We start from the raw sequence: 122,016 nt of genomic DNA on the forward strand, positions 1-122,016 counted from the left end.
GTTAGTGATAGCCACAATATGTTTGTGGCACTGATCTGAAAACACAAAGTCCCAGGGACAATTATCCACAGCACGGATACTGGGATGTTTATGATACAGCCAAGAGATCAGCAGCAGAAGAGGGCTGTGTTTAACCAAAGAGAACAAAAAGACATTTTTATAGTTGTTTATGTTTATTTGTTCTATAAATATTGCAGCAGGATTCCTTTTGGGTCAGCCAGCAGATCTGATTAATTTATTTTTCAGTTTCATTTTTGTGCCTATAAATTGAGAGGTGGCTTTGGGTTGCAATGCACAGCAACCACAGCTGCTAAAAATAGACCACAACCACCCAGTGCACACAACAGGGTTCAACCACCACACTCCCCTATACCTCAGCTCCTTAAAGTCCCTACAATCAGGCAGATTTGTGTATTTGGAGGCATGTAAACCTGCTGTGGCTGTGACTTACTTTGTCAGAGCAACATGGGGAAGGAGGCAAGGCAAAGGGAGCGATGACCAGGAGGCAATGCGAGCCGCTCAGCAGACACAGCTGCTGTATCCCCCACAGGGATGGGAGGGGAAGCACTTTCCCGAGGGAAAGCAAGGATTCCAGCCTTTTCAGTGTTGCACAGCATTATTTTCAACTGCAAACAGTTATTAAAATAGTAGCCTATAAAATCAAGACGGAGAAGAAAGCAGAGGGTGTGACGGGAATCAGAACGATGCTGTTTTGATGGAGTTTTTTTCTTGTGAAGTCGCAAGCCCAGAAACAAACCTTACAAAGCAAAGTAACAACTCTCCCCTTTCCAACAGTGGGCTGCAGCTTCTCTTATCCTTACAGTTTGCAGACCACCAGACACAAACCAGCTCCAAAGAAGAGCTGTTAGCTCGCTGATGTCTGAGGTCACCTCGCCTGAGTTCCTGAACCCGGGTCTCTCTCACACAGGGCCAGGGGAGCTCCAAGCAGGGTCTGTTACAGGTGCCCGAGCCCACGGCAGTGCAGCGATGCTGCAGGAGCTCAGCGAGCAGCCTGGCTTGGCAGGGGCAGAGCCAACACTCTGCCTGCTTCCTGCTGTTCTCTGAGTAACCGAGCTAACGGGGTGGCCTGGCTGGGGCAGGAAAACGGCTGCAAAGCCAGGTGTTGGGCCAAGAGGGACGGGACAGCTACAGGAGGTGGGGTTAGGCTGGGGGAAGTCAGGGAAGGGTTCAAAAAAGGGAGGGAGGGAGTTTAATCTTGCACGTGCCAAAGCAGAAATGGGGTGATGTGTGTGTGCAAGTAGGGTTATGACCTTTTTCTACTTTTGTATTTAACTTCAAGCATAACTCTCACCTTAAACGTTGGTGGTTCCAGGCCCTGTTACATACATTGGCCTGGCCCCACTAATGGACCCGCTGCTTCAGAAGGCAGCTTTTGATATTGCAACTGGGAGCAATTTCTGGACTGGCAAGCAAAGGTCTGGGCAGCATTTGCCTACCTGGTGACGCAGTTTATAGCGTTCTGCTTGGCATATTCCTTCTCCTGGAAATGAAGAGAATTTCAAAGGAAAAACACAAAGGGCTTGGATTTGTGCAAGCAAAGTCAACATTGACAAGCTGACAGGATGCAAGCCAGTAGGGTGGAAACTCAGTGGAGATCTCTGCCATTAATGGTCTTCCCTCCATTTTTTGAAGTGGCAGCTACCCAGAGTTACTCATCCAAGTAACTTCAGTGGTAACCAACAGCAGTGCAGCAGACAGCCAGTGTTTCCTTCCTCTCTGACAGTCCCTGTCCTCCTCACCACTGGGGGAAAGGCAGAAGCTTCTTGGCTGGTGCAGGGGCAGCCAACAGGGTGACATTGCCTGGCAGCCCGGCAGTGTGGCAGGACAAAAGTCCTGAGGAGGGATGGGCTCTGCAGCTCAAGAGGTGAGCAACACAGTGTATCTCATAATCCACCGTGGCAGGGTTTGAATTTTTTAGCTGCCTCTGTATTCACAGTCTTAATTTTGTATTTAGGGCCTGTAATTTTGTGCTTATGGTACAAACTCAGTAATCATGCAATACTCAAGGTGACCAGCTCAAGTCCCCTCTTTGCCCTCTCTTTCCTTGCATTTTTCTCATCTGTCTTTATCCCAGCTGTGGCCCTGACTCTGCCAGTGCTCCGGAGATCCCACATTATCTCAGAGCAGCTGCTGTCAGGTGGATGGGGTTCCCTCCTGTGTGGGGACAATGTATCCCGACCTAGATGTGACAAAGCTGACACTATATTCCATTCCTCCTAGGCACTGCCTTGTTCCTGTCTGTGTCCCCAGCTGCTGTCGCGTAAGCCATTCCTGCCATATCACTTCCTGCATGTGGGGGTATTTGCATGAGGTATGTTCCTAAGACCACACTGTGGGATATGTTTGTGTTCTGGATTAGTTTAATGGAACTGCAATATAACCTGCAAGACAGCTTCCCAGCTGGTAAATCGTGTTTAAACAGTGGAAAACAAATACACTTTCTTAATGCTCCAGTCCTTTTACATCCGGTTGCTTAGCATTGCCCCTATCTCCTGTCCTCTTTGCAGTGCTTCAGCAAAATTGCCAAACAAGCTGGCCAAAAATCAATTGAACAGAGATCAGAAGAAAAAAAACAAATGAGATATAGCAGTCACTGATGGTATACACAGGCATATCAATTTGGCAGCTAGTCAAACTCCTTGGAGCAATCAGCTGTGCTCATTAAATGTCAGAGCTGTGAATTTGCCCTGGACATTATCAGCAAAAGCTTGGAAGTGGCCCAGCTCAGTTGAAAGAGATTTTCTTCCCCCAAATTTCAGGTAAATAGGTGAATGAGATGTCAATAGCAATTCCATACCCCAATTTTAGCTCCAGAACCTGATGTCTGTGCCACAAAGCCAGGGTGGAAACTTGGAGGGGGGTGTTAGCATGGAAGATTCAAGAAGCAGCACGTTTTCTGTATACACTCAAACTTGGAAGTAAACATGCTGCCATTACCGGGTTTGGTTTTCTTTAGTATCACAGCAGCTGTGTTTCATGACAACTGCCAGGAGGTGACATAAAATAGAAGACAACCAGGGTGAGGTAGAGAAAACTTAATTCTTCTAGAGGTAGGCAAAGAAAGAGCAATATCTCCCTTCCCTGCTAGCACTGCTGAGTGGTGCAGGAAGAGGGAGAGCTCCCCAGCCCTGCTATGTTTCTCTCCTCTGCACCTCAGGAAGTTCCTGCTGCTTTAGGTTCAAAAAGCATAAAGCAGAAGAGCCAATGGCTTGCTCATGTCTGTAAGCTTTGGGAAAAATCTGTGGAAAGAGTTTATACTGTCTAAACATTGCAAAAGTCTTTTTTTTTTTTTTCTTTTTCTTTTTTTTTTTTTACCTAACAGGCCACATTTATGACAGATTTTAAGCCAACTATTATGGTATTAGTCAGATATCTTTATGGAAATCAGTGAGGCCTCCCACCAACAGACCAGTTACCCAGTATGGCCTACGTTGTGAAACACACACTTGGCTAAGAGCTTTGCCTCACTGAGGACCTTGGGATTTGACCTTTAATTTTGAATGTGTGACTGTATAAACAAGCCATCACAATTTGTCTGCACTGTGCTCGTCACAAAAAACATTCACACAGAAAGGACCTGGAGGTAAGTAGCATGCAGAGGCCATTCTCGTAACACCCAAGCTTGGTGATTTCTCTGAGGACACGAGATTCCTTACCCTGCTTCAAAGGTGGAGAAGTGGGCTCTGTCTGGGAGGGGAAAAGGGTTAAAAAGAACCTCTGGGCAGAGATTCTGTCCCACTGGGAGCTGGGGCTGACCAGTTGTGTGGGCAGAGCCCTGAGCACTCTGCAGATCTCTCCATAGGAGAGTCTTTGCCTGGGATCTTCATACATTTGGTTATTTGGAATAATGTCCAAGAGACAGATGGTCCCCTGCTTAAAAAAGGCATATTATTGCTTCTGGAGTGCAGCATTACTGTCGCATTAGATAGGAGTCTCTAACACTGTTCTGAGAAATGCTGCCTGCTCATATCACATTTCAAAACATGCAAATAAATCAGTGACCTTTGCTACCAGCAGAAGTGCTGGGTGGATTTGTATTGAGACTGGGAGAGTGGCTGGCTGGAGGGGACCAGCACACCAGCTAAACCATGTGCTGCTGAACAAGTACATCGGGAAATTTCTTCGGAGTGAAAAGTTGATGTAAGGCACTGCATTTCTCTAGCACTGTACCCAAAGGGGATCAGTATTCATTCAAACACAGCAGCATCTCAAGAAGAAGAGGCATTTAATAAGTGAATGCTGAGTAGCATTTACAACGTATTCAAGATTGTTATCTCTGATTTTATTTACCATAAAGGAGGGTATTAATTCTCCACCTCTAGCATGCTAGCTCTAGGAAAATAGGTAAAACCGTAAATGCAGTCCCAAAATCAGCAGCAATTTGCACCCTGTTGGATCAGCAGTTTGTGTGATAAAGGAGCCCTGACCTCCTCACTTGCAGTGGAAAGTCCAAAGGTATCATCAGAAGGTTTCAGGCTTGTTTACCACAAAGCAGAAGTGCACATAGGGAGGTAGACTAGGAATACAGGCCAAAAAAGATGTGACATGGTGGAGGCCTCTGACTACAAATAACACCCCTCACCCAGCTGAAACCCCATCCAAAGGATGTCTCCTTTGAGTGATGTGAACTGCATCTTGCTGAATCTAAGACTCAGTGCCACAGCTGCAGTGCTCCTGCGATCCCTCCGACGCTGGAGAAAATGTCTTGCCTATTATTTTTACAGTTAAAGCCTGGATTTCCTGTACAGGGGAAGTCCTCATGTAAAAAAGCATAGAAAATGCTTTAAAGAAGGAGCAGAATGTGCTCAGATTGTGAAGCAGCTGATCTAAAGGCACTGAGACCCTTAGGGAACCCTGGGCCACAATAGTTGACATTTGAGGCAGGAAATGATGGTTTATTTAACTAACTGAACTGAAAACTGCCAGGGAATTTAAACAAGGGAAACAGAATTACTGAGGGCAGCATTTAGCTAAGGAAGGCATGCAGGCCAGAGCTCCTATGATCGTGGGAAATACTGAGAGATTTGACATCTGTAAGTGGTAGTGGCCTCTCCTTTGCCCTAAAGACATCTAGAAGACAGATCAGGTGGGCAAAGGATCCCCGGAGGGTGTTCCTGCTGTTCCTGCTTGCTCACCACGGCTTCTTGCCCTGTCTAGTGCTTCTCCACACAGTTTCCCTTCCAGCTAAAGGCCTGCCTTGAAGCTTCTAAGATATAATGGCACAGTTCTGGCACTGGGCTACTCTGCTCCTATTTTTGTTTGTTTTCAAATGTTTCAGTAAAAATACTTTTGAAGACATTTGTTACATAAAAACAGGTATCTGTTCAAACAATGCCTTTTTTTTCAGAGATTTTCTTCACTCTTCTCAGTCATGTGCAACAAACTCTAGGATTTTTCACTTTCTGTAGCAATGAATGATATCCAGGAGTTTGACTTTGGTAGAGGATCTGGCTACAGAAACCAAGCCAAGAGGAGACAACCTAAGTCAGATAACTTCAGGAACAGCAAAGGAAATTGAGAGAAAGGCATAGCATAAAAGCACTCATGATTCATCACTTGGTACCTGGAAGGAGAAAACAACAACTGTGAGCAGTTTGGGGGTTTCACAAACCACACCTGACTTTGCCAATGCCCAGCTGGTCTCAAGGCAGCGCTCCTGCAGGTGAAGTGCTCAATCTATGATCTCTCCCAGCTCTGCCCATCAGGGACATTCCCCATGGCCCAGATCTCTGCTGCGCATCCATCCCCCTGCCTCCTTCCAGCCCTGCTGAGGGCCAAGGAGTCAGTGTTTCTGGACTGGAATTCATTGTCCCAGCTTCACTTGATCCCATTTAACAGGGAAAATGGCAGGTAGTCGTCCTTCTGCAGAGCTATGACCTTAATCTCCTTCTCCAGCCCACTGGGAGGGCAGAGTTGAATGAACAACAGCCTGGTGAAAGCCATGGCCTTAGGGGAACTAACTTGTTGTTGTTGTTGTTTGGTTTGCTTTCAGCTGAAGTGTTCCTGGCTGGCCAGTTTCATTGTGCAATTGTACAAATACCGGTGCCAGCACAAATAAGGGATGACGGAAAAGCCAGAGCTACAGGCAGACCAGGTTTCTTCTCTCAGCAACTCTTCTAGCTTAGGCTGTTCTCAAATGCATGTGGGACACCTGCTCCAAGAAAAGCTTGATGTAACCACAGCAAATGTAAAACCCCATGAGATTATTATTCAGACTCTCCTGCCATTCTGCACAGATCCTAGCATCGGCTTGCTCCTCCTTGTACTGCACTTGGCTTAATTTCTGTGTGCTGCATGCTTTTTAAATATTCACAGGGCACTATCTGGAGTACAAATGAGTCTATAACACCGAGTCATGTCCTGCTGAGCCCCACCGAATCATCACAGCCTTGGACAACTGATCAACTGATTTGGTGTTATTTATGTAGCCTAAAGGCTACATTTCATAATTTGAAATGTATGGATTGGAAAAGCTGACAACTCATTGTGCTCGACCTGTTTAGTAACACTGCACTTGTTTGAAAGGCGTACTTTCAAGGGAGAGAATATATCCAACTTGCAGAGAACAACTTCCTTTGAAGCTACAGTGAATAAAAAGACTTCAAAATATTTAGAAACTGATTTAAGCTAACAAAGTCAAGGAAATAAGTGTTAAAACTCAAACTCCTGCTTAATGGTCTATTTGTAGTTCATCCAGTGGTAATGAGCCAGATTCTTGCCTAGAATAAATGGGCATAAATCCACTTAAGCCATGCAAGAATGTTGATTTATGCTTGCTACAAATCTGACCTTTATTTCAGTATTTCATGGTAAGCTCCAATCCTCTTTACACTGCTCATTTATTGGAATGGAATTAGATTTACCAAGGTATGCTCAGACAAAATGGATTGCTTTTCCCCTAAATTTTTGTGCCAGGGATAGAATTGTGGTCTATTTCAATGGAAAACTGTTAATAAGGTAGCTTTGTTGAAGAAAAGTCAGAAGTGATAGCCTCATTCATTTCAACACTACACGTTATTTATTTCTCAAAGCTACACCGAAAGAGTACAATACGCTCCACAAATTACAAAGTCCTTCCAGGAAATCTGAGATGCATCTGAAGAATGGAGGTTGAAAGAAGTTTAGCTAGCAAACAGTTGCATAAAAACTTAAATATATGTAGCCAAATTATTTGCTGAAGGTGTACCGGAATGAAAATACCCTTTTGTTTGCTTAACTGAAACTACATTGCTCCAAATTGACCTTACATTCTTTATTTCTAAGTCCACGACCCCTGCACTGAGGTTCAACACACTGCAAGATGCCAGACTTACCAGAATATGCTAATCAATAATTTATTTTATTAGTTTTAAATAAAACACTCTTGATTTTTGACTGTAGTAGCTGCCTGGTAAACACAACTTATCACTGAGGAGAGCCATGCTGAGAAAACTGCGTGTGAGATTATACTACTGTAAAGTGCTCAATACAGGGGCTAACTCAGAAGACAGGGCTCATGCAGGAGGCAGCAGCCTGTTTTCTAAATTCTTTTTCACACAGGTAACATCTTATGCTGCTGTTTTCAGTCTGCACTAGTTTCCTGTTGATGTTTGAAGAGTTCATTTGCAGTGAATTGTTTTCAGCCTGGCCACCAGATGAAGAACTTCTCTAACACGACAATGCATAGGGATTTGACAGAGAAACATTAAGGTTGGTATGGATGAGGCATGAATGGCAATGTGCAGATGCGAAATCATCAAGAAACATCAAGAAAGGAAAAAAGATAAGCATGAGCAGATGTGCCAAAATCAGCAAGACACTGAGATCACAGCACACACTGCCCAGATTCTCGAGCCACCTGGATCTGACATACCTCAGGAGGCAGCTTGACTCCAGCCCTGTCTTCTAGGTGGACCTTGGACTTGTGCTCTAGCTTTGTCTTCAGCCCCATGGTGGGGGCAGCAGGTAGACCTTGGACCTATGTAGCAGCTCTGTTTCAAACTTTGACTCTGGTCCCATCTCCTGCTGCTCCTAGATGGACCCTGGACTTGATCCACTAACTTGCCTTTTTTGGACTCTGGACCTGGTTCATTAATTTGCCTTGTTTGGGCCCATTGATGGACCCTGTTATCAGTACCCAGCTCTGAGGGACTGTGCCCGGCTGGTGAAGGCACTGCCCGTGCTGGGTCACCACCGGCTCCTGGCTTGTACCAGAGGGGTCCTGGCCAGGTGACGTGGCTACATGCATCTCCGTCATTGTTCATGAGAAAGAAAGAGTGAGATCTGTCTGTGAGACAACCTATGAGTAAAATCAGTTTAAAATGAAACAAACTTCCCTCTCTAGCTGGTTTTTCATTGCACTTTGCTACATTAGCCAAACATAAGCAATGGAAACACTCAACAAAATACTTCGATCTGATCAAGAGGTACAGGTGTGTTGTGCCCTCGATTTTGGAGTTTGTTCCCTGATAGCGTGCAAAAGATACTGGATTTGATAATAAGGAGGGCGGGGGGACTTCATAACTTGGACATGAGTTTCTCTGAGGCAGGGAGAGGCTGAGATGAAGAGGTGCAATAGCTAGACAGGGGTAGAGTTTCAAGAAGCAGTTCATTTTAGGTTGCTTTCATTTGGCAGCTTATTATATTTTTGTTTTCATGTATAATGTAATAGTGATCTGTAAAAACAGCCAGGAGCCTAACTTTCAGAAACGCCGTGGTCCCAAAAACTGAAGTAGATCTTCCAGCCAGGCTCTCAGCACTGTTTAGGAAATAAATCCAAATATTTCAGTTGTAAAGAAGATGCTTTGGCTCCAGAACAATGTTAGAAAAATGTACAATCCATTTGATCTGCTTCAGATGCCACAACCATCTGCAACTGCATGTGGCAAACACACATTTCTCAGATTCACAGGCATGTATGATTGCAAAGAGCATTGAATACTTTCAGTAAAATAGATAAACCTTTAGTATGCTCTTTTTGTTTTTTACTTCTCTCCCAGCAGCTCTCTGTGCAAAGAATTCCTCCTTGAAGACCCCATGGGACTCAAAACCCACAGCCAGGCGACACAGAGCCTTTCAAGGCAGGAGATATTGTGTGCGAAAGTGCCTGACAAGCAGCCAATATGAACAACAACGGTTGGCACCAGAAGAGGGTCACAGATGCGTATTTGAACATGCTATTGTGCAATATCGCCACACAGTGTAGGCTCCAGCTGCTGCTATTGGAAAGACACCAGCGCCATCTGCCTTCGTAAAGCCAAAGGAACCCGGGAGGACAAATGAGTAAAAGTCCTGTGGAGGAGCTCATCTCCCCCTGCTCTTCGGGGATTCCCAAGGGTAGCGCCTTAATTTCTAAACTTTGACTTTGTAATATCCACCGTTGTTCTCAGTTCTTATAGCTTACATGTATTTTTTGCTGTCAGGTAGAAAGCACAAACTCGTGTCATCAGTCATATGAGCTGGCACGCAGATGCCACCGCACTTCATCCTCATGGGGCTGGGGCCTCTGTGTGCCACAGGGACCGAGAAGGACTCCTGTCCCAGTAACTCCTGCCAGCACCTGCGCATCTAGCACTGCACACACATGCACGTGCTCTCCGCTGCTCAATGCTGCTAACTCGTGCTTTCTGTGCAGCTGAAACACCATTTTCTCATACTCAGCATTTGTATTCCATGCAAATACTTTGTCTCTTAGTCAGGAGCTCAGATGAAATGCAGACAGCAGCTTTTGGTTCAGGGCAGCTCCTAGGGAAGAGAGCTTCCCAGCACTGAATGAGGAATCAGCTGGAAACTGCTTGTCGTGTTGGGACAGTTGTCTCTCAGTCTGGGTTTCCTTATCTGGGATGCTGTCCCCAAAGCCTCATGATTCTCCAGCAACCCATATCAGCCTAATCCTCATCATGGAGGAAAGCTCTTGATGCTCTGCAGCCTGTCCTACATGTGCTGTTTGATTTCCTGTTAATGCTATAGCATCTGGGCACGAGGTTTGCATTTCAACCTTTAAATACCGCTTTTTCATGTTTACTATGATGGTATGGTTTTGCTTGTTTGTTTTTTAGCAACTTTTAGCCACTTTGGAGAGGAGGATGTTCTTATAAAACAATCTTTGCTTTGCATCTAATTTCCATAATTCTTATGAATAGCTACCTACTATCTATATATGCGTACACCCCATACTATAGGTTTTTGTCTATTTCCCATATATTTATTTTTGTGGGTTTTTGACATGCTTAAGCAACAGGCACTTTCAAGATATTTAAGCTAACTAAGCTATTAACTAAACTAAATTAAATATAATTACCTTTTTTCTATTCTTATTTCTCCTCTAGTTAAGGGAACACTGCAAATACTTTGCAATGCCTCTAGCTGTTGCTATTCAGTACAATTATCCTAATTTTCTGGTAAACTTACTTTTCTTTTTTCTCACGAAGATATTAGTATTTCCATCAGTAATGTCCTGATTTGATAGGTGGTCCACAGGACCCCATTCTTTCCTGTTATGATGCTTGTTTATCCATTGACTTTAGGGTACATTAATGCTGACATGCATTGTCAGAGTGCTGCAGGGCTAACCTGGTCATGGAGGCACAAATGTGTTTGCTTGCACTTAGCTCCATACCAGAAAGTCTTGTAGGTTTCATTTAGAGCATGAAGCTGAAAACTGCCCTGGAAATATATATATATATATATATAATTATTTTGAAATTGCTCTTAAAGACTAGTGAAGTTTGTTTCTTGCTCTCTTGTATGTTTCTGTCCGCAGTGTAAAGCAATAGAAAAGGGATGCTTTGTGATTGCTCCGGATTTGAAATACACACATTTCAGAGCACTGATAATTTCAGAACACCTACAAGAGGAGTTCCTGTTGTCTAAATTTAGTCTGTCTGTCTTGCACTCCTGTGCTAGGAAGTTGTGCCACTTCCGTGACCAGCTGACCCATTAAACAATGAGCTGCTCAAGTTAAACCTCTCTCTCTGACCCATTTAAGTACCTAGAAAATTGAAATGAGTACCAGTGAGATTACATTGTCTAGAATAAATCACGTTAAGTTCATTTCCAGTAGTGACTAGGTAACTGCTCCTCTGTATAGCAGAAAAGCCTCCAATGCAGATATCCTGGTTTTAGAAAGCCTTCTAATGCTGTCTCCCATGACCAGCTGTCTCATAAGCAAGTCACAAACTGTGAATGGACAACTGGGTGCAAAACTGGATCTATAGAATATCTAGCAAGAGTAGGTCGTTAGCTTGGCCAGATGCATCAAGCAGAATTCTGCAGGAGCATTTCCACAGCACCAACTTGATATTTTAAAAAAAATAATTTGGAATGCAGAGAAGATAAACTGCTTACCAAGCCCACTGGCTGAGAGGGCAGCAAGTGTTGGAGGACAGGGCTAGGACCTCAAGGAACTTGGCAAAGTACAGTCAGGGGGAAAATGTGATTCAAAGGACATGTTTTCACTCGCTGCTCTTGGCAGAACTGCCACTGTCACAGACACAGGTTGTGGAATTACTGGTCTGATAGCATCACAGTGCATACTTGGTGGTTAGCATGGATTGCAAACTGAACAGGAGTCAGCCATGCCATGCCACCACAAAAAACGTCAAATAGCACCAGGGGGTATATATAAAGGAATATTGTTTGACAGGCAAACGAAGCTATTCTTCTGTTATGCCTGGGGCTAGTAAACCTCTGGTTGGTGTATTCTGCTTTGGCTAGAATAGTGATTTAGAGGTTTTATGAGGAAATATTGGTGGAACTGGAGTGGTTAGTCCTGAAGAAGGGGGAGACCTGGTAGGGGGTCCCTGAATACGCGCACTGTGTTTCTGAGGGCGAGGGCAGCACACTCATCTGCTGAGGCTTGTGGGCAACAGGTCTGGGTTATATGCTAGAAGCAGCCTTCCCATGGTGCAGCTTAAGGAAACGGAAGGAGAGATTGCTGTGAGGTATGACAGCCTTGTTTTGTTAGTTTTCAAGTGCAGAATGGACATATATATGTGAGAAATGACCTACACATAATTGATCCTGTTTTGGGGGCAGTAGGAAGGAAGGAGACACTTCCCAACCCTGTTCTTGTTTGGAGCTGAAGGTCATAATTTAGACACTTAAGTTAGATGTCTAAATTATACATTGTGAATATCAGCTAATGATCAAGGCTCTTGCTTTCCATTTCTGTTTAATATGTCATTAGGAAAAAATCTTAGTAGTCAATAACTTAAATCTAAAGCAGCTATAATACAGACTGGCACCATGCTATGCAAACTCTTATTTGTTCAAACCTGTGTTTTCCAAGTCCTAGGCTTCTTCTGAGCACATACTGCCAGCTCTGCTAACATCTAAAAGGCTTATGATCTAGAGACCTGTCTGCTGGACATTAGGATGGTCAGGTTTATTAAATAAAGGCTTTATTGGAACACCCATTTAACTTACTGCAGAAAGGATGATGGATGAAAAGGGGAAAGAATAACTCACACAAATATTACTCATTCTGAAGATGCTACAACTCAGGCTCAGAACAGTCTTTGATATTTGACCTCTGCAGATGGCCTGTAATTAAGACTCTAATCCTCTAAACACTTAAACACACTTGAAGTTAATAGGATTAGTCACATGCCTGAAGTGTGCATGGCCAGCAAAACTGTTGTTGAATACAGCTGATTAAAAAACTTGCAACAAAGGCATGTTTCTGGTGGAATACTGTCTGATACTTTCTAAGTGTTTTCAAACCAGTTCTAAGTGATTTCCTAATGTGATGGTGTTTAATAAAAATAAAACTTAACCAAGTTGTAGCTTGGAAAAGTGTTGTACAAAAAAAAAAAAAAAGTCTACATTCACTGAATTTTACAATTCTTGCAAAGGAAAATTGAGACTAAGCACGCACAGAATCAGACAGATCAGACAGTTACAAATACAGGAAGAAACATTTTCTCATTTTTTTTCTTTAGCAGAAATATCAGTTTGGCTTAAAAGCACACAAGTTGTTCCTTCTCTGTCCCTGACAGACTAGCTGTTCTTGGGAATCCTGGCCAACTTATTCAGGATAAGATTGTCACATTGTAAGCGTATGAAAAGATGATAGAAGAGCAAGTACAAGTGGGTTAGTGATTTAAGATATTGCAAGGACAAAGCTGTAGTCATACACAGCACTCAGGTTCCCATTCATTGTTACACATCTGCCAGAAAAAGAGACTGGAGCACAAGGCATTGTGCTGATGCATAATGTGCTAGATTTTATTTTTGTTGCCATTTACACCATGGGTGCAATCTGGGCATCCCAACACAGCTGAATCATTTGCTACCGCCCTATAAAGTGTCTGCTGCATACACATACACAGTGACGTTACGTCTCCCATTGGTAATAATGTAGATGCAAATCCCCTCTGCTAAAGGATGTGTGGTACCACAGTATTGTCATATACAGGAAAAGGTAACGACTGTGGTTAAAGGTGTCCAAAAAGTGGCACACAGTAAACAGCTGCAGTGCCATCCCCTGGCTTGCACGAAAGTCCTCTTTCAGAGGCAGGGAGAGATTTCCTCCACTCGCCCTCAGGATTACAGTCAGCAGAAGGAAGACTGCATTTAGCCAAGTATTCCTGCCAACTCCAACACAGACCAAAGTAAAAAAGCCCAAGAGTAACAATCATCACTCTGTCAATACTGTTGTTGTTATACAGGAATCTGAGTCACACTAAGAGGCCTCTCAAGGAAGGGAGCAGTGGAGATACAAGAAATTCAAGACGGAGCAGGGAAATTCTGATTAAAGAAGCACCACAGCAGCGATGAGGTGGCAGATAAGACCACAAGAATACAGCATCATAACCTTATTGACAGCGTCATGGGGGAAAACAGAGTGCTGAAAAAGTGAGAAACATTGGTAAACCACTGCCTGTAAGGAAGGACAGATTAGAAGGTCTTAAACCAAAGCAATACTTAAGATGAAAATTTAAAGAGAGTAATAAAGTAAGGAGGGCGGAAACCAGAAGATGTAATCTAGGTCTGAGTCAATTAAAAAGACAGCGCAGTCTGTTTCTTACTGAGGTCAAAAAAAAGGGGGGGGGTGTTATAAATTAGACCACACAATTTTCTGGTCTATTGAAATTATTTTATTAATCAAGTAAGCAGACACAAGCAAAACAGCGCTGGGCGGCTGGGGAGTCTCCGCTCCGCAACAGCACGCAACTTCCCTTTCCAGGGTTGCTGTTTTATAGCAGTCGAATTCCGGCTTGTCAGGACTTGTTGAACTGGCTGAGGCTGCGCAGTCTATTGTTGAGAGGGGGGTCGTTGTTCCTCTGCCGGTGATCACGCGTTGTGCTCGTGTTCAGGTGGGGGAAGTGAAGTGGCAAAAAGGATGTCTTGTGGTAAGGAACTTCACAGAGTCTGTTTTCACTCAAGGATGTTTACCCAACACCCCCTCCTGCTATCTGTTTGCTTAATCCTCCCCCTTATCAAGGCCATTAAATTGTGCACCCTTATCTCCTCAGCAGATCCTCCAAATTCCTCAAAGACAATGAACAAACCCCCACTAATTTATTACAGGGGGGGACAAAGATGTGCTTCCAGGGTGATGGGTTAAACCAGGACTGCGGCAAAGTGAAGGCAGTGGGAAGTGAGGAGGGGTGCAGACCCCACACAGAGCCACCAGAGCAGGCCCTGCAGGAGCAGCTCCAGACGTCCTCAGGCTCAGGAAGTACAAAAGCACCGAGCTGAGCACTGCAGTGCCTCGCAGGGGCAAACCATCCTGTTCCTCCCCCCGCTTAGGACCACGCTGGGTGTCTTTACATAGAGCTCCTATGGGGCTCAAAGCGACACCCAGAAAGGAATTTCAGATACGGAAAAGTGAAGTGACAGCAGGGAAGAGCCACAAGGGAGACTGGTAAAGGCCGAAAGCTGGAGGAACTGAAAGTGGGGCATTACAAAATAGTATCAAGGCAAGTGGAAGCACCACCGAAACCAACAGGAGGAGGAGAAAATGTGAAGTTGGAGGCACAGAGAATTTCCAACGCCCTCCCTGTCAGCAGCGCAGAGGGAAAAGAAAGGGAAGAGCCTGAGAGCAGGAGCCTCGGGCAGCTGCGGGCTTGGAGGCACACGTCACGTTAGAGAGGAATTTGTGTCGAGAGTGCAAAACGAAAAGAAAGCAGCCTGTGTGAGAAGCAGGCTAGAGCAGAGAAACTTTCATCGTTTTATTTAGATGTAGATGATTAGATGTAGAGCTTAGGGATACGGCTTAGCGGAGGACTTGTTAGTGTTAGGTCAGAGGTTGGACTCGGTGATCTTGGAGGTCTCTTCCAACCTAGACTATTCTGTGATTCTATTTATTTATTTTCAGAGGAACCGAGGCGGCAGGAGATTTATTCGGAGGGGGCACTCACGGCCGCTCCTCAGGGCGGCCCCACCGGGCCCCCGCCACCACCCGAGGGACAGCCCCGGCCCCCCGCCTCCAGCCGCGCTTCCTGAGGCGAAGCGCACGTCAGGGCGGAAGTGACGCGCAGGCCGTGACGCCGGCGCGAGGCGAGCCGACATAAGGGGGGAGGTGGCGGCGGCCGGAAGCGAGCGGCGCGGGGCGGGGCGGGCGCTGAGGGGAGCGGAGCGGCGGCGGCCTCGGCTCCGGCCCCGGCCATGGATTTCCACAACATCCTCGTCATGGCCTCGGAGCAGCAGGGCCTCAACGCCGTGCCGGTGAGCACACGGATGGGGTGCCGGGACCGGGGCGCCCTTCCTTCCCCGTCCCCTTCCCTCCGGGGCCGGAGCGCGGCTGCCGCCGCCGGCAGGTCCGGGCCGCCCGAGGCACCGGGCTCGGGGCCCGTGACAGGCGGCGAAGGCCCCGCGGGGGCCGGGCCGTAGCGGTGCAGGTCCTGGGGCCGTGCTGGGGTGGGCGTCGGTGCTGAGGGGCGGCCTGCAGCCTGCCGGCTTCCTCGTGCGGTTGTGGGGCAGGCGTTCCGGCAGGTCGCTGTTTAACGTATGGTACCGAGGCCGTGGGGGCTGGGCTGCGAATAACCCGCGTAGGAAGGGCCGGGGGCCTTCTGGTGCGCTGGCATCCTGGGTTTCGTTCCTTCGGCAGGACCAAGCTGTAAGCCGTGTGTGCTTATGTGCATGACAAATATTGTCTTAGGGCAGACACCAGTCAGGGAAACACTTGGCCTGTGTGTTCTCTAACCAGGCGTCAGAGTTCTGTGCTTCCGTGGTGAAAGCAGTGTAAATGAGGTCAGGTAGAGGCTTTTAGCATAAAAGGGGGGAAAAAGGAGTAAAAGTGTAGCCTTTACTTCTGATACTGCTGAAACAGATGCTCCAGGATCAAGGTTTGTCTTGGACTCTCTGTATCGCTACTTAAGCTTTGTTAACGTTCACCAGTGTTGTGACCAGTCACTGGTGTGGACCAACCACATGGTAGGTACACAGAATTCATCAGATTCTGCTGTGTTTTTAAAAAAATCTTATAAAACATACTCTGTATACACAAAATTTATACATCAATATACATTTTGTGTACATTTGCAAATGAATACATTTGTAACACATCTTTTGTATTTAGTCTGATCAAGTTTGCCTCAATCTACATACAGATGTTTTTTTGTAACATAAATAGGAAAACAGGGACTACATAAAACATGGTAAGGTATTTAAATGCCTGGTTTATTACTTTTAAAACAAGGTATTTGTTTCACAAAGCTGTTTTGGGGTGGTTGTAGTAAAATTTCTTTCAACATCTTTAGTTTTCTCTTGCATTTCTTAGGTGCTGCACCACTCTTTCCTGTCACACAGTTATGAATTGCGATGATGAATTGATGAGACATCTGCCATGCTCCCTATCCCAGATACTGTGCTCGGGAAGGCAGTCCTACCCGTTGTGCAATGGGTGAGGGTTTTGTTACTGCTTTTAGAAAAGGCAGGATTAGGATTTACCTGATTAACTCATGCAGAGGGAGTGCAATTATATCTATAGCTGAAGCAGGGTTGGTTTCTTGCCTCTCTTGCATGTCAGTGGTGTAGCTTTTAACTATCAGATGACCTTGGTCTCCGAACAAAAGTGGAACTGTGCTTGGTACTATTTGAAGTTATCTGCAGCTGTTGGGCTTCAGAAGAAGACCCGTGAAGGTTTTTTGATCAGTCGACATTTAAGTCACTCCACTAGAGTAAAACTAATGCGTAAAATTCATCCCTATAAAAAGCATATAAGTAGCCATACATATTTTTTGATTAAAATACTGTACAGACAAATTACAGAATTCACTGGTATGTAATATTAATGGCTTTCCAGAAATGTTGATTCCTGCATTAATCAGCAGATCCCCTGAATTTCCCTTTGAGGAGTTTAAAATAATCTTTACAGTGCACTGAATTAAAGATTCCATGCTTACTGTAATCAAGAAGAGTAACACACAAGTTACATGTAAGTTGTTTTTTTCTATCATTTCTACTTTCTAAGAAATAATATGGTCCTGTATCATAAAAGGGGGGATAGTATTGCATCATGTCCTCGTAAAAACAGCTCTGCTTGTTCATCTCCCAGTGGAAATAGGTTAGAAAGGAACACTGCTGAAATTAACCTTCCAGGGCCCTATTAATTGCATCAGGTTGGGTTTCTAAATAGAGAAATATCTAAACTAGTGTATTAATGATGTCATTAATAATCTTTAAATCAGTTGTTTAAAAATGTCTCTTTCTCATGTAGCATTCGGGAGGGGCTTCGATATTGTGTGTATTTTGTTGTGTTTATATTCAGCTGTTCATTAGACCTGCAGTGTGGACTGGCTTTGATTAGACATGATCCCAGTCGCAACTGTTGAACTTGGTTTGATGTAAATCCTGTTTAGCCACCCCCTCTCTTCGCAGTGAGATCGGTACATGCTGTTATGGGGCATAATTGATGTGGTGAAGTACTTTGAGGTCTTCATGGAAGATACTTCTGAAAGTATGAAATGAAATAACAGTTACTTAAAAGCAGAAAAAGCATATTTAAGAACCAAGTCATCCTTTTATTTTGTCTTGATTCTGCAGTCAATAATTAGAAACAACCTCACCTAGGTCACTGTTCATTTTCACAGCGGGTGTATCATTGGACAGAACTTGAAATCTGAAACAGATTTAACCACAGAGAGGTGCCCTGAAACTGAAACAGCTCATCATCCACGTCAGCACTGGCTGAAGTCTGGCTTTAAGTTGGACTGATGCACAGGAGCATGCATCCTTACAAAATAACCTCTGCTAAAACTGACAGATACATGCAATTATGGAAACTTGGTTTGTGTTTCACTCCTTATAATAAACTTCCTTTAAAGTGCAGTCATTGTAAGTATTTGGGAAGAAAAACCACAGCAGAATCCGGGAGTTTGTTCAGGGGACCAGAACTTGTTACAGAGCTTTCCCATGACACTGTAATTTACAAACTACTGAACGCTTGCCTCCAGGCAGGAGGAGCCCTTCGAGAGTTAGAGGAAAGGTGACTGTGAAGTATGGGTTGCAGTTGTGGAACTGGGCTCCTGTTCGATCTGCTATGCTTATCGTGTGGCTAAAACCTGTCTCAAAACAGGGCCCGGCAGTGCTTCGTGCGCTATATCAGCGCCCACGAGGACAGCAAGATCTGCCATAAAAAAGCTGGCAAGGGGTTGAAGAGAGCTTTTATTTAGCAACTGGACTTGATGGTTACGTTCCAGGCTTTTGCAAGCACTGACTGAGTTTTCCCTATTCCTCATCTCTTGTTTTATAAATGAATGAAAATGGGGACCACAATACACCGCATGAAGGAAAGAACAAAGTATGCCTTCTTCCTGTGTGAAGCAATATTCAAGAGAAGAAATTTGTGTTTTTTTTCAGTTAATGGTTCGACTTAGGTCTTGTGACAGCAGTTGCAAAATCTTCAAGTGACTTTTTTTTTTTTTTTTACACTTTTTCATACAATTGGTGGCCTTGTTAAGTGGGTTTTGAGAGATGAGAACAGCTGACTGTTGGAATGCTCTTATCGTTACAGTATTTATAAGGGTGGTTACAACCTGCAGGGAATGATACAAATTGAAGCGTGCTTGGTAACTGCCATTGACTGTCCTAAATGGGTGTTCATAGTGGTGGCTGGGGAAGCATTTTACACACGTGTGTGTGCTGGGAAACAACAGCTGCAGCACGAGCTAAGGTCCGCAGACCAGAGGTGGTGGCCCTCCAAGCGCAGGCCAGGAGCTGACTGCTCAGTGGGGAGCAGCAAGCACAGCTTCACCTGAGCTGTGTGCTCACAAGAGCTGTGTTGAACTTGCCAGTGTAAAGAACGTGTGAGACAACCTGTGAAAGCTGTCTGTCCTTGGTAGCACAAGTGGGGATTGCCTTCAGCTCAGCTGTGCAGGCGCAGAGCAGAGCCGCTGGCGGGTACTGGTGCTGTACAACAAAGTGGGATGGTGCAGGATCTGTCACTTGTCTCTCGCAGGGTTCAGGTTCAGAGGCAGGCATTGCTGTCTGGGTGCTAGTTCAGACTGGGTAGGTGGTGTCATGGCAGGGTTCACACAGGTAAAGGGAAATGAGAAACCTCAGAGGAGAGCTCCTCCAGGAGTACCATTCGCTGATGGGAAGAGGCTGTGTTTCTTGAGGGGACACAGTTGAAGAAAGGCACTTCCGCAGCCTTCCCTTTATTCTTTGGCTAAAGCAGTGCCTGTTTAGTCTCAGCGATCGGCAGTGAGCTGTCGCAGATGCTACCTGGAGAGTTAATCGCTGTTTGCAATTTGAGAATGGCACTGTTCTGGGTAGCTTGACCTGCTCTCTTCTAGGGCTAAATGTTTGTTTCCCTGTTACTTAACCACCTCTGTGATAACAGCTGCCGCTGCCTGGCCACTGATGTAGTGACATGCCCTGACTTAGTCAGGCACTTCTACCTGGAGTCTGATGCATGTTCTTTTGTACTGAAAGTTGTGTATTTTATTGGTGGTTGTGGAGCACGTGCATGTTTCAGTGCTTTTAGAAAGATTAACTTAAGCAGGTTATCGTATGCGTTTTTAATTGAAAGTTCACAACTGTGTGTCAACAGCAGTGGTGATTCATGGTACAGAGCTTTCTGTACTCATGAAATAATGCTTAGCTGTGGTTTCAGCTGTTAGTCAATATTAAGAAATGCTGCTGCCAGGAAGACTTCAAATCTTGAGTTTTGCACAATTTTTCACATCAGTGGCAGTGAGCAAACAGTGTCTGTCAGGCTGCTTCACAAACCTGTGCCTGGGTAGGACTGTTGGTTGTAGTGCAGCAAAACAAAGCCTGAAAACTGCTTCCCCATCACTTTAATTCTTTATAAGGCTTCCTAATGGGATAGATCAATCTGCGTTAGTCCCTGCTGTCTAGCAGTTTTCAAAAGTGCTCCTTCTGCCTAAAGCTGTTTTAGAAAATCCTTTCTTTTGTCTTTGTATTTAAAAAACTGTACAAGTTGTATAATTATACCAAGTTTTGCCAAAAGAGATTACCAATTGTGAAACTTGCCGCGTTTAACTTAGTACAACACTGACTTATGCCAAAGATATACTACAGAGTACCTTCAGTTGTTCCAAAGGCACTAATTTGCTTCAATATCCTTCAGAAAGGATTTTCCCTCATGATGTGGGGATTGCTTTGCCTCTCTATCTGTTCTGATTTAGGCTGTGCATGCTGGATTACTTCAGGCCACAGAGTCAAGGGTAAAGTGAGCAGAAACTGAGAGGAATTACTGCAGTACAGTGGGGGTCTCCTGAAATGTGAGGTCTTCAGGATACTTGTGGTAAACAGCATGGAAGAAATGGGACTGGAAGGGGGAGTGACTCGGCTGCCCTTAAAAAAGAGGGGCCCAGCTCTGTTCATCTTCTTATCCTTTAAATGGTCCTAGCTGTCATCATTGAGTCTAATGATTTTGATCAAAAGTAACCAAAATTGTTCAGAGCTGAAGCTTCTGGAGTATTAGGGGTTTCCCAAATCAGTTCCCAGGTTGTGGCAAATGCTCTTGCGCATAGAGAAGTTCCAGTAACCGAGCTAGGTTGTAGTAGCTCATTGATGTGCTGAGGAAACATGTCAGGGTACAGTACTGCAGTGTAGAAGGATGCCGTAGCTTCAGAGTTTTAGTCCCTTGGAAATTAGTAAAGGTGCCTCCAAACAGCTGACATTGCAGCTGGCCTTCTTGGTGCCTGTTTTGGCTGCATTTAAAAGTCTCTGAACCTTGCCTCATAGTATCTGTATGCACAAGGTAATAAATACATGGCGTTACATACTGTAACATCAGGTAATCCCAGTGTCTCTTCAGGTGGTGCTGTTTCAATGAATCAGATTAGACCTAAGGCTTCTATTGTATGTTACTGAAACCTACAGAAAGTTGTGCTACTTGCTTGCCAGCTTATTGTCATTTAAATACTTGGATGATGTGTCTATCTTCGCTAGATATTTTCATGTCTTTGTTAACTTTCATAATTCTGTACGAGGCTTCATAAGGCTTAATTTACCATGTAGGTCTTGTCTGGGCTTACAATCAGCTTGCTACCAAAATCAAAACAAAAATAAACAGGAAAAAAAATCAAATTTCTTTTCTGAATTTATTCTGCTTTATACCTGCTTCTAGATTTAACTGGTGTCTATTGTATTTATCTTGGTGAGTGTATGTGTCTCGTTGCTTTTTCTTCTCCAGTTTGTGGGGAGATGTAACAAGTCTTTTCCTTCCCATTTATCATTCTAAAGCTCAGCCTGGTGATCGGTACGCCTGTGGAACGGCATGTCTGAGTGGTGCAGCTGCACTAGTGCAAGTGTTGGTTACAGCTCCCAGTATGGGCGGCACTTGGACTCTAATGTATGGATTAAAAATACGATTTATGGGAGGTAACAGAAGGAGAAAAGGGACAGCGTGGATCCTGCGTCCATTCAGATGCTGAGAGCCCCGACTGAGGTGCACAGCACTGCCAGGTGCCTAGGCACAGCGTGCTGTGCAGCCCTGTCTGTGGGGCTGCCACAGCAGTCGTGTGGCTATAGGGCTTTCATAGGGTGTTCTTGGAAGCAAAAGGCTCTATTTATCATTGCCACTGCCAGGCAAAAGGACATTGTATCAAAACCTGCTGCTTCTCTTTGCATGTGATTGTTACTAAACTCCTCAGTTTCAAAAACATTGTACAGCTCAACATTTCTGACATGCTTATTTGTTCTTTGCAGAAAAGATACAGTTTGGCTGTTGGTCCTCCCAAAAAGGTTCCAAAAGTCAAGGGTGTCGAGTCTGCAGCAGTGCAAGCATTTCTCAGACGGAAGGAAGAAGAAAAAAGAAAAAAAGGTAACTGCTGAAGCAGCCCAAAATATATCCCGTGGAAGACCTTTCATTGACTCTTTGAGACTTTGAACCTATTCAGGGCTCTCGCAAACACGGTTTTACATTTGCTTCTGGAATTCATGCATATAATTGCTGATGCTGAGGTATAGCCAGTGGAAAAGTTAGGGCCAGGGATGTTTGCATGCTTTCCAAAAGGTTTAAACATTAATCAGCTACACAGATGTTTACTGCTGGAGACCAAGAAGCAATTAAGGTGGAGAGAGATTTCAGGAAAGCATCCTGAATTTTTGCTAACGTTACTTTGAAATGTTGTTTTTGTGTCAAAACCTGGTAAGAGTACTTGATGTTGTTGCCTTAATCTGCTCTCTCGATAAAGCCTGAATTTTTAAATGGGTGTGGCAAAAGCTTTACCTAAGCCGTGTTTTTTTCCCACTTTTATTATAACCAAGTCTGATGGACAGGGTGGCCCAGGATTGTCTTTCTCTCCTGGGCCAGTTGTAAGCCAGCTCCTTATCCCTGGTCCAGGCAGAAGCAAGACTGAACATGAAACACAGTTGTACTCACAGTGTACAGTCATGGCCATTGACAAATAACATAAGGCAGGGCATGGTGCCTTTACAGGAACCAATATAAAATGCAGCATGAGTAGCCGAATCCAGTTTCTAGGAAGTGATGCCCTTTTCCCAGGTCTTTCTGGTATTTTGCCCCCATCCACGCCATTGGTCTCTCAAGTATGTAGCCCTCGGGCCTCATTTTATTCACCAGCTAGTTCAGCATGAATTTCGTCAGTAGATCACACACAAGACACTTGAGATAAAGAGCATACTCATGCAGAAAATAGCTAAAACAGTTCAGTAGGAAGATAGGGCAGGCTGTGGAGATGGTGCACGAGGCACTGCTGAACAGATGCAGTGACCTGCAGCATGCTCATCTGTCTGGCTGCATCCCTTCCTCTCCTACACCTGTGCCTCAGCCTGTCTTCCAGTTCTTGTTCCCACACCCCAATACTCACTCATCCTTACCTTTCCCCACCTTCACTTAAACATATGATACTAAATTTTGTACACTCAAAATCCTTTTACTCAATCTCAGAACTCCTTCCCTTTCACCAGAGATCCCGTATGTCCTGTACCTTTTTACACAGCAATTCTCCTTAGTTTGTATAGCATTTGACAGTGGCTTCTGTTGAATCACATCAGCCAGTTTTGTAATAGAAGTAGTTGGGCATAAAAATTCACCTTTGTTTGTGCAAGTACCTGATTCATGTGGATCAGGCTGCCCTGTTGGCAGACTTGGATCACTTTCTGGTCTGTTGTGACTAGCTGTTAGCCAGATATCCTTAAGCTATGTCTTAAATGGTTTGTCAGTTGGAAGAAATCGAAATAAAAAGTAGTGCTTTTGCTTAACTTTCTCCTGATTTTCTTTTACAGAATTGGAAGAAAAAAGAAAGAAAGAACAACTCTTGGCTAGACGTATTGAACTGAAACATGACAGGAAGGCAAGAGCTATGGCCTCACGAACAAAGGATAACTTTTATGGCTATAACGGCATTCCTGTTGAAGAGAAGTCTAAAAAGAGGAGGACTTGTGAGAACGTTGCTCAGGCTCCAGAGACTGAGTATGCAACAGAAGATGAAGCTGAGCAACTTGAATACGCTCAAACAGAATCTGAGCACGAGCAAGAAGAATATGATGAGAAACCATCCAAAGCTGCTCTAAAACCAAAGGCACCTCCCAAAAGTGCACCTGCTCCTCTAAACTTTACAGATCTTCTGAGGCTTGCTGAAAAAAAACAATATGAACCGGTAGAAATAAAAGTAGTGAAAAAGATAGAAGAAAGACCCAGAACAGCAGAAGAATTGAGAGAAAGGGAGTATTTGGAACGCAAAAATAAAAGAGTAGATATGCAGAAAAAGAAAAATGAGAAGGAGATTAAGAATACAGGAATATCCAGTTCTTCAAAAAAAGTGACTTCTCTGAAAGAATGTGGAAATGCAAAACTTAGCAAAAGCTCAGTAGATAAACATTCCTCTCCAAAAGGCAGCCTTTCTTCTATGAGTGGTACTGATAAGAAATCCAAAGGACCAGCGTTGACTGAAAAGCACTCCCGGTCATCATCTTCCAGGCCAAGTCAAATGGAAAAAGTAAAAACCTCTCAAAACGGTTCCTTAAAAAGCTCTTCTGGTAGCAGTCATAGTAAATTACCCGTCAATGGCGTAGGGAAATCTGGCTCAAGCTTTACTGGGCAATCCTCAAAGCCATTGGCCAATGGGGCTCAGAGGCCACCCTCTGCTAAAGAATCCAGCCTGAAAAGGCCTGCGCACATGAAAATGGGAAATGCCACAGCCCTCCAACATGAAGTCAACTCCAACGCAAAGCGAGCCAGCAGCAGCTTAGGAAAAGGAGGACCTGGGCATCCAGGTGGCAGTTCAAGCGCAGGCCCGGGGCGAACAGGCAGCAATTCTGGTGTGGGACCAGGAAGGCCAGGGAGTGGTTCAAGTCCAGGGCCTCGGCGGCTGGGCAGCAGCTCAGCTGCAGGACCGGGAAGGCCGGGTGGCAGCTCAGGCGTGGGACCTGGAAGGCCAGGTGGCAGCTCAGGCATGGCCCTTGGGCGACCAGGGAGCAGCTCAGGTGCTGGACTGGGGCGGCCAGGCAGCAGCTCGGGCAGCGGGCCAGGAAGGCCGGGCAGCAGCACAAACGCAGGACCTGGGCGGCCAGGCAGCGGCATGGGAACAGGACCAGGAAGGCCGGGAGTCGGCCCCAGCACGGGACCTGGGCGGCCGGGCAGCAGCTTGGGCACCGGACCAGGAAGGCCGGGGGTCAGCCCAAGCATGGGACCTGGACGCCCAGGCAGCAGCTCGGGAACAGGACCAGGGAGGCCAGGAGTCAGCCCAAACCCAGCACCTGGGCGACCGGGCTTGGGTACAGCTGTAAAGCCTAAGTGTACTGTTGTGTCGGAAACGATTTCTTCTAAAAACCTAGTCACAAGGCCTAGCAATGGACAGATAAATGGAATGAGACCTCTACAAGGGCATAGACCCATGTTTCGTTCACAAGGTATGAAGTTCTGTAGCAAATAAGTTTTTTAACTTTGTTATTTGTTCCATGTTTTTGATAAGTCTGAGTTGAAGTCAGTGAGGGTCTTTGGCAGTTCTAGATGCAGTAAGGAAGATTTGCACAAAATAAGGTATTTGTCTTTTAGAGTGTATTTAACAGTGAAATACTTTTTTCTGCTTTGCAACTTCTTGTTTTCACCCCTTGTCATATTCCTTGAGAGGAGGGCCTGGGCTGTAAGGTCTTGATGAAAGAGAGCTAAGCATCCTGTGATGGATGGTGGCATATGGATGGTTTTAAAGGAAAAGAATTAAAGGATTCACTTCCTGCATTGCTCAACTATTCTTAGCCTTTAAAAACGTAGAAAATAGGATAATTTAAATAATAAATGCTTAAAGCAGCACATGAAGACTGAAACAACACAGCAAACCTGTGACTGTTAGTTGAGTACTTGGGGAAATTCACCTTATCAGTGAGTAGTTATAAAAATTTATTTCTGAGCAGGAGCAAGCAGTATGGATTCTAGCAATTAGTACCAGAAAACCCTGACCAAGAACATAGACTTGTGTCTGTTAGTTTGCTCAGGATGCAGTTGATGATACTGATAAGTAATCTATAAGTAATCTTCTACAGCACAGCATAGGGGAAGTACTTCCTTTCAGTGAATTTGAGAATTGCTAATTAGCTTGAGGCAGAGGTTTTCTACGTTGAAGCCCACAGCTAATAATATGGCTGTGCCCAAAGTATAGCAAGGAGAAGTACTGTTAAGGTAATGTTATGTTAATATTAATTCATCTTTTTTTATTCCCTTGTCATTAAGGTACTGGGAGACCACCTATTGGTTACAAAAGACAAATAGACGACGACGATGATGACGATGAATACGACTCTGAAATGGATGATTTCATTGAAGATGAAGGCGAACCCCAAGAAGAAATATCAAAGCATATTCGGGAGATATTTGGATATGACCGGAAAAGGTATGAGAAATGTAAATTTTAAGCTATTGCAAAGCAAGCAACAGAACAACAAAGATGAATATAGTTCAATGAATAAGAACTTTGAAAATAAGTGAAGTGCTCATATCAAAAAATGTTTTTTTTTTTGCATTGCAGAAATGTAATGACCATTAGAACCCTTTCCTTGCAGAATGGATTTTGACTTCTTACACTGCTTGCCATGCTGGGGCAATAACATTGGGGAGCAGTAATATTTGATGCAAGCAGGACATTTATGAACAACATGGCTTCTTCAGCTTCTCACCTACCTAATCCATAGTAACTCCTTCCTATCATAAGGTGTTAAAATGCTTCCTATAGCAGTCGGTATTTGAGAATTCATGAATGTAGCTGCCTGAATATGAACTGGTAAATGCAACAGTGTTAACAGTTCTCTAAGAGGATTGAAGGTGGCATATTAGTATGTCTAGGAACTGTTGAAAAAATAAGACTGTGGCTTATTAAAATACTTTCCTCGTGCCTGACTAAGGTATAAGAAAACAAGCATTTTAAAGACTTGTAAGCTAGATTCTTTCAAACTGTTAATGTAACCATATGTGGCAAGGTATTTTTTCTTTCTAAAAGAATGTGAATTCATAACTGAACTGTACATGATGGTATTTTTCTGTGTGCTAAACACTAATATTTAATTTCCAGATATAAAGATGAAAGTGATTATGCCTTACGTTATATGGAGAGCAGCTGGAGAGAGCAACAGAAAGAAGAAGCTAGGAGGTATGCTTAGATTTAAACTAAAATAGAAATTGGGAGATTTGTTTATTTTCTGAGTCATGGGGATATTTGCTGCTTTTTTATAATGGAGGGAAAATAAGCCTTTACATTTTCGATAGGAAATCTTAGGTAAAAGATGAAGCTCAGCCAACCAGAGTGCCAGTGGAATAGTGGGTACAGTAAAAAGTTTTGTATGTGCATTCAATGCATCACAAACTTTGCTAGTAGAAATTTTACCTACTTAGTCCAAAAAGTCTTTCTGCAAATACTTTGAATTCTGACTGAAATGACAAACCCTTCAATTTGTCGCAAACATGTTTTTTTGCTAGTTCTTGAGGACTGGAAAAAGATTTGTCTTCATCTTTATACATGTGTGGTTTGTGTGCATATGCATATATAGAGAATGCTCTGACACATGTCTAATCAGTGATTTCAAAAATGAGGACTAGGCTTTCTTATTGGTTTTGGCCTCTAGACCTGTGCCATTCTGAAATAGCTATTACAAAACCTGGCATTCAAGAACTGATCCTTTTTGTTTGTTTTTTTTCCATGCCTGGTGGAAGATGTCTGCAGTGCCCTTACCAAAGTTTTGTAAATGTTATGGATTTTTTTATAGATAATGGAAAAGACTGGAAATATACAGTCACAATTTTTTTTGTCCTAAGTTTTTTATATTTTTCATGGAGTGCCTCAAAAAACTTGCATCTTTTTAAAGTTATAGTTAGTGTCCTTATTCCTTCCTACTCTTACAAATAGCTGCAGCTCATGCAAAGCTGTAGTCTCTTAAATGGAGAAATAACTGAAATTTTACAGTGATACTGCTATTTACTGAATTCTGCGTTGAAGACCTAGAGTGAGGTTTTGCAAAGCTTAGTACCTCACTAACTTTTAACTACACATGCTAACAAAAGAAGAGATGAGGAATTTGAGTAAACAGTGTAACTATTTCCTATCCTTTGCTATTTTTAACTGAGTTTGGTTAAAAGTTTAAACTTTGTGAGGAGCTTTTTTCTAATCAAGCAGGCCCACTAAAATTACTAAATTCTAAGCTGAAATGGAAAATGATGCTTCAAGCCAGAGACTGATCGCACAGATTCTTGTTGTTTGCTCTCTCAATCTGGATTCTGCAGTTTCCTGAATTCATTGACTTCCCTCTGCTTGTTTAGGCATAAAATGCTTTTTAGAGCCTGTTCTGGAGCAGTTACCCCAGAGCAGCTGAGTGATGACAGATGGTCATGTGGTTGACCCTGATATATTTTGGTGCAAACTGCCTTATGCTGCTTCACGTTGAGCTGTGCATGCACAAATGCTCTGAGTAGGCCTGCAAACCAGGCAGGGACAGATCACAAAACAGTAGCTCTGTGACACCCATTGCTAGTATCACACCAGCAAGGCTATCCAGCCATCATCCATTGAAGAGGAGGTCAGTGACCACAGATACTGTTTTCAGTATCTCTTCCAGCATACTGACTTTGAGGAAGTTGAAGGAACTGCACAAGGACATAGCCAGAACATGCTCTATTCAGCAGCATCTCTTCCCTCTGCCAGTTCCCCAGAGTCCAGGCAGCTAGCTGGACTGAGGGTAAGGCAGTGTCATTCAGGTAGATGCCTCAAGTCAGGAAGTTGCCATGAAATCTCTTGCTTTTTTGACGGATCCACTCTCAGTCTTGCCAATGAAAAAGGTGTAGGCGGTCCTCAGAAAAGCTGATCTGAGTCAGTCCTGATACGAATTGCATGTAAGAGTTACTTTGGCAGGAATTGATGGATGTTTCAGCAACTTCTTCTCAAAAAAGAATGACTTTTCTTAGCAAAACTGTTTTATTTTTTTTGTAATGGTCATTTCTTTAAAGAAAACTTAAAATTATTTTCCTTCAAAAGATTTGATTCTGCTCTAATGATGAGACTTCTTGGGGTGTATTCTTTCTTTTCTTAAACTGTAATCTTGCTATGTTTGAAGAAAACTTAAAATTGTTGAACTGATCTAAATCTTTGTTGCTCAAATCAGCTGTAATTTCGGATTTCTTTTCTTGGGGGAGAAGACAAATTGCATGTTTCTTGAGTAGCAGTTTGTAAAGGCTTTCAACTTATTTGGCAGCTTGAGACTCGGTGTTCAGGAAGACCTAGAAGAATTGAGACGGGAAGAGGAAGAACTAAAACGCAAGAGACAGTCTAAGAAGCTGAGGACACGTTAACTGACTTATGGTGTTGACTTCTTTCATTTTTCTGCTACCCTCTGCCTCCATACATCTCTTATTCTACTTCAGTTTCCATTTGCTTGTTAGATGGCAAAAGAATATGTTAAAGGGATGAAAGAACTGAAAAATAAAGGCTTTAGTTTGACTTAAATAAGATATTTATTTTTAATACTGCCAGGGTTGATTTTTTTTCTATGAAGAAATTAATGCACTAATGCATATTATTAAGTAGAAGAAAATTAATTTCCATTGATTAAATCAGTTCAAGATGCCAGCAGAAATATTGACTAGCTATGCACTGACTTGGAACTGTGTGGGCCCATATACAAGTAAACCAATTTTGCATTCACTTGAAAGGAAGGAATACCATTCTTGTTCCCTGATATTATTATTATTATTATTTTTTTTTTTTTGAGATTTAGAGAAACTGCTTTATATCCTGCTTTGTCTCCTCAAAGTATTGAAATGTTACCTTCTGTACAGAAGCAGCTTGGGTGTAAATTCAGCCATTGCCACAAATGTTCAAAGCAATAAAGTGCTTTATACTTTCTGATGACCCATAAACAATAACTAAACTAGCACCCTCTTATTTCTGAACAGGAAAGTGCACGTCACTTGCAAAAATTGCACAGTTACGGTTGCAACCCAAAGGTTAGGCTGGCTTTTGCTGTGTCTGGAATTTCAATGCCAAGCAAATTCAGTATGATAAATACACATCCCAAAAATAAAAATTTCTAGTGTTTGTATGTAACCTGTGCTTTTGTGCTCAAGCACATGCTTGGGAGTTCCCTTCCTTCCCTGTCAATCTTCACATTTGTCTAAGAGCTTCTGCTGCTTCTACAAGTTGTGTGCAGTGCTTGTGGTTTTTTCTTGCATTAAGCATCAGGTGTGTTTAGTGATTTGAATCGTGGAGCAGTTATTTATCTAATCAGGTTTGCTATTTGGAAAGCATACTTCCAAAGTATTTTCAGCTCTCTGAAATTAATAACTTCATACTAACTATTGAGTACTTCTGATTAATTTAATCAAGCCAAAAATCTAAAATGCATGTCAGGAGAGTTGGTTCTGTTACCTAATGCCCGTATTTGCACATTATTTCTAGCTATGCACTTAAAGACTGTAACTGAATTTTACTATCAATGCCAGGTTCATTTAAGTCATTAGGGCTTGTATTTGAGAGTCTGAAAATCAAACCTGGTGTTGCAGCTACTTTGATTCCCATGGATGCCCTTCCAAAGCTCACCAGTATCACCACTCAGCTTTGCCTCAAGCTCTAAGACTTCATTGATAAAGACCTCCGCTTTAGCTGCTGAGGCTATGTTGTAATACTAGAAGCATTTAGAAAAGTATGAAAAGGGTTTTGGGGTGTATGCTGGGGAAAAAAATAAATAAAATAAAAAGGAAAAATCACAGAGTAGAAAATTAGTGAAGGAACCTTTCCTACCAGAGCGCTGTTTAAGTGTTCTTCCTGGAAAGAGTTCAGACAGCAACCCGTAAGGAACAATCTTGGAAGCTGCTGAAGTTTACACATCTGACTCTTAATGAGAGAAAAAACAATTTGCCTTTTTAAGACATTTTCTGTTGATGGTGTAGCATTTCACTGCCTTAGCAAAACACTGACATAAGCTATTGGGATGGATTCTATAAACTAATTCAGTATTAGCTGTCAGGGAGCCCAGATGATCACCATCATTGCTCCTCTGTATTTTTAACTCTCTAACAAATATTATTTCTCAGTGTATACACTTGAGACCATTCAAGATAGTGTAATCTCAGTGCTTGTCTAAAAGTGTGTTGTATTCGCTCTGCTTAATGGGACCATCTGAAATTTCCTGTTGTAGCTCCTAGAATTACCCAAACGTGGCAATGACCTCTGGGACCATCATCAAGTTTTTTTTTTTTTTTTTTTTTTTTTTTTTTTTTTTTTTTTTTTGTGGTGTCTCTTTTTGTTGTTTTGTTTGGTGATTTTTATTATTATTATTATTATTATTATTATTATGTTACTCTTTTTAGCTGGAGAAAGGCTCTAGGTCTGTCAACCCAGACAACTCTATCAGTTGCAAGCAATTTCCTGCCTGGTTGGAAAAAAGCCTTGTATGAAGCAAAAGAACCAGATTGATTCAAAATTGGTTCAGTTGGGAATTAAATCTGCATTTCAGATAAATATAGGTTAAATAAATCCTGATTATTTCATCATTTTGTACACAGTTAAATTTCCTAATCTGTAAAGCACTTTGTCATTGGTCTTTTAGATGGTGACTGGAATGTACTCTGCTCTGCCAGCCTCCCTCAGACACTGTATAACTTTTCTTCGCACAATAATAATTGCTTAATTTTGTTTGTTACATATGAAAAATTATTTAAGGACACGTTTGTAATTTTACAATCAAGAAGTACTTTCTCATAATTGGCGTGGGATACTAATGCTTTTCAAATTTTGTACAATGTTTGGGTTTTAACGTTTGCATTTGCTGCATATTTGTAAATTGTCTAGGAAGGACCTTGTATCCAAAAACATGTTTGCTGATTTCCAGATTAGTATTATTAATCTAATGAGTACTTCGGTACTCATCCAAAGTGCATCAGAATTTGACGTTAAGAAAAACTGAAAGAATGCTTATATGGGTTTATGAGGATCTGATGTTAAGCTAATGATTTAATTGTATGTAATGAAATTCTGGTTTGGTTTTTAGATTTTAATTCACTTTTTGACAATGTGCCTTTTATACTAAATTGTGTCAAAAAATAATGAATGTAGGAGTATAAAAAGGTTGGTCAGTTTCTGCTATCTCAGATTCTATATCCTTAAACTTGATAGTGTGAAATGGTGACATACTTTGCGTAAAACCCTTCCAGGTCTGGCTTGGATTGCACAATTACAGTAGCTACTTCTTTACTGATAACGCTAAATCAAATGAAGGGCACTTTCTATTGATGACTACTTTTTGAAAATGTCTTGTATTTACACTTGAGCTGTGTTTCACTTTACAGCGGTCTTTTTGGAGGCCAGGGTTTTGCATATCACAGGAAGCCTTACTGTGCAACTCTGTGCTGTGCATAAAAAATAAAAATCTTTCAAGAAGTATATGAGATCTCTATGGAAATCTGGATTTATTTTTGTGTAAAGCCCAAAATATTGTCCAGGAAAACTAATTTTCTATTTTTTTTGCATTTTGTAACATAATCTAGTAGCTGATGAGTATTTCTAGATATAGCGTGCGTATTTCTGGAGACCAAAACATGTCAGAAAGAAAATAAATATATGCAGAGACTGGTGTTTAAGTTGTGATGAATGTACTTCTATTTATTTTGGTGAGTGGGTGTGATGCAATATTAAAGTGTTAGTGTGTAAATAAGGGTGCTTCTAGTTTTAGCCAATGGTTTTCTTTGGGGATATCAGTTGTGCACAATGTCTTTTTACACAATGTGACAAATCAGGTTTAAAAACGTACATAGCTTAACTGTTTTCTGGTGCTGTCAAGAAAGTGTATACTTTTGCACACACCAAATGCATATAAAAGTTTTGCAGAGTATGTATACAATAAATTACAGGCATTAAACATTTCACTGCTATTTCTCAGTGGTTTCCTTTAAGGAAGACTTTTCAGATTGTTTTCTGCTGGTTTCCTCAGAGATGTCACATAAAACAGCATTAGGCTGAATGTTCTCCAAGAAAAATTCTTCTCTTGGTCTCATGCAGCCAGCAAGAATGTATGAAAAATTGATGGAGTCGCTTAAGGACTCAGAAAAGAGCTGAAACTCATTGGTGTCTCCTACAGTTTAGTCTTCTAACCTAATTTATATTTGAAGGAAGGAACGTGCATTTTAGAATGGTAACATAAACAGGTGTACAAGCTGCCTTTCATCTCTTCCAACGGGAGTACGGTGTTTCATCCTGCAGTTTCATAAGCATCCTTCTCGGATTCTTCTATTCCCATGTGAAGAACCTGAACCTCCTCTACTGCTGTCTGCTGTGCAACTGTTTACTGCTTTGACAGTTGGAGGTAAATACCAATAAGAGTTCTGATTAGCTAGCACTGTGAACTACTTCCAAATAGATAAATGAATACCCATCATCAAATTGAGCCCATCTGCCCGCCTTCCCTTGAAAAAGGAACAATTGCATGCTCTTGTGCTTAAAAAAAAAAAAAACAAAAAAAACAGTATATATGCACATATAAAGTCACTTAGCATTTGATTGGTGCCCAACCAGTACACTGCTTTACAGGCATGAAATCCTAGCCTGTTTGTTCTGGCCTTGTATGGAATCCCCCCGAGATTTTTAATGCATCTTCATAGTTCTAATCAGTCATTATTTTAAAGCAAATATATTCTGTTCAGGCAGGAGGAAACTTTACATTGAGTTATCTTAATCTGGCCAATAAAGCTATACTTCTCTGGAAGTAACAGAACTATTTTACTCAGATCTTAAAAAATAATAATAATAATAAATCCTTAGTTTGAGGGCGGGTTTTAGTTTTAGTTTTGATTTGAAATAATGTTTTAATTTCATAAAGCAGAACTGTGATTTAGTCATCCAATAAATGTTCTTTTACCTACCAGTTTAAATGCACATGTAAACATTTTTCCATGAACCTGGGAATCCAAAAAAAATCTGACATACCCTGGTTAATGTACTTTGTGAGATAAAACTCAGAAGAGGTTCCTGAGGTAATAATACATATCCCTAATTTAGTTCTAATCTCTCTGCCTGCAGTTAATGAATGCTTTTCCCAAACCAGCTGGTGCTTAATTTCCTTTGGGGATTTTCTCTATTCATTTTTTTGTGTGTGTGTGAGTCTTTGTTTTTTACCTATGTCCTTTTACCCACGTTGGCAAATTTATTGGTTGTTTTTTATCTTGGATGTAACATCTGCCCACCGTCTCTGTGTTACTGAGTTGAGAAAAGGCTCCTCTGATGTCATGCCCTATCATACCATGTGTGAATACAGCAACTGACAACTTAAAGAGAATTAAGAGCTTTGTTTTTGTTCCTTTTTCCTTACTAAAGGCATGGACTGGCATCTGACTTGAAAAATACTTAATGAGGACAGTGCTGCAGGTTTTATAATGCACTCAGAGTAAGAGTGTATATGTAATCATGCTGAGCATAAAAGGATGTGTTTCAGTGCCTTGGCTATACTCTACAACGTTTTAACCTCTTATGTGGACTTATTTATGGAAATGAAACTAGCTTCCTTGAATGATGCAACAAAGGATTTATAATGTTTGCTCTGAGTTTGTCTTGAACTCCCTGTCACAATAATTCTCCCTGCCTGCTGCTTCTTTTTTCGTCTCAGCCTATTCAGTACTTGTTCTGACAACAAAGTGGTGTATATGCTAGAGCAGTACACCTATTGGTTGACCTGCTGCCCTGAAGCTGACAAAGGACTCTGCTTATAATTGCTTTTTGCACAGCAGAGGCACTAACAGGAGGCAAGCTGCTCCATCTAGGGCTTTATTTTTATAGAGTGTGCAGGAATTTTGTTCCTGAGACCGCTGTGGGGGTGTAAAATATGACTGTCAATGATGTGCACACAGCCTGGTCGTGCAAGGTGAATCTTCAGTTCAGGCAGAGCAACGCACTTATTAACAGCCCTCTTCCCCCAGCCACAGTGTGCAAACCAGCAAACCCCTTATTAATATCACTTCTGTTTCTGTGCTGCGTGTGGAAAGGGAAGGCAGTGATGGTAGCATGCAGGATAATTGAACCATTTTGTGGAAGACTGATTGATGCCTCGTGCAGTTGGCAAAGAAGTCTAAAGTTGTGTGAAACTGCTGGTTGAAATGCAGTCTTCGCTGGATTGTGCTTTTAAACTGATAGATAACGGAACAGTGATAAAATGAGCTAGTCATAGTGTGGATCATGTTCAGATCACATATGGTTGCCCAGAACAAAGGTGAACAGTGAGATAAATGATGCTTTTACCTGTGATATGTCCAGAGCTAAAGCCAAGTTTGATGGGTTTTGTGCAGAAACTGTTCCCCTGCCACTTGTAGTGCACTTAATCTTCATTTATTCCCAGACCTTCAGTATGTGGGATGATCACAGAAGCACTCTTCAGAAGTGAAAATTTTGCACAAGTCATGTAGCTTCTATAACTTTTAATTTCTGTTCCATTATTCTTAATTTGGACAGCTCGTTACTGCATGATTTTCTCCACTGGTGAAAGGTTCCTGGGAACTTTTTCCTTTGGCTTTGCTCAAAGGTACCACTGAGATACAGAATGCCCAAGGTTATCCAGAAGATTACGGCCAGTGTCTGAAGTATGACGTTTTAGGACACAGAATATGATGCCATTTTCCTCTTGTGTAAAACTGAATAAAATTCACAGGTCACGTGCAGTAGAACTAGCTCCATGTTCCAGGAGCCTCTCATTTTATTTTGCTCTATCCCTCAGCACCTGAAAAACCACAGCCTATTTTCTGTGTAACTGGCCATTTCTTCCATCAAGTCTCAAAATACCTCAATAAGAAGACCCTTAGTGCTGGCAAAATGCTGTTTTTTGAATACACAGGGCAAGCTTTTATGGAAAAAGGAGCTCTTAATTTATAAAAATTTATAAAGAGTTTGATATATTGGGTGTCTGCTCAATAAATGCCAGTTTAAAGAGATTTCTGAAGCTTGATTGGTAGTAATATATGTAAAATGCTATGGGCACACTCAGAAGAGCACAGTACTACCAGTCCCGCTGGCTTTACCAGCTGATTTGCGTTTAAAGTAAATGTGCATGTGAAAGATTTTCGAGAGCAGAGACAGTGTTGGATAACGTAAAAGCACTGTGGTGGAGACTTGCATATGAGCTGCTGGGCAGGCAGATACCATTTACTGTCTTGAAACCACCCACAGTTGGCTTCAAGATGGGGCTAAGGCAAGGTGTGTTTATCTTCAGAACTGCATTTAACAGAACACCCCTGCTGCTCTTGGAGCTATCGGTAACTCTCCAGCTGGCCACGTTCAACCTCACTATCCCCAGCACTTCTGGCCTGTGTCATCCTTAGGCTGACTGCAGTGAGTGAGTACGCATACAGCAATGAAGCCAATAAACCTGCAGAAAGCATCTATAGAAATGGCAATTATACTGCTAGCTTTCTTTTTGCTTAATGCAGTAGGAGGTGCTGGGTTAGGGAAGTCAGGAGCTAGCTTCCAAAGCTGAAATACAGAAGGGAACTTCAGTAATGAAAAGGTAAAAATCAAGTCTTTAACCCGTGCAACCTGGTACAACTACTGATTTAAATGAAACTATAATTTTCATTAGATCAGGTTGGGTTTATAGTAAGAATATGCAATCTTTTGGAAAAATGTTTTTCTTAAGTCTCCTCTCTTGGCAACTTCCTGCTCTGTATGTCAAGAAGCACTTTTGGAAATGGCAACCTGTGAGATGTGGGGGAGGAACTGCTGGAAGGTGGTGTGTGGGGTGGCAAGGCCATTATCTGTGTGGGCAGAACACCAGCTTGCTAGCAAGATATTTAATCACCTCAAGATTAGCTGGCAGTAGGATATGTAATTCAATATGGAGTTAATCCTTGCATATTATGTTTAGAGCAGATAATGAGTCAGAAGGCACAGGCACTGTTTTGAATTTAAAGAAGAGTTCAAACAGTGAATATCAAGAACTCTGGACCTGTAGTTTGGGTGCATGCTTAGTCAGGGATGACCTGTAAGCCTCACGGCAATGGTATACTACTCAGCCTTGAGATGACAGTGGTGTGTCACTACCAGTAGTATATTGTTACTATTCCAGTTTCTACAATTATTTTGGCTATATTGCACATACAAATTTTAAAAAGCATTACCAAGTGTCTAATCTATTAATAACTACATATCTTTCAGATTTGCCTAATTGTCTTTACTGTGAAATACACAGAAATTAAAAAAAAAAAAAAAAAAAAAAAAGATTTTTTTGAGATTACAAATTTTGAAGTACCTTATTCTTAACCATTAGCCTCTGCTAGGACCTTTGTGAGTGAAACAATGATTTTCAAGCTGTCTTTTAAAAGGGTTTAGGAGAAAGTTCATGCAAATCATTCTGTAACAGTTCATCTTGGGATTCACCATATTCCACCCTTCAAAAAAGGATGCAGCCACCAAGTCTATAGGAGGCTGTAGTAAAGGTAGCTGTTGTATACGTCACGATTCCTCCTGCCACAAAACCCAAGTGGCCAAGGATACCTCTCGCTTTTTAGAGAGGCTCTTTACCATAGCATTTCTGTAGGGCTTGGGGATTTGCTTGCTGTTGCCATTTTGTGCATTTTGCCCTTCAATTGCTCTCCTGCAGGTTGGCAGCTTCTGCACAAATACAGGCTTCAAGAAAGGGCAGGACTGACCAAAGTGAGACCGGCAGGAAGGAGGAAAGGCAGTCCTCACCTTAACTCCTCTTCAAAGAGTTGGACACCCTACCCTACAGGTATGACTTGTCACGTGTCTAGTGTTTCACTGACAGAAGCAGCCAAAAAGGCAACCCAGTTGTAATGGGAAAAATATTGACAGTGAAAGAAACATGCTAAAAAAAAAAAAAAAAAAGTCTGCTGCCCTGGGAATTTGGAGCATCCCTGAGGAGCACAGCTGGCAACCTTGAGGTGCAGCTGGGTAACTCGGACATGCTGAGATACCCTTCCTTCATAAGCACAAAACTTACCTTACCACCAAGAAAAACAGCGATTTGTCTGTGAAAAGCAAAAATCAGTCTGGGAAGGCAAAAAGTGATGTAACACCAACACTCGGCTGCTCCGAGAGGTGGTGTCCTAGGCCCCCTTACGTCTGTATCAATGCAGAAATAACTCATTGCCTACCCGAAGGGGAACTTCTCTGCGAGTGGGGTCTGGGCACCTCGGAACTAAGTCCCTGTCCCTCGCTGACTGGTCTGCAACTGGGAGCAACTGGGTGGGTGCTGCGGCAGTAGCGCTTCAAAAGTATTATTTAGAGCAGGAGATACGCATGCATACAGGCAGTCCAGAAGTCAGTACGCACTTGGGCAGTGGCGATTCACGGCGAGTTGCCACAAGTCAGCTTCAAGAAGTCAGCGGCGCCCCGCAGCGGCCCTCAGGCGAGGCCGCCGCCTTCCCTCACGCGGGGCCGGGCCGGGCCGGGCGGCGCTGGGGCGGCTGGGAGGCGGCAGCCGGCGCCATGGCGTTCGCGGCTGAGGAGGCGCTGAGGAAGCAGCTGGGCAGGGTGCGCGGGGCCGCCGCTCCGAGGGAGACGCGGGGCGGGAGGGCAGCGTGACGGGGCTGGCTGGGGTGGCGGGGCTCGGCCGGCCCCGCGGCCCTGGGGTCGCTGCCGGGGGAGCGGGGTTTGTTTACCTGGCCGCTGTGAGGCTGTGCCGCAGGTAGCTGGGTTGTTCGTCGGGCTGGGGACGTGTGGGGGGCGCGCGATGGGACTTCGGAAGGGGCTGTCAGTGTCCTGGGGGCTTGTCTGATAGTCCCTGCCTGCCATCTCGGGGCTCTTCAGGCAGGGATTTGTTTTCGTAGCATCTCCCTGAGGTAAAAACTTTTTAATTTCCATATGAGAAACTGAGCTATGCATACCTAACGCCAGGCTCACAACGTGAGAATTTCCGTATCTGATAGACCTCAGAAGGACTTTACAACCTATTTAATAGGAATAATTAATACTTATTTAATAGGAATACGCATTTAATAGGAAAACAACGTATTTAATAGGAATATAACTTTTGTATTATGAATATGGGGTCAGCTGGGGAGGGATGGCTTTGGTTCACAGCAAGGTGTGCTAACACAAGGTGTTACGTTCCAGCTGTGTGCCTGTCCTTGCTTGGGCACCTTTGAGTTTTCAGCGCTTGACTTTGCAGCATCCAGTCAGACCAAACACCGAGAAGCTGACTAAAGGGCGTTTCTCATCCGCAGCTTTGTGTTTTCGCATGCAAGGGGGAAAATAATGGTGCTGTGTAAGCAGCTCTAGCTATGGTCCTGGTGGGGCGTCTTACTGAAGAGCAGGTAGGTTTTAGGTGCTGCTTTGTGGCAAGTATCGCAGCGCAGTGAGCCTTGTAGGGCACTCAGGGCTGGTTCAGCCCCCTGCAGAGGCTGTCTGCTCACACAGACAGGAAGGGGGAAGAATGGTATATGCAGAATGAGGTCAGAAATTGAATTCTAGTGTTGCAACAGCAGACCCGTGATACTTTCAAAGCTTTTTTTGGTAGCAGCTCTTAAGTATTTATCTCATGCCAAAGCTATTTATAATGCTACAATGGTATCTGCCCCTTCTTGTGTTTCCACCTTGTCTTGGTTCCATCTCCCTGTTTCTGGTAATGGCCTTTGAAAGGAAACTTTTTTCTGTTTTTTCTTTTAATCTCTCCCTGCTTTCAGTATAAGTTCAGGGACCTGACCATAGAAGAACTGAAGACTGTTAACAAGACCTACCCTAACTTCACCTTCTCCATGAACACATACAGTAAGAAGTGATACAGTTACTTTGAATGATTCTTCCTTGCTGTAAATTCAGATTATGTATAATGTGAGTGTCTTCCAGGTGCATTCCTACCTTTATTCTGACTTGCAGCAAAATTCCTCTTGCTATGTGACTATTTTTGAAGAAAGCAGACATATGAAAACCTAATTTTAATGTGTCAATAACTGTAGAAGGTTGATTTTTTTAATTTCTTTATGTGTAACAGCATTATCCCATATCCCATGATTCTATTTAAGGAAATCTCATGTCTTTAGCTTATCACGTGTGGTTTCCAGATTCTTTCAGAATGACTGAATGTTCCTATGAAACCAGAATTTCAGAGGAGAAGTGATTTTCAGACTAGTGATATCCTTAGTTGTACCAGCACAATCATCATTAAGATTCCATTAAGGAATTATCTCAGAGGAGGATGGGGGGGATACACGATGGATGACACTTTTGTAACATTGGTGACTAGAGCAACGTATTTAATTTCTAAAGAAAAAATAGCAGTGTATATTTGTAGTTGTGGATGGAATTGCCATAATCATTTTGATTTTTAACTTCAGCCTTCAAGGATGGATCCCAGAAAGACCTCCTGAATTTCAGTGGTACTGTTCCAGTGAAATATGGTAAGAGTAATTGAATGTAATTTCCCTACTAGTTATGAATCTAATTGTTAAATGTGCTGGGTGCCGCCTCCCAACAGCATACCATGCTGATTCGTCATGGAGAATCTTAGAAAAACATGTGGCTAAAGTAGTAGAGATGGCTTTTCTGCTCTGGCAGCCAGATGGGAGAAGTGGGGAATAAGCGAGAGTGCTGCTACTTATTTCCAGCAGTCAAAAGGAGTTAAGTTTACTCCTAAATGTGTTGTAAATGAAGTGGAATGTTAAAATCAAACATGAAAATCATGCCGGTAAATTATTAGATTAAGCTGTGGTAGCCTGCATATATGAGATGAGGTACCCTTTCTCATTTTCAGTATGCTCAGGGCTAATGTACACACACTATAGGATCAAATACCCAAGAATGTAAATGAATACAAGTCTGTGAAGTCTGTGTCGTGCCTTTGGGATCCTGGTATTGCTGGTGTTGGTTTCTGAGCTGTAGCTTCGTTGAAGTTGGCTGTAAAGGATTTTGCCTAAATTGGCAGAACCTGCTTCTGCTCCATAAACAAGTATCTTCATGCACACATAGATGCTGAAATAAGGCGTTACAAGATAAGTCAACTAAATAAATAAAAAAAACATTTAGTGTGACAGATTTATTTGCCTAGAAAACTGGATGCATTGGCCGACAGAGAGTACCCAAGGGAAAAAAACAAGAAGAAGAAAAAAGCTTACATTAATCAAGACTCAATCAAGTCAAGCAGACAAGTCTGCTTTTGTAAAGTGGCCTAAGTAACATAAGTGCTTTTGAGTGCAAAACTAGAAAGTGATTTGTCTGGCTTTTTTTCTTTGTTATTAAGAAATATGAATCACGTGCATTCACACCTGTTTTTTGTTTCTTCTCAGTGGTAATGGTTTTGTTTGTGTTGAACAGGTAATTCCTATAACATACCTATTCGTCTGTGGATTTTGGATTCTCATCCCTTTGCTCCCCCCATTTGCTTCTTGAAGCCGACTGCGAACATGGGCATTTCAGTGGGAAAGCATGTTGATGCTCATGGCAGGATTTATTTGCCCTACCTGCAAAACTGGAGCCATGTAAGAGGGGCAGCAGGGGAAGGAGGTGTCTGGGAATAATGTCTGATGTTATATGGGGAATAGTGGAGAGGGGTGGATAGGGTTTGGGGCTTTTTGTTTTCTGCATTGTTTGTTAAATATGTAATGATTATGCAAAGAGAAGCAGAATGTTAGCACCTCTTGAAATTACAGCTTTCAGCCAGTATGAGGTGATCATAAGGAAAATCGCCATCGATTCTAAAGACAATTATTTTAGGCTGAATAATAATGGGATTGAGTTTGTTACAAAGTATTATAAGACCTCTGTAGCATCTTTGGTGCTTTCCCCTTTGATGCAGTGAAAAATGAATAATAATGGTAGACAAATTGAGTATCCCTGGAAAGTTCAGTGGAAGTTCTGATGTTTTGGGGATGTCTTTTTTCAGTAGAACTATGTGAATCATTAGGACAGAGATTCAAAAGCCAGTGCTGTTGCTAAATAATTTTATGCACCATTAAATAGCTTACTTAAATATGACTGTCTGGCCAGTGAAAGTGATTTAATGAAAGCTAGTTTTCAAAAAAGGATAGGATATATTTTCCTTGATCAGTAGAGAAATTTCCATGGACATTGTTTCTGTTGCTCAAACTTCTACTGTCTTCTTGCCTAAAGAAGAACTGAATCACCAAAGCTGTGCTCAGTTAAGCTCATCTAAGAGGGAAGCTGTCTTTCCTCTAGCTAAGGTTTGCCCTGTTTATGTTATTTGACGTAGCTAGATCAAAGGCTTTCATATGTCCATGGATGCTTTCAAAAACTAGTTGCACTGGTCATTTAAATTCTGTAACTCCTTTTTGTTACATTCCTTTTAAGCCGTTCTCCTGTTTGAAAAGTATCTTCTTAAAAAGTTGTGCTTTTCTTTACCTTAAATCTTTCCATGTTAAGGGTGTCAGTATTTATAATTTTGTCAGGGTTTATATAGCTATGGCTCTTTATGAAACTGCTCCAGTTTACAGTTGATACTGGTACGTGACAAAGCTAGTCAGCTGTTTTGTCATCTTACTGTGTTTCAGCCTAAATCAACTATTGTTGGATTAATCAAGGAAATGATTGCAAAATTTGAGGAAGAGCTCCCTCTGTATTCATTGACATCTTCTGATGCAGCCAGGCAATCAGAACTTCTCTCCTACATTGCAAAGATTACTGAAGGTGTGGATATTTTCATATATTGGTGATGTTCTAACACATTGTGTTTATTAATTATTGTACTTATTAATTTATTGTTATTACTTTATATCACAAAAATGGCTGCATAACGTTAACATCTGAATTTTTGGTGCTTGCTTCACAAAATTCATTGTGAAATCTTGTGAAAGGGAAACATGATTTTAGAATAAACAAGTTGATTTTACCCCATCACAGTCATTCATTCCCTCAGGTCTCAGTTGCTTGTGCTCTCACATCGGCAGTCGCAAGCCCTGTCTGCCCACAGCAACTGGGGTGCAGCACTGAGGACAAGGAGTGCTGGTTTTGAGGCCATATTGTGTCTCTTGGGTTCTTCTCATTCAGTGGTGGCAAGCTGATTTTGGTCTTGTCTCTTGCACCCTTTAGTAGTGGATGCTCTTTGGCATCTTTTGCCTCACTGTTTTATCTCACCTATTTTCAGTCTTGGGCAAAATTCCTAAATTTCACAGTTCTCATGATTTACTTATCTGGGTATTCTATGGCTCCAGTACTGTTCTTCATCTTGACACATATTCTTCAGGTCAGTCCTTTCTTCTTTTAGTGAAATGAGATCATCTGGGGCAACTAGTGCATATCCTTCCCTTTGAACTATTTTCTACTGTTTCATCTGGTAATTGTGTACACAGACATGTTTGTGAGCATACGTGTGTATGCAATACATGTTTCCAATCGATCAATCTTAATGTTTCTTTTACAAACCTCTTTGTGTTATACTCAGAATGGGAATTGTTGCATTACCAGTACCATTGGCTAAATGACCTCAAGTATTTTAATCAAACTTGATTTTGAATGTCTTTTCAAAATTTTAACCCTTTTACAGATTGTCTGACTCTGGTATATATTCATGCCTGTAGCAGTAGCAAAGGGAGTATTATTTCTATGATCTTGGTGTCTAGCTGCTGCTTATTATTATGCTCATGCATTCCATTTAGTGAAAAAACATTCCTATTGAGCGAGGAATATGTGTGTGTTACGCTTTTTGAGTTAGCATGAATTTTCCATGGTCAGACTCAACCACTATTTTGAAGCTTATGTAAGTTGGTTTAACTCTAGCTGTGTTCCTTTACGAAGCATCGATACTTGTATTGATGCGGTATGGACCAGCACATCAGTTTGTGTTTTCCTTTTAATTGTAGGAGAAACTGACACGAAATCTAAGAGTAAAACCGGTGGAGACAAAAATGAAGGGTGTTTCAACAAAATTACTGTGGTTGGAGCTGGAGACCTTGGCATTGCCTGTGTGCTAGCAGTTGCAGCAAAGGTATGTAATTAATGTAAATAGCTACAGACCTGATTAATATAGAGGCTTCCAACCTAGTTCTTAGTGCCTGACACACAGAACTAGCTCAGCATTTTCAATAGTCACGTCACTGCTTATGTCATTTGCCTCTTCCCTTCAGTTAATTTATAGATGCACAGAAGCATTAGTTTCTGCTGTGTTTTCTCAGCAAGCTTTTGTAAATACAAAGGGTTGAATTAGGAATTCACGTACTTTGAAAATCTTTTGTTAATAGACTGTTGCCTAAGCTGTGGCCTGTTAGAATTGGATCTCCTAGTCACCTGGAAAGGGGTTTTATAGATGGTCTGCACTGTATTGCAGCTATATGCTCAGAGACAATGTTTATTACTTTCTAGAGATGTTTTTATTATTTTTTTTCATAATGCCTTATATTCCAATTCAACTCATTAAACTAATTCTCTTTTTCTTGTGATTTGTCAGTAATTTTGGTGAGGTCTGCCCATGTGGCTTATTTTATACACAGTACAAGAACTGCTGTTTTGAATTGGAGAAAAAGCTGTTCTTATTCCCATTGCTGACAAGAACAAGTTGTGTTTTATTGTTGTGTGTTATTTATTTAGGGTGTTGCAGACAAGGTGGTTCTTCTGGATCTTTCTGAAGGTGCAGCAAAAGGAGGAACTATGGACTTGGAGATCTTTGCTCTGCCAAATGTGGAGATCAGCAAAGGTACTAGATCTCATTGCTGGAGTGGCTTTAGTCGCAGAGGTTGAGGTGATGTAGCTCGATAGCTCTTCCACGGTAGAAGATGGAACTGAATTGAGCAACAGCTTCATTTTTCCTTGCTTGCCTGTGGTGTTTTATGCTCCTTGGACCCTCCGCAACACAAAATTGTGGGGGCTGCTTTCACATCAGGCTTCTAATGTGATTTACTTTAGTCTGGGGATGGGGATGCGTTCTGGTTACACCAAGCATCTTACCTGATTATTCTGTTTCCACCTGACATTGCCTGTTCTACATCCTTTGATCTTACCTTGCAGATTTTGCTGCTAGCACATTTTTTTTCCTGAACCCTGCTTGTTGAACTGTACCACAAATCTGTTTGTGCTTTTGTGCACCTGTTACATATTTATGTTTCTCTGTGATAGAGGGAGCTTGTATGTTGTTGCTGGTGCTGCTATTAGTAGTGTCACAGTGTTACATAATGCTTCTGTACTGTAACCTGGTAGTTAGTGTGCTTATGTCTAGGCTTGGGGCAGGCTGGTATTACGTTTTTTAAGTAAGCTTACACTTTGCAGGTACACTAGGCCTTTGCTTTGGCTACAGCTGTTTTCAGAAGTGGTATTAGAAGACTAACATAAGTAGGCTTTTGGAACTCTTATAGCTGTCTACACGGCCTTCATTGAGCTGAAAGAACAACTAAAAGATAAAGGAATAAAGTCTCTGCCCTTCTTTTACAAGTCAGAAGAAAAATGAAGCAGCCTTTTCATGGATGTGTTTTTTTCCCTTGCCAAGAAAATTAAGTTTGGAAAGCTTATATGTCAAAACTGTATATGTGTTGTCTGGTTTATGCTTTGTAGCCTTGGTCAAACTTCAGTCTCTCTTCTGTGTTGCCCACTATGAAATGGGAAGAGTGGTTCTGTGGGAGAGCTGTGTTTTACAGGTGCTGTGGAAGTGCCCCACGTTCCAGATGGGGGGGTGGGGATGAGACACAAGGGGAAGAATCCCTAACTTAAGCTGCATGCTGCAGTTAAGCATTTAGGATAGCATTTCGGTTTGCATCTGAAACTTGATAAAGTAACATATTTTTTAAAAACACATTTTGTTCATAATTCCAGATATTTCTGCTTCAGCTGATTCCAAAGTCGTCGTGCTCACAGTTAACTCACTGGGCAGCGCTCAGACTTACCTTGATGTCATACAAAGCAATGTGGACTTGTTCAGGGGATTTATCCCAGCAGTATCACACTACAGTCAGAACTCTGTTCTTCTTGTTGCTTCCCATCCAGGTGCGTTGGTACTTCACCTAATGTTCTGTCCCTGCAATGGCTTTCTGTTTGGGCTGTTTTAAAAGTACATTACTGCAGAATGCACCCACTTAGTCAGAAATTCTTGCTACTCTGAAAGATATTTTCCTTTTCAGCATTGAGCAGGACACTGTCTTTGAGGGGGTTTTTCTTAACTGTTACCAAGATAAAAGAAAATAGTGTACTTTGTTTTGTTTAAAAGGTATGTATTTCTGCATATTTCTCTATGTAGCTTAAATGTCGCTGTACATTCAAGATTAGCATCCATTAGCTGCTGTCTTGTCAGCTGTTTTATGTGTGCGTTTCTCCTGTGCAGTAAGCGTAGATGTGTGTGTGTCGTGTGCCATGTGATCAGACTCGCAGACTACTAATATATGTGATGTGGTGTCACTAGTAAACATTGCAGCTGTGTTGTGGGGGAAAATCTCAATCTGTTGGGTCAGGAATATTGTGAAACAAGAAAAGCAGAAACACAGGGCAAGAAGTATTTGTGACCTTGTCTGTCCTGTAAACAGGCTGAAGACATTGCTAGCCCTTTTCTATTTTTCAATAGAAATTTCAATTGCTTCTTGGCCTTCCTGTCATTTAGAGCTGTGGAAATGGTGAAAAGATTTCCTGCCTTATGGGGGGGAAGAAACTCCGGCTGCGTTAAACTTAGAAGCACATGAGGGCTTTGGTATAGGGAAGTATAGTGACTCATTTTGAAGTTTCGCTTGACTTCTCTTAAAACTTCACTTGGTCTGTGAATCTTCCTTGCCTCCTCCCCATCTGATCTGGTGTTTTGGTTGAACAGAACTACTGAAGTGCTCATGCATGCTTTTGCCTTTTCTAAAGAAAACAAATCCATCCTGAGTTCTGTAACTGACTAATAGTTTGCAGTTGGGCTGAGTTTTGATTGATCCTTCACTGTCAGCACATTTTTCTTTCACATATAGTTGAAGTAATGACGTATGTGTCATGGAAGCTGAGCGCGTTTCCCCAAAGCAGAGTTATTGGAGTAGGTGGCAATCTGGATACCGAGAGATTTCAGCATACACTTGCAAACCTTTTGCAAGCACAGGCATTGGGAAAAGATGCTTGGATTGTTGGTGAACAAGGGGAAGACAAAGGTAAAGTGATATGGTTTCATGACTATGAGTATTTTAATGTTCTGGCAGTACTTAACTAACTGAGAAAAGTATTGAAGGTAGCCATGAGCCGGGTAGTAAATTTTTCATAATGTAATTCAAAAGGATAAGATTCTGGTCTGTGACCAAGTCTGAAGACCTGGGGTGGTTGCAAAAGTATTTTACATTTGTCACAGTTAAAGAAAATACAACCTTAAATGCTTTTTAATTGGTGTAACAATGTAGATGAAGATATATTGAAAGAGGAAGGAAGTGTGGTATAATGTATGATAGGCTACTGCTACTGTAAATTTTTTTTGCCTATTAATTCATTTTTAAGCAAGTGTCTCTGGCCAAGTGCTACTTCAGAGTTTTATTTCATGTCTGGAGACCCTTAGTGGGTCATCAATGCTATTTTTCTTGTTATGCAGGGAAAGGAAAGTTTGGAACCTTGCTTTTTTTTTTCCTGTTTCTTTTTTTTTTCTTTTTTTTTTTTTTTCCCCACCGTCTGGTCCCTATTTTAGTCACTCTTTAGATGTAGATTTAAACACTACTGTTTGTTTCTATCTAGTACTCTCATGGACCAGTTGTGACTCACATGTAAATCAAACTGAAACAATGGCTGCTCGTAATTCAAAGGAAAAGGTGGCTAACAGGTAATGCCATTATGATCTTAGGGCTTTTCCTTCATGCTCAAATACTTGAGGTTTGCAAGGGTTTTGTTTTTCTTCTGTTCTTTGTGAAGAGAAGGAAGTTTAGTCTAAAATTTTCACATACTGAGTTTCTATGAGTGTGTAGGTCTGTGATGAGTATGATAAAAATCATACGAACTTTTATGTAAGAGTATATACCTGCTGATTTTCTGATGTTTTTAATAATGTTGCGTCTGCGATGTTATCTAATGACAAGACAAGCTTTGTAGAATATACATGAGAACATCAGAGCTGACGGTTCAATTATGTCAATTAAAAAAAAAAAGGCAAGCTTTCTGGCATACTTTTCTCAGAGTTTGTGCAGGAGCAGTTTACTTCAAAGTGAAGTAAAAGTTTGGATCAGTTTACCTGATTTATTTATCCTCTCCTTGACAGAAAAAGGAATTGTTACTACTGTGGGTAAAATATATATTAAGAATTTCTTGAAAGAATGTCTTTTTTCTCTTCTGTTGTTTCCCAAATAAAAGAGTCATGTTTTTATGATACGCTTATATGTCTGTAGGGTTTTACGTATAAACTAAAAAAAGTGATAATTTAAATAATGAAAATCTAAACATCATTTTCTCCCCTTTTTGTCGTTTATGTAGAGCTATGGAAATCCTAAAGGGAAAAGGTCAGAGATCTTGGTCTGTTGGGCTCTCGGTTGCTGATTTGACTGACAGTATACTGAAAGATAAAAGAAAGGTTCATTCTGTATCCACCCTGGCAAAGGTAAATGGGTTATTTAATATCTTTTGGTTGGCACTGTAATGATGTTATTTATACTGGATATCCTCTGTTCAGAAGTAGCACTGTTATCATGACTTTCTTCCAACAACCACCTTCAGTTCTAGTCCAAGTGAAGCATAAATAGGCTGTTGTGTTAATCTGAAACCAATATTAAAAGTGGATTGTTTTACCCCAAAATACAAATGTTTAGATGGAAAATATGGTCAAGGTTGCTGACCACCTCCCCAGGAACAGCTGGATTTTGCAAATGAAGAGAAATGTGTCACAATTTAAGTGCTCAGTGTTGAATGTAGATTTTTGTGAGGACCAGAAGAGTTCAGTATCATTTATGAAAGTGTGAATTTTCTGGCATTATTTTATTTGACCAGCTTTGAAACAGCTGTTTTTGTTACTCCTTGATTCTTTACATTGAGGAGATTATTAAGCTCTATTTAACTTAAAATTGTAGACTAGACTTTGTGCAAAGTTTACCTAAGAGGCTTCATTAAAGCTCTAAGTCATTTCAAATGAATAAAAAAGAGAGAAGCATTTGTTGGTCACTTCTGTTTGTGGGACTCGGAAGGGTGGTTCACATTCTCAGTGCAGGAAGTTGAGCACAAAAGGCTGCTCATTGTAATCAAGTACAGATACACAGCTCGTTTCATCATTGTGATTTCAAGTGAAGTTTTTAATTCTTTATGAACTAAATGCTAAAAGTAGAGGAGTCTCTTAAGCTACAGTTAAACTTACTAATTAGAGTAACTACAGAAAGTAAAATTTCATGTACAGATCCTAAAAAGAAGCAAAATAGTGTAAACTTGAGCTACAATTATGTAACTTTGGTGAAATCTCTCACAGAATGAATACATGATCAATACTCAAAAAATACTCCCAGGAGAGATTTTTGATTTCCCGAAGAACTTCCCCAGCTAAATTGTATCTTGTAGTATCAGCTTGGCCTGCATCGTAGCGGTCTGATAAATTTATATTGGGAAACTCTTCCAAGTGTAGCATAATTCAAGATATTTTTAAATTCACACTGTAATATCTTACAGTTTCTGTATGGTAAAGCATTGCACGGGGTCTAAAAAGTGGAATTTGAGCTATACAAAATCATGCCATGTGATTAAATATCCTTGCTTAATTAACATTATCAAGTTCCTTTGTGGTTCCGTGCATCAGATAAAGATCAGCAGGAATAAATAACTGACAGTGTTCTCCACATGTTGTTTCAGGGAGGTTGCAATATAAACAGTGAAGTATTTTTAAGTCTTCCATGTATTCTTGGAACCAGTGGAGTGATTGAAGTGGTCAAACTAGAAGAAGATCCATCAGTGCAAGAGAAACTGCAGAGCAGTGCAGGATCAATTCACGACCTTCAGCAGCAGCTCAAACTGTAAGCACCAGGGAGGCCGCAGCATCTGCTCACAGAAGCTAGAGATCTGCTGGGCACAACTGGTTGCTTGGTGTATACGGTTTTCTCTATAAGACAAGATTATTATTATTATTTTTTATTTTGCCTACCACGGTGCTTTCTCTATGTGGATTTGGTTTACGTTATTTAACACTCCACTGCCCGGTACAAATTTCTGACTTCAAAAGTGCACTGTGGGTAACCAAAACCTGGAGATTAATGTGCAAGAACGCTTTATGTAAATTCAGGTGACATTTGTCTGTAGTATTTCCTTTTTCCACAGCTAATTATGGCCTGGTTCTTGAGGTATTCCTAACTTTGCACCTCAGGAGGAAACCACCTAGGACAGGAGCTCACCCAGCTCCTTGGATGCTCCAGCCAGAACCCTTCCTCCTCGTTCTAAGTGCTGCCTGAGGGACTTGTGTACACATGGTTGGTTGCAAGGCGGCTCGTAGGGGCAGCAGGGGCTGCGCTTTGGGAGCTTGATCTTTTGTACTTAACGTCTACCGTCAATGGACTCCATCCTTGGGGGTTATGAAGAGGGGGGATAAAAGCCTGGTTTAATAGCACGCTGAAGAATTGCATATGGATTTCTGTTGTACGTTTAGTGATGCCTGGGGCTTTCCGGCCGTGACTGGTGTATTTGTGAGGGCGCCCAGGGCACCGAGGGGCGCCCTCAGGGGCAGCCGTGGCACCACAAGGCGCAGCTGCCGGCGGGGGGGAGGCGGGGCCGGGCGGAAGGCACCGCCCCGGAAGCGCCGTCAGGGCCGGGCGGAAGCGGCTGCGCGGGCGCTTCCTGTTTGGGCCGGGGCCGGGGCCGGGAGGGCGGCAGCGCCATGGCGTTCTCGGAGAGCCAGCTGAAGAAGATGCTCGCCAAGGTAGCGCCGCGGGGGGACGGCCGCTGCCCCCGGCTGAGGGGGCAGCGGGTCGGGGGGCCGCGGGGGCGTGGGGAAGGGAGGGGAGCCGCACGGTCAGCCTTGTGCCTCGCCCGTGCCTCAGGACCCGAAAGCTGAGGGAGGGTGAGGCGCTGTGCCCCGCCGGGCTTGCTCGGGGGCGCGTGGTGACGGCGGTGCTGCTCTGCGGGCCAAAAGCGAGCCTCGTCCAGCTGCTGGGAGTGACAGCCCCCGAGGTACCCAGAAGTACCCATCTGTAGGCACCTAACGGGGGTCATGGGCTTTGTCTGGGGGGACGCTGTTGTAATAAAGTTCAGTCGTATTGCTGGCACAATGTAAACGTGGCACGCGATAGACAAGGATCTGGGCAAAACTGATGGTCGTTCACTTGCAAAGGGTCAGAAGCACATCTCTCGTTGTCAGCTCGAAAATGAATGCTGAATGCTAGCTCTGTGCCAGCAGGTGATCGTGTGTGTTTGTATTCACCAGTCTTCCATTAATGAGTGGCTGACATGCCACGGGGGGGGGGGGGGGGGGGGGGAATAAAAGCTGACCCCTTGTCCTCATCTCTGCCTCACCCCCATTTTATAGCCCCCAGTGCCATCTGACTTTCTGAAGGTAAGTTCAGTGAAAAGTGCAGTGAATTGAGCAGTTCAGGAAAAGTAAAGTTACTATTTCAACACTTTTCTGTATTTTTCAAGAATAGTTCTACTTTCTGTTCTATAGAGGAAGTCTGAGGAGTAGGTGTAGCTGTGTGTGAGATAACAAAACACTAACCCCAGCTTGGGAGAACTCAAACTTGTAGTTTAACTTCAGGTATTGACCTGCTGCCTGATCCTGGCAAGCTTCCTCTCTTTGCGGCCTGTTACCTGATATGAAGAGTGAGGAAGATGCATTAGCCATCTGTTTTTTGAGGAGGAAAAAAACAAAACAAAACTTAGAGTTGAAAGTAATCAGTTTTAGTTACCTTTATAGAGATCGCTAGGATCTTGCATTTTCCAGAGGGATTTTTGGCATTTATTGGAAATCCTCACCTCCTTACTATATGGACATAGAAAAAGATTGTCTTGTAGTATCACTGTTAGTATGTCTGCTAAGCAAGCAGGCACTGTTTTTATTTGTTCTTTGATTAAACTGACCTGGGGCTCTTGTACCACAAGTGAACTTAAATCCTTACTCCGAATCCTTATGTTTGGTAGGAGCCTCTGTTAATGAAAGCCTCTTTTGGTTTTGTTCTTTTGATTGTGCCAATCTTCTTGAGCCTACATCCTGTACCGCAAGGTACGTTCCTATAAACAGTCCCCTCTTTTTTACATGACTGGAGAAGTGCTCTTACTCCTCTTGTAGAACCACATCTGGTGATGGGGGCACGCACTGAACTTCTCCACCCTGGCCTCACTCTGCCCTTGTTTGAAAGTTGCTGTTGGGGGTGATGGGATTGTTTTGTGACGGATTTCCTCTTGAATGTTAAAATTTGAGGTACTTTTGGCTTGCTTTCTGAGGTACTAAGATTGGACTGGAGGAAGGCCTCAAAATTGTCCTGTGCAAATAGATATTAGATATTTTATCACACTTGTTGATGAGTAAAATCCTGGAGTTGCAGCTTTTGGTAGACTAAGGTGTTAGGGGAAGTGACGGGGCATGCTCAGCCCAGCTCCTCAAGTAAGAGTTGTGATGCCCAGTCTTGGCATCTTTGTCAGTCTCTGTAGATATTAGAAAAAACTGTTAGTTTCCAAGTTTTACAACTCAGGAGTGTTTGTCAGAGCAAAGTTGACCCTTAGCCATGGCACCAGGCTTTGCTCTTGGATAACGTTGGAATTCATTAGTTGCCAACATCTGTGTGTGTTCGGTTTCAGACTGGATGGTGGAGGGTCATGGCCGAATGAAGGGATGCTGCCTGTGGTCCCTGAGAACCCTGAAGATTGCCTTTTTACAGAGCTGCACCACCTGGCGATACCAGCTCTCTGCTGGCCAGGAGCATCTCCTCTGGTGTCTGGGGGTTATTGTTCTGAGACTTAAATCTGGGCTGAAACTCGCTCCCTGCTCCCAGGGAAAGCAAGGGGATGAAACTGGTGGTGCCGTCGATAATATGGTGCCTTGAAATGTCTGCTTTCTAGGTAGTAATAATAATAGCAGTTGATTAGTGCCATGGTACGAGTGCTATGAAACTGGTTTGTGAGGTTCAGATCGCACATAGCTGTGCATCAGGAATATTTAAATTGCACACCATTGGTTCAGAGATGCAGGTGTTTTTTTGTTGTTTTTTGATCCACAAATATTCTCATGGCCAAGGGTATTCTTTTGTTTCTCATGGTTATCCTTTGTTTTCTTCATATTTATATTACAAATTGTATTAAAAACTTTAAAACTGTGTGAAATTCTTTAGAGCATTTCTACTCTGTGGTTATTGGATGTGTCCAGAAGAGGATTCAATATTTTTCCTTGCTTATATAAATGAAGTAGATTTAATTGTGTATTGATAATGGCATGTGGGTAATTCTAATTTCAGTCAGAAGATATGTTTGTCAGTTGGAAAGGCAGGTGGCAGTTTGTTTTGCAGAACTTCTGATAAATGCCATGTCACAGTATTTGGCTTTGCTTAAAATGTAACATTGGTTATGGTAGGACATCAATGAAAACGTGGTAGCTTTCCTAAAATCACTTGATGTGTAGACTCTTATTTAAGAATAAAAGCATCTTAACATGTTAAAATTGCGTAAACTATACAGGCAGTGGAGTGCAGAAGAATGTCCATATGTTATCAGTGTAAACTCTCATAAATGCAGGTTATTTTGTAAAACAAAACCAAATTAAATTACAGTGAAGCTTTAAGCTCTTTAAACATTCTTCCTCCTTGTTTTCTAGTATAAGTACAGAGACCTCACCGTGCAGGAGACGACCAGCGTCATTACTCAGTACAAGGACCTCAAACCTGTTATGGATTCATATGGTAAGTCTGCGTTACAAAGTTTTTGTTGCTGAATTGTTGTTGTTTTACATATATTTGGTAGCTTTTGTGGGAATTAAGGAGATTAAAGCTAGAATATAGAATTTTAAGATAATCTTTTTGATCTTTGACATCAACGCTTCCCTGGAAACAGACGGTAATACAGAAAAGTTAGCTGTGCCAAGAAGTGTTGCATTTTGCCACAGTTAAAATGTATTTGATTGCTCAGAGGTTGGTACTCTGGAAATTGCTGGTATCATGAATTGTGGGAGTTTTAACCTGCTGAGCAGCTAAACTCCACCCCAGCTGCTTTCTCACTTCCCCTCCTCAAAAGAAGAGGGTTCAGCTGCCCAGCAGGTGAACCCACCACACAAATTTAGCTTTGCTGTGATACAAAGACATTTTTGGAGTTCTGTCTATTTAGAAAATACAGTAAGTTAATGTACAAGTACTTCATTAAAAATGAATAATTGTGGCAGTGCTTTAAAGTATGAGGAAAGCAGCCTTGCATATAGAAAACTGGTATGAGGGGTTTTGTAATGTAAATTAACAATGACTTAATCACTGTTAGCTTTTTTTTTTAAGGCTTTATGTCAATTTCAGTACATTAAAATGCTATTTAGGGTCAGTTTCAGAGGGTCGAGAGTGTCAGTCAGCAATCAGTCAGTCTTCTCAGAAGTACATTATTTGTAAGAGGTTACCTGACTGTAGACGACCATTTATGAGTCCATAGATGTGGAAGAGAAGAACTTTTCAATATACATACTTACAGGTAACTTCTGCATTTACACTAACAAAGGGGTTTCCTTTAAAAACTCTGTTTGTTCCCTTTCAGTTTTTAACGACGGCTCATCTAGAGAGTTGATGAGCCTCAGTGGAACCATTCCAGTGCCTTACAGAGGTATGCTATTATTATTATAATTGTCATCATCAATATTGCCACCCTTATGTTTCCGAATACCATTTAAAACTGTTCAGATTTTAATGGTTCGACTTCACTACTTTTGTGATCACTATTTTTGTGAAATCCTTCACTTATCCACGGAATATTTGCCTTGGTTTTGCTGTGGAATAAAATTTTAGTGTTTATTATTGCTTTTTCATGCTGCTATGGCTCTGTAACTTGTGTTTACCTTTCGCTACTGCGTGTTTCAACTTCTCTAATTGAATGTTGCAGACCACTTACTGCTGCAGCTCAGGATCATTCAGATTAGGATCTAGTAATGTTACATTGCAGAATAAATGAGATAATGTATTAGTGGTAAACAGTAATTGTAAATGAAAGTTAAGTTATTCTGAGTTCATCACCATATCAGGAACTCTTTATCTGAGTGTTATTAGTAGGTATCGGCTTCAACTTGTGCAGTTGAATTTACTGGTGATAGGAGTTTTAAAAATCTGAACGCAAAAGAACAGGACTTCTAAAATCTTTCAAAACCTCTTTTTAGGTAACACATACAATATCCCAATTTGCTTGTGGCTGCTGGACACCTACCCTTTCAACCCCCCAATCTGTTTTGTTAAACCCACTAGCTCAATGACAATAAAGACAGGGAAGCATGTTGATGCGAATGGAAAGATATACCTTCCTTACCTGCATGAGTGGAAATACGTAAGTATAAGGAACTTGAAATTGTTAAATTACTCTTCTGAATATCTTTAGATATTTGTATTATTTATAACAAAAAGCATAGTCCTATTTATTTGGCATATTAAGCCATTTCTTTAAAGAACGCAAATGCTTACTGTTTTTAATTAAAGTTCTGAATGCTGTGTTCTCTGTTGCCTGGTTAATTGTGCCTTTAGTGGCAGCTTGGCTTATGAAACAGTGCAGCATGGGCTTCCTTGCCTGGCAGAACACTGATATCAAGATAAGAATATTTACTATGAGATAAGAGTATTTACTCAAGACAGATTACAAATTCTGTGAAGCATCTCTTGGTTGACATTAATCTCTGATGAAAATGGACTGCTAAATGAGCATTTGGACTACTTGAGGCAGACTTTGCTGGAGCTCTGAGTATATGTGTGTATTTGCTTTACTAATAAATAAAGGTATTGAGCCGTACAGGTTTCAGAGAAGTTTTGACCAAAGCATGGATATTTAAAGAAAATAAAATATGCTGACAAGGTCAGGAGAACTTGACAAGATGCACAGTTCTATGAAAAGTGATCAGGAATAAATTTAATAAGCATGGGTGGTAGTTCAGCACTTGTGTGCTAATAGTGGAAAGATCAGCATGTACGTCTTGCACAAGCAGAAGGATCATCGAAGATGCAGATAATACAGAATTGAGTATACTTGAGAGGTTGGTAAGAATAAAATAAATTGTTTTTTGGATTACAGAGTAGATTGCAGAGGTAAAAAAAAAAAATCAAGAAATAGGGTGCTTAATCTAGTACTGCATTCATGAAGCTTGCCTTTATTTTGAAGAAATGAAATCATACCTATAAAAGAAGTAGTTATAAACTTTGAGAAAACCAGTGTAGCTGTACTTAAAGGAGGTTTATGTGCAACTCCTTAAATGGGCTAGATTATTTTCTGTTCAGCCATTCTGAACCAGAGCAAAAGCTGTGTTGTATTAACTTGGAATGTCTCAAAACTGAGTGATCTATGCTTTTTTTTGTGTGGAAGAGATTATTTAAGTTTCAAGAAGTTATTATAATCCATCATTCTGCAGTCATCTGCAGTCATTTATTGCCCTGTGGGTGATAAGGCACCATGTGCTAACCAGGTTATTCTGGAACTAAATGCTCAGGATCGTGTATTTCTCTGTATCGTTTTGAATAGCAGTTAGCCAGGTTGCAATGTGTAAAGGAATCCATAAAGAAAGTTAAATATTTGTATGTATGTGATTGTGTATATGCATACGAATGGATGAAAGGATGGCTTTTCAGAGCTGATAGAATGGTACAATGTTGTTGTTAGAGTCAAGTTAACCAACTGCCAGCAGAAATCAGCAGCTTCTGATTCACTTATCCTTGCAGCCCCAGTCAGACTTGCTGGAACTGATTCAAGTTATGATCGTGGTGTTTGGTGAGGAACCTCCAGTCTTTTCTCGGCCTACTGTTTCGGCAGGCTACCCACCATACCAGGCAACTGGCCCACCAACTAGTAAGTGGTCGTGGCTACCGATTTCCGCAAATGCTCTCATGAATATTCCAAAGTGTGGTGGTGTTCTGCATGGTTTGTTGCGAAATTATACTGCACTAAAGTAGCTTTCTGTACTGATGGATAATGAATTCACTTGTGCTGTGCTAGACCTTTTTGATCTTTTTGGAATAATTTATGTGGGCTTTTTTGGCTTTTGGAAGCAGGGGAAAGTCAAGGTTGTATTGGCAGGGGGGAAGCAGAAAAAGAAACAATACACGCTTTTTCCTTCCTTCCCCCCAGATCAAAACAACTGGTAATGTGTAAACATTCAGGGATATCTTTAAAAAGACATTATAGAGATAACTGTATCTTAATGTTTTTTGTATTCTGATAATACATGTATATCTGTAAAGAGCTTCCTGAAACATTTCATATGCCAAGAGCCTATTGCTTGTGTTGCCCATGGCACAATCATATTTGTTTGGCTTTTTAATAATTGCTGGCTGAAATGAAAAGAAAAACCTGCCTTATGATTTTTGAGGCTTCTCTGTTGATTAGGTATTCTGATTTAGGACACATTTTATTGCAAAAACTCTCAAAAATATTTAAAGGCTTTTAAGTATATAAATTTCTGGAAGCAAGTTAATTTAAAGACTGAGGATAGGTGGGGGGGAGAAAACTGGGAAACAAAAAACAAGACTGCATTGGATGGGAAGAAAATAGTAGAGTAGACCTACTCATGAAAGACTAAGTGGGGAGGGAAAGCAGACAAGCTGCAGAGTTTTTAATGGTGTTGCAACAGTTCTACTTAATTTGGTAGTAGGCTGATTTTATTTGGGGTTATATTTTTGCAGTTTTTAAGGCTGTGTGTGGTTTTGAATGAAATACGGCTTTTATTAGATCATAGTAACATCTAAAAAAATTAGTCGTTACAATTCACAGAGAAAACTTTATATTAAGGTCTTAGTCTCTTAACACATTAGAAGAGGGGTAGCAAACGTAAATGGAGATATATTAGAAATATTTGGCTACAGGTGAGTGTTTGGGGCTTTTTAGCTTGTCCAGTGCTAACCTTCCTAACCATAAGAGCACTAGGTAACTCAATGAACAAGCTGTTGTGGTTTTCCAGGAACAGCAGGTGTCAGCACAGTGTGGTTTTAGTGGGGACTGTGACCTGTATTGTGCTTTCAAGGAGGATCATCAACTGAAACATCACACTGCTTTGTTCCTTTGTAGTCACTCGTGGCTAGTATAGTTGAAGTAATTTTAATGGAAATGTTTCAGGATTTTCACGTTATTAATAGCCGCTTAGCTTTATTACAGTATTACTAGAGTAGTTATTTTTTCATTTTAAAGACAATTGGTCTCATTTTTGAGTTCTGTTTAAGAAATTAAGTACTGATTAAAAAGCATAAATCTTGAATCATTTGAAAGTGCTTGAAGATGTAGGTAGCTAAGTAGGCTTAAAAAAAAAAGGTAATATTCCTAAAATGACTATAAATATGTAATACATTCTAATCATAATTTTTATAATAGAATTGTCAAGTTTCTAAGAAGAAACTTGAAATTGCTAAGGCTGTGTTGAAGCCTTCGACATTTATATTTGTTGTTAAAAGTTTTCTGGAAATATAACTTCTAAATGGCAGAAATTGCTAAACAGCACGATTGGATTGTTAAACAGCTAATCAACTGTTAAGCCTAAATACTCTGAAGGGATTTAAGTTATATGCTTGTAATTTAATGAGTAGAGAACAATGACTCATTAGAAAGGTTATTTGCTTTTTCTCAGCTGTAATATAAAAAATTGAGACAAAATTCTTAAAGTCTGTTATCTTTAACACACCATTTTTTTTGAGTTTTCTTGCTGCAGATTTTTTCTTATGCATTCATGATGTACTTAGTACAATTACTCCCCGCATTTTTAATCTGATACACTTTTTTTTTATCCATGCATTGGTGAATTTATATTTAAAGTAATTAAGAAAATAAATATGCAGTGAAAGATGTTCTAACTAGCAATTCTAAGGAATGTGTGATGTTCTTTTCCTCCAAAAATACATGAAATCATTATTTTGTTTAGCTTCCTATGTGCCAGGCATGCCAGGTGGAATAACTCCCTATCCCCCGGGAAGCACTGCAAACCCAAGGTAAGAACTATTTTAACCACTTTGCATCGTCACTTACATAACAGATGGTTTCTCTGAACAAACTCTAGTCTTATTCCTATTCTGTTTCTTATGGTGGATTTGGATCTCGTTATTTATCACCTAGTTGTCATGTCTGCAATGTGTGCACATGAGTGAGGACAGAACTCTTGTCAGTAGCCAAAAGAAAGTTTGAGACAGGTGTAGTTTTCTTACTGTTGTTTAAACTGTAATGTAGTTGGGTGGCAGTTATATTTTCAAAATGATTACCTAACTCAATGTGTTCTCTTGCTTCACTGCTATAATGAATTTGGTTTTTATAAGGTTATGTTTGATTGCTATATAAAAAGGCACATTCCCTCAACTGGGCAATTCAAGTAATTGGACAAAACAATTGTTGGATTAATGGGAACCTTCACGTGTTTTCTTCCTCCCTATGCCTGATCTTGTTTCACAGGCATTAAAAACTGACAGTGAGTCACAACAAAGTACCTCCTGGTAATAGTGTAAAGAGTTGTTTGGAATGAGCTGTTGCCTTCAAAAGTATTCTTTGGCAGTTAGAAGAGGAGCAGTTTGGCTTTGGCTCTGCTCTCACCATTAATGTTCCATTTTATAGCAAAACCTGTTTATCACGGTGTTACAATCTCCATTCAGAAAGCTCTGCTAACCAGATTTTCTCTAGGTATCATATTTTCACATGCAGATTTGACTCTGTTGTGTGTATAAGTAAAGTTGATATGGCAAAGAGCTGTTGTTGAAGACGTTAGTGGCTATCTTTTAGAAAATGAAGATAGATTTTTAGAAGATTAGAAATTCTTTGCAGCAGGAAGTCAACCTTACCCCCAAAAGGTTAAAATTGCAAAGACCAAGAGGCACTTCAGAATGTAATTAACATCTTTGTGAAGATTTCATTTAAGTAGTTGTAATTAGCTAATACACTAGAAAAATACCTAAATCTTAAGTAACTAACAAAACTAATTCAGAGCACTCTAAGAGAACTTGAAGGGCACAAAATGATTTTAAAAACCTTCTATTAATATGAAATAAAACATTTGTTTTAAGCATGTTATGTAAAAAAGTGAAAATGAATAAACCTTTTCCAGAACGGTTCCAGTTCTTTCATAGCAAGTAGCAAGATGCTGATTGCCTTCTACCTTCATTTTTTCACACAGTTTTTATTATTAACATGTTTATGTCCTGGTTCTGTTAAGAGCATATAAGGAGTTGTTATAGTATATAACATTTAGATTTAATAAAAAAAAAAAAAAAAAAAAGAGAAGCATTGAAGTGTATGTTTCAAGGAGTAAAAAACAGGGATTTTGATAAGTTTGTAGGGCAATCTTTTGCCTCCTAACTAGACCTATTTAAAGTGTTCTTAATGTATTTTGCATAGCATTTTTGCATTTACATGAAACAGTCCAGTAGTCTTTCTGTTAATATTCTTATAATATTAAAGATTATTAGAACTGATTTTTTTTTTGTCAGTTTGGAGATAGAATTATTAGCTTTGGATAGTTCAGGATTTTAGTAAGGCAAGTTAGGTATTAAAAGGCAAGATTGAGTGATTAAAGAGAAATTGGTATGATCCAAATGCCTGACCAGGAAATAACTAGGTAGGGCTTCAGATGAAATGGTAACATCTTCAATTATATGAGAAAGACAAGTTGTGAAAGATGTTAATGTGAACAGGAAAAGAGAGAAAGTATAATGCGGCCTGCAGTTTAAGCATTTTGTTATGTCAGTAAGTATTTAATACGGAGACATAGGGGTGATATGCTAACGTTATTCAGCTATTTGTAAGATATCACCTATGTATATCTTTCTTTGTCAAAGCAGCTACCCGAACTACCCTTACCCAGGTGGTGTTCCGTTTCCAGCAACCACTGGTGGTGTTCAGTACTACCCTTCTCAGCCTCCTGTGACTACTGTTGGTGAGTAGCTTTGAAACTATCTCTTTGAATTGAAGCTTCCCACTGAAATTGATATGTAAACAGAGACAATGGGAAAAGGAATTTATTGTTCTTAATCTGACCTTCTAAAATACTGATCTTGAATAGAGAAAAAAAAATGTTACTTGAAGAAATAAAACAACACCCATTGCATCATTTGCCTTTCACTTTATTCACTCACGAATTTGTTAAATTCCTGGTTTTATACAATACATTGTGTCTGCTCTCTGAATATGTTGAAAAAACAGTGCGTGTAACCACCTTAAGGTGTTTTTGTTCACCCTTATCCATTAACCGTAGGTGGCTTTTGATTATATTGCTCTTTGCTCATGGTCTTGGCTTTTAAGAATGCTTTTCTCCTCATTAATCATCTACTAGTTTCAATATATATATATATTGAATTCCCTCTTCTGCCTCTTCTGCCTCTGCTTTGTGACATTACCTACTTCCTAGTAGGTAATATTATTTCTTCCCTTTGGCAGCAAGGCCTAGGATATTAGCTTGTATCTTTTCCCATTTTGCTGCTTGGTTGCCCTGGGTTGGCAAAAATAAACCGGCTTGGCTTCTGTTCTGTCCTTCACTTTTAGTGTGAGTACGTGTAATGGATTGGGAACCGGTAGTAAATTCCTAATTAAGTAGGAAGGTGGTGCGGTGACTTTGCAATTGGGTAGTCCTTTCAGAGCAGTTACGTGATAAGGATGCAGATGCTTCTGTCACCTTGGTCAGAATATCAGTCCTTTGTAATCTCTTGCACTGCAATTAAAAAGCACATCCACAAGTTCTTAATTTAATGGGTAAGCTCCCAATTATTTATACAGAACCATGTGTATTTTGAGGGTTTAATTCACCTTCTTGGGAACAAAGCAAGCTCACAGATTAACAAAGGGAGATGGTTGCTTCAACTTACTCTTATAAAAATGTGAGGAGTTGTTCTGTTGTTCTACAACTTAGAAACAAGAAGTCATATTTTGAATTTTTTGTGCCTCATCCCCTTCCTTTATGTCCAACTTATTTCAGCTTTCTGAATTACAGAAGTGTTCTCTGTTGGCTGTTTAGTGGTCATTTCCACTCTGAGGTGGTGTGTGTGGCTACTGCACACTCTACAAGAAAGCTGCTGTCCTAGCCGAGGCATACTCAGTGTTGGGGGCTCCTTACGGGTTGGTAGTCCCCACCGGCGCTCATTGTCAGACATGCAGTAGGCTGTTAGGAACCTTTCTAGGGAACATCAGCTTTCTGCAGCATCTCTCAAAGCAGATCGGGTTTTGCTTCTATGTGGTAGTTAATTTAAAATATAGATGTCGTATTTAACTACTTTTCTTCCTTTTCATTCCTGGTGAAGATGAACAGAGGTAGAGTATCTGCCAAGTATTATAGCAGACTTCCCACAGATCCTGAGTTAGGTTATCTGGTATTGTGTTGTATTGCCAGATTTTACAGTGGCAGTTTAACATTAGACAGCTTCCTTTGATGCAGCTAGGTAGAAGTCATGCACCTGCTGTGTATGGTTTATCTCATGCAACATGAAATGCAAAGATGTCCCTTTAATTGTCCAGTGTATTTATGGTAAACTTCTTTTACTTTAAACTGCAAACATTTATTTCATATTCAGATTTTTTTCTGCTGTTGTTGGACAATGTTTATCATACTAGCTTATTGGGAACATAGCCGGAGCTAAAACTTGAGAATTTTGTTTGTATGGTGGCAGGGTGTTTCCTTTAGTGAGCTTAGTTTGGATTGATTGAAAATACAGAGTAGCTTAACTTTTTTTAATAATAGCTATTTTTTCAAATAGTCCTTCAGTGTTTTTTTTCTTTCTGTTCTGTCATCTGCCATTAATTACCTGATGCAGTTCCTAGTGCTTCTCTAAGGTCATGTCTGAAACCAGACTCTGCCTGGTAAAGGTTAAGGGTTTGTGCTCTCTGGATTTACTGGCTTTGTGCCATAAAATCTTCCCTAGGCTGGGCTAATTATGGAAGTGACAGAAAATGCTACGGGTTCATGCTCTTTAGGAAGACATATAGAATCGAACTGTTGGTCCTTCATATGTGCAAAGACCTTTTTCTTACCTGTTGACGCTCATATGAGAACTTTCATTGTTAGGTGTATTGTGACTTTTTTTTTTTTCTGTCCTGCTTTACTGTTAAAGCAAACCTTTTTAAAATATCCCAGAGTGAGATACCGGCGGGGGGGCCCCCGCCGGGAGGGAGAATTGGTTGTTTGGTGTGTTAGGGATTAATAATACTGGCTATAAAGTGAACTTAATTATTTTAAAATTACACAAATTCTGTTGCAATTTATATGTAAGAGACACATCAGTGATTGTCAAAATCTGAGGTATTGTTCTTTTTAGAAGAAATTAGTGCAATAGTAAGCATGACTTGTGGTTTTTCTTTAGTTACTCTCCTGGCAGTTGCATAGCTTTGTTTTTTCAGATATCTGGCTTGGAGTAGGTTTCGTGTACTGGAAGGCGGTTGGGAATAGAGGAAAAGGCATGGGGGGGAAGAGAGTCGAATCTATGCAGTCTTGTTCTGCTTAGCAGTGGAGGTCCAAAAAATTCTTTGGATGTTTTAAGGATTCTCTGAGGTGTGTGGTCTTGTCAACAACATTTTGCTAGTATAACAATACCAACAGATACTTGAAATACATTTTTTTATTATTATTATTTTTAACAGTTATGCTCAGATCCTAACAGAAAACTGTTATTTTTTTAATTCAGATGTTTTTTTTTTGTCCTAAGGTAGAATTGAAATTTTTAGACAGCATGTTCCAGATGGTTGCTGATTATCAGGAAGATATGTACCCTACTCAAAGATACTTTAATGATGGACTTTCACTGCAACAGACCACCTTTTTCCTTATATTATTGTAACCTTATTTGGGGTTAAGGTAGTAGTCCAGTTTTTCAGTACTATCAACAGCATATTCAAATGTTGAATATGAATAAACATCACTGTTTATATAATACATAACAATATAAACATCACTGTTTATCTTAGTATACTTAACTGGAAAAATGCTAATCTTGGAACTACTGTGTTTAAATGGCAAAATTAATGTATAGTTAGAGTTGCTTGCTTTTGCTTCTTCTGAGGTCTTGTGGTTATTAAGAAAGATGTAGAGATTGGTTGGATTTCAGCTGATTTGAGACATTTTCTGAACATATGGGAAAGAGCAAAAGATATGTTAATGCTTTTGTCTTCAGTAATGTAAGATAAGTGAGATCCTTGATGAATATTTTTTCACTTTAGTTATCTAGAGAACTGAGAAGTATGATGTATGTAATGATGTAATGACTTCAGGGTTTTAATGGCTACATACATAGATAAAAAGATATTTTTGGTACAATTTATTTCTGTGAACTTATCTTCTAGTTACATGACTTCAGATCTCTTTACATTTCATCCATAGAAATTGGAGAATTTGGACACAAAAAATTGCAATAATTCTTGCTTGCTTTATTAGTATAGTTAACTGAAACTTCATCTTAAAGGTGTAAGGTACAAGCATGGGAAAACTGTGCCTCTGCATTTTTTTTCTAATAGAAGAATGGTTGAAGTGGTTTCTGAGGAATACTGGCACAATCCAGCAACCAGTAGCTAATTCACATTCCCTAGAGCAATCTAAGTTTTCATGGTCTGCAGACAAGCAAAACTTTCTGAAGTCAATATTGAGAGTTCACCTTTTTTATTTTAAAAGGTGGAAGTCGCACGGACTCTTGAAATAAGGTAGTCTCATTGAAAGGCTGACTCGCAAAAGCAATAGGTAATATTTAGGCTTAAATGTGAAAGCCTAAAGTGTTGTAGAGGGTGAGGGACTAGTGAGATGTGTTAAATTTACTTTTTTCTATTATTTATGGATGGAACAGTGATTTAATGAGTTGAAATTACAAGTTGTACCTAGCAATCATCTTCATAGTAACCTCAATTACTAAGCAGCATCAGCTGTTGTTTTAACTAACACTGATCGATTTAGAAACTAGTTATATAATACAAGAACAAATAATCTGTTTCACTGCTACTAAAATAAGCCTTTTTAAGTTTCTGGGCACCACAAACCAAGTGAAACTGATAAATTAGTATACCTGAGATCACATTGTATTTCATCATGATTTTTTATGCTCTACCTAAAATAGTGTAGAACATTTGCTCACCGTCGTCTGAATTGTAAAAATGAGTTTCACAGCACCTCTGTATTCTTTATTTAATACTTTTTATTCAACTAACATAAAATAAAAGTTTTGTCCAGGGGGAATTTTTACAGGTTCTTCATGGTTGCCTTTAGTAAACCTCTTCCTTCCTCTCCCATCATTATATTATCCTGCAGAAGTTTTTTTTTTAAAAAAAAAAAGTTGTAAGCCCAGTATAATGTGGAACATCTTTCTAAAAATCTGCCATCTACTTTTGGTCTGCTAGAACACATCTATAAATGATATGCTCATATAATTGACTTGCATTTCTGTTTTTAGTAAATATTGTTTGTTAAAGGAAGATAATAAACCAACAAATGTTCTGAATGAATACTGATTGTTTTACCGTCTTCCCATGCCTGCCCTAGGCTGGCTGAAAGAGAAAGATAATTGTGAAACTAACCGGAAAGAGTAGAGCATGTTGGAGCTTTTGAATCAGTGTCCAGTAACTTGTCACTTAGGCCATATCAGAAATAGAAAACAGCAGCAGTTAACATCTTTTTCATTGTCGTTACTTCTGTTAGCATAGTGTCCATCTCTTTTTCATGCATCTTCAAAATAAGTAATTGGTAAGCGTCCAAATAGAGCACCTCCAGGCAAATTTTCTGTCTTAGGCCAGCTGTTACATTATTTGTGATTGAGCACACATGCATCTGTTAATTCCTACAGAGCTCACCAGAAATTCAGCCATCTTTCAAAGACTTAGGCTAATATTTATAGATTTTAGGGGAAAATGGCCAGCCTGTTTTTAAATTAAAGCAATTCCTGTGGATGCAGGAATAGTAAAGTGGATGAATGGATTCATACTCTTAAATTTACTTGTTATACACATTAGTATTTCTTTTTATTGCTCTGTGGCCTCTTCACAGCTTCTGAAAACTATTTCAGAAAACATTTCTCTTAGTATCCTATATCGCTAAGTGTACACAGCATGATAACCATTTTCTCCAAACTGGCTTTATATTGAAGCCAGTGCAGAAGAGAGTTAATTTTGTGCTTGTGAATTTTCTTGTGCAGGACCCAGTAGAGATGGAACTATCAGTGAAGATACCATTCGAGCTTCCCTTATTTCAGCAGTCAGTGATAAACTGAGGTGGCGGATGAAAGAAGAAATGGATCGTGCACAAGCTGAACTCAATGCCTTGAAACGAACAGAAGAAGACCTAAAGAAAGGACACCAGAAACTGGAAGAGATGGTAACTCGCCTGGATCAAGAAGTGGTAAGCAGAGATGAAACACTGCTCTATATCTGAGTATTTCTAGCAGGGAACAGAAGTAGGTGACTAATTTGTATTTAGCAAGAGAGAAGTACCAAAACATCCACTGCACTGCTTGATAAGTGTGTATTCTCTTTCTAAACTGAGGTACATGTATTCAGGAGAGATGAGTTGGAATTAGCAGTGATCCTAAAATACATTGTCCCATGTCTTAAAAATGCTGTTGTTAGATAGTTGAGGAACAGTATTGATATTTTTGCCCATCCTCTCTGGAAAAGATGATGAATGTTGTGGGAGTGTTTAGTCACTGTGTCTCCATTTCTGTCTAATAATGTATGACGGTAGCACTGGAGAACGTTGCAGTGTCTTAGTGCAGAGATGCTGATTTTAGTTTTAGTCACAGCTTCCTTGTATAACTTCTGTTTTCCTTCCCAAACGAGAGTCTCTCCTACTCTTTATGCTCAGAACTTACTGCTAAGTTTTTCATTAAGGTCTGATTTCTGCTTTTACTGTATTTGATGCTTGCATTCTCATTTGGGAGTAAGATTTTGGGACTGATGATCAGTTTCTGAAACAGTCAGCTCAGTGTTCAGATACTGTATTAAAAAAAATTGACGGTTAGAACTTGTAAATAAGGAGCAGAGAACAGGGAATGCCATTATGTCATTATATAAATCCGTGATGTGCCCACAGTGAATGCAGTGTGTAGTTGTAGTCTTTGCTATCTTGGAAAGCAAGGACATAATAGAACTGCAGATGTGTTGGATCACCCTTCTTGCCTTTTTATCATATGTGAGCAAGCTTCCATAGAAGAGATGACTAAGCTAGGATGTAAATCTGGAAAAAGATGGAGGGGGTTGGGGGAAGAGTGGAATCTGATAACAGTCTGTATGGCTTTGAGTAATATGAGGAGGAGAACAGATGTGTATAGTCTCTTCCAATTGGTCAGCGTGGGACATGGAAAACATCAGGAAGCATATTCAAAATGAGGTGTTTACTATTTCTCTTACAGATGCAGCTAAATTATAGTTACCATTGGTGGTAAAGCCAGTATGTTTTGTTTCCTGTCAGTACAGCTTAGAGATGCATGCTCAGCAGACTTATCTGGGAACTTACTACGAAGGACACATTTCCAAAGAAAATAATTATTTTGGATTTGCTTTTTTCTCCTTCTTATATTTAGCTGGTTTAAACCATTGCTTTTCCTCATGTAGTACCTTCAAAACATTGAGGCTGTTAGCATGCAATCTCTAAAATTAAAATTGATAATGGATTGACATGATAATCTAAAAACAGCTTTTACCTTTAAAATGATAGAATCTCAAATATATAGACTGCTAGCCCTTTCTTTTGTAAAAATCATAGATGTATATAGAGATGTAAAGAATCCAGTGGCATTTCTAAAAATATTGACAGTTATCAAGTCATCTTGACATAAGACAACTTTCAGCTTTCGAAAGCTAAGAAATAAACATCTTCAATGTTTTTAGGCTGAAGTTGACAAGAACATTGAACTTCTCAAGAAAAAGGATGAGGAGCTCAGTTCTGCCTTAGAGAAAATGGAAAATCAATCAGAAAATAATGATATAGATGAAGTTATCATTCCTACGGCACCTCTTTACAAGCAGATCCTGAACTTATACGCAGAAGAAAATGCAATTGAAGACACCATTTTTTATCTTGGGGAAGCACTGAGACGTGGCGTGATAGATCTGGATGTCTTTTTAAAGGTAGGCTTCTTGGGATGGTTTAAGACGTGTTTTAAATGTGTTTAAATCCCATGAACTCATGTTCAGCTTATTAATGTTAATGATGTTTTCACTGAAGAAGATGCAGTAAGTACAGAAGTACATATGGGTAGAAACAAAAGTTTTAAAAGAGGAATTTCAAAATTAAGATGAAGGACCAATTTGAAAAGCATTATAGATACGAACTCATTAGAAATGTACAATAGTTTCAACACAAGCTTTCTTTTGGACTTGGATACTGATTTTGAAGAAACTGATTTTAAGGGTGACTAGAGTACACAGTCAGCTTTTCACTTGCAGTCTACGGGTGAGTCTGCTGAGGCAAACAGTGGAGTGTTAGACTCGTAGAAATAAAAAGTGGAAGGACACCTTGAGAAGCCAGCTAGTTGTGCGCATCTAGCAGAGACCTTAAAGTATTTATTCCCTTTACGTTAAAAGTTTTCATGTCTGATCTAAACATCTTTTATTTTGAGCTTATGCATGTGGTGGGTGGCACTTGAAATTAAAACAGAATTATTACTTTGAATATACTGAAAATGCTTTCTTGGAGAATGGAACTTCACAATATGGTTGTCTGAATTGGATCTGAAAAGTTAGTGTGCAAAAGTGTCACCCAGTGACCCCAAGACAGTGTTACGAGACTTACCAGTCTTGTCTCTTTCTAACAGGTAAGGTTTCCCCAGGTCACCACATCAGCTTGGCTTTTAACATTCAGCAGGCAATGCACGAGGTAGAAACTTACTATTTTCTTCTTAGGTAGCTTGCTAGGTTAAAAAAAAAAAGTCGTCTCCCCCATGGAAAGTTAATTGGTCTTCAGTTCACCTTGGAGTACACGTTGCATCTCTATATGATAAGAACTTGTGTAGAACTACTTATTAAATCACAAAAATATACTACAGTGATTGCATTTGGGAGCCATTTACAATTATAAGCCAAGAAAATGCCATTTGGAGAACTAATGCTTTTAGTCTTTCCAAAAATAAACATCCCGTTTCGGTCATGGACTATGTCAAGTTTTCAAAATTTGGATTGCTGTAGAATTAAGATGCTTATCAGAACTTTCCCAATAGCCAGCTGTTCTTATTCTTTTTTTCAGCATGTACGTCTTCTGTCTCGCAAGCAGTTCCAGCTGAGAGCATTAATGCAGAAAGCAAGGAAGACTGCTGGACTCAGTGATCTCTACTAAATTCTCAGACTTTAACTGGGAAGTTGCATTTATTATGAAGCAGCCATCTTGTTGATTTTTCTCTTAATCAGTAGATGCCCAGAATAAGTTATTACATCATTCAAGTGTAAGATATTTTGAATCAATAATATATTTTCTTTTGGTAAAGACTAGCTTTTATTAATGCACTTTCTATTTCCTGTAATCTTTGTGCTAGTGGACTTACGCTAAATAAAACGTTGCATATTTTCTTCCTCTATAGAATTGTGTACAATGCACTTTCTTTACAAACAGGCCTGGCTTATGGAATGTCAGCTGAACCATTCTTTTTACTTTTGAGATTTAGAAGATACTTTGGTGTCTTGAACTAGAATAATTCACGTTTGGTGTAAGAGCTCTCTTGTGACCACTGAAAGCTGGAAACTCTGAATTTTGAGACCCTGCTGTTTGACCTAGCTGCTATATTGACTGCCATCAGATCATGGTCATTCTGGACTGTATCTTACAGTACCTTTAAGCCTTGCTGTGTATTGCTTTTTTTTTTTTTTTTTTCTGTAGAAAATGTTAGGAAAAACAGAAGGGCCTCTACATTTGCACTGCCTGTGAGGCTGATAATGCTATGCACCGCTATGCCATGAGAGGCAGAGGTTCTGGGAGCCCACAGTGAGAAGTCTCATGGTTAAATCCAACACAGTCTGCACAAGAGGGTAGGTTGTGAGGGAGAACATCACTCACCTTGGAGTGCTATAAGGATATGTGGTGCTGCTCTTACTGCCTCCCAGCAGCATGCTGCTCTCCTCCATTTGTTTTTGTAAATTAAGACCCACAGGCTGCCTTGGCAAAGCTAGCTTGAAAACCAAAATTTCTTGGTCTGAATACAATAATCAGTGCAGCTCGAAGCTAGGTCTTAAGGCTTTTCATGTTACCATTGGATCTGAAAAAATGTTTGAGTTCTTACTGAAAAGTCTTGTGAGACTTAATGGAATAAAATCTAAGTCCTGTGGGTCTTCTAAAAGCTTTGAATAAGGCCTCATACCATCTTCCTGCTGTATGCATGAAACAGGTGTTCATAATCACTTGCTGTGCTCTCATTCCAGGTGCTGTTTTGGTCATTTAGATTGAAGAGAAAGCAGTACACTAGCTACAGCTTTTCCTTTGTTACTGAATTTGCTTCACAGCCTGATTCAACTTATTCTGAAATTTCTTTGTTCTGAGAAGCATCACCAGCTGCAGTCCATATAGAAGTCTACATTTGAGTGAACCAGGTGGTGTTTCCATTCCTGTTACATGCCATGTCCTAATCCTTCTTTGTTATAAAGAGGTATTTTTTCTTATATATTGCTAAGACACATTATTCTTCCTAATCTACCATACTTTGCAGAGTAACATTGGTCACTGTTTCTAGACATGGTTGCTATTCCAGAGATAATTTTCTGTACTTGGCAGCAGGTTGACTTTTTGTGGATGTCAAGCATTCAATAATGTGGAGAGACATTTTCCTATATGTTGTTCAGCATACATGTAAGGAAAACATTTCCTTTGTTACCTCTGTTTTTTAAGATTAAGTCAATTATCAATAATGTCAACAGTTTCTTTGCACTAGTAAGGCAACTAAGTTTAAGTCACAAGCATTTAAGTACTTCTATTTGGACTATTTTCCCTGCACTCTTAACTCAGGAGTCTGGTGTTATAAAAGTTTACAAAGTATTTGGACCTGACAACAGATTAGTTTCATATGCACGTTTTTTACAAAGGTGAGGTTTGAGTTACTGTGACTGAAGAAATATATTTGATAAAATCACTAGTGATTTTAAGTGGAGCTGTAGTGTAGAGAGAGCTATATAAAGAAAACTGAGGAGACATAACAGCTGAGGGTTTATTTGGTGTTGGAGCTGGTACTACAGGTGAACAGGTGCTGTCTTGTTGCATACAGAAACTTGGAACACTTTTTCAAACATACTTTGGAGATAAACTTACAACTAGTCTAACTAGTCTGATACAGTACACAAAAATAAGGCTCTCTAAAAAAAAGTATACACAAAAATTCCAAAGCAGTTATAGGAAAATATATTTGGACCAACCAACAGTGAACTATTCAAGCTATTCAGCTGGCAGAGAAGTCTTGTCAAGGGGTTTGACAGTCTTTTAACTGCAAGAAAATAGTCTTTGGTTTCACATTGTATAAGAGCTACTTACTTATTGTTCTGAGCCAAGGTTTAAACAAGGTGAGGAAGAAGCAAAGGGGGTTCTAGGCAGTGCTGCTTTGAATGTCGGATTTATGTCACTTCACTGTACAAGACTAGGTTCTCTCTAGCTCTGGCTAAGAACACAGGTGTCTGAGCATGGGGAAAATCCTAGAGTAGTTTCCTAACACCATCTTTAGGAAACTCCTTTGTTCAGATTTTATTTTTTGTGTTCTAGTTGAGATACATACATTGAAGGATTTGACCTACTTGGAAAGTGCAACATTAAGACAAACCACTAAACCTGTTAAACTGCAAACACTGAACTGCTTGAACAGGCTTAAAACTGTAGTTCCTTCTGGATTCCCCAGAGTGTATCTGCACTCTTCCTTAATTTCTCCTCCTCTTCAGGTTTTAGGATCATCTTCACTACATCAGTGATGCCGTTATTGCCCAGTACACAAGGAACACTTAGGAAGACATCTTCTTTGATTCCATGCATGCCCTGAAAAGTAGGTAAGAATAGTTAGTTAGGGTGGGCCTTGAGTATGTGTTTTACAGAGTATTCTAATCAGGAAAACAGAACCAAGTTTAACAAATTAAACTAGAATGTTACCCCTGTTCTCAGTTAAGAGAGAGAAGAGTTGGCAAAAAGGGCTGCTCACCTTAACAACTGTAGAGATTGGGTGCACTCTTCTTAAATTCTTCATAATAGTTTCAGCTAGATCTGCCACAGAAAGGCCAATAGCCCATGATGTGTACCCCTTCAGTTTAATGACCTCATAGGCACTGCAGAGTAAAAATTACTCATTAAAAACAAGTAGCTTCAACTGCATGTTTGTAGGAAAGGCATTAACAGGTCTACACTATGCCCCTCACTAACATTGGAAGTTTTGAAGCTAAAACACTTCACTTATTTAAAGCTTACTAACAATGAAAAAAATCAGCTCTGCCAAATTTACACTAGTTCTTAAAACATTATTTCAAGTTGTAGTATTTCTGTACCTTGACATTTGTTTGGGGCCGCTTAATAAACCAGATATAAATAATGCAGTTTAGAGATGTTGTAGGTTATCATTAGTCCTCACGTTCAAGAAAAAAAGAAATCAGTATTTACCTGTCCACCACCTGCTTATGAACTTCCTTCCAGTGTTCCTTGTCTGCATCAGTTCCCAGCTCTGGATGAAGAGCCTTCAGGGAGACACCAGCAACATTCACTCCACTCCAGACAGGTACTGAGAATTGCACAGAGATTAATTGCCTCAGAAGATGAAGAATCTTGCAAACAAACTTAGTTTTATCTTCTTCAAGTTAACAGTTAAGACAGGAACTAATTAGATTAATCTATGGCACATTACAGATTTAGATATGGCTTTGGTCTCATAAGTCATACTATATTTAATCTAAATTGTGAGCTAAGAACATGAAAAGTGGTTTTATGCTCCTGCATGTGACATTGCAGGGTTTTAATGTACCATTATGAAAGCAAAACTCCTAAACAACATGAACCAAACAGACAGTAACACTGTATTTTGCAGCAGTTTCTCAAAAAAATTGATTCCAAATACATTGTTGGATGTCAGGAAGCAGACAGTGCTGCTCTGCTGTTGCTAGAGAAAGTGCAGGTTAAATGAGGAGAACAGTGCTCTCTCCTGTCCTCATCTAGACTCAACTCTGCAATTCTATTCCTAAATATAGTTCAAGTAATCAAGTGATGCCAGTAAAGACAACTGATTTGACTACCGGTAGGTCTACTGCAGATCTTTGGAAGTCCCTTGCAGAGAACTGTACCCTCTTGCTTCCTCAGTTTGCTTTTTGGAGAGTTATGGGAACAACTTAGCATATAAATTTTTAGCCTCCTTAGGTTACAGTAATGACCTTTTCCAAGCAGCATAACTTGGGTCAAATATAGATCATCTAGGGTTACTCTGTGCTGCAAGAGACTTAAAGCAGGACTTGCATTCTTAAGCTGCTGCAGTACAAAAGCTTTCTGAGCAACGTTTTGCTGTAGCCTTCACAAATGATGTTTCTTGCAAAGTATAGGAAGAAAAAATGATGTAATAGCCAGATTTCACCCTTACCACTGGAATCTCCATGCTCTCCAACAATCCACCCATGGCAGCTCAGAGGATGGATGCCCAGTCTTTCTCCCATGAGGTGGCGGAAACGAGCAGAATCCAGGTTGCAGCCACTACCAATAACACGGTGTTTAGGAAAGCCACTGATCTTCCAGGCCACATAGGTCAAAATATCCACTGTAAGTAGAACAGGGAGGGTAAGTGCCAGTCATCAAGTTTGATAATTAAGGTGGTATCTTCTGTTCATCTGTAAGGGTTTTTATCTGCACACTAGTTAGATGGAGAATGAAGTCATGCCCATCACCAGGCCCTGCAGCAGGCTAATATAATGACTGTTTATAAAAAGACAAAATTAAGAGGCTGTTTATGCTATGCATCCAATTACCAGTGCCCCCTACTGTGTCCTCTGCTAAAGATCACTTGCAACCAAAGACCCAAATTGGAGGGAACCTGATTTATTTCTCAGAGAACCAGCTTGCTGAGTGTGGAGAGGACAATGACACTTCTTGCTATGTGCTTATTTGGCATAAGTGCTTTCCAAAAGCCTGTGCTTGGTCATGTTAATATATGACCACCTTACTGAAGAAAAGGTTATACTCTAAGCCAAATCCTCTTGCCAAGGCAAAACAAGACAAACCTGGGTTTGAGACAATAAGAAGCTTGCAGTCAGGACTGTACTTCACAACATTGGGAATGATGAATTTGAAGATATTCACATTGCGCTGCACCAAGTTAAGGCGGCTTTCTCCTTCCTGCTGACGGGCACCAGCAGTGACAATGACCAGCTTGGAGTGGGCGGTCACACTGTAATCTGCAGACAAAAGGCTGTATCAAATGACGTGTACACGTGGTTCAGGACAGGAGTTCAATTGCTTTTAGCATTGATACCTAAAATTCTCAAGCTTGAGGTTGCTAAAACTTTACTTATAATCATTACTATAGACTTTGCTTCTACAGAAAGTGGAAACCTTTTTTTAAAAAACTGGCCTGTTGCCACAGGCAGCAACCTTAAAGGCAAGTCAGTATCTTAACGTGCAGAACTTAGGCAATGGTATTCCATACTTCTCAGCCATAGGTAGATACAGGGTAGCTGTCAGGATACCCTCCAATGCAAGTTTTGTGTAGAAGAGGAGGAATGTTCTGCTCTCATGACCCATCACCTGTAGACACTGAAGCTGAGTGTTTACTGGGATATAAGATGGCTGCTACTTGCCCCAGTCAAGCCATCACTAAACTGCAAGCTGTCAGACACTTAAAGCTGACAGGTAAGCAGTAATGCATTCAGAGGCTAACTGCCTGTGAAACAATTCTCAGAGGTACACAAGTACTTCAATGCATCTTTCTATACTGAAGGTACTAGTTGGATGGCCCTTGTGAAGCAATGTCAGCTGAGTACTACTTCTGTAGGAACAGAAATAAAATCAGCTCCCCTCCTTATGAGTAGGACCGCAGGCTCTGTGCTAGACTTGGATGACCAGTTTGAGATCTGATGTGCTTATCTCCATTTATAAATAAGTACATTGGAGCCAACTACTTGCCTTTCCCAGAAGTAATCTTTGGTGTTCTAAGGAAGAGGCTGCCATGCTGGAGATCTAGCATCTCTCCTCTCAGCTTGTCCTCCACAACATCAACAAGGGCAAGTTCATCAGCCAAGTCCTGTGTGAGACCAGGATTAAAGAGTAAGTTTATTTCTGAACAAAGAACTCAATGTGGAAACTGAAGTTACAGTTCTTTTAAAAGCAGTAATCCATTTCAGCAATTCTGTTCACATCTCTCACTTCACTTGGTACAAGACAGGTATTTAAGTTAGTCTCCTGGGATATCCACTTTGAATTAGTTATATACTTTTCATATCCACATTCTGCATGGAATAATTGCACAATTTAGCAGGACAATGACAAAAGAATAACTCAGTAGTTGTTCACAGACAACCTATTTTAGAGTTAAACAATCCTGGTGTTATCACAGTATTTTCCATGACTTCTGCATTGCAGAGTGCCTAGGACCACTTTTTGCAGTTCCCACTGCAAAGAATTATTCCATCGCCCCATCTTCTTTGCTTCAGACTAAGAAGCAAGCCATTTTGTCTGTCTGTATGCTTGGAGTGTTAAAGGGCTCCTACCTAAAAGGGCACCCGGAATTTCAGAGCTGCATTTACCATTGACTAAGTCAGAGCATGTTGTGTCAGATACTAAGGAAAACTTGGTTAAGAACAACAGGCTATTGACAGGAAATTGCTGAAGTTAGCTTCTTCATTTCAGGCCCTAAAATCAAGAAATGTACAACCAAAAGTTCATCATGTGCTAGCTCAATTAGTCTAATAAGGCAGATTACTTTTTGTCCCTCTTATTAGGTCTCAAATAGTGCAAACTATGCTGCTTGATCCCCAGCTTGACACTTACCCTCATCAGGATGCTAATGGCACAAGCCATTCCAACTGCACCCACTCCAACCACGCTGATCTTATTGTGGGCATGGCCATGCTCGTCCTTGTGGACATTGTGGATGAGCTGATCCTTGAGAGACATGGTGCACTGCAGAAAGGAAAACAACAGATTATCTCTCCAGTCCTTGGGGCTTTCACTGACACCGGGATATTTATATCGTGCAGACAGACTTTATTAACAGATGCTAAGAAAAATCAATATAAAATCATAAAATAATTAAAAACCGAATTAATCATGACAATCCACTGTTTAAGCTTACTATAGAGTTGAGCAGTATAGATTATATAGCTGGATAACTTTCTATCAGTATTAGTAGATGGATTTAAATTATCATCCGAGTTACATTTCACCAAAGGAAGCCATTTTAGTACTTCCAAGTACAGCACGGCCTGTCAGTCTCCATTCTGCTGCCTTGAAAAACTGGTACTCTATGCCTCTGGCCTTTCCAGAGCTGCCGTTGTACAACAATTTGGCAAAGCCTTCTTAAAAAGATGATCCTCAGAGTGTGCTTTATGGATTTGTTTCCAACGGAAACCGTACGATTCTGCATTGAAATACCTAGTTCCTTGTGTTCCTGAAACATGATATTCTGAGTGGTGTTACCAACCCTCCCAGCCTCATTTTTTTTTTTTAACCTACCAGCTGCACAGCAGCCTGGTTATATGGGCTCTAACTAACCTGTGCCAGCCACAGGTGTGCTGAAACACCCTGACAATGAAGGAGTAGTGTGCTTTCACCCCAAGATCCTTTGCTTTCCCAGGCAGTGCTGTGCTGGCATCTGCCCAGCTTCTGCTTCACCCGAAGAGCCCAAGGCAGGGGCAGCCTCGCAGATGGATGCAAGCACAGACACAGCTCGATTCTCAAGCTAGCGCTGAACAGGCACCACCTCGTGCAGCACAGGGAAGGCCACGCAGGGAGGCAGAGCTGGCAGGGCAGGTAAGGGCTAAGTGGGGTTGGGGTGGGAGGGACAGGAAGCCAGCAGTGTGCGCATTTAGGAAAGGCTGACTAAGGGCTACAAGCAAAGACCGCCGTAAGATGTCTCCTGAAGCGTGGGCCAGCATGGCGCGCAGTCTGCACGTGCCCAGCACTCCCGCGGCACTTGAAGCAGCACAACATGGTGAGGAGTCCACACTCAAGCATTTCAGAGTTAATTACTGAAGTGTTTTCTGCCTGCTATTTCATGGAAATCATCAGGTTAGGGGCCAAGCAGCAGCTGAGGGTACATTTCAGCTCCTTGCAGAGCAGCTTCGTGCTAATACCGTAGTTCAGCCGGAGCCCGGAGCCATGCCTGACCCCAGGCCCCTTCCCCCCGGCGGAGGCGATGCTCGGGGCGGGCGCTGCAGCAATCACGCCGCTTGCACAAGGCCCGCGGGCAGGGCAGGGCAGGGCGCGGTGCCTCGCCCATGCGGCGCTGGGCTGAGGGCCAGGGCGTGCCGGCAGCCCCCACCGGGGTGCGGGGGGGCTCGGCCGAGCGACTGGCACCGAGCGAACCCCCTGCCCCCCCCCCCCACCCCCCCCACGTTCACATCCCGGGCAGCCCCTGCCTCCCGCAGCCTTTCCTCTGGGAGTTCGGCACCCCGCTGTGCCTCCCTGCTTCCCTCCCTCCCAGGGAGCTGAGCCGCAGCCCCCCGCAGCGGCCGGGACCTCCCCACCCCTCCCTCAGCCTTGCTCGCGCCGGGCACGTACCCCTGATCTCCTCAGCCCAGCGCGGCGGCGATCGTGGCGGGGCGGGCCCCAAAGCGGGGCCTTAAGTAGGGGCCGGGCGGCTGACGTGAGGCGGGCGGGCCGCGGCGGTGGGGACGTGCCCGCAGACACGTCGGGGCGAGGGGGGGGGGGGGGGGAGGTGGTGGCAATGGGCGGCCTGCAACGGGCCGCCTGCAACGGGCCCCGGCACCCTTCGGCTCCTAACGGCCGCCCCGGCGCCCGCTGAGGGAGCCAGAGGGGGACGGGGAGTGTCTGCGTGCACGGCACGGCAAAACCCTGCTGCCGGCACCCGGGGCTTCGGGGAGTTGGTGTTAGTCCTCCCTCAGATTGATTCCCGCCTCCTGCTGAAGCCCTTGGGGTTTATGGCCCCCTAATTGCACCGCCGTGCTCCCGGATGGAGCCTCTCGGCCGGCGGCTGGAAACCCGCTTTTAATTTCCACCTCTGTCTATTGCTGTTTGTTTTATTTGGCCCAGACATCCTCCTTTGCTGTTTACTTCCCCTTTCCCCATATTTGTCTATCAAATTCCCACTATTTTTTTTTCAAGTTACATAAGCTAAACCCTGGCAGTCTTGCATGATACAGGCTGTGCTCTGATCACTGGGCCGTCCTTTCTGCAGGCCTCTTCCAGTTTTAATTGTTTTCTCTTGAGAGAGGATGCTGCAGTGGAGTATTTTAACCAGTGTTCTTAGTGGTGCCTCTATTGTGAACATTAATGTTTTCCTGTCGTTACTGGAAATACCACAAGTGGACATGCACTTGTGTTTTTCAGTCACACCACAGTCAGCTCCCCGTCACCCAGTGGCTCCTTAGTACAGCCAGCTCCTTCCCCTCTTTACTCATTTTTTCGTAACAGAGAACAACATTTCTTACTCACAGAGAACAAAACCTATGTTTTATTATTCTCTGGATGTCTGAACTTTGGATTTTATACTACAGTACAGGGTTGTCCCACAAAACTTTTTCCATAAACCCATGTTACCTTTTAACCCTTTGTTAGTTGAATTTTTTGTTTGGAGTAAAAATTCCCTTCAGAAGTTTTCCTGGAGGACTGCACAGACATCAAACGCACAGTTCCGGACCGCTTCCAGCATGGCTCCCTACTTAAATGTTCGCTGTTCTCCAGGCCTGTGGTAACGCCTCCGAGTCAGTTAGCTTACTGAAAATCCTCACACCTGGATTTGTGGTTAACTGTGCTTCAGGATTCTGGGATCAAGACTGTCTGGTTCCTCCGGTTGGAGCACAGCAGGCTCTGTTCTGCTCTCCACGTGTCTGCCTTCATTTATTGTGTTGTAGCCATTTCTCCCTTCCACTCCTTCTCTTAGACATCCTCTCTTTAACCCATGGTCTAACACGTTCATCCGCAATGAAAATCAGGGAAGCAGTCATTTAGGTTTGTAGGAGTAACTAGGTTACCTTTATTGTCCTGTTCTTCTATTAATGATATTAGTTATACTTTTTTTTTCTTCTTTTTTTTTTTTTTTCCTAATTTTCTTGTGGCTGTGCTACCTTTCAGATATTTGTCTTAGCTGCCTTTGGGGTTCTAACTCTGGCTGATTTTTTGCAATACCTATTTGTGGCTTCTAGGATGTACTTGAATTCCTTTAGGAGGTGATTATCTTGCTGTGTTAGAAGGCCTTCCTTTCTAATTCATCCCTTTGTCTTCCTCTACCTATACCAGCTTTTCCAGTTCTGCTTTGTCTGGGATATCCTTTCTCTTCTGAAGTCATTTTACTAGTTGTTAGTTGATTTACGACTGAGAAGAATGTATGTTACCATGGAGGTCCTGATCTCTCCACCACTTCATCCCATTCCTAGCACATGCAAGCCTAAAACAAAGGACCTCAATTGTGCTAGACTGGTGCAGATTATGTAGACATGGGTGCATTTTATGTGTGAGGCTTGTACCAAGCTCTGCTTTACAAGTGAAGTAATTCAAGTTCAAGGCATGCTAATACCTTCGCACTGACCATCCCAGTGGCAATTCCTTTCTGCCATGGTGATCTGATGGGAATGGTAGCCCAAAGCCTCATTGTTTCTTTAAGAGTCCGTTGACAAAACAAAAGAAACACGTAGCACAGGTAAGAGAATAACTAAAAATGTTTGAAACATTGCATAAGGAGAGATTTGCATGAAATTGAAGTCAGAAAAATACAGTTTGGGTTCAGTACTGAACCACCACGGGTTTTCATTATAAAAAAAAATAGCCCTTCTACCAATGGAGGTTAGATATAATGACCTGTCGGTTGCAAAAAAACAGATGTGCTTTGTTCCTTGCCGCTGAGTGATGCTTGTGAGATGTGTGGCATGGGCGGAGAGAGACAGTAATAGCTGTGGTATGGAAGGGAAAGTGCTGGTAGGTGCTGAGTAGGCCTAATGCTGCAGGAATGCAGAATGAAAGGAAACCGTATAACGTAGTTCTGTCATTCTGTATTATGCTGGCTTTGCTGAGCATCTTGTTCCATCTACAGTCTCAAGAACAGATTAGGAAGTTTAATTCTGCACCCCAGGAATCTATCCCTACAGGGGCTTTGTATGAATGGGCCTAAACTTCTTGTTCAGGTTTGGGGTTCTGGACAACAGCATCTACATTGAGTGCTAACCTTCGTCTACTTGGATAGAAACTGAGCATTTGACAGGAACAAAGATCAGTAAATGTTTTCTCTCTATTAAAAAAAAATGTTTCCGAAGATGTTGAATATAAGAGGCTTCTAAGACGAGGCCAGTTGGGTAGACTAATGGGCGTTTAAAAATATATAACTAGTGTAGAGCAAGTGGTATTTTACTACTGTCATGGTGAGACCAGCGATTCTAGGAGGAGAATGTTAGTATTGTAAGATTGCTTTTATTCTGTGGCTCAGGCATATAAAATTGAACATGGTTTTCAGGGTATAAGTTCCAGTAAATTTTTCACTTGCTTGTGTCCGTGCTACTTGTTACTGAGAACAGAACCAAGACCAAATCTCCATTATTGATAACATAAGGTAACTTATAGCATCAGGTTCTCCTCAGCTGTCTGGTACCTGTTCAGGTACTAGAGGTTCTGCCTTCAGTAGAGTAGACAAAAGCAAGCAAAATAGGATGTTTCAAAACCATCCTGGTCCCAGCAAGTCCAGAAGCCTCGTTTCATTAGAAATGAGTGACAGCTTTTAATATGTCGGTGTTAATTCATCTGGGTTGCAAACAAGAAGGCTGTGAATGCCAAATTTTTCCTTTTATGTGTCCTGTGTGATCTTAGTAGCAGCAGTAGATGCTCAGGAGGAGAGCAGTCATCTGTCATGATTGACATTGATTTTCTACCTCAGACGGCTTCTAACAGAGAAAGCTCCTAACAACACAAACAGAATGGGGTGAGCAAATGAAGGGCACTGTTCTTGCACATGGAAGATGGAGGCCAGGTTTGTTTTGATTTAAGTGACTGACTTTGATTGTAGGGATGGGGCCAGCTTTCCTCACTTGTACACATAAGGAGTTTTACTCTTCCTGTCAGTTTTCTGCTGTTGCCCTCCATCGCAGTAGCAGGAGGTGGTGTAGATACAGGGATGGCAATACTTGAAATGTGACAGGGTTTCTCCAGTGAAGCTTGGCCCTTCCTTAGCCTGCTTGTCCTCTTTTCCATGTTAGCTTTCACAGATTAAACATGAAAAGTAAAGCAACAGAAGTTGCTGAATGTGGAAACGTTTCTATTTTCTCTCTAGGAGTAACAGGCAGAGCCTTTCCACTGACCTTAGGTGGCATTTGATCAGGCTTTGGATGATAGCAGAAGGAAAAGATTCACATTAATCAATGTGTTTAAACTATGAGATACCGATCAAACCTTTATCACAAAGTCCAGAGACAGTTATACAAGGTGAGTTCAATGTGTGTCTCTCGTTTTTTTTCAGTTAAACACTTACAAAGTGTTAGTACATTTCTCTCCATAGTGCTAATATACAAGAGGTTTTACATGGTGTTGTTTCATTTCTACACTTCTTGCCATTTGCTCAGGTCCTTGTTCCTGAAAAAGTCCAATCTGATGGTGCTGCTGGGGTGGATGAGGACACCAAACCACGACCTGCACATATTTGCGGTATGAGCAAAAGCCCAGCTAGGAGGTTGGCAGTAACCCAGTACCACTGCTGGTGCTGACCAGCCCTGTAAAGGTCAGTGAAATCTCTCTGCTCCACCTGAGATTTGAGGTCTAACTTGCTCCTAAAAATCATCAGTGTTATTCCCAGCATGATGAGTCCTGCTTTTGCTCTGACACCATCAATGACTTTTCTTTCATAAGACGTCAGTGTGTGCAGGAAAGACCTGGCACTGGACACAGCTGTGTCATGTACTAGTCTTGTCTCTCCCTTTGATTTATTCTGAGGCCTGAACAATTCCTTCCAATTTTATGGCTTCATTTCTCTATTGTAAAATGGGTAGGGTCCTTACCTACCAACCTGGTGGTAGTACTGTAGGAATTAGTTTATTATGAAACACAGCATCATAAAGCAAAATGGAAATGATGGAGGTTCTTTCCCTAAGTCAGAGAAGGCTGGGCTACAAAACTGAGTAGCTTGAGATCAGAAGATTGTCATACTCTGCTATATCTTCAACATCAGAAAAGCTCCCAGAGCCGGAATTCTTGCAATTTTTAGATACTTCTCTGGGTAGGATACAGGAAGTTGGTTCACACTCTATAAAATCCGTATTTTGTATTCTTCAAACTTCAGCTGTATAGCCACATCAAACCGTTTGAACTGATCGAATAAAACTAAAAGCTAAAAGATTAATTTCACCATACGTTGCACTAACAGGTATTGCTGCACATACGGCATTACGCGTTACATGTTGGGTGGTACAAGGATGTAGAGCTTTTGCTGCTTCTCTCTTTTTCTTTGCACCGTCATTGTGGCGAGTGGGCGGGGTGGGGTGGTGGCTGGGGGAAGCACTAGCTGATGCAATTCTCATTTCCGGGTATTTTTTACTTGGGTATTTCTACAGCCTATTTATCCATGTTCACCAGGGTAATATATACATGGAGACCTGTGTAAATAATTGTCAGTTTCTGAAGAATCCTTACTTCCCAAGCATCCTTCTGTTAGATGTAGCTAGAGGTGGCTGGACTAAGCAGAACAGGACTAAGCAGAACATGTGACTGTCTTGCTCTCCAAAGGATTGGATTTACTCATGGAAGCATGAGTCACTGTGCAGGATTCTCCAAGCCAAACCCATTCCTTTTACATAACTGAATATTTACTCATTTACTTAGGAACTGCAGAAAACAGGATGCTCAGATAAATCGCATGGGCAGAGATAGATAAAAAGGCAGCCTAGTGGACAGGAACCACTATTTAGTCTTTGCCCAGCAAAGTCACAAAGGTATCTCAGCCAGTTCAGCACCTGCCTCCTACTGACTGTCCAAAGGAGTGTTATCACTACTGCATCCCCACTGATGCTGTCCGCCTTCTAAACTGGCAGTAGCAGCAGAACTCTTACTCTTATTTAAGTTGTTCTTGAGTGCCTGGCAGGTTGCAGTAAGTGGAGACTTTCTATAAATTACAGTAGGGAGCCAGCGGGATATGAGAGGAGGGCTGCAGACCGCTGCCACTGCTGCTTGCCAATTCAAGAGGGTGGGGAGGTTCAGCAGCAAAAGGTCAGAGGCATGTCTCTATACTCCATCTGGAGCAGAGACCTCCTTGGCCTTATTTTAATATTCATATTCATTCTGCAGCTGTCAGTTTTGATTTTCCCAGGATCCTTTCTCAGCACACCACATGCCAACAAGCTGGTTAGCTCAGTGTAAGGAGCAACAGAGTCCTGCAAAGGCAGGTTTTTTACTGATTCAGGCCGTTTGGGACAGTACGTTTAATGACACAATGTCGTCTCCCCCACAGTGAAAAGCATAAGTCATTTGTAAATCCTCCTGTAAGAGGGGACAGCAAAGAAGAGGGTATCAGACCCATCAAGGGACATGGAAACAGATGTGAAGGTTGTGTGGCTTAGCGTGTTCCAAGGAATAAAAGGAAGATGCATTACTCAGGACAGCAGAGTAAGTAATTGATCCATCCTGTCTCATCCAAGTGTTCTCTTTCTCAAAAATACTTTTCCAGCATTTCAGACCTTTCATATCTGATTGACCCTCAGTGTATTCAAAGTGATAGCAGATTATGTATTCTCTCCCATGCCAAAATGGCTGTGGCCAAGCTCTCATTTCTACGAAGGTCAAGGAAGTCCTAGAGAATGAAAATTGTTCTATGTTTTCGTGAAGAACACACTTGAGCATAGAAGATACCTGTCCTCAAAGCTTTCACTGAAAACATCAGTGCTATAAAGCACAACTTTTGCACCTCTTGTTCTTTCCTGGAGCTTGTAAAATATGGCTTAGTTCCTGTAATTCTTTGTGGGTCCCAGGGAATAAAACCCAGTTCTGTACCTGGAGTGGTGAGGCCAGAGATCAAGACATAATCACATTCTGGTTTTGCACATTCTCTAGTGTATATGGGAAATGTGTGTGCCTACAAATGACTGTATGTAATAAATCATAGAATCATAGAATACCCTGAGTTGGAAGGGACCCACAAGGATCATCGAGTCCAACTCCTGGCACCACATGGGTCAACCCAAAAATTCAGACTATGTGACTAATGATTATCCATTCCCTGGGGAAGGCTGTGGGAGAAAGAATGTGAAGCTTAACTTGCAGTTCAGTAAACTTATCAATAGCATGGAGACAGGCAACCAGTTGTTTTCCTTTCAGTCCCCACATTTGGGCCACACCTGAGGCTCTTTAAAAGAGCTGCAACTGGCCTGGCTCAGTGCTGAGCTGGTAACAGCCCTGAGGGGTGTCTTCAGCTTGTGATACAGCGCTGAGCTCCTCTGCTGCCCTCAGAGGGGAGGAATAACTTCACTGTCTCTGCACGAGGTACTCTTTTACAACTTTGCTTCTGTGGTGGTGGTAGCTCTGTGGGTGAATGCAAAGCCCGGGGGGGGGCAGAATGTGAGAGGCAGGTACTGTCCTGAGAGGTTATTACGCAGGGTTCTTAAATACCATCTATATCATCTGTACTACCAGGAGAACATGCTGCTGGAATGGAAATAGAGCAGCCCCCAGGCAAAGCTGATGCCTTGTCTTTTGGGAAGTTCTGCTCCCTGGGCTTTTAACTTTGCTTTAATTTATTTTATAGGCAGAAAGTTGCTAAAAAAAAAAAAAAAAGAAAGAAGCACTTTTTTTTTTAAAATGACCAAGTTCTCCCAGCTCATGCTACCTGTTAGGGATTTATGTCATCATCTGGGTATGCAGTAGCTTTGTTTTAGTTGGCTGCCATGGGTGTTCAGGGGCCTGCACTTTTCCCAGGGGTGCAGGGTTGTAGCTGGAGACATCATCCTATCCACAACAAAGGTAGACATGTGCGTTGAGGTTAGATATAAGTTCAAGGCAGGAAGAAGAGGGTGATTTCTAATGATTTTTTTAAAAGCTATTTTCTTCCTTTTTTTTTTTTAATCCCCATGTTTCCTAGTTGAAACATGATACACTGCACCATGACTCAGTGCTGAAGGTCTAAAAAGAGGCAGTGTTTCTGAAGGAAAATAAGACTAGAGAGACATGCAGCCTGCATGGCTAACCAGCAGTAATCTCGAGCAGTAATCTGCTTCATTATGCAGCCATAGAGAAATTATTAATGTACTAGGAGCAGGTGCCAGACTGAACATCTCTGTCGGCAGCACAGCTTCACAGTGCAGGCGTTGTACAGACACACAGTAGCTCTCCTCAGCGAAGAGCTCACAAATCGTAGAGTCAGAGTAAAGCAAGGAAGTGAAAGTGGAACCACAGAAAGGCAAACTGATTACCAAATATGATGCTTGTGCTGGGGCGCTGTGTTTTTCCAAGAAATGTCACACGGACACAGACCCATACTTCTATCAATTCAGTTTTCTTATTTACATTCAAATTTTAAATAGAAAATGAAATCTTGTTGCTTGCCTGCAGACTGCCAATGAATCATTTTCACAGTGCTATGCTAAGCCTGCAGTTGCTGGTTTGTGGTTCCTTTATTCCTGTGTTTAGATGAAGCTTCACCAATATTTAGCAAACTCTTGCAGGGCACAGCCTTGTTTTTCAAACTATGGTGAATCTTGCTTAAAGAGGAGGATGTTACAAAAGGGAACAAGAGCTTGACTTTGAGCTGCTGTAGAGGCAGCCTTGATTCTTGCAGAATCTTTTGTTTCTTGACCCTGAATGTAAGAGGAACAGTATGCCTGTGTCCTGGGTGGCAAATGCAAGGTACACCATTTCTTACTGGCACACCAGCCTCATGTTGATTTTTCTCACAACTGTCCAGATTCAGCTGTATTCCTAGACCCTGTGCAGTTATGGCCTTAAGAGGCAGTGTCTGAGCGCAGTTTCCCTTTTTAAAAGGTACCAGTGTGACAAAAAAAGTGAGATGCTAGGAGATAATGTAGTTTATTCTGTGCATGTGTGCACTAGAGCCATATTTCTTGATGCTGGGTCCCCTGATCACTGCTGGTACGTTTTTCCACCTCTTTTTTTCTAATTGTACATCATTCCTGTTTTGTACATCCTATGGTCTGTGTATGATTCACTGCATGTTTGTGGGAGGTCTTTGAGATTTAATGCTGGGATGTCGGGAGGGAAAAGATACCAGCATGTTTCATCTTTTGCTCACTGTGAGGATGAACAATTTTTGGAGTGGTGACAGGGATATGCAGTCCCCTTGGTACACGTCACTTCCTCACCACGTGGCAAGCCTTTGGACTGGCCCCTGTGGCAGTGGGGCTCACCCAATTCTTCGCTCTCATTCTCTGGACTGAAGCATTTGTGGACAGGGCAGTGCCAGATGGGTAGCGAAAAGTCAGCATTAGAGTTTGTGAGACACAGACAGAGCTGAGCCCAGGCCTCTGACCTCTGGGATGTGGTGCAGTGTATTCACGTATGCAGACAGGAGTGAGCTCTGCTGCTTTCTTGTGGAATATCACTGTCTGCGTGTTTGGCTGCCACCAGCCCAGGGTTCTGTCATTTTTAATGTTACCAATTGTTTGTGCCCCCAGTGCATGTTGAACATACAGTATAATCTACATGTTTTAACAAATGACTAATGATCTGTCTCATGGCCCCTTTTAAAATATGCTCCTCTGCAAATAGAACATCTGGGCACTTGGAGTCAATAGAGTGTTATGTTAGAGACACAAAATCCTTTTTTTTTTTTTTTTTTTTTAAACAAGGAGCAAAAGCAACCAAAAACCCTTGTGAACGTTTTGTGTCTTGCATGAACTGATGGCAGTTAATTCAGTGCATGACCTCTGTAAGAGCTCTTAGGCATATAAGAGTAGCCAAAAATAGCTCTGTGGAAGGTCGGAGAAGACATCCCTTCTGCATATGGGAAAGCTTTGCATTTCTGACCTCAATCATCTGTCTATATGATAAGCAAGCAGGAAAGGCTGTGAGTAGGAAAATGGTCTTGGTAGGCATTCAGAGCCTGTGTGACGTGTACTTTATTCATGTGAACATGCGTGAACTGCTGTCTGCCTTGGAGATTTTTCCACATGTGAAGCAGAGAAAGCCTGTCTTAACTTCCAACCCACGCTTCAAGGTGAGCCTAGCCAAATAAAAGCTGGATTCAAACTGTCAATAGATGAACAGCAGCAAGAGGGACCCTTATGTTTTAAAATGGAGCCTTAGGCTCACATCCAAGTGATTTTAAGCTTCTGACTGACCCTGAAGTAGGGAAGAAATTTCAGCTTGTCAGACCGAATGTTCTCTTTCTTTTGATGTCTACATGCTGAGACAGAGTTTACGAGAAGCTTTTGTAGCAAATTCCAAAGTCACTGCAGAGCACTTTAATTATTGAACAGGCAAGAGCTAATGCAGGAGGGAAGGGCTCTGTATGTCTGTGGGTATTAATCTCCCTTCCTCCCGCTTCCTTTCCCAAATCCTCTTGGTTAATCAGGTTATGTTTGCCCTATTTCTCTCTGGGAGCGAGTAGAATGCAGCACCGACAGAAATGGAGGAAAGGAAGGAAGAGAAGGGCACGCTGAAAGCAAGAGTGGGTTGAGGATGCTCCAGAAAGGAAAGCTTCCCTTTGGCAGTGTTCCCAAGATTGCAGCAGGATGCCTGCTGGCTGTGGGATGTCGCTGTGACCTGTCACTCTTTGCTGACACACTTGATCTTGCCTCCCAGGCCATGTGCCGAAGGACACTGAAGGGGGCTTGCCTGTTAGCGCTCAGTCTGCAGGCGTTGGTGTTCTCTGCAGCCAGCAGCCCCCTCCCCAGACACTCTCAGCAGCCAGTTCCAGCTGAGAGCCTGTGTGAGGGAGTGACTTATGTCAGGCAGAGCGTGTTCCCCCAGGGACGTTCACCTGAAATGCAGTGGTTAATGTGGGGGTGGAGAGGCACACACAGACAAAAACTGTGTGCCCAACGCCTCTGCACAGTGATAGAGCCTTTAATTCTTGCTACACTCATCCTCTTGAATGCATGGCTGCAAGCCACATAAAAATAGCACAGATGGACCTGCCAGAGTAAAACGCAGCGATGAGAAACAGGGAGCCAGCATGCACACAGCCAGCATCCGTTGCCTGCTGTGCTTTTGTGTCCGGTTGTGCTGGGGAGTCCAAGCTTCCTCTAATAAGATAGAATTTATCTCTGAGTGCTGAGTTCTGGAGGGCTCCTGGAACAGGCACGTGCCTTGGAAATGCTCTCATCTCCACTTGTAATGGACAACACCGGACTGGGAGATTGAGGGCCAAAGCTCTTCTGTAACCAGTGTTTAGATCCAAAACTTGCAGCTGAAACCCTTCCTGAAATGTGTTTTTGAGGTCTGGGTCTGGGGAGGGTTAACCAAATCTGTGATGACTTATGGGAGATCGAGGTGCAGTGACTCTGGGAGGCTGACAGACACTTTAGAAGGATGTAGACCTGCAGGTCTGCATCTGCAGTCTGTGTTTTGAGGTTGAATTTATCAAAAAGCTCAAAATAAAACTTTTCTAGACCACACTGTGAAGCTTCAGGGAGTTTATGCATAACCCTACTTCTCTAATGCTCGGGTTCTGGCTCAGGATCAATTGCTGTCAGCCTGTGCTTGTGTTTCAGTTCTGGCAGGAAGTGCCAAGCCACACAAGCGCTGCTTAATGCAGTCCTGGGTGCTGCTTTCTTTGCTCACATCTCATGGCGCATTGTTCTGCTGCAACATGGGTATTAATTAGAAGAGATCTTTAGCACACCTTTTTGCTAACAGCGTGGATCAGGACCATTTTTGTAGCTCAAAGCCAGGTGAATGCTAAAACATCCTTCCGAAAACATAAATGCTGGCAAACACAGACCTGAACTAGTAAATCCTGGAGCCATGACGTGATTTTACATGTTTCCCAGCGCACAGCAGAGCTAACTGGATGGCCACGAACTCCTCTTCCCACAAGAATGAAGACAGACAGGAAATGAACCACCAGAAACTGTTCCTTGGCAGGGGAGGGCTGGGGAAAGAGCAAGGTGAAGCAAGCCCTGTGCTGCTGTAGAAGCAGGCCTTGTAGGTGCCTACAAGCCGCGTGGGGATCTCAGGGCCGTGTTCCCACTGTGTGGTGCTCGCTGACCAGCATGTCTTGTGGTGTACGTCCAGGACCTGCCAATGCCCAAATGTAGTGCGCTGCCACAGCCCGGTTGCTTGTCTGCTGGTGCTGTGTCTTACACAGGCTTTTGCTTGGGTCTCCTCTGTGCAGTCCCTCTGTGCAATAACAGGGAGCAGGAAGGCTGATCTGATCTGCAGAGCTGCTCTTCAGTCGAACTGCAGGAGGGGATGGTCACCGCATCCCTGTGCGTGAGGAAGCGAAGGAGAGAACTGAGCTGAGCTGTGCGAGGGAGGGCTTTGGTTCAAGTCCGCACCAGGTAGGAGCCTGCCTTGCCAGCCTGCGCGTGGGAGCGCTGCCGGGAGCAGATGGCTGCCAGCCCCGCTGCTGCAGGGTTAGCTGGCTCGTGGGGAGCTGCCAGGCCTGTGTAGGGAGGAGGGTGTCCTGCCCTTCGGAGGAGGGCAGGGAGCGATGTGGCAGCCTGGAGGCTCCCCCAAACACAGCGGAGTCTGACCTGGATCACACTGCTACTCAGCCTTCAGAGATGTACCTTGTTTTTCTTATGTGGATTGCCCAAAAGAGCAGAACTCCTAAATGGCTTGCAGGTTAACGGGAGACTTTTTCTACATCTCTCTGGTACTGCAGGGTAAAGTGCTGTCAGTCACACAAGTACACACATAACTCATCTTCTCCCCAGCCTCCAGACTAGACTTGGGCTCCCAGAATTACATGACTGGCTTAAAAACCTGAATTTACCATCTGGTGTACTCCTAATTGTCTTTCTATCTTCCAAAGCCTTAATTCTAAGCCAGGAGCTATTTTATTTATTTTTTTAATGAGAACTATTTTGGTTTGTAACCAAGTTCCAGGACTCCAGAAGGTGGAGCTTTAAGGAAAGCCTTGGGGTGGGTTTTAGCTCCAACAGCACTGAAAGGAAGCTGAGGGGCAAAAACCTTAGTGGAGAAGGTGGGCCAGCAGGCACTGAAAAGGTAACTCTGTTTGACTTGAGCCGTAGCAGGTGGGAATGGCTGCGTGTTCCAAGGAACTGCATGTTACAAATGCACGGCTCATGGCATGCACAGCAATCAAATCACGAGGTAATGACTAGACCAGTGGGAGAGGCAAGCAGGCAGTATAGGTTGTTAAATCATTAAAAAAATAAAACCACATGAAAAATCAACACTGCATTTTCAAGTTCAGAACTTGGCTCCCATGACCCGCTTTTATATGAGGAAGAAATAGGAAGCTGAAGGGTGAAGAGTCTTGAAAATATCTGCCTCAGTTTTAATTGCTAATAATGATTTTGACAGGGGCAGTGGCTATACTGCCTCCAAACAGCGAAACACTTGACTGTTTAAGACATTGGGCATCTAATGCATTGGAAGTCTGACTGTGCAGATAGTACTGCTACAAAACGCCCATTAAAGTTAGGGCACTGAAAGAAAATCCTTAGAAATGCTGATATGACAGCATGAATGAAAGAATGAATTTGGCACATGGTGTGTTGCCAGGGATCCATGGGGCTGGAGCTCATTGACTATCAGTCGGATAATCCTGATTTAAAATCTTTCATTCTTTCCCATATTGTTGTGCTGAACATATGACATGGACTTTGAAGAAAGAAGAATAAAATGTTAAGATTTTAAAATGTAGCTTTTATAGCATATTAATGGCTATTCTCTTATCTAATTTGAGGTATCCTATAGAGTTAAGCTTCTTGGAGCTTGGATGCTTCTTGGAGCTTGGATGCTTCTTGACTGGCTAGCCAGTGTTTCCCCTAACCGTAGTCTTTTAAAGCTGTTGCATGGTGTTTCCTTGAAGCGTTTTGTCCCCAGATAAGCTTTCTGTGTTCGGAAACCTCAAGCAGAGCAGTAAGCTGTTTGTTTCATATGGAATCTTGAATGGGAATGGGGGTGTGTGATAAAGCTGGTAGGTGCCTAATATTGGCTGATCCATTAAATAGCTTGGTGCATTTCTAGTACCTAGGATGCAAGCAACTTGCTTTTGATAAAGCAGCTTTGAGAAATTCTTTGTGTCACATAGAGACAAATTGCTTTTCATCTGATTTCTTTGTTCTTGAAGATATAGGACCTTCTAGTTTTGGTGGAACAAGCATTATCGCTGCTATCTCCATTGATAAAGAAATGTGAAAAAGAAAATTTCCATCGAGTGTGGATGGTCCTGCCCAGAGCACCTGAAAATGCTTGTAATCCTTGCCCTGGAACTGGACTAAAGATGTCATTAAAGGCCTGCTAGATAAACAGTTGCGCAAGGCCTTTAATAGGGAAATTAGTTTGAACTTTGTGCTGACGCCATTTCCTGCTATTATTACATGCAAATAAATAAAGTGGGGGGAAAAACAACATGCCCAAACGTAAGATCAGCCATTGGACTCTGTACTGCTTGATGGAGTGGCCACAAACATGCAAAAAAGTATTTCAAAGTTAAGGATTTGTCTTCTGGGAGATGCTTAAAAAGGTTATCCTCCATGCACCCCTTTCTCTAGGGCTCCTTCTGTAGTCAACCAAGAAAAGCTGTTGCATGCAACTTCAGCTCCTTTGGAAGAGCCAGACTTGGTCTCTCTTCTCCTTAGGCAGATTTTCAACTGCTGTGGTTTTGGAGATTCCCCTGTGCACGCGTGCATCCTTGCAATGCAAGTGGAAGATAAGCTGCTTCTTCCTGAGACTTGACACATCTCTTGCAATTAACCTGAGGACCTTCAGGGGTTCACAGACATAAAACCATGACTTCAGAGGAGTCATTTTCCATGAGGCTGAGGAGGAGCCCGGTTTTGATGAGCTGAAGTTGGCCTTTGTTGATATCCCTCCTGTTTTTTCATCTTATCCACTCTGTCTGCTATAAGTATGGTGCTGGAAGTCAGCAATGAGTTTTTTTTGTTGTTTTTTTTTAAAAAAAAAACCTTCTGTCAGTGACCTAGATCCAGTGAAGTTTTCCATTATTTAGATCATATCTTGCAGATAATGCAGAAAGCTTGTGTTTGGGAGAAGGCTCTCAATTTTAGGTTGAATTAGATAATCGTCTCTTTAAAAAGTAGATTTTTTTTTTTTTTAGGTAAAGACCGTTGAAGGGCTCCCTTTGACCACTGATGCTGCTCTTTTGATTGCATGAATTTGCTTAACGGTTGACGGTAAACTTTAGAAGTGACACATTTAAAATGTTGACCCAGATTTTTGTTTTGTTTTTCCTCATGCTGTTCCCTGGCAGGTGCAGACTCCAAAAGAGCTGAGCAGGCTGGGTGTGCAGCCTGCGAGGTCTGGGCCCTGTGCTGCCCAGTTAGACCTCGGCTCTTGCCAAGTGAGGTCAGTAGGAGGGATGACCCTGGGGTTGAATTTATAAAGAACCAGTAAGTGTTTTAATCATGCTGAGTCCTGAGGGAGTTGGATGCCCCAAAACTTGCTAACAAGGCTGTACCAGACAGGTGGGGGGCTGCACACAGGCCTGTGGCTGCAACTCGCACACCTTATGCACGGTCTTTGGAAGGAAGAGAGCTGCCGTCACATTAATGAGCTGAAAATGAGAGTATTTGCCCAGTTTATTCATGCAAAAGAGTGAGTTAGCACAGCTACGCTGATGCCTCCTGGTGCTGCTGCAGGAACAAATCCCATCAGGAGCTTGCCCCGTCGCTGCTGGGAGGCCAAAGCAGAAGTGGGACTGAGCAGGGAAGCCTGGGGGCTTGGCCTTTGTGCTGAGCTGATCTTTTAAAGAAATGAGGCGCTGCCTGCTCTGGCAGTAGTGCCTGGCACTGGGAGGGCCGCAGGGCTGGGACCAGCTGTGTGCGCGTTAGCAAGCTCTGGGCAGGAAACAGGGGCAGCTACTGAGCAAATGGTGCTAAGGAACTGGCATCCGCTCTGCGTGAGTGCTGGAAACTTTGCTTCTGCCTAACTCTAGTCTGCACCTGTGGACCAGCACTCACTAGTGGCTGGAGTTCACCTCTGGTTTAGTTTCAGACTGGGGATATCTGTTTACGTGCGTTCAGACTGTCATCTGAACCAAAACGTGGTAACCAAGAACACCTGGGAGATGTGCTTTAAGGGTGTTCCTGGTGGGAGTCCGATGCTAATGTAGATTCATCCAGGACCCAGGAGCTCACAGCTGTGCTGTGTAACAGCAATGTGTGCTTTAGAGGTGTCTAATTATAGCACCAGAGTCTGATTTCAAACAGATCAATACTTACTATTTAAAAGGGAGGTATGTCTGGGGGAGAGCAACAATGAAATACTGTGCCTTCAGCTTAGGCAGTAACACGAGTGCTACAGAAGCAGAGCTGCCTTTCTAGGCCGGGCATTGCTGTGGTGGTGTTTCTTGCCCGCCCTGATTGCTGAGCAGTTGCAGGAGGTGGAACATGTATGCCTAATGGGAAGAGACAGCTTCCCATTCTCAGCCAGGGCTGGAGGGGAAGAGACCTTCCTGCAGGGACAGAGCACAGAATGTCAACGTTTGAATGCTGAGTTTGAGGTCGTGGCAGTGCTATCTCCTGTGGAGTTAAACAGGAGTCTGACTAGGACAGAAACAAAACCGAGATTTTCTGTGGTAGAAAAAGCATCATGCGTCCCTGCTTAGGGACGTGAAGCATGATGCTCCTCCTGTCCTGTGGGCTGCAGCTTAAGCACAAGTGAATCAAGTTCTTAGGAAATCAGCCACTGTAGTGTAATGAGCAGCTTAACAATCCAGCACTTCTTCTAGTGAAAAATTTCCTGGTCGCAGTCAGGTTTACTGCTGTTGAGATTGTTACATCTGATGCGTGTGTGGGCAAAGGTTTTGTAGAGCAACAGGACAAGTTGGAGCCCTTCTGTCTCTTAGCAGGGACCTGGTTCTGGCTGCCTGCTGCCAGCTGCAGCCTGCGTCTTGAGCAGAGCGCCAAGCCTCCCTTGCCAGAGCTAAATCAAAACCAGGATAAGGCTGCAAAAGGGGCTGGTAATGCTGCAGTGTCTCGCTGCCCACATGCGCTGTAGATCCCCCAGAAGTAGGGGCCACATACACCAGTGCCTGTGCTGCAGAGCTCCCACTGCACCCCGCGGTGCCTGGTGAGACAGGGCAGGCAGGGGACATCTGTCAAGGTCAGCATCACTCCCCCCTTCCTGCTTGCGTGCCTGCCTCCCTAGGGTTGCACTGAATGTAGGCCAGTGCTTCATAAGCCTCTGTCATTCTTTGCATGGGTACAGCAAACAGCTGCAGGGCAGAGAGAGGGCCTTATTTTGCACTCGGATGGTGTGCTGCGGTAGTTTGCTGGGAAGTAGCTGTGCTCAGTGAGAGGGTTGTCTCTGGCTGCTCTTCAAGCACAGTCAAACACAGATACTGAGGCTAAGGAGACCGAACTGTGTCTCTGGGTCTCCTTTCCTTCCATCCCAGGCAGCAGAGAAGCTAGCTGCCTCTGCTGCACCTTCTCCCATGCTTTGCACGTTGAGACAAAGAGCCCAAGATACAGAGCCTGGCACTGGCAGTGCTTTGTCCCAGCTCCCAGTGCGTACTGTGCAGGGCCACAAGGGAAAGTGGCCTTGGGAACCAGGCTGCCCACGATTAGCAGAGGCAGGCAAGTCCTGGGCTGTCTTTGCCTTGGGATCATCTTCCTTTGTAGAGCTAAATGGAGATTGTCCACCTTGTGTGATGTTAGGTGTAGGAATCCTTCCTAATACGTTTGAATGACATGCAATGCTTGGGGGGGGGGGGCAGCATGCTGAAGAGGAGGGTTGTGTCTGAAGGGATTTCCTGGTGAAAATGGGTCTCAAATCCTTGGATAGAGATCCCTATTACTTTAGCTGAGTAGGGCCTTATTTAAGGATTGGATCTCAGGTCTGACAGCTGGTTCTTGTTCTATCACTAGGGTTTAGGTATAAAGTGGCAATCACCTAAGAATGGTTAGTATAAAATCTAGCAGTCACTCCTGTGTTCCTCTTTGGACTGCTGTATGTGTTTGCTTTTGTTAAGCTAAGTTGAGGAGCTGTGCCCTAGGGAGTGGCAAGCCAGGAAGAAAGGCTGTTCCATTTCTGCATCACCCAGGATCACCTGTCTGAGGTCCCCAAAGAAGCGCTCCCCTGTCCGCTGTGAAACAGCACTAGACAGCTTGAGAGATTGAGAATTTGGCACAGGGCAAGTGGCATTTTAGTAAACGGGCTTTAACCAGAGGGTTGGAAAGGAGAATGTCTGATCTCTGTGTTTTCCGTAGCTCCCAGTGTGCTTTAAATCAAAGCAAATTCTAAATTCTGTCAGGACTCCTGCGTATGGAGTCTGAGCTCTTTCTTTCCTGCCCCTTTTTTGAGGGACTACCGTCTTTCCCCATTACTATGCCCTTGCTGTCCACATCTGTGCTGTGCAGAGCAGCGCCGTGCTCACTGCTGTGCTCAGCCACTCAGCCTGCGTGACCTACAGATAGAAGAGGTGCTAGCAACACAGGAAAGGCTTGCGAGTCCAAGCGAGCTCATTCCCTATTGGCGCTCTCTGTCAGGCACCCATCAGTGTAGTAACTAAAGTGCAGGGCAGAAGGAAGCGTCCAGCACGGGGTGACATCGTGTCACCGTACGGAGTGTGCTGGGGGCACCCCGGTGCCCATGCCACGCTGCTCTAAAGCGTTCTTTATAGTGGGGTGCTTTGTGTGGCCTGTGTGCAAAACAGGATGCTTGGTACTTTCCAGCTGGGCTATTTGCTATCTGGTTCAGCCTGTGCAATCTTTGCCCCCATAGAGTGCACACCCGGAGAAAACAACCAGGCTGATGCCCACGTCCTTCCTTGTCTCCTGCTGCTGCTGCTCCATTCGGCGATCAGCTCGGGGCAGCTTGGGGCGGAGAGCATGGTGCCAGCACAGGCAGCAGGCAGGGCCCGCGGCTCGGCCATGCCCAGGCTCAGGGCTTGTCAGTTGGGAAGCAGGTGACTTTACAGCTCGGCGCTTATTTCCCGAACTTCTTATCTGCAGAAGTGGGGCAAAGGTTAAAACGGGGGGAGTGCCCACCAGGAAGTGGGTGCTGCGGGTCTATTGTATCAGAGTTGTCAGTTCTGATCATGGGACAGGCCACGCGTCTGACCAAGTCGTTATCAGAGCTCTCTTATCTGGATCTGCCTGTCAGCTGGGATGGGGAAGGCAGCAGGTTAGGTCAGGGAGGTGAGCGTGCTGCTGTGATGCACCTAGCTGTGAGGCTGGAGGTCCCACCTGAGGCCACCGCTCCTTGGGCAGTGCCTGGAAAGGGGCAGCTCCTGCCCCTGCCCCCCTGCTGATGTGTGGCCGCTTCCTGGAGTAAAACAAGGTGTTTGGGTCTTACCTTTTTAGCAGAAGCACAAGCTTGGTATGCTCAAATCCCTTCCCTTTTTCTCTGAAACATGCAGTCCTGTTGAGCTGATGGGGACTGGTAGTTGTAGGGCAGAAAAGACAGGTATGAGCACTGCCGAGAGCAGGACACTTTCCCTTATGGTGCAGGGGCTGAAATGCACACCTGTGGGCATGCGTAGGCTGTGTTGGTGGCTGAGTCCCAGGGACGGGATACGGCAGGGAGCTGGGATTTCCAAGCCATAAGGGGCTTGGGCATGAGTATTTGGGCACAGTGTCGAGGTGTAGAGAAGGCATCGCTGTGGCAAAGGGATAGGGCAGTTGTGTGTGATGGCGCAAAGGGCCAGAGCTCACTCCAGGAAGGCAGTGCGTGGCAGTGAGCTGATGGCTGCGGTGCTCTGAGGACACTGCGGGGTGAGGTAACTTCAAGAAGGTGACGTGTCAGGTGGGGCCTGCGAACAAACAGGCTGGAGTGGGGCTGTGCAGATGCGGGCACTCCAGAGGACAAAACTGGGTCCAGGATTAGCTTTTTCTTTTTTTTCTTTTTTTTTTTTTTTCTTTTTGGCAGGGGACTGCCTTTGAAAGCTCTAGATTTAATCTGGGGTTTGTGAGGGCTGTGGGTGAGAAAGTAACAAAGCAGCCTTGTTAAAGGGGACCTTAGCAGGCAGGGAGGACAGGGCCTGTTCAACTCCAGGCCAGTATTTCCCTTGAGCATATGCTGAATTAGTGGAGCAGTCAGGCTTTACCAGGATGAAGGATGTGGGGTCTTTGGTTGGCAGAGGGGTTTGGAGGGCTGTCAGGGGTTTGGAGAGGATGGTCATTGTGTGGGAAAGGCAGCAGCTGAGGCCACGTGGGCTGGGAAAATGCCAGCAAAGAGCCCCAGCTGTGTTCAAGTCATCTTTTGCATTGCTGCCCTAACTGCTGTGGCACTCGGCAGCCCAGTGGTGACCCTAAACCTGCCCTGAGGGCAGAATAGGGCTGAACTGGCCCCGTCTCACATAGGGCATGGGGATGTGAACGTGCTGGCCTGTCCTCAGTGAGCTGTGGCTGCCTGCAGGGTGCCCGTGGCCCCAGCCTGCAGGCAGGGAGGCGCTTGGGCTCCGCTAGCGCTGGGCTCAGCTCCATTAGCCTGCTCTGCTGCCAACACCTGCCTTGCCTCTCACCTCTTCCGCTGCACACAGGAGCCCAGAAGAGCCCTGGTGTGTTGTTTTCTATTTAGGTTAGCGAGGAACATGGTGAATTCCCTTGCTTGCAGCATTGCAGACAAGCACTTGGATATCTCGTTGGGGGATAATGTGTTTGGGGTTAGCTGAGGGGAAAATCAGGGTCTTGAAAAAGATGGAGGAAATTGGATTAGGTGACTTCATGGTTCCCCAGGCTTTTAAAACTCTACTGCAGCAGCACATCTGCCATTAGTTACTGGGGTTTATGGAGGAGCACCTCCACAGATGACCAGTGATGTCTCATTGCTGCTAGGAACGGCACTTCTGTGTTGTGTTTGGATGGTGCAGCTCTTGCTGTGGGCTAAGAGAGAGCCTGAGAACAAGTAAAGAATATTCTATCTCATGCTCTGAAACTGTTGCAATACAAAGGCTCCAAATCCACTTAGGATGCTACCTGCAGGTAGCAGGGATGTTGGGTAGGTTTTTTTCTTTGAGAGAGACACAGGATGGATAATGGCAAACTGAATCTTATGCTTTCTGGCTGTCGCCTCCCCTGCTTACACAGTGACTTTGTGGATAAGGCAAGTGTTAGGAGCTTTGGCAAAGGATAAGGTAAGCTTTCTAGCCAGCACAACTTCTAACTTGAAGTGTTGTTAAGGATGTAGTTAGTGTAAATACAGGAAAATACTTGCAGCTGTGAAGACACCTTAAACAAGGGGGTGGGGAGTAAGTCACATCATGCTTTGTCACACTGTGAAGCTGATCACAGTCCTAAGAACTATGAGCATGCAAGTAACTGCTTGTAGGAATGGCTCCAGTGGAACAATGTAGCTTCCTCTCCTGGCCTGTGCTAGAGCTCTAGTTGTGAGAAATGCCCCAGCCTTTTTTTGTGATGCATCTAAGAATTTTCATCTGCTGAAATTCCTAGGCTGCAACTAAGCTGAGCCAGCCTTGCGTTAATATCTGCTTTAAGATATCCTGTCTCCATAACTAGCAAAGCTCGGATCTGAATGGCTGACAAAGCAGCCTGTGCAGCTCTCCTGGAACAGCAGCTGCTCTATCAATGTATGGAACAAGCTAAGTATTAATCCATGGAGACTTAAACTGGCTTTTGTATGAGCAGGAACAGGGGCACAGTAGTACCAGTGATGCTGTGAACTCCCCACATACATAGCATAAAAAGTTCTCAACCCCTGAAACTGAAAGAATTTAACAGTAACTCTATTGTAATCTTGCATGAGGGGACAGCTAAGCTAGCACAAATGCCACGTTCTTTTATTTTCAACCTGTATAGACTGGTTGGGATTTGATTGAACGTCAGAAAATACACAGCCTAAGCACTAGAGAAGACTTGACTTTAGAATTCAGTAGGGTTTATTCTACAAATCTTAGATCAATGCCAATGATACAAGTTTTATGAATTCTCATTAAAAATACAAGTCAGTATAAAGATTCCAATAGTAATATAATGCATGATGATTCCATTTCAAAACTTAAGGAATGAATCTGGGTTTTGGACCATGCTACAGAAAAGGGGAATACAACGTAGGAGAAAATATTTAGTTGACCTCCCTTACTGTAGGAGGGGCCTGTGCCTTATTGCCACAATACCTGAAAAAGCAGTATGAAGTGCATAGCAGCCTTGCCTGTACAGTCTCTAGGCAAAACTGTTGAATTTAGCATCCGCCTCCTTCTCTCCCCCCCAGTTCTAGTAATTAAGTAATTGATAGCCTGATATTGCACCAATAACTTAAAGCTATAGCAATACCACCCCCCATAATGATTGCAAACAGTCCTTTGAACTGTAGAATCTTCTTTTGAGGCACTGAAACATTTTGTCCAGTGTTCCAGTAATCCTAAATACTGATTCAAATCAAAGATTTAGTTCTACATTCCAAACTCTGGTCTAGGACTTTTAAAAGGAAATGATTATTGCAAAGCCTCAGTATGGTCTAATACTCACATGTGTTGTTCATAGCTTCAGGCAGGGAATATAAATCAGATTTTCTTGAACCTAGCCCTCTGACATGATGAAAGCCATTATAACTTTCTCTAAATAGTTGAAATTTGGCCACAGAATTACTAGAGTGAATGCTCTGGAGTGGGGCAGAGCGAAACTGCACTTGCTTTCTGGGAGCTGTCTGCACTTTTAAGAGTATTAGACTTAGTAAAGCCATACCCTATGCCTAGATTTTAGAGAAACTGTTTATCACAAGAGGCAACTTTTGACAAGATGTGCACCTCATCCCACTAATGCTGTACTTATATCAGTTGATGTCTAGTGATTCTTTTACCCTGCCAAAAAAACATGTCCCTCTTGCTGAGCCCAGTCACTTCTTGTAGCAAACCACATTAACATCACAGAGCAGGTATCATGCATCTATCTGCAAAAGCAGACAGGGAAACTAGGCTTAATAAGCATACATTTCCAAACAGAATTTGGGTGAGGACAGTGACATTTAACTGAAACTCAGCTTTTATCATCATACAAAAATCCAAGAACACTGGATATACAGAAGCTGCTGGCTTCCACGCATTGGTGAAAGAAAAACCCTTCTTGCATAAATGGAGCAGCAGCACAGAACAAGCACAGACTTGGCTGTACAAATACATCTCTTCTGCGGAAGGAATTTACAGGAGTTTTCCACCCAGAATCATACTATGTTTTAACGTCATACCAGTGGTGGCAAAACCTAGTATTAAGCCATCGTGCAGGCTAATGGGAATTTCTTCTGCCTTAGAGAACACTGCTGTGCTTGCTTTGAATAAGTACTGTCACTGATTTGTCTTTGTAGTAAATGCCTCCTATATCTAACAGTCACGTTTAGTCAGAAGTAAAAAACTCAGTAGCCCATCCTGGGCCTTAGTACACTCAAGATGACAACAAAATACAAGGATGTCCTTGAACTGCATTATTATCATAGAAAACAGACTTTGCATTTAAGTCACATTTAATACAAGACAAGTTGGTCTGAAATGAACTGGTTCTATTTGGAACAAAGTATGGCACAGATTCCCAATAGCTATGGACACTGTGTAAATAACACATTTTTCTCTTTGCAATGATTATCAATTCGCCAAAAACAGTGTAACAGTCAAACCGGAAGAGTGAAGGAAAACAGATTTAAGGGAAGAAATAATAAAAAAGTCTAAATTGGAAATAAATGACTGCTTTTGTAAGAAACTTTATTTAACTTCATTTTTAAAAATGCATTCTCTCCTCAGAACAAATGCCACCTTAAAAAAAGATTGCAGTAGCACACGCTTGCACTCAAAGAAAAACATGCAAAACTGATGGCTGAAAAAATTCTGCATAAAAATCCAAGACTTCAGGCAAAAGTTTGCCCCCATGTGCCTTCAGGGACCCCAGACCATAGACAGCTTTCAGTGCAATGCCTCTTGCTTTCAATTGGTGGGGAAAATATATGGCAGAAGCTTGTCTTCTGACAGCTACACTCTCCCAAATGTTTGAAGCAAAACCAGTCTCTGCTATGTTTTAAAATATTGTTAAACGGTTGCAGAAAGTATAAACAGAATTCAATAAAATGTCAGAATCCAGTGAAGAAAAACTTTTGATTTCTACCCTGTGCCATACATTTCTTAAAAAAATTAGACAGAAAAACAGATTTTATTAATACACCCTCTTTAAATTTTTTATTTCTGAAAGCAGCTCTTTATGCAAATCATAAGCAGTTCCTGAGTAACTGCAGTAAACAGTGTCTTTTAAATATTTTTGCGCCTCAGCTCTTCTGTTTTGGTTCTTCCTTGTTTTTCTCCCTAGTTTTCAAGTTTAATCTCAGTTCCTTTTTCAAAAAAAATGTGCAAGTTCAGTTAGCATCATTTTCAGAAGTCCACAGCTTGCAGGTCTTCCTGCAACAACTATAAGATCTGCACGTGTCCTAGGTTGTATTCCTATACCTACTGCAGATTTTGCTCTCAAACCTGTACAGCATGCATTTTCACGTCTTCTTCAGCATACGGCGGGACTGCCATGTATGGAATTTATTGTAGGCCGTCTGCAGCATCTCTTCTATATGACTTATCAACTGAAAAATTAAGAGGAGATAAAAAAAATGTTTCAGCTACTGCAAAATAGATCCCCTCCCCTGCCTTTGATCAAACAGATGCTCAGTTGGATGATTCCTTTCATTCACTCTGAGCGATCTCACCAAGATCAAGGAGGTGTGCCAGATGAGGAGAGAAAGGACCTAGAAGCTTTATGCTACCTGCAGAGGTAGCAGTTCAGAGAGCTACTATGCTGAGCAGGTCCCAGGGACGTGACACTTGGTTCTGCTGCTTGTTCCGGTATTTAGTGTGTAACCACTTAAAGACTGATATGGTGGGAGATTATAGCTCAAGTTCTACTTCATGATGGAAGTAGAAAGTGAAACATAACTTGCCCCTTTCTGTTGTCTCACTTGAGCAATTTCCAAAGTTATAGCTCTTGACAAGTTTGTTGTCATTCAGAAAGGTTGCCAGGGAGAGTCAAGGAGAAAAGGCATACCTAACTCTGTACCTCATTTCCCTCTGCCAATTTCCTCAGTAATAATAACAATAAAAAAACTTAAAATGACATAGGATAAGAAGTAACAAAGCCACCATTCTTTGATAACTATGATTCACATTATCAATATGCACCTTATGTAATTAAAGTTAAGAGTATTTTTCCCTTACATTTGTGCTTAAATACTGTCTCCGAATCTTTTCTTGGAATGGGCAGAGCTTCGTCACCTGAAATCTTTCCAAGTTGCTCCTCATTTTCACAACCTGAGACAGAAACCAATGTTGTAATTGCTTGTTCAGAACACCTTGTAACTCATTCTGGGAGATACTTTAAGTATGTACAGTTTGAGGAAGGAAGAACTCCTAAAACATCTTTAAGTTAAAGCATATTTATTTTTGAGTACAACATGCCTAAAAATCCACTGTGGTGGCAAGGTGATTACTATTACTTGGTCAGCCAGTTCTATAGTTACTAACCAAAACACTTTTTTTTTTTCCTTCATGCAAAGACTGTACAGTGATTTTCAGGCCACATTTTGCAGTAGAAAATCTAAGATGGCTGAATGCAAGTTTTTATCTTTGTGATCCATATGAGGTCAGAGGTTGAGAAATAGCAACAGAAAAATTGTAACAATCCTACCTCGTTATAGCCAGACATCCCTTCATTAAGGCAGCTCTGTTCTAAAAAGCAGTGCATGTTTTGAAGCTGAGTGATTTTGCAATGGATAGAAGGATAAGGAAAATTTCCTTGTAAACATTGTTGCAGGCATTAGGTCTTAAAGTTGGGAAAGGGGAGGCTATCGTTTGTGTGTGTTAAAACTGACAGTGATAAATCTGCAGTTGGAAGACAACCGACCATTCTGTTGGAAACTAGAGCACAGCAAGTGTTCCTGAAGGGGGATAAGAGGCCTGCAGGGATAAGTATGATTTTAGCCAATAGCACCGAGTTGCTGAAAAAAGTCACATTTTGTAGTGTTCTGTGAACCTCTAGGGATGAGTAAGCACTGACTTAAAGCATGTGTGTCAAGTTAATGATGGTCATTTTAGACCATGATCTGTCCACGTCTTAACCATGGCTATACTAGGAAGGCTCCTCCTTACCTTTTCTTCTAGGAATGGCGTGTTAACTGGAAAGCAGGACCAGAAGTGTCGTAGCAGTTCCCCTACTGCCACGTACAAGTGTTTTAGTTCAGACTGAACGTCATTTGGCACCATCTCTGCAATGGAAAAAAGGCTTTGTCACTTCACTCAAAACTATCATATGTAAAATGAGAACGTTAGGCTAACGAAGAAGCTTAGCAATACACATTTCCTAGTAGAATGACTGACAGAAAGGTTGGCTGGGAGGGAACTCTGAGGTGCCTCACACCTGAAGTAGGACTATCAGTGGCATTAGATGAGGTCAGCTGCTTATTTATGGCTATGCATGGAAACTCATAATACTGAGGAAGATCTATGCCTGGCTAACAATGGACACAGTGCTTTAATCCAGAATTAGAAGTAATAATTAGAAGTAATTATTGTTGTTACAGCAGGGCAGTACTGACTGCATCTGGGACCAGAGGCTTGTTCTGTTCAAAGCCCAGTACAAAATGGTCTGTGAGGCATGTGGTGAATGCTGCAAGCTAATGTAACTTCTAACTTTCCCCACTGTTACATGGGCAATGAGAATAGTCACAGCACCTGTCAGCAACAGGGCACATGGAAGACAAAAAGTTTAGGCAGGAACAAGGAACTTTCTTCCCAGCAGTGCCTTAAAGAAAAAAATGGCTACATAGTTCGAGAACAGGGAAGGCACCAAATTGTAAAACAGCAGGGATAAAAAGCACAGCCTGTCACTGAGAATGGCAGGAGCAGCCTCTTGAACAGTATATAACAAACTTGAGGATGAGGCTATTAAAAAGAAGGTGGTTAGGCTTGATGAAAGAGAGTTCAGCGCCCAGTCTGGCAGTTGGGATGGGCAAGAGAGCATTGTTACTGACTTGCTGACTCCTTTCTGTTCATTGCCATTAGAAATTCATACTTTTTCAACAGACTGAATAGTCTCTGCTGTCCTTCAGATCAAGTACAAAATGTGAACTAGAGAACTGTACTAAACCCTGCCTTGTGACAACAGGGATTCATCTGCTATGAGACTAAAGGGAAGGGAACTCAAGCTGGCATGAATGTGACAACAGGAAATAGAGCAGTTGAATGGAGATGAGAGAAGGAGGGGTTGCCTGTTTGCCCTTGTAGTCCACAAGAAAAAACGTCCTTCACAGGGAGCTGTGGATCTTAAATGCAGGCTGCAAAGACACTAGTTCCAAACAATTACCTAGAAGACACTTCTATAGAGCTTTCCCAGACTATGCCTTTTATTTTCTAAAATCCAGGAAAAAATACAAATAAGAATGCTGAGCAAGCAAACCCATTAACTGTACGACAACTTATCATGGTGCAACCTTTATCACTTGCTCTGTAAAGTTCCATCATTCACTTGCTGTAGCACTGGTACAGCCAGTGCTGCCCTCATAGGGTGCCTGGGTTGTTTTTTTTCTTGTTGCCAACCAGTCTTACTCCAGCTACATGTTTCCAGAATTTCCTTTATCAGTGTAACATATTCTAAGAGACAGATGAAACAGCAAGCTGCTTTAAAAAATAATTAAATGTGATTCAAGTACTATATATCCTAAGTACTTACGGTTTATGGCTTGCTGTGTTCCACCCTGCATAAGTGCTCCTCCAGGTGACAGGACTGCAATAGTGCTAGTAGCATCACCACTTGAAAGAACCTGAAGGGAGAGAGGTAACAATTATTTCAGGCCACTGTTTCCAACAATGTGTCCTTAAAATAAATTGTATAAGAAATCTAATTGTAGATATAGTTGGGAAGATACAGTGGAAGCTCTGATGAAGAGTTTGCTGTACTGAAGAATTAAATGAGGTGGCTTTGTTAGCTCATGTTTTCAATGAAAGCTCTCCAATTATGGACTAACAAGCCTTTCCTTTACCTAGTACGTGAACTGGCTGCACAGCTACTACTACAGGATAATCCTTACAATACAGATATGTGACACATTCACAGTTGTGACTCCTTTTCTTATGGCCAAATTTAAGAAGGGTAGTTTAGAAACTGGCTGGTGAGATGGCCATACTATCCTCATGCTGCTAAGAGTGAGCTTCTCTGCAGCCCATACTTAAAAACAAATCCTACCTAAATGCATTTTGGGGCAAAAGACCCATTCAGTTATATGCCTGTTTACTACAACCTCCTAACACCATGATATCCTAAGTTTCAGAGGGTGGGATCAATAACATTTGCCAGTATTCATGTTGCACGACTGTCCTGCTTTACTATTTTATGCCTTTACTATTTCTTCAGAACAGTATGTTAACACTAGAATATAACTCAGTATCAGCAAAGCTTCAACTGTCTTTTTTTTTAAATTATTATTTTCTGTGTTTATATTTTAAACACAATAGCTGAAAAGGTATCACCTAAAATTGTAAATTAAGTTTAGGCTGATGAGCTAAAACTCCAGTAGCCAAGAGACAGAAAGCAAGATGTTAACATTAGGAAGGGAATTTTGCTGAAAATTCTTCCATACCTGAGTTAGTTTGGGTACGTATGCCTCCATTTCTTGCCTAATACTATGAAAAGAATTAATTATATCCTGACTGGTTGCATATTGCTGTGATTGAATTGGAGTTGGACCATGGTAATACCTGTGAGAGAGAAAAGTATATTAATATGAGTGTTGGTAAAAATAGAAGAAAAAAAATCATTAGACAGTCATTCATCTCTGCAATTTTATACTTTGCAATTGTTGACCCCGCTATCTAACTCCTGTTTGTTGGCATGAAAAGTAAATATATTGCCATGTAGAAAGAGGTTAGGTTAGAGATGGTATGGCAACAAAATAAGATGCTTCTATTGTTGAATCTGTGAGCATCATTCTGCTAATGCAAAGCTACCTGTGCCACCTATTTTGCTCGGTTCTGGGAATATCATCAGAATGGAGGAATTCACACTGCTTTTATTTGAACCTCAGCTAAATGAAGTTACACACACATTTAGATCTGTTCTCCTTCCTGTGGTATCACTCCTACTCTAAAGCTACTTCTATGGTTCTTAAACTCAAGAGTCTAAAAAAACAACTACTAGAAAAATACTAGACCACTGGCCAGTCCAAACTATCCCAACAGCACTTCTTTCCCCTGGGAGGGGATTTTGCTTGGAATTGTATATGAACACATGCTACACATGTTTTTCAACTGAGCTGCAACAAAGTGCTGAACCTTTAAGATAAGTCTTAAGATGTTCATAGAAATTATGTCAAAGCTCTCCTAGTAGGTTTACAGGGGCTTAACAAGCTGAGAAGCAAGGTAAAATCAAACTACAAATTTAAGTGGGAATTACTTGGAAGTTGGTTTATGCAGGAATTCATATTTTGTTTCTAAATTTAGCCTAAACACACTTCATTGTGGCACAGTGGAAACTAAATCAGCCAATTACGTGCAGGCTGTGATGAGACCTGCTAGCCAGAATATGCTGGAATAGCCCAGCATATTTTGTTAACTTACCTGTCAGATTTCTTTAAGTTTAGTGCAATAGTTTTAATGCTATTATTCTTTGCTAAATCTTCATATTCAATGGATTCCTGTAGTTTCACCTAAAAATAAACGAAAGAATCGTATACTTCACTAATTAGAGCACAATTTGGCACATTTACTGCCTTTTTTCTCTCACTTAACTGAATTTGTGTGAAAGGGCTACTAACACCTTAATGAAAACAAAATTGGCTGGAATGGTTTGTATCGGCCCTCCTAAGGGAGGTATGCCCAGTATCGTTTTAAACATGCAGTTTGCAAGTCTTGACACTACTGCTTTTTCTGTAGATTCTGACCAAAACTCAGTCCCTGACACTTGAGAAATTATTCTGCTATACATACATCATTCTTTGTTCTCTCTACTTAAGTTCAGCTATCTCCAGATTAACAGAAGTAGAAATAATGTAATGGCTGGAGTACAAGAGTGTAGGACTAACACCCTAACAGTTCCCCAAGACATTTGGTGACAGTAGAGCTAGAGCATTCATGGTGAGAGGGATCACTACAGTGGTGACAGACTTTTTCAGCATGGGTAACACCACAGGGGTAGTTTTCCTTTGTAGGCTCCCAATCTTATGCTACTTTCTCATTCCTCTCATCATCACGTTTGTTCTTGTCCTGGTCTATTTACTTCCTCAGTAAAAGCCTGCAGCTTTCAGAAAGTCAAAGCTGTTGACCACTGCAGTGTTTAACAAACTGTGTATTTTACAACCTTTTCTCGTGACATATGCAGGTTTTGAGTCAGCTTGGCATTTTCTATTTTGGCTGTCAACTCTATCAAGGAGTATTCAGTTAAGTTTTGTAGCAGTTATAGTACTTCTTCCTCACTTTCGCTGAACACTGCTGTTGTTCATCTGAAACAGGCTGTTGCCCTGGTTCAATGCACCAGACATCACTTCTTTTTCAGTTTAACTTTCCTCCAGCTTCTGACCTTAAGATGAAGGTTGCTATGTGCCAGTTCAATCATCCCCTCTATAAACATACACTTGACAAGTTAATATTGTCTCTTGAACCCCCCTTCTCTCTTTCATATGTATGTTTTCTAGAAGTGTTCAGGCAAAAAGCAAAAATACATCTGCACAGCATGGAAAGAACCTGGGTACAATTAGAACAATATTAGAAACTTGACTTTCAAGGGGCATGACTAAAGAGATTAAGAGAACAGTACATCAAGGTGTGGTTTATTCATGTTTACTAACAGACATACTCTACACACAAACATTTTCACTGGCCCTCAATTGTTTTTCTATGCACTTTTAAGCAAAGCTAACTTAAGTATCGTTTTAGATGCTTCTTAAAACACATAATGAACCTTCAGCATTGTTTTAAGAGACAGTATCCAATTCCTTTCATTTAGAATTGCATCAGCTAGCTTTATACCTTTTTCATTGGTGGTTGAAAGAAATCTGAATCCCTGGAGTTTCCATCCGTACTGCTGGTCTCACTGTAATGGTCATTTTGTGCTTCTCTTAAAATAGAGAAACAGCATTAAACAGAATCCACCTCAAAGGAAGTTTTAAATACATGCTAGAGACAAGGTAAATACATCTATTTCAAAAGTTCTATATGCGTCTTCATACTGTACACCAGCTTCCCCCCCATATGTCTTAACTTATAGAAGTTGATCTAGATAAAAGGAACTAATTCCTCAAATGACCCTGTTTGTCAAGGGGGAAATTCAACAGCAGGGAAGGGTACTTCTGCCTTTGCTGAAATAGTAGCGTGCCCACAATGCAATTGGGACACAGCAAAATCATGCAAAACACACACTTTGCATACACGCTGAGGCCAATCTTATATTAGCAGAGGTATGGGAGCTCTGAAATAGTACTGTTTCAGAATGAGAGCTACTGTCTTGTCTCAGTCTGAACTGAGGAACAGAAACACATACCCAGAACGTTATCTGAGGCCCACTGCTCATTCTGGGTGAGACAAGAACAATGTGAGGGGACTCAGCCATGCAGAAGAAATTATTTAAATAAGATCTCTCACAGGTAAGGCCTGTCGGATTTCAGTACAGTAATAATCTGTTGCTTAGGTGGTTGCCTATAAACCAGTTGTACAACAGACCTCATATCAAACCCATTTCATTCCTCTTCTAACGAGTTTTTCCACTACTATATGTAACCAGCCGATACCTTTAAGGCAAGGACAAGGTGCTGCACTGGGTAAACCTTTAACGTGATCCCAAGTCACACTGTTCTGCTTCTGCTTTTACCTCTTCCCATGCAACCTGCTATAGGAAGCCCCAGCAGGCTTGCTCCTGGAAGGCAGGCAATAGAACTTCCTGCACCAGACACCCCCCCGCCCCCCCCCCCCCCTCCAGCAGAACAGAGTACTTCTGCAGCCTTCAGCAGGGCTAAAGAGCTAAGGCAGAAACATCCTTTCCTTTTCTGTATCTTATTTGTACGACAGCAACCCAGCTAAAAATAGCATTTATCATCTCAGACAGCTCTGAAAAAAGTGTATGAAGTAAAATGGAACCTAATGATACTTTCATTTCCAGAACCTAATAGTTCATTCATAAAAAGAGGTTGGAGGAGGAACTGCAGATGTATTTTCCTTTTGGAAATTCCTTTAAGCATGCAATAAAATTTAGCTTTTAGACAACATTTAAACTTACTGTTTTCTGAGGCCAGCTGCGAGGACCATGGCACTATGATGATTAAAGCGTTTTATAATGGCAGCATTGCTACTTTCTCTAGCAGATTTTGAGGCATTTGATGTAGAGGCCACAGAAGCAACACCATAGCCCTACAAAGAAAATAATACTAGTTACCTCCTCTCTCGAAGCCAGAAGGACCATTCTGTGTTTTCCATTGAGTCAGGAAGCCTGTGTGCCACCTCCTTGCAATTTCACTGGGTGATACTGCACCATCATCTGAAACAGTTTTCTTATCTTCCCCCCCACCATCACCCACATGCACTCTGAAAAAACTCCAAATGCTTGAACGTTTAGAGGTGTCAGGAAAAAAAAGCCTTGAACAAGTAATTTTATAAGACACCTTGATCTGTTGTATATACAGGACTAGCTTTAAAAAAAAGGATCACCTGTACTAAACAGACACGGATGGCAACTAAGAACTAGCAACTGTGTTACTGACCTCTTTTTAACTTCTTGTAGAACACCAGCAGCCCGCAGGCTAAATGACACCTGTCAGGAGGATGTGATAGCACTGGGAATTCAAAAAACCTCAAGCCTTAATGCTGGCAGCATTTCCCAGTTACCAGGTGGCTGAAGGCAAAGCGAAGTAATTCCTCTTAAAAAGAGAGAAGTCTGGCTTTATACCCAGCACACTAAAGCAGGCATCTGAGCACAGGCTCCAGTTCTTTACACACACATAACTGTGTAAATGTTGTCACAAATGCTGTCAACAAGCACAGCAGCCTAGTAAGTGACCTGTCTTACAATAAGCATTTGTAGTAATTTCAACAGGAGAAAGACCCCCTTTCCCCTTAAATGATTTTTTTTTTTTGTATTTTTGCTAAGTACTTACTTCATCTAATGTTTTATCTTCCAAAGCTGTTAAATCTATCAGAGGGTTTTTTACTCCTTGAGATACCATTGTTTTTAACCCTGTATGAAAGAAACAAAAAAAAGACTATGAAAAAAACACACACACACACAAAAAAAGAAATAATTATGGGATTATTACACTGTATTTAACCTTTAAGGAAAGGCCAAAGGTTCTGCAATGTCCAAATATCACTATGACTAGAACTTCCAACCCTTTTCAAAGTTCCCTTGAAAATAAGCCATAAATATGGAATATTATTGTAAAAGTGCAGCCTACTAATCACAGCAGCTTTCAACAACCTCTACACATAACTGAACACTTCTATATATAAAAAAGAGGATGCATTTAATATAAGTTGTATTAGTGGGAACTGGGAGGCCTTAGTTTTGTTTCTTCTAATTTTGGCACTGTGTTGCTGGACTGTCTTGGATAGAATGGTAGTTTGTATCTGGTGATAGCTTTTACTTGTGAAGGGTTGTGGGTTCCTAATAGAATGTATTCACTAGACAGAACATGCACCAAGGAATGGTGTTAAATCATCTTCTCTCTTCACATTCAAGGTAGGTTTGTAATCATATAGAAACGTTTAATATGAAATCTTAAATATCATCTTACTTAAGCTTCTATTAAAACAACTGACAGAAAAGGTAACAGGATCCAAACTTGTCTATTGTGAAAAACTGATCCTACTACAAAAGCTATCCCTGCTCTAAGTTGTGCACACAGCATTAAATGAAGGCTTATGTAAAGGAAGTTATTCCATAGTAAGTGATGGCAGAGCATAAGTATACTATTATGATCACTTATTTTCGGAATTTATCACTGATTTATTGTTGCCTGAGTTGTGATAAAGGGTATTTCTAGTACTAGCACTTCCCCGTTTGTTCCAAGGAATGCATTTGCTATCAGACAGCCTAAGAATAATAAAGCTATAGACAACTTCCAGCGTTCATCTCTACCTCTCACAGTTTGACAAACAAGATGTCCAATAGATGGACATATGAGAACACTGACTTGTGTTTTGCAAAGCTCACCAGTCATACCTCTTGATTTGTGCTCTGTAATACTGCTAAGTTAACAGCCTATTGCAGAAAAAGAAAACTTACCTTTTTCATCCAGTTTGGCACATTCTGCAAAGAGGTCTTTTGAGCCTGTATTGAGTCTGTCCCGATGGAAATAATGAGACTGAAAAAATCGTGTCCAGAATTCCCTCTCTGTCATGTTATGTGGAACGTTTTCTGCATATTTCATTTTTACTGCAAACAAGCAAGTAATGATTACAAAGTATTCTGCAAATCCTAATACAGTACTTTACATTAAGAATTCCTTGCTTGCTTCCTTGCTTTCTGTCTAGTGCTATCACCATTGGTGCCAGTTAAATGTAAAGGAATGCAGTAGTTTAACACCAGCAAGCTCTTCTATGCCTTGCAATACTACCTAGTGCTCTGAAAAGAAACGTACATCACAGAAACAAGAATATTCTAATCTGAATCACACACGCGCACACACACACGAAGTCTTATTTACCAGAATTCTAGTTATTCTCAGGATGGAGCTAGAATTTTTAACCTAGAGCAAAAGGAACCCTTGTCAGGGTTCAGCATAGTGCAAGAAAAGGATAGAAAAGTGTATCATGCCCTCCTCTAAAGGTAGTAAGGAGGAAAAAAAAAATGACATGATCAGTAGGGGTGTATTATGGGAGCCAAGTATCTGTTTACAATTTAAAAAAGTCAGTGCAACAAGTTGAAATGCTTTCATCTAATGAAATCAAGTTTTCATTTCAAAAGCATGTCTTAGCACATACTTCTTTCCATCCCTTCTCAAATTAAGGAAATAAGGCAGGGAAAAATCATCCAAAGAGACTGAAGATACAGTCCTTTATACTTACAGGCTGAGGCTTGCAATGTAGCCTTCCTGGAGTAAAATGGTAGTAAACAAATCTTAAATGAATGTATTTGTAATGCAAAGCACGATTCTTACCTGCAGGGTATGTTCGAAATATGGATTCTATGATATCTGAAGTCAAATTGTACCTCAGACCATTGCAGCCATCTGTTTGAGGCCGTACATCAGCCTAAAAAAAAAAAGCATACAGGGAAGAGAAACAGTTTAAGTCTGAATTCCCTCTGTAAATGGAGAAGGAAAAAAAAAAAAGGCATAACTAAGTCAAATTCTGCTGCAGATAATCATCTTCCTCCAGTAATACATAGCGTATTTGATCATAAATAGCTATTTTTGGAGAGGTAAATAAAACAGCATGCATTAATTAGTTTATTATACTTGCCACTTAAGGGATGATTCAAGAAGTCGGCAGTAGATTTTAGAAGATGAAAAAGACGATCAATCAAGGGAGACATACTTAGTTTAATATAACCTTGTTCCAAAGTAAGAAAAGGCATGTTTATTTTATATGCCCTATCTTTTGGTGTTCATTCAAGAATTCAGCTAGTGAAGAGTCAGTGATAACTTATGGTTGTCACACCTTATTTTCTTAAGCACTAAAAGCATTTCAGTAAAAGTGATAAATAACATTGCATTTAAAAACTGACCATAAGCCTTAGTCAGAACTTGTGAGTTACAGTTCAGTAATCATTTTAGGAAGCTCTGCATCAAGCAAGCAGAGTCAGATTCTCAGTAATGGAGAAAAGCATATGCTGCCTTTTCTTCCTTTTCCTGTACATTTAAATTCTAGTTTTTAATACTACCTTGTTTCTAGAGAAGCACTCATTCTGAACAGAGCCAGATAGTTATTTTAACTTGGATGAGAACACAAATACCTGGAGATTTCTTCTTCACAAATGCAGTGTACACAAACTGGTTATTAAAATAGCAATCAGTTACTTTAAGAAAGCTTCACTTTTTTTAAGGTGTAAGAATAGTGCAGTGACAGAAAATCAAAACAAATTCATTTAACTGATTCAGGTATTTATAAAGGGAAAAGTGAGCATTTGTATAGCAGGTAGGCCAAAAACCAATTCCCATCTCCTCTTTCCGTCCCAAACCTTTAGCGCGTGCAAACAGTCATTACAAGGGTAAAAATGGGATTCCAGCTGGCAAATGATAATCTGTATGAGTTTTGTTGCAGAAGTAAAAACACGTCCCTGTGGAATGAATCTGAAGATTGTACCTAGATTACTTTTAGATTGCATTCAGATTACAAAAGCATTGAGATCTTATGAAGGGATAACATAACTGAAAGTTGGGGAAAGAGATAAAACAAGCTTTCATATGTACAAGTTGTTCTTTGGCTAGCTGAAAGCATGTACCAGTTTAGAAAAACAAACACAGGGAAGGAATAAGACTGCTTTGTGTGGGTGTCTTCGCGGCTTCATTTATGCACATGGATGTTGCAACAGACACTTTTATTGCATTAATTAATTGCATTAATACACTGTAATCTAGTGACTAAGTTAATCATTTCTTCTGCTACATGGAAGACAAAACAGCAGTATAAAGAGCATCTGCCTGTTGCCTCTTCAAGGTTAAGTTCAATCTGAGCATCTTAAATTGACAAAATTTTGAGGTTGCAGATTTGCACAAAATCTTTACTTTTTTTCTCCCCTTTACACTTGCAATATTTTAACAAACAGAAAGAAGAACATTCAAGTATATGGGAATAAAGTATAAAAGCAGAAATCTTTCCCCAATTTGTTTGCTCTAAAATGTTTTAAATTAGAGGTTCAACATACCAGAAATGCTGCAGAGATGCCCACATCCTGCTTACTAGGTGCTGCAGAATTATCCCCTGCATTCAGGCTTAAACGGTTGGCCCAGAATTCTTCAGCACTGATTACTTGGCTCACAACAAGGTCTTTATAGAGCTGAAACAAAACAGGATCTTCTTGCAGCATTCTGGTAAAAGAATGTATTGAATACAATTGAAATGCTGAAGAATAAATCACTAGGATTTCCATAACTAACATGAGTTCACAAAAGGAACAGAAACTAACTCTTCTTTCAAAAAAATGCTGTGTATTTCTTAATAAGATTGTGTAAATAACCAACCTCAATAATGATACTTGTCTCAAAAGAATGAAGAAAGGGCTTAAAAAAACTTGAAGGAATAGCATTAAATGCTAGAAAACAGTAAATTCTAGGAAAACATTCATATGGGATTTATGTCTTGTCCTTAAATATTCTGTGAAGCTTTTGTGCCTTTGCATGCCCAAGACTAGAGTCTTGTGAACTGCAAAAGCACAGTGACTCTTCCTGAACTACCATTATCAAAGTCTCGTGGTAGAAAAAGGGAATTTGGGCACTGTCCAGTTCTTGTTTAAAATCTCAGAATTTTGTAGTTACAGGTCTCTACTTTAGTGCAAGAGTACAGATAACAAAATATGCATGGGATAAGATACCTTAAAACACACACGATCTTGAGATTTTTGTTCATTTCCATTTCTGTTGGTGACAGTAGGACCTTCACCACTTAACTACTGCATGCAGTGCAAGTGCTGCAGAAACATTCGGTGTCGCTACCTCCACCAGGTAGTAATGTTTACATAAATTAGAAACCAAATATCAAGCAAGTACCCTTACTATCCACAATACAAAAAAGGTATGCACCAGAAACTTCAGTTATTTCATGTTCTCTTTTTCATGCAGCTGTGTACCAATTAGAAGCCCACACTAGGTTATCTGCTGGGAAACATGCATGCACGTGGACAATTAGCCAGTAACCTCAACAACCTTAAGCATGTTCCTCAGGGTCTTGGTTGTGAACAAAAAAATTAGGTGTCTTGTGAATACATAGTACATAGTCTAGGGAAGAACGTGGACAGATTGCAATTTGGACTGAACCAAAGTCTGTAGCAGCTCTGAGGACAAAGTAGGGTGAGATAGAAGTGGCAACCTTCTGGGACAGAACATTGCTAGTATGTTTTCTTACCAAGGTTATTTTTTATCCAATTATTTTTGTTACAAATATGGATTAGTGGCCATGACCGCTAATTAGCACGGCAGGAAATAGTCTTAATTTGAAATAGTTCTTGGAATTTTGGTACGTACCTCACCCCAAGTATCAATAAGCAGAGGAATGCCACAAGGACTCTGTACCAGAATAGGCTAGACTTTTTGGCCTCATCTGTTCCAAATTAGGCTAGTGAAGCCCCAACGGTGGTCTGGAACTATAATTGTTAAAAGAACAGACTAGAACAGTCTGTTCTAAAGATTCTGCCTTTTCTGATTCTAGTTTTCTGTAACTAGAAAAGCTATTAATACCACATAGCACAGTACTGTAAAACTCCATTTACGGCTACAAAGATTGAGAGCTAAGACTGTCCACCTACTTGGTGGTGTTACCATTAGAAATAAGGAAGTAGCGTAAAGAAACCAGTATGGTAACAGTGCCAAAGTAGCCTGCACTGCTGTAGAGTCTAGCTGTCACTGCAGTACTGAAAACAGTTCATCTCAGATTTGTCAGAGCTCCAGCACAAGGACTCTTGCCTGTTTGGGAAATCCCTTTGTAAAGATCTAATCTGCCCCGTAAAGTAGTGCTGTTTTTTGGTTAAAAAATATAAAGTCCACCTTTAACTTAGATAAGTTCAAAGCTGTAACAGTCTTTGAAAAGGGAAGGTAGCAGATATAGGATTCACAGGAGATGCTAGTGAAACTCATCTGGGGAGTCACAGAGAAGTGTGCCCTAAGCCCACAAGGGCTGGTTTAAAACAAATTTTATAGGAAAGGAAGCATATCTTAAAAGCCCTTTTAAAGAAGGACTTAGTTCCTGAAACTCTTCTCTGAATTCTTTTTAGAATAAACATCGTGCATGCCAAATAACAAACTACTACATGTCAAGTGAGATGTATGAAAAAAAATTTAAGCGAGTAATTTAAGCATAGCATATAAAAAAAAGGAAAGAATATTTGGCAGGGGCGGGCAGGGAGGAAAGGGTTATGCAGGGAGGAAAAAAAAACAAGGAATGTGAGAACTTCTGGAAAAAAAAAAAAAAATCGGGTAGCTTTTCTCACTGGTACTTATGTACTTAAGCACACTAAAGAGACAGACTGCCAGTTGGGCGCTTTCATCTCATAGATAGGTAACAAAGACTGGGTAGCAGCTGGGCTGACTGCCTTTACACCTTGAGAATGTGTCACTGAGAACACAAGCACAGTCTCAACATGTTAGAGTTATTTAAGTCCTGAGGAACTGCCTCTAAATTTAAAATGGAGAGATTTCTACAAATGCAACATCACAAACAACGTAGTACAACACAAGTTAGAGAAGACTTATAAAACAAATAAAAACAGCTTTCAGACTCCTTTCTCTTTACCTGTTTTTCTCCTCAAGTTCTTTATTAGCTTTCCTTTTGAATTTGGGCAACAGTTGTTGAAGAAGATCCTTTACAGCATCTCGCTCCTTCACTGCTGTGCTTTCGTTGGAGAAGTGAAAGTTGGTTGTGTCCCCTGCATGCAATACTAGCTGAAGCTGAATTTTAGCTTTACCTTCTGGACTGATTTTCTGGCCTAGATTACACAGAGAGCATTAATTAGCAACAGACAGTAAGCTTATATTACAAACTGTCTACCCTAGAGTATTTGGTTATAAGCAGTTATCCACATCATCCAATTAAATGCCATTATCCTATGTGTGAACTCCAGCCATGCAAGTAGAACAGAGTCCTCTCCTTAAGTTAGTTGGAACACTGCACCTTGTCCTCTCCAAAACCCAGCATCCTTCAGCCACAGCTCAGGAGCCCAGATTCAGCTTGGTATTCACTACATTCTCTGCTAGTAAACTCCTGTGAATTAGATTTTCATCACCTGGAGAATTAACCTGGTACAAGTCCAGGTTGCTGCTGAAAGGTGACAGCCTTGTCACTTCACCCTTGCCCCTTCTTCCCACTGCCTCTCTTGTGCTGGTGCTAGTGTTTGTGCAGCAGGCCAAGCCAAGGAACCGAGCCACTAAAAGGTAACCCCCCTTCTGTTTTTCCAGCTGGGCCAGCTCCCATAGAAGAGTAGTAAGAAAGCAGATGCAGGGTGGGGTAACAGGATGTTGTCAGCAAAAGTACACTGGTTTCAAGCAGCGTGCTATAAGCACAGTTAGCCACGGTACTCCCCAAAGGTGATCCCCAGTGCCTCCAAGGTGCTACTACACCCTAATGACTCATAAGAGAAAGCTAACTCCTGCTTCTTGTAACCAGAGGGAGCAGAGACTAGAAAAACTAAGTTTCTGGACAGTAAACAACTGCATTTATGGATTGTTTTGTTATACTGACTTCAGCATAGCCCTGCAAATGGCACCCACCTAACTTCCAATCTTGGCCCCTTTCTCCAATGCAACTTGGAGACCAAAGGTCAACCTAAATCGTGATCTTTCTTACAAATTTCGTATCCCACTTCTTTGATTTTGAAAAGACAAACAAGTGCCAGACATCCAAGTTATAATGACTTATATGCCTGTACACTTTAATATGTAAGCTGCTTAAGTGTGTATAAGCTAAATGACTGGATAAAACCTTCACAAAATTGAATATAAGTGAACAGACCTTTTAAACTTCTTGTCACATTTGGATTTCAGAAAACAGCATATTAGTTTTGATTCATCACACGCACTTTTGATAATACTGCAGTCTTTATATGTGACTTCTGACAGTAGCAATCACTAAAGCTTAACTAAGTGATGCATACAACATTTTAAAATTATTTTTTGGCATTACAACACATGGAACACGAGTACTAATTGGAGCCAGAAAGGCAGCATAGTATAGACGTTTCCTGTTCAGTTTTGACTTACAAGTACTCTGCTATTGCAACAGCAAACACTTATTTTAACTTACTTACTCTACGTTATTTTACAAACACTTATTGCACATTACATTCAGGCCAAACTACAGAAGCTAGCACTTGTGAAGCTGTGGTCTGTTGGATGAAAATAAAACACCGAGGTTCACTTTATATGAAAACTGGAACAGCTTTAGCTGCATAGTTCAACAGATGACATGCCAGATAGCTTCAGTGTTAGACCCTGAAAATCCTATACTCTTCCTCAACCCTCCTCCCACCCTTCCCTCCACAAGCATATGGCGTAATTTCTCTGTTCGATTTATTGCAGAAATTTTTCAAAAGTTAATAGAAAGTGCAGCGTAACAAAGATCTGAAGAGTACAGAAGTTCTGCAATTACATCCTTAATGGACCGTTAAGCATGTACCACGGTCCTGATCACTGCTGCTATGCAGAATAGCCTAGCCAAAGCTCCAGACCCTTGCAACTTTCCTGAATTACCTGTGTTTTATAGCACATACGCTTTGGATTGTATTTAAACATTTCTTGAAACACCACTTACTGAAGCTGGAACAGGAAAAGTCTTCACTTACATTTTATGTCTGCATACATATGGCTCACTGTGAAGCGGTCTTTGCCTTCAGGTGCCCATGCTATCCTTTCAGCCATAAGGTAGAGAGCCCCATCCTGCTTCTTCTGACGTACCTTCTTTACAATCAGTAACACTTCTTCAGATGAAGTCGCCATTGTGGCTACAAGGAACTATTAAAAAGAGTAGAGTTGATCATTATCATCATTGCTTATCTCTTACTATTCCTGTCAAGGTATTACAACCCACATTTACTCATTAATGCCTACATCATTTTTGAACTATTGCAGATAGATATGCTCCCCTGTTACAATGCAGTTAGCAAATTTATTTAGACAAAACAGCGTGAGCTACTTAAATAATTCACCTAATTATATTGATGAGACTCCTCGTGCTCCCATAAAAGACCTGCACATCTTAAACTGATAACCAAGTTCTCCTATTTTAATGTTTCTTTACTGTTTTTTTCAAGCTCGGAAGAAAACCAAAGCTACACAAGGAACACAAATTACAGATCTCCTCTGGCATTTGGCAGCACTTCCCTTCTTCAGTACGAACAGCAGATGCTAAATCATTTCACAAGAGGGAGGGATACAAGGTATGTGAAAAAACAAGGATTTTCAGTTCTCCTCTGCACTAAAGATAACAGTCCAGTTACAGTCGTGTTCCTACTGTAGTGATTTTTGCCCAAGGCTTGAACGATATTTGGTACGCTTGATCCCAGCTGTCCAGTCTCCTATCCCCATCCCTCAGAGGGACTGGACTGCGTTAAACCTGTTTCAAAAGAATGGGAATTTTTTCACTAGTCTCTCATTGACTAACCTTTGATACATGCCGTAATCTTCCCAGCAGTCACCATCCCTCCTCTTTTCAGGTTCACTCTACAGCCTTAAATGTCTCAAGAAAATATGTATGCCATACGTATGTCTAGATTTTGCTAACATACTGTTGCACACTTATCAAAAAATCCCAGGTTTAGCATGTTTGCTGTAAATGTTTAGTCTGTCCAACTGCTATATTTTGTACACGACAAACTTTTCTGGTGATACATAGAACAGTATTTTCAAAAGGTGATACACGTATTTTATGTGTTTTATAATAATGTTTGCTGGTGTCTGCATCAAACTTCAAAAAGCAATTTGCATCACCTATCACACTAATAACAGGTATGACAAATGACACTTCTGAGTATTGAAATTCAGGTATTTTTTTTAAGACATCAGCAACATAGGAGATCTTACTCTGACAATCTGAATAGTAGGACAGCATTCCCTTCGGCAAGTCAAAACCCATCACTGAAATGTGTTAAGTAAAATACCGTATGGGAAAATTCAATGGCAAATGGGCTCTGCACTTGAGCTTTGCTCCTTTATTGTGTCACTCAGCCAAGGCTTCGCGCAAGACTTCAGTGATGTTGAGCTGAACATGCGGGTTCACATCAGCACCACTGCAGCAGCCACTAGAACATGCTGTGCCACATTCAGAGCAGCCCTGCTAATACTTCTCTCTCAAGGAAAACTGCATGGCATAATTTCAGGACTGTTTCCTAGCATAATCCATTAGAGTCTCCCCAGCAGCATTATTCTCTTTCGGTGCTATTTGTGCTACCATTTTATGGAGAATTTCCTGTTGCAGGTCTGTAGTCTCTCATCAGCACCTTATCCTTACCGGAAAAAGGCAGCTAGCCACAGAATCCAATAGACCAGAAACCTCAATATACGCAAGACTACAGATTTTGACGCTTTTCTCCCCTTGTTAATTTAAAATCCTTTGAGGTCATTATTAGCAAATGCAGCAGAGACAAAACCACAGAATGCAAAGGAATTAAAACCGTTCTGAACAGAAAGAAAAGGAAAGCATTTCCATAGTCAGGCTTTCTGATGCAAGTTGCTTTGCTTTTAACCATACTATTTCACCCACCTACAAGCAGTCTTTTAACTACGGAGGAAAACGATCAGCAGCTAGCAACTTCTCCTTTACAGACGCAGTGCTCCTAGCACAGTACCCTGCAGTGTGCAATCTGTGAACGCACAATTATCCCACAAGTGGCTCATTCTACCTTCTGGGAGAGCAAATGCACGCGCTTGCTGCCATTATTTGTCACTGCTCTGCTTCCTTTTTCATGCAGTAATTTATGGAGGCAGTAGGGTGATATGCACAATAAGCATTACCCAAAATGGAGAAAACCCCGAGCTGTCTTTTAAACAATACATCAGAAAGAGTAAAAGAGGGTGATAATCAGGACTTAGAAAAGTTACCGTCTTCCACTAATGAGAACAAGATGGCTTCTCTTGTTACAAGAAGTACAAAATTCTAAAATAGAAATCTCGCCCAGCTGCTAGAAAAGTGTGAGGATGGTCTCCTATGGACTGCAGAGGGGAAGGCAATATCCTCACCATGCACATGCAGGGAGCCAGTCACTTTCTCTTTTTTTTGACACTTAAGGCTTACGATGAAGAGGGTGAGAGCCATCAATGATCTGCTCACGCCTGCCCCAAGATCCTAACATCTATATTTAACAACCGTGCTGAAGCTTCCAGGAACCAGTACTGCAGATGATGATATTGCTGCTCAAAGAGGCAACAACTGCAACATTCTTAGGGAGAAATTCTCTTATTTTACATCTTTGAGTGATAATCTGCTGCTAAAAGAAGCAGTATTGTGTTGTTCAACTGCACATTTTGGAAGACAGACTTTTCTCTGGTTTAAGTGGCTTCTTGAATAGGAAAACCAGACAGTTTATTTGAAATTCTGTAGTGACAAAGCTTTTAAAGAGATGGTTGGTACTTCTGAAAAGCATCTGGATAAAGGGGTAGGCCTTAACCCATGGGTATGACTTGTCATCAAGCCTCTCTTGGGGATGTTAATGTCAGCTGCAATTTACAATTGGCAAGATCAATCAGAAAGCTTCAGCTTGGCATAAAACAAAACAAAAGGTCCTGTTTGCTTATCTATGACTAACCCCTCCTCTCCCAGCTCTCTGGGAATCTTAGAATCATAAAGGTTGGAAAAGCCCTCTAAGATCAGCAGCTCCAACCCTCCCCCTACCACCAATGTCACCCACCAAGCCATGACCCTAAGCACCACGTCCAACCTTTCCTTGAACACCCCCAGGGACGGGGACTCCACCACCTCCCTGGGTAACCCGTTCCAATGCCTGACCGGCTTTTGGAAGCGAGCGTAGCTTTTTGGAAACGCCATCTCAATCGTTATCTTGCCCTTAACGCAGAGACTCCTCCTAACCGATCCCAAAGCCAGGAGCCTGCCCCGTAACGGCCCTCTGAGCACTCCCCGTTACCAGCACTTGGCTCCAGCCTCCTCCTGCGGGGCTCGGGGACGTCTGAGCAGGACCGGAGGAAACCTTCACACCGTTCGCTAACCCAGATACCAACCTCACCGCTCGGTTTCCGCTCCCGCAGGGCAGGCCGGGCAGCCGGCGCTAGCGGTCAGCAGCCGGTGTTAGCGGTCAGCAGCCGGTCCCAGCGGGCAACCGGCCCGCCGAGGCGCGGCCCCGCCGCCCCGTCACCTCAGCGCGGGGCCGGGAGCCGCCGCAGCAGCGCCGTCGGGGCGCAGCCGCCGCCGTGCCGGCCTGCCCCGGGCCCCCCGCCTTTGTGCCCCCCGCC

General features: G+C 41.9%; 5 protein-coding genes and 1 long non-coding RNA gene across 13 annotated transcripts; 4 read left to right on the forward strand and 2 right to left on the reverse strand.

The window, feature by feature from the left end:
- Positions 1-15,487: 15,487 nt before the first annotated feature.
- Positions 15,488-30,939, forward strand: SPTY2D1 (SPT2 chromatin protein domain containing 1). 2 transcript variants are annotated; one of them, XM_035327640.1, is made up of 6 exons: positions 15,488-15,672; positions 22,126-22,240; positions 23,668-25,293; positions 26,111-26,270; positions 26,946-27,023; positions 29,116-30,939. In XM_035327640.1, exons 1-6 carry the CDS (start codon positions 15,613-15,615, stop codon positions 29,210-29,212), a joined length of 2,136 nt encoding a protein of 711 aa, XP_035183531.1. In that variant the 5' UTR covers positions 15,488-15,612; the 3' UTR covers positions 29,213-30,939. The 2 variants fall into 2 exon arrangements, with proteins under 2 accessions (XP_035183531.1, XP_035183532.1); XM_035327641.1 differs by lacking the exon at positions 15,488-15,672 and adding an exon at positions 21,504-21,737 and having other exon boundaries at positions 22,071-22,240.
- Positions 30,940-31,190: 251 nt separating this feature from the next.
- UEVLD (UEV and lactate/malate dehyrogenase domains) lies at positions 31,191-50,342 on the forward strand. Of its 5 annotated transcripts, XM_035327643.1 has the most exons (13): positions 31,191-33,219; positions 37,495-37,623; positions 39,539-39,623; positions 40,190-40,252; positions 41,166-41,329; positions 42,359-42,494; positions 43,667-43,791; positions 44,391-44,496; positions 45,606-45,776; positions 46,730-46,903; positions 47,472-47,556; positions 48,201-48,324; positions 49,557-50,342. In XM_035327643.1, the coding sequence occupies exons 3-13, from the start codon at positions 39,611-39,613 to the stop codon at positions 49,719-49,721; spliced, it is 1,326 nt and encodes a 441-aa protein (XP_035183534.1). In that variant the 5' UTR covers positions 31,191-33,219; positions 37,495-37,623; positions 39,539-39,610; the 3' UTR covers positions 49,722-50,342. The 5 variants fall into 5 exon arrangements, with proteins under 5 accessions (XP_035183534.1, XP_035183535.1, XP_035183537.1 ...); XM_035327644.1 differs by lacking the exons at positions 31,191-33,219; positions 37,495-37,623 and adding an exon at positions 37,965-38,099; XM_035327642.1 differs by lacking the exons at positions 31,191-33,219; positions 37,495-37,623 and adding an exon at positions 38,229-38,387.
- Positions 50,343-50,458: 116 nt separating this feature from the next.
- TSG101 (tumor susceptibility 101) lies at positions 50,459-69,339 on the forward strand. 2 transcript variants are annotated; one of them, XM_035326748.1, is made up of 10 exons: positions 50,459-50,613; positions 53,494-53,578; positions 54,411-54,476; positions 55,024-55,187; positions 56,564-56,690; positions 58,750-58,816; positions 60,647-60,744; positions 65,966-66,168; positions 67,656-67,895; positions 69,010-69,339. In XM_035326748.1, the coding sequence occupies exons 1-10, from the start codon at positions 50,572-50,574 to the stop codon at positions 69,097-69,099; spliced, it is 1,182 nt and encodes a 393-aa protein (XP_035182639.1). In that variant the 5' UTR covers positions 50,459-50,571; the 3' UTR covers positions 69,100-69,339. The 2 variants fall into 2 exon arrangements, with proteins under 2 accessions (XP_035182639.1, XP_035182640.1); XM_035326749.1 differs by having other exon boundaries at positions 60,650-60,744.
- Positions 69,340-70,934: 1,595 nt separating this feature from the next.
- On the reverse strand, positions 70,935-77,608 carry LOC118167411 (L-lactate dehydrogenase A chain). The gene is made up of 8 exons (XM_035326750.1): positions 77,473-77,608; positions 75,742-75,873; positions 74,878-74,995; positions 73,977-74,150; positions 73,343-73,516; positions 72,379-72,496; positions 71,927-72,050; positions 70,935-71,766 (listed from the first exon to the last, which is right to left on the reverse strand). Exons 2-8 carry the CDS (start codon positions 75,865-75,867, stop codon positions 71,602-71,604), a joined length of 999 nt encoding a protein of 332 aa, XP_035182641.1. The 5' UTR covers positions 75,868-75,873; positions 77,473-77,608; the 3' UTR covers positions 70,935-71,601.
- A 3,583-nt stretch (positions 77,609-81,191) lies between these two features.
- Positions 81,192-118,987, forward strand: LOC118167412. 2 transcript variants are annotated; one of them, XR_004751122.1, is made up of 3 exons: positions 81,192-81,339; positions 81,477-81,631; positions 118,866-118,987. It is a non-coding gene; the product is annotated as an uncharacterized LOC118167412 (long non-coding RNA). The 2 variants fall into 2 exon arrangements; XR_004751121.1 differs by lacking the exon at positions 118,866-118,987 and adding an exon at positions 83,354-83,507.
- Positions 98,831-121,691, reverse strand: GTF2H1 (general transcription factor IIH subunit 1). Its single transcript, XM_035326747.1, has 15 exons — positions 121,636-121,691; positions 118,398-118,566; positions 116,354-116,546; positions 113,775-113,937; positions 112,066-112,159; positions 111,192-111,341; positions 110,065-110,144; positions 109,191-109,321; positions 107,948-108,035; positions 106,541-106,629; positions 105,565-105,682; positions 104,658-104,748; positions 103,079-103,194; positions 102,149-102,241; positions 98,831-101,520 (listed from the first exon to the last, which is right to left on the reverse strand). The coding sequence occupies exons 2-15, from the start codon at positions 118,549-118,551 to the stop codon at positions 101,434-101,436; spliced, it is 1,647 nt and encodes a 548-aa protein (XP_035182638.1). The 5' UTR covers positions 118,552-118,566; positions 121,636-121,691; the 3' UTR covers positions 98,831-101,433.
- Positions 121,692-122,016: the final 325 nt, after the last annotated feature.

This window comes from Oxyura jamaicensis, chromosome 5 (genome assembly GCF_011077185.1).
Source record: "Oxyura jamaicensis isolate SHBP4307 breed ruddy duck chromosome 5, BPBGC_Ojam_1.0, whole genome shotgun sequence".
NCBI classification, from domain to species: domain Eukaryota; kingdom Metazoa; phylum Chordata; class Aves; order Anseriformes; family Anatidae; genus Oxyura; species Oxyura jamaicensis.

What these genes read in the sequence shown, in the direction of transcription:
- LOC118167411 (XM_035326750.1), bottom strand. Translation starts at nt 75,867, where the DNA reads ATGTCTCTCAAGGATCAGCTCATCCACAATGTCCACAAGGACGAGCAT. An exon ending in CCATTAGCATCCTGATGAGG is followed by an intron (nt 74,996 to 75,741) that starts GTAAGTGTCAAG and finishes GGTCTCACACAG; the next exon opens with GACTTGGCTGATGAACTTGC. An exon ending in AAAGATTACTTCTGGGAAAG is followed by an intron (nt 74,151 to 74,877) that starts GCAAGTAGTTGG and finishes TTTTGTCTGCAG; the next exon opens with ATTACAGTGTGACCGCCCAC.
- UEVLD (XM_035327642.1), top strand. Translation starts at nt 38,343, where the DNA reads ATGGCGTTCGCGGCTGAGGAGGCGCTGAGGAAGCAGCTGGGCAGG. An exon ending in ACCTGCAAAACTGGAGCCAT is followed by an intron (nt 41,330 to 42,358) that starts GTAAGAGGGGCA and finishes ACTGTGTTTCAG; the next exon opens with CCTAAATCAACTATTGTTGG. An exon ending in CTGTATCCACCCTGGCAAAG is followed by an intron (nt 48,325 to 49,556) that starts GTAAATGGGTTA and finishes ATGTTGTTTCAG; the next exon opens with GGAGGTTGCAATATAAACAG.
- GTF2H1 (XM_035326747.1), bottom strand. Translation starts at nt 118,551, where the DNA reads ATGGCGACTTCATCTGAAGAAGTGTTACTGATTGTAAAGAAGGTACGT. An exon ending in CGCCATTCCTAGAAGAAAAG is followed by an intron (nt 102,242 to 103,078) that starts GTAAGGAGGAGC and finishes TTTCTGTCTCAG; the next exon opens with GTTGTGAAAATGAGGAGCAA. An exon ending in GACAGTATTTAAGCACAAAT is followed by an intron (nt 101,521 to 102,148) that starts GTAAGGGAAAAA and finishes TTAATTTTTCAG; the next exon opens with TTGATAAGTCATATAGAAGA.
- SPTY2D1 (XM_035327640.1), top strand. Translation starts at nt 15,613, where the DNA reads ATGGATTTCCACAACATCCTCGTCATGGCCTCGGAGCAGCAGGGCCTC. An exon ending in AGGGCCTCAACGCCGTGCCG is followed by an intron (nt 15,673 to 22,125) that starts GTGAGCACACGG and finishes TGTTCTTTGCAG; the next exon opens with AAAAGATACAGTTTGGCTGT. An exon ending in CAGAAAGAAGAAGCTAGGAG is followed by an intron (nt 27,024 to 29,115) that starts GTATGCTTAGAT and finishes CTTATTTGGCAG; the next exon opens with CTTGAGACTCGGTGTTCAGG.
- TSG101 (XM_035326748.1), top strand. Translation starts at nt 50,572, where the DNA reads ATGGCGTTCTCGGAGAGCCAGCTGAAGAAGATGCTCGCCAAG. An exon ending in TGAAGAAGATGCTCGCCAAG is followed by an intron (nt 50,614 to 53,493) that starts GTAGCGCCGCGG and finishes CTTGTTTTCTAG; the next exon opens with TATAAGTACAGAGACCTCAC. An exon ending in ACCTGCATGAGTGGAAATAC is followed by an intron (nt 55,188 to 56,563) that starts GTAAGTATAAGG and finishes TTATCCTTGCAG; the next exon opens with CCCCAGTCAGACTTGCTGGA.